Source organism: Pituophis catenifer, unplaced genomic scaffold (assembly GCF_029215685.1).
Source record: "Pituophis catenifer annectens isolate HBS135680 unplaced genomic scaffold, rPitCat1.0.hap2 SCAF_2, whole genome shotgun sequence".
Taxonomy (NCBI): Eukaryota; Metazoa; Chordata; class Lepidosauria; order Squamata; family Colubridae; genus Pituophis; species Pituophis catenifer.
In genome coordinates this window covers 19,646,078-19,790,256 of record NW_027256882.1, presented here as the reverse complement: position 1 = coordinate 19,790,256, position 144,179 = coordinate 19,646,078, and the positions used below count along the sequence as shown (strand labels likewise).

At 41.3% G+C, this 144,179-nt stretch overlaps 1 protein-coding gene and 3 pseudogenes across 1 annotated transcript in view; all 4 read left to right on the top strand.

Moving 5' to 3' along the window:
- LOC139309973 (vomeronasal type-2 receptor 26-like) overlaps window positions 1-4,352 on the top strand; it is a 14,455-nt gene extending 10,103 nt beyond the window's left edge. The window contains exons 5-6 of the mRNA XM_070934154.1: window positions 1,058-1,184; window positions 3,448-4,352. Of these exons, the coding sequence (XP_070790255.1) occupies window positions 1,058-1,184; window positions 3,448-4,352 (1,032 nt within the window). The remainder of the gene's footprint in view (window positions 1-1,057; window positions 1,185-3,447) is intronic.
- Window positions 4,353-55,974: 51,622 nt separating this feature from the next.
- Window positions 55,975-81,198, top strand: LOC139309301 (vomeronasal type-2 receptor 26-like; annotated as a pseudogene).
- A 2,887-nt stretch (window positions 81,199-84,085) lies between these two features.
- LOC139309300 (vomeronasal type-2 receptor 26-like) lies at window positions 84,086-109,328 on the top strand (annotated as a pseudogene).
- Window positions 109,329-114,906: 5,578 nt separating this feature from the next.
- On the top strand, window positions 114,907-124,515 carry LOC139309299 (vomeronasal type-2 receptor 26-like; annotated as a pseudogene).
- The last annotated feature ends 19,664 nt before the right edge of the window (window positions 124,516-144,179 follow it).

Sequence of the window (144,179 nt, the reverse complement as noted above, 5' to 3'; positions counted from 1 at the left end):
CACTTATTAATTGTTCTAACTGTCAGGAAATTTCTCCTTAGTTCTAAGTTGCTTCTCTCCTTGATTAGTTTCCACCCATTGCTTCTTGTTCTACCCTCAGGTGCTTTGAAGAATAGTTTGACTCCCTCTTCTTTGTGGCAACCCCTGAGATATTGGAACACTGCTATCATGTCTCCCCTAGTCCTTCTCTTCATCAAACTAGACATACCCAGTTCCTGCAACCGTTCTTCATATGTTTTATCCCCCAGTCCCCTAATCATCTTTGTTGCTCTTCTCTGCACTCTTTCTAGAGTCTCAACATCTTTTTTACATCGTGGCGACCAAAACTGAACACAATATTCCAAGTGTGGCCTTACCAAGGCATTATAAAGTGGTATTAACACTTCACGTGATCTTGATTCTATCCCTTTGTTTATGCAGCCCAGAACTGTGTTGGCTTTTTAGGCAGCTGCTGCACACTGCTGGCTCATATCTAAATGGTTGTCCACTAGGACTCCAAGATCCCTCTCACAGTTACTACTATTGAGCAAGGTACCACATATACGGTACCTGTGCATTTTGTTTTTCTTCCCTAAATGTAGAACCTTGCTTTTTTCACTGTTGAATTTCATTTTGTTAGATAGCGCCCAATGTTCAAGTCTGTCAAGATTCTTCTGTATCTTGAGCCTATCTTCTGGAGTGTTGGCTATTCCTGCCAGCTTGGTGTCATCTGCAAATTTGATGAGTTCCCCATCTATCCCCTCGTCCAAGTCATTGATGAATATGTTAATACTCATTGGTTGTTACTTATTGTTTAAATCTTTTCTCAATTCCATACTTCCAGACTTTATTAGGTAGAAAAGTCGTTTCTTACAATGTGATATGCCAGAATCAAAAAGGAAGAACTAAATGAAGAATCTGCCAGTACTTGTATCTCCCGGAATCATTTAGAACTAGTCAGTGATTTCATATTTACCTAGGTGAAGCTGAGCGTGGCAAATGTTCATGTTGGCCTCTATTTTCCACGGATGGTGAATCCTAGCATGTTTTATATGGCATTCCTTGTTTTTCTTCTTAGTCTCTGCCTCAGTCCAAATGCATGGAAAATTGTCATCCTGGTTTTGCTAAGCAAGCTCAAGAAGGAGAGCCAGTTTGCTGCTATGATTGCATTCCTTGTCCGGAGGGGACCATCTCCACTCAGGAAGGTGGGTGACACCAAAGAAGAAGGCAGGTCCTATACAAATGAATTTATTCAGACAATTTTTAAGAAAATCAATGTTAAAGGGCTCATTGAAGCTCACCTCTTTTCTAGCTTCTATTCAAACCACACAAGTTTTTATCTAAAGGAAAAAAGAAGAAAAAGAACTTGAAAAAGTCTAGATAAAGTTAGAAATGAGTAAAGTATTGGGCAAAATTTACTACCGCCACAGAAAATATTTCTTCGTCTTTTTAGATTAGGTTTGTCCAGGGGTGGGTTCTACTTACTTTTACTATAGGTTCGCAATGGGGACATGTGCGTGCGTGCTCGCTTCGCTCGTGTGAGCACACACTCTTCTGCACAAGCGCAGAAACATTTTGATGACATCAGGGTCGGTGGGCGGAGCCTCCCACCAGTTTTACTACTGGTTCTATAGAACCGGTGCGAACCAGGGGCAACCCACCACTGGGTTTGTCCTTTCACATTTATCTTTCTAGGCAAATCTGAGTTCTTTGAAACTTAGAGAATTATCTTAGGTCCATTTATTGGTAAGATTATTGCAATGCGATCTACATGGGTCTCCCCTTCAGAGTCACTAAGAAGGTATTCACATTGAGGTGGTATTGTCAGTTATGGCTGCACCCAGTGGTGGCATTCAGCCGGTTGTATCTGGTTCGTGCGAACTGGTAGTGGCAGCTGCGGGAGGCTCTGCCCACCCACCCAGACATCATCATGTCCCGTTTTTGACGCTCTGCATGCGCACACTCACTTTTGCAAACCGGTAGTGAAGGTAAGTGAATACCACCCCTGGCTGCACGTCATGGCAGCTGTGCAGCAGCTGCCAAAAAAGCCAACACAGTTCTGGGCTGCATAAACAGAGGGATAGAATTAAGATCACGTGAAGTGTTAATACCACTTTATAATGCCTTGGTAAGGCCACACTTGGAATAGTGCATTCAGTTTTTGGTCGCCACCATGTAAAAAAGATGTTGAGACTCTAGAAAGAGTGCAGAGAAGAGCAACAAACATGATTAGGGGACTGGAGGCTAAAACATATGAAGAATGGTTGCAGGAACTGGGTATATCTAGTTTAATGAAAAGAAGGACTAGGGGAGACATGATAGCAGTGTTCCAATATCTCAGGGGCTGCCACAAAGAAGAGGGAGTCAAGCTATTCTCCAAAGCACCTGAGGGGAGAACAAGAAGCAATGGGTGGAAACTAATCAAGGAGAGAAGCAATTTAGAACTAAGGAGAAATTTCCTGACAGTTAGAACAATTAATAAGGATAAGGATTTTATTTCTATACCGCCCCTCTCCCGAGGGACTCGGGGTGGTGTACAGCCAGATAAAACACAATACAAATATCACAATTTAAATTTAAAAAATTCTTAAAAGTATTACATTTAAAGCCAAAATTAGCTAAAAAACCCAAAAAATTTAAGAACTCTGAATTTAAAACTCAATTATGAAGCTAGCCCTGCCTGTCGGAAGAGCAGGGTCTTAAGAGCACAGTGGAAAACTCGGAGGTCAGAGATCTTGCGTATGTCCGGAGGCAGTTCATTCCAAAGGGCAGGGGCTCCCACAGAGAAGGCTCTCCCCCTGGGTGTCGACAGCCGACATAATTTGGCTGACGGCACCCTGAAGAGTTCCTCTCTGTGGGAGCGAACTGGTCGGTGGGAAGCTATCAGTGGCAGAAGGCGGTCTTGTAAATAAGGGGAACAACTTGCCTGCAGAAGTTGTGAATGCCCCAACACTGGAAATTTTTAAGAAGATGTTTTATAACCATTTGTCTGAAGTGGTGTAGGGTTTCCTGCCTGGGCAGGGGGTTGGACTAGAAGACCTCCAAGGTCCCTTCCAACTCTGTTATTCTATCCTATTCTATTCATTATAGCCATATTACCACTGCTTCCATGCCCTTTCCAGATTATTTCCATAATTCAGTTCCTCATTCAAATAGACATCTTTTGAATCCTTTACATTAAGAATTGTCATCTGGAAGGACCCAGGGTGTTTGCAAGAAACATATTTAGAATATTTTGAAGGTTCTGAACTTGGAAAGGAAATCGTTCAGGTCATGGGCTTCCCCCAGGTTGATAGAGCATTAGAAATATTGCTTTTTTTTTTTTTTGAAAAAAAAAAGAAAATAATACATTTTAAATCTTCTTTCTATGGAGAAGTTAAGAAACACATCTTGGAAAATGTTCCTAGTATTATGTATGTCTTGAAAGGTAAAAAGTAGAATATCAAATATTGTTTTTGGTTTTCTTAGATACAGAAAAATGCACCAAGTGTCCAGATGATAAATACCCAAATGAGAAGAGAGTCCAATGCATCCCCAAAGTTATTTCCTTCCTCTCTTATGAAGAACATCTGGCCATCATTCTGGTCTCCTCTGCCCTCCTCTTGTTCCTAACTACAGGATTTATTTTAATCATATTCCTTCAATACCTAGAAACTCCCATTGTCAAAGCCAACAACCGGGACCTCTCCTTCATTCTCCTGATCTCCCTCCTCCTTTGCTTCTTGTCTCCTTTTCTTTTCATTGGTCAACCAAAGAAAGCCACCTGTCTTCTCCGACAAGCAGTGTTCAGCATCATCTTCTCAGTTGCCATTTCTTCTCTCTTGGCCAAAACAATCACAGTGGTGCTGGCTTTCCTGGCCACAAAACCAGGAAACCAAATGAAGAGATGGTTGGGGAAGAGCTTGGCCAACTCCATCATCTTTTCTTGTTCTGCTGCCCAAATTATCATCTGCTCCATCTGGCTTGGGGCTTGTCCACCATTCCCTGACTCTGACCTCCATTCCCAGCCTGGAGAAATCATCCTGCAATGCAATGAAGGTTCTGTTGTCATGTTCTATACCACACTCAGCTACCTGGGCTTCCTGGCTGCCATCTGCTTCACGGTGGCTTTCCTGGGGAGGAATCTGCCTGGGACTTTCAACGAAGCAAAGTTGATCACATTCAGCATGCTAGTCTTCTGTAGCGTATGGATAACTTTTGTGCCCAGTTACTTAAGCACCAAAGGGAAATACATGGTGGCTGTGCAGATCTTTTCTATCTTGGTCTCTAGTGCTGGTCTTCTGGGCTGCATCTTCATCCCCAAGTGCTACATTATCATTCTGAGGCCGGACCTGAATACAAAGGAGCAGCTTATGACCAGAAGAAATGTATAAACATGAGAGAGGGGAACTGTAGCTCTCAGCATGTTGAAATAGGTGAGATCTTGTATAGTGTCCAAGCTGGTCTCTAAACATCATCTGGATGAGCAACTTTGTTTTAAATAGTCAATGGTTGGCTGGTTGATAATGTCCCCCATTTTGTAAAGTAGGATCTGAAGACAACCACTCAGCCCTTGGAGCATTAAATGTGTGTTGTGACCCAGGGTTGGCATGCAAGCAACATGTGCTAGGTGGGAGCTTGACAATCTTTGTTCAACCATCATCCCACACAATCCCTACAATCCAGCAAGTCCTGATCCATTCTCCAAAATCTCTGCCCACAGATTACCCCTTCAGTCCAGGAGCAAGGCTCAAACACACGCACTCACACATGTTTTGTGCAACTTCCTGGCAGTGAAAGTCAACCGGATCAGCACCACTTCGGGGGCAAGACAGGATCTCAAACTTCAGAGGCTTTTCTCGAGCCACCAGGAGGGTGAAAATGGCCTCCCCAGGCTCCGGAGGCTCTCTGGAGGCTGGAAACGGCTTGTTTCTAGCCTTCCTGAACTACTGGTAGGCCTGGTTTTTTTTTTCCTTCCCTGAGCCTCCACACATACCCTGCACTTACCTGCATCCAAAATGGGCCATGTGGGGACTTCTGGGAGGAGTGGGGTGGGTGGAGAGGGGCCAGCCAGGAGTAGGATTTGGGGGTTCTCCAAACTGCACAGAAACTTAGCTAGAATTTCTCCTGAAACCCTGCGAACCCCCAGCAGCTCACCCCTGAATACAAACCTTGTTCCTGACAAAAGCCCCTCCCCATGGTGTCTCCTTAAATGCCGCTCTCCAGGTGATCCTTGGGAGGAGGGGCAGGGCGCCCTCCTCCAGAGTAGTCGGTTTGCCCTGTGCTGACTCTGCCTCCTCTCCATTCTCCTCACTCGGGGATCAGGTGGGGGAAGCATTTGCTCATCTTTGAAGCTCGCCACTCCTCTGCTCCACTGCCTGCCCTTTCATCTTCTTCTGCCTCCTCGGTCAGTCTGAGCCTTCTCTTCCTCCCTGCCTATTCTTCCAAAGCCTGAGGGGCCTGGAACTGCCTCATCCTCATCCCCAGGTTGTTCCTCATGAGCCATAGGGACTGTGCCCTGCCTCTCTGTCAGCCCCAGCTTGATTTCCTCCTCCTCCTTGGGGCCCAGGCTTCGACAGGGCAATGGTACTATGGTATATCTGTTTTGTTCTCTACCTTAGGACTAATATGTTACAAACAGGTATTTGAAGCATGACTCTTGTGCAATGGGAATTTTGTGGATATTTCATAAATGATTTGGGGCTCTAAAATGCTATTATTTTACGCCTGAGTGGTGTAGGAGGCTAATGCCTCCTACTAAGGCAGCATTTAACATCCAGCTGCCTGCAATTACTGTGAGTTCAATTCTCACCAGGCTCAAGGTTGACTCAGCCTTCCATCCTATCTAAGGTGGGTAAAATGAGGACCCGGTTTGTGGGGGCAATAAGCTGACTTTGTATAAATATACAAAAGTATGAAGGCTATTGCTTAACGCATTATAAGCCGCCCTGAGTCTCCGGAGAAGGGCAGCATATAAAAATAAATAAAAATAAAAAAATAAATAAATAATTTTTAGCGCTTTCATAGCTTATCTGCAATTGGTGTTCTTTATTTATCAATAAATAAATAAATTTTCAGTTTTGAATTTACAGTCTCAATCTTCTCTGCATGCCAAATTAGAAAGCATGTAATCTGGATTATCCAACTAGTGAATTAAATTAAATTATTATATTTTATATTTAAAAATAAAATTATATTAAATTGGAATTATTATATAGAAGTTAATCAAGAGTTGAGTAAAGCCTCATTAGATTTTTAGAAATGGTTTCCTACAGAATGGTATGATTGAGTGTCCCATGGATGTGGTCTCAGTGAGGGTAGTAAGATTGGGCATAAACACTCAGTCAGAAGTTGAGATAATTCATACATCTCCATTTTCTGTTTATGCACACTCCATAAGTTCCTTAATAAGTTCATTAGGAGATGACCTGACTTTTTTTTTTAAACAGAGTTGGAAGGGACCTTGCAGGTCACCTAGTCCAACCCCCTGCCCAAGCAGGAGAGCCTATATCTGGCCTCTACCTAGAATCGAACTCACAACTTCCTGAGTGGGAGGTAAGAACTCCACCTCTAGGCCACCGCAGCTCCTAATCTTACCTTCTTAGAAGAGAAGGGAATGGCAGAAACTATGGGATAGAAATATTAAATTGACTATGTCAACTGCATATGAAGAAAATCTGTATAAAATGTTTTATAGATGGCATTATGCACCAGCAAGACTGGCAAAAATGTATAAAGATAGATCTGCTAAATGTTGGAAGTGTAATCAACCATCTGGTTCATACTACCTTATGTGGTGGACATGCCCAAAAGCAAAAAAAAAAAAAAAAAATGGACAAAAATACACACTTGGTTGGAGAAAATGATAAAGCAGCATATAGACTTGAAACCAGAGACATTTTTGTTGGGCATGCTACTGGAAAAATATGATAAAAAGACTATATATCTGATTTTGCATATACTAACTGCAGCTAGAATTATATTTGCACAGCAATGGAAAAATGACGGGATTCTGTCAGAGGAGAATGTAATTAAAAAAATATTAGAATGCGCAGAAATGGATAGATTAACGCTCACTATTAAGGATAAAGAAGAAACAGAATATTTTTTGATATGGGATGTATTTCATCAATGGCTAGACAATAGAAACACAAGTTAGAAAGGAGGAGATATAGAAAGAGGAAATGTTAATGTGGAGAGTTGTTAAAGAAGATGATGTTAAGTATTATTGTTATTATATTATTAATATTATTGTGATGAATACTAGAACAAATATGTGGATTATGATTGTTTAAAAATAACTGTACCCAGCTCACTGTTTGATGGAAATTGAATGTTATATAAATAAAATAAATAAAACATGTGGGGGAAAAAAGAAGAGAAGTTTGCAAGAAGTTCCTACTCACTAATAGATCAGATTTATTATCATATTTAGCAGAAATATGTGTTTGGCTGTATCTTCCTCCTTGGATGTATTGCAGTAGTAGGTTTCAAATCCCGTCACTACCAGTTCGCTCGTGGACATGTGTGCATTTGCGCACATGCACAACACTTCTGCACATGCACCAAAACTTCTGTGCATGTGCAGAGATATCCAGGCAGGTGGGCAGAGCCTCCTGCCACCGCTGCTACCAGTTCGCCCAATCTGGGGCGAACCTGTAGCAACCCACCACTGATGTATTGTATCATGGGTATAAATTTCCTCCTGTCAAGAGGTTCTTAGCCTTCCTCAACCTTTCTTAGAGCTGGGTCAATATTCAGCTTTTAAGATCCATGCCACAGTCTGCAATCTGTAGTTACTGAGGTGATTGTTCAGGATAAAATCCCTTCAATCTTCTGTGTGTCTACACAGGGGGACACACTCTGGACTTAGTTTTTGTCTCTGGTCAGTGGTTGAGTGGCCTTGATATAGGGGATATAGCCATCGAACCCTTGTCATGGACTGACCACTCGCTCCTTCGACTGGACTTTCTAACCGCTGCACCCCGCCGCAGGGAGGCGGGACCGACCAGGTGGTTCCGCCCCAGGCGCCTGATGGACCCTGATAGGTTCCAGATGGAGCTTGGGCCATTTCCTGAGATTCTGGCTCATGACTCGGCTGAGGACCTGGTGGCCGCCTGGGATAGCGCGGCTGCCGGGGCCTTGGACCGAGTCGTGCCTTTGTGGCCTCTGACCCGGCACCGAACTCACCTGGCTCCTTGGTTCTCTGAGGAGCTTAGGGAGATGAAGCGCTGGAAAAGACGCCTGGAGAGTAGTTGGAGGACCAGCCGCTCCGAATCTGACCGAACACTGGTGAGGTCTCATATTAAGACCTACCTAGTGGCGATAAAAGCGGCGAAAACTAGCTATTTTGCCGCTCTTATCACATCATCAGATAATCGCCCGGCCGCCCTGTTTAGGGTGACCCGCTCCCTCCTCCATCTGGAAGTGCGGGATGACCCCTTGCAGGGTCGAGCTGAGGATTTTGTGCAGTATCTGTATGACAAAATCGCTCAGATTCGGGAAGGGCTGGCCTCTGACTGGGTATGTCCGGACGGGATGACTGAGGCAGGTCTTGAGAGCGTTATCTGGGAGGAGTTCGATCCTGTGGCTCCCGAGGACATGGACAGGGTCCTGGGACGGCTGAACGCGACCACATGTTTATTGGACCCGTGTCCCTCCTGGTTGGTACTGGCTTCCCGGGAGGTGACACGAGGCTGGCTCCAGAAGATTGTTAATGCTTCCTTGAGTGAGGGGGTCCTGCCGGCCGCTTTGAAAGAAGCGGTTGTGAGGCCCCTCCTCAAGAAGCCCTCTCTGGATCCGGCTGTTTTGGCTAACTATCGTCCAGTCTCCAACCTTTGCTTTGTTGCGAAGGTTGTTGAGAGTGTGGTGGCGCAACAGCTTCCCCAGTACTATCTAGACCCGCTCCAGTCCGGCTTCCGGCCTGGGCACAGCACGGAAACGGCATTGGTCGCATTGGTGGATGATCTCTGGAGGGCCCGGGATAGGGGTTGCTCCTCTATCCTGGTCCTGTTAGACCTCTCAGCGGCTTTTGATACCATCGACCATGGTATCATGTTGCACCGGTTGGCGGGGTTGGGGGTGGGAGGCACCGTTTTGCGGTGGTTCTCCTCCTACCTCTCTGACCGGTCACAATCTGTGTTGACAGGGGGGCAGCGGTCAACCCCGAGGCACCTTGCTTGTGGGGTGCCACAAGGGTCGGTCCTCTCGCCCCTTCTGTTCAACATTTATGTAAAGCCGCTGGGTGAGATCATCCGTGGCTTCGGGGTGGAGTTCCATCAGTACGCTGATGACACCCAGCTGTACATCTCCACCCCAGGCCACCCCAATGATGCCCTTGAAGTGATGTCCCAGTGCCTGGAGGCCGTGCGGGCCTGGATGGGGAGAAACAGGCTCCGACTCAACCCCTCCAAGACCGAGTGGCTGTGGCTTCCGGCGTCCCGATATAGCCAGCTGATGCCATCGCTGGCTATTGGGGGTGAATCACTCGCCCCCACGGAGAGGGCTCGTAACTTGGGCGTCCTCCTGGACGCACGGCTGTCTTTAGAAGATCATTTGGCGGCCGTGGCCAGGGGGGCTTTCTATCAGGTTCGCCTGATACGCCAGTTGCGCCCTTTTCTAGATCGGGACTCCTTACGCACAGTCACTCAGGCACTCGTCACTTCCCGCCTGGACTACTGCAATGCTCTCTACATGGGGCTCCCCCTGGGGTGCACCCGGAGGCCCCAGCTGGTCCAGAACATGGCCGCGCAGGGGATTACAGGGGCGACGAGGCGCTCCCATGTGACACCTCTCCTGCGCGAGCTGCACTGGCTCCTGGTGGTCTTCCGGGTGCGCTTCAAGGTGTTGGTGACCACCTTTAAAGCGCTCCATGGCTTAGGGCCGGGGTACTTACGAGACCGTCTTCTGCCACCAATAGCCTCCCACCGGCCAGTACGCTCACACAGAGTAGGCCTCCTCAGGGTGCCGTCCGCCAGACAATGTCGGCTGGCGACCCCCAGGGGGAGAGCCTTCTCTGTGGTGGCGCCCACCCTCTGGAACAACCTCCCCCCAGAGTTACATACAATAACAGACCTCCGGATTTTTCGTCGGGCCCTGAAAACCCATTTATTTCAACTAGCTGGGCTGGCTTGAGTCAAATTTTAAATTGATTTTAAATTGGAACAGTTTTAATTATGGCCAAGTTATTTAATTATTTTAATCAGTTTTTTAGATTTTGTATGTTTTGTATGTATGTCTTGTTTTTACTTTGGCTGTTCACCGCCCTGAGTCCTATATTGGAGAAGGGTGGTATAGAAATTTAAACAAACAAATAAATAAATAAATAAATAAATAAATAAATAAATAAATAAATAAATAAATAAATATCGGGGGAGGGAGAGGAGAATCTTGAGGTCATCTATCTCCCGCCATCTTGTCCAGCCTTCCGCTGAAAATTGATGTTTGGAATAAGAAAAAGAAAATGCTTTATCTACAAATTGAAGAGTAAATGGCATAAAAAAAAATCATTGGATTTTGTTCTCCCAAAGTAGAGCTAATCTGAAAAAGAATGAAAAATTGACATCACATAGTGTGATCTGCTTTGTTTCAGAGAGAAATAATATATATAATTTGAATTATATATATTTTTATATATATATATATATATTATGTATGTATGTATGTATATATATATATATATATATATATATATATATATATATATATATATATATATATATATATATATATATATTATATATATATATAAAAGAATCAGAACCCCTATGCTGAACTATGAACCCAGGGATGTAAGTATGTTTTTTTCACAAACAAGCTTTTCTCCAGCCATGTCACTGCACAGGGAGCCCCAGAAGATATTCAGGGTCCCACAGAAGACATGTTGCTTCTTGTTGTAATTACCATCATTCTGGCCTTCTGCTAGGTTCCCAGGAACTGCCTTCAGCATAAACAGCAGACAGAAGCAACATGCAAGGTTTTAGCATCAGAAAAGGATAAAAGCCTCTGGTTATGCTGAGTATTTTGCACAAGTTTTGGGACAGGAAGGGGTTGTGGTCTTGAATGTTCTTGTCTCCCCTTTACGTGCATCTTGTTTGGGCTCTGAATCAGGAAACCAAGTGATATTTCCAGTTTGTGCTTCAACTTCTTCTAATTGTCTTTTATTTTATTAGAAAAGAGGACATGACTAATTCAGCTCTAAGAGAAATGGTCATCCTCTTTCTGCTTCTGCTGCTGCTGGTGCCCCAGTCAGTCTCTGGAAAGCTCAGAACCAAATGTCCCTTGACTTTGGAGCAGCAGGATGGAATGAAGCCATGTAACTATTACAGATCAGGGGACCATCTCATTAATGTAGTTATTACTGAAACACAGTCACTGTTTCTGCCATTCCATTTCAACAAGCCTCCTTTTGTTCAATCCATTGTGTAAGTAATTCAGTTCTAATTCCTTCCTTCCTTCCTTCCTTCCTTCCTTCCTTCCTTCCTTCCTTCCTTCCTTCCTTCCTTCCTTCCTTCCTTCTTTCCTTCCTTCCTTCCCAGGACCAATCTATTTGTTTAGATGTTTTCCATGGCTCTCTTCCAATTTCTTTGTATAAGAGATAAGATTTGGGACAAAATTGAATTAGTTTAAAGTTGAATTAGCCTGTGAAGTCAAAGAGGAATTCATTCAATCAGTTATTTTGTTGATATTAATGTTGATGACCATGAAATGTACGTTTGTTTACAGTTCAGGAAAGCCTGACTATCGGAAAATCCTAACGTTTGCTTTTGCCAATGAGGTGGTCAATAAGATTCCTCAGCTGTTACACAATCTCACTCTTGGCTACAACATCCACGACAACAATTTGAATACACTTGTCACTTCAGATGTCTTGCTGGACATGCTCTCTACTGGAGAAGCCAACGTTCCTAATTACAGTTGTGGAAGGAAGGAGAACCCCATGGCTGTTCTTGATGGAGCTGACGGTGACATCTCCATGCAAATGTCCACTATGGTGGGCACCTACAAAATCCCACAGGTTTGAATGTGTGTTTCTCTATCTGGTGAAATGAGTGGATGGGTGATAGATCCAGTGTCACTTTCCCCAAGACATTCAAGGGCTGCTTTTCATCATGGCCCTTGGAGGTGCATGGCTAGGGCATGGGATCCACAGTGGGGAAGAGACAAGGATCAAAGCAGAGATATCCTCTGACAATAGAATCCCAGTTGCTTTGGCTTAACACTCATGAATGTGCAAGAGGTGAAAACATGAGAGATGCAACATCCAGCCTTTTTGCAAAAGCAGGGAGCAGCAGTGATGAGAAACTAATATTCAGTCAATGATCTGACCTGCATCATATTTTCCTTGCAAAGCAATCCCAGATTCAAGAAAAGCTTCCCAATTAATCTTCCTATTTAAATCTGATAAAGATCTTATAGACTCATATAGAACAATACCATTCGTTAATAAGAATTCATTCATAAATACAGATTCTTAGAAGTGTACTACCCAACAGATTGTCTACATGAGACAATCTGTTGGGCCTTGGTGGCACAGCAGACTAAAGTGCTGTTAAGTAACACCAGCTGCCTGCAATTACTGCAAGTTCAAATCTCACCAGGCTCAAGGTTGACTCAGCCTTCCATCCTTTCGAGGTAGGTAAAATGAGGACCTGGATTGTGGGGGCAATAAGCTGACTTTGTATAAAAAGAACACCGCTTAGGGGGGGCCAAAAGCCCTACTAGGCAGGTATATACAAAAGTATGAAGGCTATTGCTTAACGCATTGTAAGCCGCCCTGAGTCTCCGCAGAAGGGCGGCATATAAATCAAACCAATAAATGAATAAATAAATGAGCAAATGAGTCCTTGAATGCCAAATTGGATTTATGCAGGCTAATATTATAGTCTTGGTTTGACCCATAATATAATACATAATCCTTTCCTTTCCTTTTTCAGGTCACTTATAAAATTGTTTCAGAGGCTCTGAGTGATAAAACCCAATTCCCTTTTTTCCACCGGATGGCCCCCAAAGAAGGAATCCAATTCCCAGCGATTGTCCAACTGCTCCTCCATTTCAGATGGACTTTGATCGGTCTCGTTGCCTCAGACACAGACAAGGCAGAGAATTTCCTGAGGTCTTTGACTCCTCTGCTTGTCAGGAATGGAATTTGCGCTGTTGTGACACAAAGGTTCTCATTGAGTGGAGGTGCATACTCCTTAACTGAAGGCCTTTCTAAGTTGAGACAGGTCAATGTCTTTGTGTACTTTTTAGAAATCGGTTGGCTCACACAAGGAATGGTCACTCTACATCTCACACTTGAAGAGTTACCAGCACCTATTGAAGGGAAAGTCTGGATCACCACAGCGTTGCGGGAAATTGAAAGAATATTTTATATGCGTTGGTTACAATACATCCATAGCATTTGGTTCTTCATTATCCAGACAAAAGAAGGGCAAAACCATGATGCCTTTAAACCCTTTTTCTACATTAATACTGATTTCAAAGATAAGGCTTTTAACTGTTCTTTTTCAAAACAAGTCTTTTCTATTAAAGGCCGGGCACGATGCACTCAGAAAGCGCCACTGGATATCAAAGCCAAAAGCGGCAGGCTCGTGATTCAAAATAACCATCATGTTTACAGTGTTATGACTCTGGCCCATGCCTTGAATGCTGCATATTCCTCCAGATCTTGGAGGAGAAGTAAGGAGGGTGAAGAGAGATTGGGGGCTCCAAGGCTGCAGCCGTGGCAGGTATGGGGATCTATCAAACTTATAGAAGCTTTAGAGAAGGAGAGTGAGGGGAACCATGTCAACCAACTTGTGCTACAAAAAGCCAACAGGTTTGGCCAATCTAATTGCTTGGGAGAGAAATGTTCCAAAGACTGAGCTTTATGAGAAATATATTTTGATATTGTGCACTGCTAATTTTAAATCAGATGTGTGCATTTTTAAACAAATTCCTGAATGTATGGTTTTGTGATTAATATCATATTTATTTATTTAGTGGTGGGATTCAACCAGTATAACAACTGGTTCGCTGGGCGTGCACTTATTATATTATATATAATAATATAATATTGTAAATTATATTTTCTCAATATATGATCCACAAATTTTGCTGAACTTTTGTTCAGCACATTGGAAGATAGTGTTGTGACCCAGGCCCAAGTAGTTAGTATTAAATGCAAACAGTTCGAAAGCAAACAGACTTTATTAGAACAGCTGAGAATTAACTCATTCTCAGCATAGTACAAACTAAATTAAAGCAAATTCTTCAAAACACCATTCCTCTGTTTATCACCAACCTTGATGTAAATTAGACAAACTGCCAAAGATTTTTCTTGGCAAAAGTTCAGAAGCAAAAGTTGCAGACAAGAAATAAATACAGCAAAACAAGAAGCCAATCTCTCAACGTTGTTTTCCGGCAAAGAGTCCAAGAGCCATTGCTACTCCCGAGTCGTCCTCTCTGCTTTATCTGCTCCTGCCTTCTGGCAGCTCTTCTCATACATGCACTAGGAACAGGCCCCTCCTGTTCCTCTGCCTCTCTTCTGTCAGCCTCTGGAGGCTCCAAAGTCTGCACATCACTCCCCAATAGCCCTGGCCCCATCTCTGCCTCCGATGCAGAGCCCTCATCCGGGCCTTCCCCAGCCTCCAGGACTGGCCCATGTTCTTCCTCAGCCTCATCACTGTCCGACTCCACTGCCAGCTCTGCAGGCTGCTGGCAGAGCACAACACTTAGTAATACCATGTGTCTTCTCAATTCACAATGCTTGCAAATAAGACAACCATAGAAGAAATATTCAAATGTGTGTGTGTGGAGGGGGAAGACTTCTGCTTTTAAAACTGCTGGGTGTTTCTATTCTAGTTCCACCCCTTTCTGGAAAAGAATGAATTTTACAATCTTTCCAAGGAGAAACTATACTTGGACCAGAGTGGAGATGTAGCAGCAGATTTGAATATCATGAGCTGGGTGGTTCGCCCTGATGAGGATTTAATTGAAGAGAAATTGGGTAGCTTTGAAAGGAAGAAACTTATTATCAACGAAGATGCTCTCACATGGCTGAAGTTGCTTAACAAGGTGTAAGAAACATTGGTGTCTTTTCTCTGTTTTCCATAGCCTTAGGACAAATTGGAAATGGATTAAGTTTAGTCATCTAGCTGGATGACTTTCTCTGATAATTAAATGAGGGGAGTAGAAACCTTATTGTATTCTTAGACTGCTTGGGACCTTCCGTACTATTACCAAGGTGACTGTAGCCAGTGGTTAGAGTGCTGTACTGCAGCTACTTCAGCTGACTGCTAGTTCAGCAGATCAGCAGATCAAATCTCACTGGCTCAAGGTTGACTCAGCCTTCCATCCTTCCGAGGTGGGTAAAATGAGGACCCAGATTGTTGGGGGCAATATGCTATTTAGTATACTGTCAATTGTTGTAAGCTGCCCAGAGTCCTCGGAGAGTGGGTGGCATAGAAATATGAATAATAATAATATAATAATATATAATATGTTAGATGCTATAGTATGCAATATTGTTTTAAGATGATTCAGCATTGTCCAATGGGATGCTGAGTGATTTGGGACACAGATCATGGTTCCTTTGTGTCGGTCTGGTATCTCCATAATACCTGTGAGGGAGGCCCTCAAGTGCTGGGGGTTGCGGTGCTGATAACACCAGTTTCATATATTCCTTGTCCTCAAATAGCAAAGGAGAAGGCAATTCTGTTGAACAGTATCTGAGTTTAGATTTGGAATGAATCTGATGAAATTGAATCAAAACTGGAGGTGGCCCCGCTGGTCCTAGTGGAAAAAAACTATGGAATTAGGATTCAGCTTGTCCTGGTTTGGAATAGTGTCCCATGAAAGGGCAAGTCCATAGTCCTGTGATATTTTTAAGCTGCCCAGAATCATCCCTGCCTCTCTTTCACTCCACTGCTTCTAGGAATGAGTTCTAAGCATTTCAATCAGTGGTGGCCCACCAGCTTCGGCCCTATGACATCCTATTTAGCCACATTTTCTAAGCCGCACACATGTGTGCAAGCCACGTGCATTAGCAAAGCACATGCGTGGAAGGCATGTGCTCACATTTTCATTGTGCGGCAAACTGGTGGTAAGATTATGTGAAACTCACCTCTGGCTTCTATCCATATAAAATCATAATGACTGGTCTTCTGTGAGATAGTCAGAAGACTGAAGTAATGAAACATGACTTTGAAAAGCCCTCCCTGATAACAGAAGTCGCTTCCTGATATCAGAAGTCATGAGGGACAATTTAAAAGGAAATGGTACTTACATTTGGCCTTTGATTTGTAAGAAGGCACTTCATCTGAAAAATCTCTGAAGGTGGTTTTTATCTTAGAATAGAATGATAGAGTTGGAAGGGACCTTGGAGGTCTTCTAATCCAATCCCCTGATTAGGCAGGAAACCCTACACCACTTCGGAGAAATGGTTATCCAACATCTTCTTAAAAACTTCCAGTGTTGGAGCATTCACAACTTCTGGAGGCAAGTTGTTCCACTGATTAATTTTTCTAACTGTCAGGAAATTTCTCCTTAGTTCTAAGTTGCTTCTCTCCTTGATTAGTTTCCATCCATTGCTTCTTGTTCTACCTTCAGGTGCTTTGGATAATAATAGCTCGACTCCCTCTTCTTTGTGGCAGCCCTTCAAATATTGGAACACTTCGTTACCTTAAGACTCTCTGGACAAAAAGGAGGCTCCAAATATAATTAATAATTATATTTCCCCCCCTCTTTTATAAAAGATTTTTAAAATTTTAAATATCTTTTAGTATTTTATATATTCAATTTTAAATTGGTTTTAAAAGTTTGGGGTTTTAAATTTGTCAGGGCCAAAATTATTTAATTTGATTTTATTCTATTTTTTAAATTTTGTATTGTATGTGTTTTTATTGTTTGGCTGTGCACCACCCTGAGTCCTTCGGGAGTAGGGCGGTATAGAAATCTAATAAAATGAAATGAAAATGAAAATGAAATAACAAATGTGGATCTGCCTTTCCATGCCAGTTGGTGTCACATAATTGTAGTTCCAAAACAGAAAGAACCTTATCTTGTATCTCAACTTAGGGCCTTAGAAACATACTACTCATGTCACATCTGCTGTAGCAAAAGATGCCTGACATACTCCAAAGGTGCTTTTTCAAAAGACAACTCACTTTCTTTAGTTTTTCCTTGAAGACATTTCTCTGCTTATCCAAGAAGCTTCTTCAATTTTCTTGGGTTCTCTTCAATTCTCTTCTCAGCTTTTTGGATAAGCGAAACACCTTCAAGGAAAAACCCAGAAAGGTCCAGTTGCGATTTAAAAAATTTGGGACAACCATGACCTGGATGACAGAATCTCCAGACATGCCTGACTCTTTTTAAGGGACATGACTTCACCTCCAACTCATTTCACTCAAGTTCTAGAAACTAGGCATTCAATTTTTGTCTTATGTCATCAGCATGGCAGCCGTATGGAGTGAAGAAATAAATATACACATGAACAAAGAATATGTCTTTCAAGAGTCACAGATCTAACTCGTAAGGATTTTTTTTCTTTGTATCTGAACTAGGAGATGGTTTTGGTTTTTGCAATTTTTTATGTGCTCCAAAAGAAAACTTTTTGTCATTACCTCATCTCCAATCTCATCTCACTATAGTTCTAGAAATTGTGTGGTCAGTTTTAGCCCTACTTCACCAGGATAACAGCCAAGTTAATTGAACAAATAAATTTTTATTTATTTATTTATTTATTTATTTATTTATTTATTTATTATTTATTTTTCATATTTGTATACCACCCTACTCCCGAAGGACTCAGGGCGGTGAACAGCCAGAAATAAAATACAAAGACATACAAAAGTTAAAAACTATTAAAAACAGATTAAATAATTTAGGCTCAAAAAATTAAAACATCCAATTTATCTAAAAAACATTTAAAACCCAATTTAAAAGCCAATTTAGAAGGGAGAGTTAAATAAACAAATAAACAAAGCATCTCCTTTAGGACTGTGAGGCCTAACTTGTAAGGATTTTTTCCTTTGTATCTTAATTGGGAGAGTCTTTTAGGGTGCATTGCAATTGTTTATGTGCTCCAGAAAAACCTTTGTAGATTAGCAGATTTGTAAATTAGCAGATTTGTAGATTAGCAGATTTTCTTCTGCTCAGAAAAATCCTTTCTTCATCACATTCTATTTTAATATATCTAAGTGATAGATACTAGTAAAATATAATATATGTTATATGTTTTATTTTTATTTTTATTTATTTTATTTTATTTTATTTTATTATTCATATTTCTTTGCCACCCACTCTCCGAGGACTCTGGATTACCCCAAAGACAGTATACTAAATAGCATATTGCCCCCAACAATCTGGGTCCTCATTTTACCCACCTCGGAAGGATGGAAGGCTGAGTCAACCTTGAGCCGGTGAGATTTGATCCGCTGATCTGCTGAACTAGCAGTCAGCTGTAGTAGCTGCAGTACTGCACTCTAACCACTGCGCCACCTCGGCTCTTTTATTATGCATCATCATACTTTTAGAATCAGGGATATGTAAAATGTAGCAACGCATGTCAATATGGCCATGAAAATGTGCACACTAGTTGTCATTCAACATATTAATCTTTTTTTAAAAATTCCATCCACCAGACTTGATTAAGTAGAAAATTCCTTGATTACAATGTGATCTGTCAGAAGCAAAAGGGAAGAACTAAATGAGGAATCGGCCAATATTTTTATCTGTTAGAACAGGGGTGCCAAACTCGATTTCATTGGGGGCCGCATCAGGGTTGTGTTTGACCTCAGGGAGCTGGGGTGGGTATCGCCAGCTCGACATCACTCATGCCAGGGATCCTGTGGTGGCCTGAGTGCTCTGCCAGTGAAAACGGGCTTCCGAATTCTGTTTTCTGGCTGCAACGGCCTCCTGCAACCCTCTGTCAGCAAAAAGGGAGCTTGGGAGGGCCATGTGCAGCCCTCCTGAACTCTGTTTTCTCTGGAAGAGGCACTGCAGGACAGTCCTTCACTGTTTCCAGGGCAGCCCCCTGGGGCCACATCTAAGCACCCCGTGGACCGGATCCATCCCCCCCCGGGGCCTTCAGTTTGACACCCCTGTGTTAGAAGCACTTGGAACTAGTTAGAAATTTTGCTTGCCTCATCTCTTGCCCACCTAGTAGTTTGAAAGGAAGCTGTTAGCTCAGCACAAAAGCAGCAGGCGAGAGTCGTTAGTGAATTCAGCACCTTTTTATTTCCAGCAAAATGTGACTGCGCTCTGCCGGCTGGGCTGCCGGAGCTTGCCTTTTTAAGGAGCTCCAGGCAGACCAGTGACAGCAGGTTAAATCTCCCACGGTCTGGACAGCCAATCAGCGGTGAGCATGAAACCTTATGCAGATTCTAGCCAATCCGTACATAACAGAAGCAAATGTGTTCAGATACATAGATATCATTTAAGTGGGAAGGTAACAGTATTCTGTGCACCTCGGAGTATATCCATGCTGGCCACATGACCATGGAAACATCTTTGAACAAATGCTGGCTCCCTCAGCCAAAAAATGCAGATGAACATCAACCCCCTGGAATCAGATATGACTGAATAGGGGAAATTTTTATCTTTACCTAGAAAGTTCAGTCACCCATGTGAAACCCAGAGACTACTTGTGTCAGCGTTCCAAATTAGGCTCTCTTCCAGCGCTGACATAACAAGATGAACTTTTACCTAGTTTTGTATGTACAGATAGTGTTTCCTGGGAGATGAGGGTGGGGGCTACATTCCTGTGAAAAGAACGTGCCGGGAAGTAGAGATGGATCTGCATGATGGCCAATGGGACATTGGGGTTGGAGAGCGGAAGAGGAGGGGGTTGGAAGGAGGGGCCAGTTTGGCTGCAATTAGAATCAGGAATGTCGGCTTTTTATGTTCTTAAATAAAAATGATTCATTAGAGACTCTGCGCTTGAAAATGAAACTTATTTAAGATAGCACCGAAACCTGACAACTTGTTTAATGGTCTTCTTTTTTTTTACATTTCCGATGGATGGTGAGTCCTAATGTATTTTCTTTGGCAATCCTTGTTTTTTCTGCTTAGTCTCTGCCTCAATCTGAATGTGGGGAAAAATGTCATCCTGGATTTGTCAAGCGGGCTCGAGAAGGAGAGCCAGTTTGCTGCTATGACTGCGTTCCTTGTCCAGAGGGGACCATCTCCACTCAGGAAGGTCGGTGACATTAGGAGAAAAGGAACTTGATCCATCCAGAACATTTCAATTAATGTGCATGTTAAAAGATACATCTAAGCTCTTTCTTTATTTTCAAGATGCCCAATTTTTTCCATAATGGGAGAAATAAAGTAAAAGATCTTGAATGTTGAGGTAGGAAGAGATAGAAGGACATGGTGCATTGAGCAAGTTATTTCTTCCAGAGGAACCATCTCTTCCACTTTTCAGCTTGGAAGTGTCCTTCCATGTTTATATTTCTTAGGAATATCTGGATTCTTTTAAACTTGAGGAATGCTTTCTAGTCAATGACTTTTGTTCACAAACCACACAGGTGAAAAAAAATGCATCTATCCATCAATCAACTGATCAATCCATTTTTATTAAGATCATAGATTCTGACATAGAACCACATACACAGAAAGATATTATTGGGAGGCTGATGGAGGGAGATTGTCTAGGTTTAAGGGATAAACGGAGGACTCAATATAAAATTAATTGAGGGATGAGAATGTGAGAGATGGAATTTGTTTGGAATAAAACAGAATAACAAAATTGGAAGTGACTTTGAGGGCCAACATTTTTAGGGAAGTTTGTTGAGTGCATGGTTGGTTCTCAGGTACAATACCCAGGCTCACGGTTGAGATCCAGTATCGAGAAGGCCTTGGTTGCTCTTGCAGATGAACTCTGAAGAACTCTGGATGGGAAAGCTGCAACCAACCTGGCCCTTCTGGATCTCTCAGTGGATTTTGATACCATCATTCATAGCATCCTCCCGGCTTCAGGGGATGGGGAGTGGGAGGTATTGTTTTGCAATGGTTCTGCTTTCATCACAGAGGTTTTCATTTGGTGTTATTAGTCAACAGAGGTCATACCTTGGTCCCTGCAATGGGGCATCTCTCAAAACTTAGGTTTTTCTCATTTCATCTTTATTATCTACATGAAACTGCCACGTAAAATCATTTGCTACCACAGTGTGTGGTATCATCAGTACATCACCATGTAGATGGTGCTGTTGTGGTGCTGGTTGAGCACCTGGAAGCTGTGTGGATTGAATGGGGGAGTAACAGACATTGATTCTCAACCCCAGCAAAGTGGAGTGTTCCTATTACTGTATATCAACTTTCTGTTTTTGTCCCACCAAATGTCTATTGATAAGTCATCTCTGACTCTGAATGGAGTGGCACTCCCCTGGATGGATGTGGTGCACAATTTGGGCATTCTTCTAAGGTTAGAGCTACAGCTTGATATGCAGGGGGCAGCAATGTCTAGAGATTTACACAGACCGTGTGCCCTTTTGTTGGTCATACTTTGGTTACTTTCTATTTGAAATGCTACAATGTGCTCTATATCAGGTTGCTCTTAAAGATTGCAGATGGGATAGTGATAAAGATTCCAGAATGCAATAACAGGCACATGTTTCCCTATCTTCTTCCATACTACACCCCTGTTGTGGAAACTGCACAGCCTCCCAATTCCTTTCCAACTGCTATTAAACTCACCTATGTCAGCCCTGGCATAGCATGGCATAGGACTAGGGTATGTATGGTACTTCCCCTCCTCGAGGTTGTTGACTTGTCCCATGACAGCTAATATAATATAGAGCCTTGATGGTACAGCGGACTAAGTGTTGTTATGTAGCACTTAGCTGCCAGCTGCCTGCAATTAGTGCGAGTTCAAATCTCCCCAGGCTCAAAGTTGACTCAGCCTTCCATCCTTCCGAGGTAGGTAAATTGAGGACCCGGATTGTGGGGGCAATAAGCTGACTTTGTAGAAACACCGCTTATGGGGGGGGCAAAAGTCCTAATATGCAGGTATATACAAAAGAATGAAGGCTATTGCTATAAGTGCATTGTAAGCCACCCTGAGTCTTTGGAGGAGGGCGGCATATAAATTGAACTAATAAATAAATAAATAATAGGAATACTCCAGGTGTGTTCCCTAAAATATTGCCACCTTGTGGGTTCTTGGAAGCATGCCTTTTCTGCTGAAGCTCCTGCCCTATTTAAAACCCTCCTCCTTGAAATCCAACAGGCTTCCACCCTCTTAACCTTCAGGATACCTGATTCTTCTCCCAGACATTTGGATAAGATGAAGTCAGTGCAGGATGAGAATGTGGTGGGCTGCATCACTGAAGGGTGGTTCTGGCACCAGTTTTCTCTTTTGAGTTTTATTTCATTGTTATTTTTATACTTGTGTATATTGGGGAGGAGGGGGCTTGCTGTGTTGTAGGATGCCCTACATTTGGCTAAACATGGGCAGCTAGACCAACATTTTAAATAAAAAAGGAAATATATGTGGACTCGTATTTACCATTTACTATGCCTTTCCTGTCTCAGTATTAGTCTCGGCTTTTCTGATCTGCCACCACCAGAACCTAACAAACCCATCACCACTACTACCCTGAGTGTCTAATAACCATCCCTACTGCTTTTCTGTAGATTCTTTAGTCAGCCTTGGATGCCTCTCCCTCTGATGAATATGTCGAGCTGATGTCGGGCTCGACAATTAGCTCTCATCCACAGAAGGTGTTTCTTGAAATTTGAAAGGTCAGAATATAACAGAAACATTACTTTTTCTTTCCCCAGACACAGAAAAATGCACCCAGTGTCCATATGATAAATATCCAAATGAGGATCGAGTCCAGTGTATCCCTAAAAGAATAGTCTTTCTGTCTTATGAGGAACATCTGGGAATCTTCCTGGTCTCCTTTGCCCTCTTCTTGTTCCTAACCACAGGCCTTGTTTTAATTGTTTTCATCAAATACCTAGAAACTCCCATTGTCAAAGCAAACAATCGAGACCTCTCCTACATCCTCCTGATCTCCCTCCTGTTTTGCTTTTTGTCTGTTTTTCTCTTCATTGGTCAACCAAGGAAAGCCACCTGCCTTCTCCGACAAGCAGTGTTCAGCATCATCTTCTCAGTTGCCATTTCTTCTCTCTTGGCCAAGACAATCACGGTGGTGCTGGCTTTTCTGGCCACAAAGCCAGGAAACAGAGTGAAGAGGTGGTTAGGGAAGAGCTTGGCCAACTCCATCATCCTTTCTAGTTCTGCTGTCCAAATTATCATCTGCTCCATCTGGCTTGCAGTTTCTCCCCCTTTCCCTGATTCTGACTTCCATTCTCAGCCTGCAGTAATCATCCTTCAATGCAACGAAGGCTCTGTCACCATGTTTTATGTTGTCCTTGGCTATATGGGTTTCATAGCTGCCATTTGCTTCACAGTAGCTTTCCTGGCTAGGAACCTGCCTGGGGCCTTCAATGAAGCCAAGCTGATCACTTTCAGTATGCTGGTCTTCTGCAGTGTCTGGGTGACTTTTGTCCCAACCTATCTGAGCACCAAAGGAAAATACATGGTGGCTGTGCAGGTCTTCTCCATCTTAGCCTCCAGTGCTGGTCTGATGGGCTGCATCTTCATGCCCAAGTGCTACATTATTATTGTAAGGCCGGACCTGAATACAAAAGAGCATCTTACGGCCAGAATAAATGCAAAACATTAGACATAATATGGTTATGATATCAGAATAATTGCAAATCTTCCCTATATTTGAAAGAAAATATTAATTATGTCCAATCTGATTGTATGCCGGAGTCAAAGAAAATCAAATGTACTGTAGATGTTTCTAAGTGGGAAATGGCTGAATTCTTGTAACTCCCTTCCCTTTCATCAAAATAAATTTTCTAAAAAGAACTCCATGAAAGTCATTCAGAGAAGTTTGGTGTTCAGCTACTGCCAATGACTCTGAAACATTTTAAGAATTAATTTGAGTAATTATTCACTCTGACAGCAGCTAAAGTGCCTTTCAACCATAATTGACAGCCAGGCTAAAACTGATAACAGCACTACTTGCCTTAGGAAAAGCAAATATTGGCAATTGATTCAATTAAAAACCAATTCCATCATGATGGGAAGTCTCTAGTTTATGCAATGTGACACCTCTAAATCCCACACATAAAATACATTCAAGAAAAAAAGGAATCAACACACTTGGAATATGAGAAAATGATGTTTTCCCCCCAGAATGTTGACTAAGACATTCACACATCTCACAAAAGACCAACTCTAAATATTGCTAGCCTTGTGCCTTTCAAGCACTTTTCCTTGCAGCTGGATGAGGTGACACGAGGCTGGCTCCAGAAGATTGTTAATGCTTCCTTGAGTAAGGGGGTCCTGCCGGCCGCTTTGAAAGAAGCGGTTGTGAGGCCCCTCCTCAAGAAGCCCTCTCTGGATCCGGCTGTTTTGGCTAACTATCGTCCAGTCTCCAACCTTTGCTTTGTTGCGAAGGTTGTTGAGAGTGTGGTGGCGCAACAGCTTCCCCGGTACTATCTAGACCCGCTCCAGTCCGGCTTCCGGCCTGGGCACAGCACGGAAACGGCATTGGTCGCATTGGTGGATGATCTCTGGAGGGCCCGGGATAGGGGTTGCTCCTCTATCCTGGTCCTGTTAGACCTCTCAGCGGCTTTTGATACCATCGACCATGGTATCATGTTGCACCGGTTGGCGGGGTTGGGGGTGGGAGGCACCGTTTTGCGGTGGTTCTCCTCCTACCTCTCTGACCGGTCACAATCTGTGTTGACAGGGGGGCAGCGGTCAACCCCGAGGCACCTTGCTTGTGGGGTGCCACAAGGGTCGGTCCTCTCGCCCCTTCTGTTCAACATTTATGTAAAGCCGCTGGGTGAGATCATCCGTGGCTTCGGGGTGGAGTTCCATCAGTACGCTGATGACACCCAGCTGTACATCTCCACCCCAGGCCACCCCAATGATGCCCTTGAAGTGATGTCCCAGTGCCTGGAGGCCGTGCGGGCCTGGATGGGGAGAAACAGGCTCCGACTCAACCCCTCCAAGACCGAGTGGCTGTGGCTTCCGGCGTCCCGATATAGCCAGCTGATGCCATCGCTGGCTATTGGGGGTGAATCACTCGCCCCCACGGAGAGGGCTCGTAACTTGGGCGTCCTCCTGGACGCACGGCTGTCTTTAGAAGATCATTTGGCGGCCGTGGCCAGGGGGGCTTTCTATCAGGTTCGCCTGATACGCCAGTTGCGCCCCTTTCTAGATCGGGACTCCTTACGCACAGTCACTCAGGCACTCGTCACTTCCCGCCTGGACTACTGCAATGCTCTCTACATGGGGCTCCCCCTGGGGTGCACCCGGAGGCCCCAGCTGGTCCAGAACGTGGCCGCGCAGGGGATTACAGGGGCGACGAGGCGCTCCCATGTGACACCTCTCCTGCGCGAGCTGCACTGGCTCCCGGTGGTCTTCCGGGTGCGCTTCAAGGTGTTGGTGACCACCTTTAAAGCGCTCCATGGCTTAGGGCCGGGGTACTTACGAGACCGTCTTCTGCCACCAATAGCCTCCCACCGGCCAGTACGCTCACACAGAGTAGGCCTCCTCAGGGTGCCGTCCGCCAGACAATGTCGGCTGGCGACCCCCAGGGGGAGAGCCTTCTCTGTGGTGGCGCCCACCCTCTGGAACAACCTCCCCCCAGAGTTACATACAATAACAGACCTCCGGATTTTTCGTCGGGCCCTGAAAACCCATTTATTTCAACTAGCTGGGCTGGCTTGAGTCAAATTTTAAATTGATTTTAAATTGGAACAGTTTTAATTATGGCCAAGTTATTTAATTATTTTAATCAGTTTTTTAGATTTTGTATGTTTTGTATGTATGTCTTGTTTTTACTTTGGCTGTTCACCGCCCTGAGTCCTATATTGGAGAAGGGTGGTATAGAAATTTAAACAAACAAATAAATAAATAAATAAATAAATAAATAAATAAATAAATAAATATCGGGGGAGGGAGAGGAGAATCTTGAGGTCATCTATCTCCCGCCATCTTGTCCAGCCTTCCGCTGAAAATTGATGTTTGGAATAAGAAAAAGAAAATGCTTTATCTACAAATTGAAGAGTAAATGGCATAAAAAAAAATCATTGGATTTTGTTCTCCCAAAGTAGAGCTAATCTGAAAAAGAATGAAAAATTGACATCACATAGTGTGATCTGCTTTGTTTCAGAGAGAAATAATATATATAATTTGAATTATATATATTTTTATATATATATATATATATTATGTATGTATGTATGTATATATATATATATATATATATATATATATATATATATATATATATATATATATATATATATATATATTATATATATATATAAAAGAATCAGAACCCCTATGCTGAACTATGAACCCAGGGATGTAAGTATGTTTTTTTCACAAACAAGCTTTTCTCCAGCCATGTCACTGCACAGGGAGCCCCAGAAGATATTCAGGGTCCCACAGAAGACATGTTGCTTCTTGTTGTAATTACCATCATTCTGGCCTTCTGCTAGGTTCCCAGGAACTGCCTTCAGCATAAACAGCAGACAGAAGCAACATGCAAGGTTTTAGCATCAGAAAAGGATAAAAGCCTCTGGTTATGCTGAGTATTTTGCACAAGTTTTGGGACAGGAAGGGGTTGTGGTCTTGAATGTTCTTGTCTCCCCTTTACGTGCATCTTGTTTGGGCTCTGAATCAGGAAACCAAGTGATATTTCCAGTTTGTGCTTCAACTTCTTCTAATTGTCTTTTATTTTATTAGAAAAGAGGACATGACTAATTCAGCTCTAAGAGAAATGGTCATCCTCTTTCTGCTTCTGCTGCTGCTGGTGCCCCAGTCAGTCTCTGGAAAGCTCAGAACCAAATGTCCCTTGACTTTGGAGCAGCAGGATGGAATGAAGCCATGTAACTATTACAGATCAGGGGACCATCTCATTAATGTAGTTATTACTGAAACACAGTCACTGTTTCTGCCATTCCATTTCAACAAGCCTCCTTTTGTTCAATCCATTGTGTAAGTAATTCAGTTCTAATTCCTTCCTTCCTTCCTTCCTTCCTTCCTTCCTTCCTTCCTTCCTTCCTTCCTTCCTTCCTTCCTTCCTTCCTTCTTTCCTTCCTTCCTTCCCAGGACCAATCTATTTGTTTAGATGTTTTCCATGGCTCTCTTCCAATTTCTTTGTATAAGAGATAAGATTTGGGACAAAATTGAATTAGTTTAAAGTTGAATTAGCCTGTGAAGTCAAAGAGGAATTCATTCAATCAGTTATTTTGTTGATATTAATGTTGATGACCATGAAATGTACGTTTGTTTACAGTTCAGGAAAGCCTGACTATCGGAAAATCCTAACGTTTGCTTTTGCCAATGAGGTGGTCAATAAGATTCCTCAGCTGTTACACAATCTCACTCTTGGCTACAACATCCACGACAACAATTTGAATACACTTGTCACTTCAGATGTCTTGCTGGACATGCTCTCTACTGGAGAAGCCAACGTTCCTAATTACAGTTGTGGAAGGAAGGAGAACCCCATGGCTGTTCTTGATGGAGCTGACGGTGACATCTCCATGCAAATGTCCACTATGGTGGGCACCTACAAAATCCCACAGGTTTGAATGTGTGTTTCTCTATCTGGTGAAATGAGTGGATGGGTGATAGATCCAGTGTCACTTTCCCCAAGACATTCAAGGGCTGCTTTTCATCATGGCCCTTGGAGGTGCATGGCTAGGGCATGGGATCCACAGTGGGGAAGAGACAAGGATCAAAGCAGAGATATCCTCTGACAATAGAATCCCAGTTGCTTTGGCTTAACACTCATGAATGTGCAAGAGGTGAAAACATGAGAGATGCAACATCCAGCCTTTTTGCAAAAGCAGGGAGCAGCAGTGATGAGAAACTAATATTCAGTCAATGATCTGACCTGCATCATATTTTCCTTGCAAAGCAATCCCAGATTCAAGAAAAGCTTCCCAATTAATCTTCCTATTTAAATCTGATAAAGATCTTATAGACTCATATAGAACAATACCATTCGTTAATAAGAATTCATTCATAAATACAGATTCTTAGAAGTGTACTACCCAACAGATTGTCTACATGAGACAATCTGTTGGGCCTTGGTGGCACAGCAGACTAAAGTGCTGTTAAGTAACACCAGCTGCCTGCAATTACTGCAAGTTCAAATCTCACCAGGCTCAAGGTTGACTCAGCCTTCCATCCTTTCGAGGTAGGTAAAATGAGGACCTGGATTGTGGGGGCAATAAGCTGACTTTGTATAAAAAGAACACCGCTTAGGGGGGGCCAAAAGCCCTACTAGGCAGGTATATACAAAAGTATGAAGGCTATTGCTTAACGCATTGTAAGCCGCCCTGAGTCTCCGCAGAAGGGCGGCATATAAATCAAACCAATAAATGAATAAATAAATGAGCAAATGAGTCCTTGAATGCCAAATTGGATTTATGCAGGCTAATATTATAGTCTTGGTTTGACCCATAATATAATACATAATCCTTTCCTTTCCTTTTTCAGGTCACTTATAAAATTGTTTCAGAGGCTCTGAGTGATAAAACCCAATTCCCTTTTTTCCACCGGATGGCCCCCAAAGAAGGAATCCAATTCCCAGCGATTGTCCAACTGCTCCTCCATTTCAGATGGACTTTGATCGGTCTCGTTGCCTCAGACACAGACAAGGCAGAGAATTTCCTGAGGTCTTTGACTCCTCTGCTTGTCAGGAATGGAATTTGCGCTGTTGTGACACAAAGGTTCTCATTGAGTGGAGGTGCATACTCCTTAACTGAAGGCCTTTCTAAGTTGAGACAGGTCAATGTCTTTGTGTACTTTTTAGAAATCGGTTGGCTCACACAAGGAATGGTCACTCTACATCTCACACTTGAAGAGTTACCAGCACCTATTGAAGGGAAAGTCTGGATCACCACAGCGTTGCGGGAAATTGAAAGAATATTTTATATGCGTTGGTTACAATACATCCATAGCATTTGGTTCTTCATTATCCAGACAAAAGAAGGGCAAAACCATGATGCCTTTAAACCCTTTTTCTACATTAATACTGATTTCAAAGATAAGGCTTTTAACTGTTCTTTTTCAAAACAAGTCTTTTCTATTAAAGGCCGGGCACGATGCACTCAGAAAGCGCCACTGGATATCAAAGCCAAAAGCGGCAGGCTCGTGATTCAAAATAACCATCATGTTTACAGTGTTATGACTCTGGCCCATGCCTTGAATGCTGCATATTCCTCCAGATCTTGGAGGAGAAGTAAGGAGGGTGAAGAGAGATTGGGGGCTCCAAGGCTGCAGCCGTGGCAGGTATGGGGATCTATCAAACTTATAGAAGCTTTAGAGAAGGAGAGTGAGGGGAACCATGTCAACCAACTTGTGCTACAAAAAGCCAACAGGTTTGGCCAATCTAATTGCTTGGGAGAGAAATGTTCCAAAGACTGAGCTTTATGAGAAATATATTTTGATATTGTGCACTGCTAATTTTAAATCAGATGTGTGCATTTTTAAACAAATTCCTGAATGTATGGTTTTGTGATTAATATCATATTTATTTATTTAGTGGTGGGATTCAACCAGTATAACAACTGGTTCGCTGGGCGTGCACTTATTATATTATATATAATAATATAATATTGTAAATTATATTTTCTCAATATATGATCCACAAATTTTGCTGAACTTTTGTTCAGCACATTGGAAGATAGTGTTGTGACCCAGGCCCAAGTAGTTAGTATTAAATGCAAACAGTTCGAAAGCAAACAGACTTTATTAGAACAGCTGAGAATTAACTCATTCTCAGCATAGTACAAACTAAATTAAAGCAAATTCTTCAAAACACCATTCCTCTGTTTATCACCAACCTTGATGTAAATTAGACAAACTGCCAAAGATTTTTCTTGGCAAAAGTTCAGAAGCAAAAGTTGCAGACAAGAAATAAATACAGCAAAACAAGAAGCCAATCTCTCAACGTTGTTTTCCGGCAAAGAGTCCAAGAGCCATTGCTACTCCCGAGTCGTCCTCTCTGCTTTATCTGCTCCTGCCTTCTGGCAGCTCTTCTCATACATGCACTAGGAACAGGCCCCTCCTGTTCCTCTGCCTCTCTTCTGTCAGCCTCTGGAGGCTCCAAAGTCTGCACATCACTCCCCAATAGCCCTGGCCCCATCTCTGCCTCCGATGCAGAGCCCTCATCCGGGCCTTCCCCAGCCTCCAGGACTGGCCCATGTTCTTCCTCAGCCTCATCACTGTCCGACTCCACTGCCAGCTCTGCAGGCTGCTGGCAGAGCACAACACTTAGTAATACCATGTGTCTTCTCAATTCACAATGCTTGCAAATAAGACAACCATAGAAGAAATATTCAAATGTGTGTGTGTGGAGGGGGAAGACTTCTGCTTTTAAAACTGCTGGGTGTTTCTATTCTAGTTCCACCCCTTTCTGGAAAAGAATGAATTTTACAATCTTTCCAAGGAGAAACTATACTTGGACCAGAGTGGAGATGTAGCAGCAGATTTGAATATCATGAGCTGGGTGGTTCGCCCTGATGAGGATTTAATTGAAGAGAAATTGGGTAGCTTTGAAAGGAAGAAACTTATTATCAACGAAGATGCTCTCACATGGCTGAAGTTGCTTAACAAGGTGTAAGAAACATTGGTGTCTTTTCTCTGTTTTCCATAGCCTTAGGACAAATTGGAAATGGATTAAGTTTAGTCATCTAGCTGGATGACTTTCTCTGATAATTAAATGAGGGGAGTAGAAACCTTATTGTATTCTTAGACTGCTTGGGACCTTCCGTACTATTACCAAGGTGACTGTAGCCAGTGGTTAGAGTGCTGTACTGCAGCTACTTCAGCTGACTGCTAGTTCAGCAGATCAGCAGATCAAATCTCACTGGCTCAAGGTTGACTCAGCCTTCCATCCTTCCGAGGTGGGTAAAATGAGGACCCAGATTGTTGGGGGCAATATGCTATTTAGTATACTGTCAATTGTTGTAAGCTGCCCAGAGTCCTCGGAGAGTGGGTGGCATAGAAATATGAATAATAATAATATAATAATATATAATATGTTAGATGCTATAGTATGCAATATTGTTTTAAGATGATTCAGCATTGTCCAATGGGATGCTGAGTGATTTGGGACACAGATCATGGTTCCTTTGTGTCGGTCTGGTATCTCCATAATACCTGTGAGGGAGGCCCTCAAGTGCTGGGGGTTGCGGTGCTGATAACACCAGTTTCATATATTCCTTGTCCTCAAATAGCAAAGGAGAAGGCAATTCTGTTGAACAGTATCTGAGTTTAGATTTGGAATGAATCTGATGAAATTGAATCAAAACTGGAGGTGGCCCCGCTGGTCCTAGTGGAAAAAAACTATGGAATTAGGATTCAGCTTGTCCTGGTTTGGAATAGTGTCCCATGAAAGGGCAAGTCCATAGTCCTGTGATATTTTTAAGCTGCCCAGAATCATCCCTGCCTCTCTTTCACTCCACTGCTTCTAGGAATGAGTTCTAAGCATTTCAATCAGTGGTGGCCCACCAGCTTCGGCCCTATGACATCCTATTTAGCCACATTTTCTAAGCCGCACACATGTGTGCAAGCCACGTGCATTAGCAAAGCACATGCGTGGAAGGCATGTGCTCACATTTTCATTGTGCGGCAAACTGGTGGTAAGATTATGTGAAACTCACCTCTGGCTTCTATCCATATAAAATCATAATGACTGGTCTTCTGTGAGATAGTCAGAAGACTGAAGTAATGAAACATGACTTTGAAAAGCCCTCCCTGATAACAGAAGTCGCTTCCTGATATCAGAAGTCATGAGGGACAATTTAAAAGGAAATGGTACTTACATTTGGCCTTTGATTTGTAAGAAGGCACTTCATCTGAAAAATCTCTGAAGGTGGTTTTTATCTTAGAATAGAATGATAGAGTTGGAAGGGACCTTGGAGGTCTTCTAATCCAATCCCCTGATTAGGCAGGAAACCCTACACCACTTCGGAGAAATGGTTATCCAACATCTTCTTAAAAACTTCCAGTGTTGGAGCATTCACAACTTCTGGAGGCAAGTTGTTCCACTGATTAATTTTTCTAACTGTCAGGAAATTTCTCCTTAGTTCTAAGTTGCTTCTCTCCTTGATTAGTTTCCATCCATTGCTTCTTGTTCTACCTTCAGGTGCTTTGGATAATAATAGCTCGACTCCCTCTTCTTTGTGGCAGCCCTTCAAATATTGGAACACTTCGTTACCTTAAGACTCTCTGGACAAAAAGGAGGCTCCAAATATAATTAATAATTATATTTCCCCCCCTCTTTTATAAAAGATTTTTAAAATTTTAAATATCTTTTAGTATTTTATATATTCAATTTTAAATTGGTTTTAAAAGTTTGGGGTTTTAAATTTGTCAGGGCCAAAATTATTTAATTTGATTTTATTCTATTTTTTAAATTTTGTATTGTATGTGTTTTTATTGTTTGGCTGTGCACCACCCTGAGTCCTTCGGGAGTAGGGCGGTATAGAAATCTAATAAAATGAAATGAAAATGAAAATGAAATAACAAATGTGGATCTGCCTTTCCATGCCAGTTGGTGTCACATAATTGTAGTTCCAAAACAGAAAGAACCTTATCTTGTATCTCAACTTAGGGCCTTAGAAACATACTACTCATGTCACATCTGCTGTAGCAAAAGATGCCTGACATACTCCAAAGGTGCTTTTTCAAAAGACAACTCACTTTCTTTAGTTTTTCCTTGAAGACATTTCTCTGCTTATCCAAGAAGCTTCTTCAATTTTCTTGGGTTCTCTTCAATTCTCTTCTCAGCTTTTTGGATAAGCGAAACACCTTCAAGGAAAAACCCAGAAAGGTCCAGTTGCGATTTAAAAAATTTGGGACAACCATGACCTGGATGACAGAATCTCCAGACATGCCTGACTCTTTTTAAGGGACATGACTTCACCTCCAACTCATTTCACTCAAGTTCTAGAAACTAGGCATTCAATTTTTGTCTTATGTCATCAGCATGGCAGCCGTATGGAGTGAAGAAATAAATATACACATGAACAAAGAATATGTCTTTCAAGAGTCACAGATCTAACTCGTAAGGATTTTTTTTCTTTGTATCTGAACTAGGAGATGGTTTTGGTTTTTGCAATTTTTTATGTGCTCCAAAAGAAAACTTTTTGTCATTACCTCATCTCCAATCTCATCTCACTATAGTTCTAGAAATTGTGTGGTCAGTTTTAGCCCTACTTCACCAGGATAACAGCCAAGTTAATTGAACAAATAAATTTTTATTTATTTATTTATTTATTTATTTATTTATTTATTAATTATTTATTTTTCATATTTGTATACCACCCTACTCCCGAAGGACTCAGGGCGGTGAACAGCCAGAAATAAAATACAAAGACATACAAAAGTTAAAAACTATTAAAAACAGATTAAATAATTTAGGCTCAAAAAATTAAAACATCCAATTTATCTAAAAAACATTTAAAACCCAATTTAAAAGCCAATTTAGAAGGGAGAGTTAAATAAACAAATAAACAAAGCATCTCCTTTAGGACTGTGAGGCCTAACTTGTAAGGATTTTTTCCTTTGTATCTTAATTGGGAGAGTCTTTTAGGGTGCATTGCAATTGTTTATGTGCTCCAGAAAAACCTTTGTAGATTAGCAGATTTGTAAATTAGCAGATTTGTAGATTAGCAGATTTTCTTCTGCTCAGAAAAATCCTTTCTTCATCACATTCTATTTTAATATATCTAAGTGATAGATACTAGTAAAATATAATATATGTTATATGTTTTATTTTTATTTTTATTTATTTTATTTTATTTTATTTTATTATTCATATTTCTTTGCCACCCACTCTCCGAGGACTCTGGATTACCCCAAAGACAGTATACTAAATAGCATATTGCCCCCAACAATCTGGGTCCTCATTTTACCCACCTCGGAAGGATGGAAGGCTGAGTCAACCTTGAGCCGGTGAGATTTGATCCGCTGATCTGCTGAACTAGCAGTCAGCTGTAGTAGCTGCAGTACTGCACTCTAACCACTGCGCCACCTCGGCTCTTTTATTATGCATCATCATACTTTTAGAATCAGGGATATGTAAAATGTAGCAACGCATGTCAATATGGCCATGAAAATGTGCACACTAGTTGTCATTCAACATATTAATCTTTTTTTAAAAATTCCATCCACCAGACTTGATTAAGTAGAAAATTCCTTGATTACAATGTGATCTGTCAGAAGCAAAAGGGAAGAACTAAATGAGGAATCGGCCAATATTTTTATCTGTTAGAACAGGGGTGCCAAACTCGATTTCATTGGGGGCCGCATCAGGGTTGTGTTTGACCTCAGGGAGCTGGGGTGGGTATCGCCAGCTCGACATCACTCATGCCAGGGATCCTGTGGTGGCCTGAGTGCTCTGCCAGTGAAAACGGGCTTCCGAATTCTGTTTTCTGGCTGCAACGGCCTCCTGCAACCCTCTGTCAGCAAAAAGGGAGCTTGGGAGGGCCATGTGCAGCCCTCCTGAACTCTGTTTTCTCTGGAAGAGGCACTGCAGGACAGTCCTTCACTGTTTCCAGGGCAGCCCCCTGGGGCCACATCTAAGCACCCCGTGGACCGGATCCATCCCCCCCCGGGGCCTTCAGTTTGACACCCCTGTGTTAGAAGCACTTGGAACTAGTTAGAAATTTTGCTTGCCTCATCTCTTGCCCACCTAGTAGTTTGAAAGGAAGCTGTTAGCTCAGCACAAAAGCAGCAGGCGAGAGTCGTTAGTGAATTCAGCACCTTTTTATTTCCAGCAAAATGTGACTGCGCTCTGCCGGCTGGGCTGCCGGAGCTTGCCTTTTTAAGGAGCTCCAGGCAGACCAGTGACAGCAGGTTAAATCTCCCACGGTCTGGACAGCCAATCAGCGGTGAGCATGAAACCTTATGCAGATTCTAGCCAATCCGTACATAACAGAAGCAAATGTGTTCAGATACATAGATATCATTTAAGTGGGAAGGTAACAGTATTCTGTGCACCTCGGAGTATATCCATGCTGGCCACATGACCATGGAAACATCTTTGAACAAATGCTGGCTCCCTCAGCCAAAAAATGCAGATGAACATCAACCCCCTGGAATCAGATATGACTGAATAGGGGAAATTTTTATCTTTACCTAGAAAGTTCAGTCACCCATGTGAAACCCAGAGACTACTTGTGTCAGCGTTCCAAATTAGGCTCTCTTCCAGCGCTGACATAACAAGATGAACTTTTACCTAGTTTTGTATGTACAGATAGTGTTTCCTGGGAGATGAGGGTGGGGGCTACATTCCTGTGAAAAGAACGTGCCGGGAAGTAGAGATGGATCTGCATGATGGCCAATGGGACATTGGGGTTGGAGAGCGGAAGAGGAGGGGGTTGGAAGGAGGGGCCAGTTTGGCTGCAATTAGAATCAGGAATGTCGGCTTTTTATGTTCTTAAATAAAAATGATTCATTAGAGACTCTGCGCTTGAAAATGAAACTTATTTAAGATAGCACCGAAACCTGACAACTTGTTTAATGGTCTTCTTTTTTTTTACATTTCCGATGGATGGTGAGTCCTAATGTATTTTCTTTGGCAATCCTTGTTTTTTCTGCTTAGTCTCTGCCTCAATCTGAATGTGGGGAAAAATGTCATCCTGGATTTGTCAAGCGGGCTCGAGAAGGAGAGCCAGTTTGCTGCTATGACTGCGTTCCTTGTCCAGAGGGGACCATCTCCACTCAGGAAGGTCGGTGACATTAGGAGAAAAGGAACTTGATCCATCCAGAACATTTCAATTAATGTGCATGTTAAAAGATACATCTAAGCTCTTTCTTTATTTTCAAGATGCCCAATTTTTTCCATAATGGGAGAAATAAAGTAAAAGATCTTGAATGTTGAGGTAGGAAGAGATAGAAGGACATGGTGCATTGAGCAAGTTATTTCTTCCAGAGGAACCATCTCTTCCACTTTTCAGCTTGGAAGTGTCCTTCCATGTTTATATTTCTTAGGAATATCTGGATTCTTTTAAACTTGAGGAATGCTTTCTAGTCAATGACTTTTGTTCACAAACCACACAGGTGAAAAAAAATGCATCTATCCATCAATCAACTGATCAATCCATTTTTATTAAGATCATAGATTCTGACATAGAACCACATACACAGAAAGATATTATTGGGAGGCTGATGGAGGGAGATTGTCTAGGTTTAAGGGATAAACGGAGGACTCAATATAAAATTAATTGAGGGATGAGAATGTGAGAGATGGAATTTGTTTGGAATAAAACAGAATAACAAAATTGGAAGTGACTTTGAGGGCCAACATTTTTAGGGAAGTTTGTTGAGTGCATGGTTGGTTCTCAGGTACAATACCCAGGCTCACGGTTGAGATCCAGTATCGAGAAGGCCTTGGTTGCTCTTGCAGATGAACTCTGAAGAACTCTGGATGGGAAAGCTGCAACCAACCTGGCCCTTCTGGATCTCTCAGTGGATTTTGATACCATCATTCATAGCATCCTCCCGGCTTCAGGGGATGGGGAGTGGGAGGTATTGTTTTGCAATGGTTCTGCTTTCATCACAGAGGTTTTCATTTGGTGTTATTAGTCAACAGAGGTCATACCTTGGTCCCTGCAATGGGGCATCTCTCAAAACTTAGGTTTTTCTCATTTCATCTTTATTATCTACATGAAACTGCCACGTAAAATCATTTGCTACCACAGTGTGTGGTATCATCAGTACATCACCATGTAGATGGTGCTGTTGTGGTGCTGGTTGAGCACCTGGAAGCTGTGTGGATTGAATGGGGGAGTAACAGACATTGATTCTCAACCCCAGCAAAGTGGAGTGTTCCTATTACTGTATATCAACTTTCTGTTTTTGTCCCACCAAATGTCTATTGATAAGTCATCTCTGACTCTGAATGGAGTGGCACTCCCCTGGATGGATGTGGTGCACAATTTGGGCATTCTTCTAAGGTTAGAGCTACAGCTTGATATGCAGGGGGCAGCAATGTCTAGAGATTTACACAGACCGTGTGCCCTTTTGTTGGTCATACTTTGGTTACTTTCTATTTGAAATGCTACAATGTGCTCTATATCAGGTTGCTCTTAAAGATTGCAGATGGGATAGTGATAAAGATTCCAGAATGCAATAACAGGCACATGTTTCCCTATCTTCTTCCATACTACACCCCTGTTGTGGAAACTGCACAGCCTCCCAATTCCTTTCCAACTGCTATTAAACTCACCTATGTCAGCCCTGGCATAGCATGGCATAGGACTAGGGTATGTATGGTACTTCCCCTCCTCGAGGTTGTTGACTTGTCCCATGACAGCTAATATAATATAGAGCCTTGATGGTACAGCGGACTAAGTGTTGTTATGTAGCACTTAGCTGCCAGCTGCCTGCAATTAGTGCGAGTTCAAATCTCCCCAGGCTCAAAGTTGACTCAGCCTTCCATCCTTCCGAGGTAGGTAAATTGAGGACCCGGATTGTGGGGGCAATAAGCTGACTTTGTAGAAACACCGCTTATGGGGGGGGCAAAAGTCCTAATATGCAGGTATATACAAAAGAATGAAGGCTATTGCTATAAGTGCATTGTAAGCCACCCTGAGTCTTTGGAGGAGGGCGGCATATAAATTGAACTAATAAATAAATAAATAATAGGAATACTCCAGGTGTGTTCCCTAAAATATTGCCACCTTGTGGGTTCTTGGAAGCATGCCTTTTCTGCTGAAGCTCCTGCCCTATTTAAAACCCTCCTCCTTGAAATCCAACAGGCTTCCACCCTCTTAACCTTCAGGATACCTGATTCTTCTCCCAGACATTTGGATAAGATGAAGTCAGTGCAGGATGAGAATGTGGTGGGCTGCATCACTGAAGGGTGGTTCTGGCACCAGTTTTCTCTTTTGAGTTTTATTTCATTGTTATTTTTATACTTGTGTATATTGGGGAGGAGGGGGCTTGCTGGGTTGTAGGATGCCCTACATTTGGCTAAACATGGGCAGCTAGACCAACATTTTAAATAAAAAAGGAAATATATGTGGACTCGTATTTACCATTTACTATGCCTTTCCTGTCTCAGTATTAGTCTCGGCTTTTCTGATCTGCCACCACCAGAACCTAACAAACCCATCACCACTACTACCCTGAGTGTCTAATAACCATCCCTACTGCTTTTCTGTAGATTCTTTAGTCAGCCTTGGATGCCTCTCCCTCTGATGAATATGTCGAGCTGATGTCGGGCTCGACAATTAGCTCTCATCCACAGAAGGTGTTTCTTGAAATTTGAAAGGTCAGAATATAACAGAAACATTACTTTTTCTTTCCCCAGACACAGAAAAATGCACCCAGTGTCCATATGATAAATATCCAAATGAGGATCGAGTCCAGTGTATCCCTAAAAGAATAGTCTTTCTGTCTTATGAGGAACATCTGGGAATCTTCCTGGTCTCCTTTGCCCTCTTCTTGTTCCTAACCACAGGCCTTGTTTTAATTGTTTTCATCAAATACCTAGAAACTCCCATTGTCAAAGCAAACAATCGAGACCTCTCCTACATCCTCCTGATCTCCCTCCTGTTTTGCTTTTTGTCTGTTTTTCTCTTCATTGGTCAACCAAGGAAAGCCACCTGCCTTCTCCGACAAGCAGTGTTCAGCATCATCTTCTCAGTTGCCATTTCTTCTCTCTTGGCCAAGACAATCACGGTGGTGCTGGCTTTTCTGGCCACAAAGCCAGGAAACAGAGTGAAGAGGTGGTTAGGGAAGAGCTTGGCCAACTCCATCATCCTTTCTAGTTCTGCTGTCCAAATTATCATCTGCTCCATCTGGCTTGCAGTTTCTCCCCCTTTCCCTGATTCTGACTTCCATTCTCAGCCTGCAGTAATCATCCTTCAATGCAACGAAGGCTCTGTCACCATGTTTTATGTTGTCCTTGGCTATATGGGTTTCATAGCTGCCATTTGCTTCACAGTAGCTTTCCTGGCTAGGAACCTGCCTGGGGCCTTCAATGAAGCCAAGCTGATCACTTTCAGTATGCTGGTCTTCTGCAGTGTCTGGGTGACTTTTGTCCCAACCTATCTGAGCACCAAAGGAAAATACATGGTGGCTGTGCAGGTCTTCTCCATCTTAGCCTCCAGTGCTGGTCTGATGGGCTGCATCTTCATGCCCAAGTGCTACATTATTATTGTAAGGCCGGACCTGAATACAAAAGAGCATCTTACGGCCAGAATAAATGCAAAACATTAGACATAATATGGTTATGATATCAGAATAATTGCAAATCTTCCCTATATTTGAAAGAAAATATTAATTATGTCCAATCTGATTGTATGCCGGAGTCAAAGAAAATCAAATGTACTGTAGATGTTTCTAAGTGGGAAATGGCTGAATTCTTGTAACTCCCTTCCCTTTCATCAAAATAAATTTTCTAAAAAGAACTCCATGAAAGTCATTCAGAGAAGTTTGGTGTTCAGCTACTGCCAATGACTCTGAAACATTTTAAGAATTAATTTGAGTAATTATTCACTCTGACAGCAGCTAAAGTGCCTTTCAACCATAATTGACAGCCAGGCTAAAACTGATAACAGCACTACTTGCCTTAGGAAAAGCAAATATTGGCAATTGATTCAATTAAAAACCAATTCCATCATGATGGGAAGTCTCTAGTTTATGCAATGTGACACCTCTAAATCCCACACATAAAATACATTCAAGAAAAAAAGGAATCAACACACTTGGAATATGAGAAAATGATGTTTTCCCCCCAGAATGTTGACTAAGACATTCACACATCTCACAAAAGACCAACTCTAAATATTGCTAGCCTTGTGCCTTTCAAGCACTTTTCCTTGCAGCTGGATGCTGATGTGCAACCAAAGCAGGGTTTGAACTGCCACTGAGCAACCAAACCACTGCATCCAGCATCAGCTGAAGTTTCCAGAGGGTTTTTTAAAGGCAGCACCATAGAGAGTCCATTACCTAAGTGGAGATGAAAGCAAAAGTCTCTGAAAAGCCATTGTTGACTGGGCAGAATTCCCTCGTCCCATCCTCCTTCTGCACCTCCAGCAGAACTGTGAATCCAAGATGATCCCCAAGTCAAAGACTTTCTCCTGGGGGGCCCTTGGTGCTCTCTGAGCTTGGTTATTTTCTTGCAGATGTTTCATTACCCAAACTAGATAATATCATCAGCACAATCCAATCCAGGTCATGGTGATCTCAAAGGTACTTTTTCAAAAGGCAATTGGACTATGTTTTTTTCCTTGAGGAAGACATTTTGATTCTCACCCAAGAAGCTTCTTCAATTCTGATTCTAGCACAAATTCCCTGAGATGATTAAGAAGGATACCATGGTCAAAGTTATCCAAAGCCACAGATAGTGTACGGCAAGGGTGGATGCGCAACCTCCATCCCAATGTTGTTTCTATCCCATACCTGCTCCTGAATCCCCCTCACTCAAAGAACCATTGAATTCCACTAGGACCCATTCACATGACACTGCCCTAGGTCACTAACAAGCCAGGAGGTTCATGGATCTAAGGAGCAAATGGCCAAGCTCATAGTCCTAATGACCTTATCTGCCTTCCTGAAGCACTTTTGCTTTTACTCCTGAGTTGACCCGTTCCTTAATTGTTCCCTACTCTTGACAGCTTTGCGCATTTACCCATCGGGAACAGGCTCCAGCTGTTCTTCTGCCCCACTTATCTCCGACTCCGAAAGTAGCTGATAAATGTTGGACGGCCCTGGCCCCATCTCTGCCTCCGATGCAGAGCACCCATCAGAGCCCTCCCCAGACTCCAGGACTGGTCCATGTTCCTCCCCAACCTCCTCACTGTCCAAGTCTGCCACCAGCTGCGCTGGCCACTGGCAGGCCACAACACTGATATCCTTAAGGAACCCAGACCTGGTTCTTGAGTTATCTATGTCTCTCTTTCACCCCAATAGGCCTTCTGTTCCTAAGAAGAAGGTCCAAGGTTTTTAGTTCACATGAAATCATAATGACTGGTCTGATCTGAAATAATGTGGTGACATCATGTGTCCTAGAAGGGATTAAATAAATATACAAATAAACAATTATCTTGGAATTTCTCACATATAGCAATAGCACTTACTTATATACCACTTCATAGTGCTTTTACAGCCCTCTCGAAGTGATTTACAGAGTCAGCATCTTGCCCCCAACAATCTGGGTCCTCATTTTACCCACCTCGGAAGGATGGAAGGCTCAGTCAACCTTCAGCCTGTTGAGATTTGAACTGCTGAACTGCAGCTAGCAGTCAGCTGAAGTAGCCTGCAGTACTGCACTCTAACCACTGTGCTACCTCGGCTCTTATATCTTAACTGGGAGATTCTTTTAGACAATTTTCAAAGTGAAGTGGCTTTGCAATTCTTTACATAGTTTATTTTATTTATCTATTTATTATTTTATTTTTCATATTTCTATGCCGCCCACTCTCCAAGGACTCTGGGCGGCTTACAACAATTGACAGTATACTAAATAGCATCTTGCCCCCAACAATCTGGGTCCTCATTTTACCCACCTCGGAAGGCTAGAAGGCTGAATCAACCTTGAGCCGGTGAGATTTGATCCGCTGATCAGCTGAACTAGCAGGCAGCTGAAGTAGCTGCAGTACTGCACCCTAACCACTGCGCCACCTCAGCTCTAGTTAAAAAAACAAACCATACACACACAGAGACACACACACCTACCTTCCAGGTCCTAGGTGTTTATTTTTTATCTCAATTTTATTCTCTTTTAATAAAACCAATATAATAAAAAAATATATATTTTATAGAATAAATTGAATTCTAAAACTGAATATAAATGGACAATTATATTTTAAATCATAGATATATGAAGACATGATGAATGCATCTTAATAAGGCCATGAGAAGGAACCTACTGGTTTTAACTTAAAGCTTAAATCTTTCTCAATTTCATCCCTCCAGGCTTTATTAAGTGGAAAAATCATTCATTGCAATGTGATATGTCAGAAACAAAAGAAGGAACTAAATAAAACAAATCTGCCAATAGTTATATTTCTTACAACTGTAGGGAACCATTTAATTTTTTTTTTTAAATTTAGCTAAGTGAAGCCCAGAAACTTTTTGACTAATGTTCATGTAAACTTCCATTTTCCTTTGGTGGTTAGTCCTAACGCATTTACTTTGGCATTTTAATAATAATAATAATAATAATTTTATTTCTATACCGCCCTTCTCCCGAAGGACTCAGGGCGGTGTACAGCCTATTTAAAAACACAAAAAACACGACAACAATTAAAATTTAAAATCATTAAATAATTAGGCTCCAATTAAAATCCCAGAAATTTAAAATACCCCAATTTAAAACATTATGTTAATAGCCCTGCCTGGCGGAACAACAGGGTCTTCAGAGCGCAGCGAAACACCCGGAGGTCGGAAATCTTTCGTATTTCGGGGGGCAATTCATTCCACAGGGCTGGAGCTCCCACAGAGAAGGCCCTCCCCCTGGGTGTCGCCAGCCGACATAACTTGGCTGATGGCACCCGGAGGAGACCCTCTCTGTGGGAGCGAACTGGTCGGTGGGAGGCTATTGGTGGCAGAAGTCGGTCTCGAAGGTACCCGGGTCCTATGCCATGGAGCGCTTTAAAGGTGGTAACCAACACCTTGAATCGCACCCGGAAGACCACTGGGAGCCAGTGCAGCTCGCACAGGAGGGGTGTCACATGGGCACAACGGGTTGCACCCATAACCACCCGCGCGGCCGCATTCTGGACCAGTTGGAGCCTCCGAGTGCTCTTCAAGGGGAGCCCCATGTAGAGAGCATTACAATAGTCCAACCGGGAGGTGACAAGGGCGTGAGTGACCGTGCGCAAGGCGTCCCGATCCAGAAAGGGCTGCAACTGGCGAATCAGGCGAACCTGATAAAAGGCCCCCCTGGCCACGGCCGTCATATGCTCTTCTAAAGACAGCCGTGCGTCCAGGAGGACACCCAGATTGCGAGCCCTCTCTGTGGGGGGCAAAGATTCACCCCCAATAGTCAGCGATGGCACCTGCTGACCATATCGGGGCGCCGGAAGCCACAGCCACTCGGTCTTGGAGGGGTTGAGTCTGAGCCTGTTCCTCCCCATCCAGGCCCGCACGGCCTCCAGGCAGCGGGACATCACATCAAGGGCATCGTTGGGGTGGTCTGGGGTGGAGATGTACAGCTGAGTATCATCAGCGTACAGATGACACTTCACCCCGAAACCACGGATGATCTCACCCAGCGGCTTCACATAAATGTTGAACAGGAGAGGCGAGAGGACCGACCCTTGTGGCACTCCCCATGCGAGATGCCTCGAGGTCGACCTCTGTCCCCCTGCCAACACAAACTGCGAGCGGTCGGAGAGGAAGGAGGAGAACCACCGCAAAACGGTGCCCCCTATTCCTAACCCCCTCAACCGCTGCAGCATGATACCATGGTCGATGGTATCAAAAGCCGCCGAGAGGTCTAATAGGACTAGGACAGAGGAGCAGCCCCTGTCCCGAGCTTCCAGAGATCATCCACCAACGCGACCAATGCCGTTTCAGTGCTGTACCCCTGCCTGAAGCCCGACTGGTACGGGTCTAGATAGATAGCTTCATCCAGGTGCCGGGGAAGTTGTCGTGCCACCACGCTCTCAACAACCTTCGCCACAAAACGAAGGTTGGAGACTGGACGATAGTTGGCTAATTCAGCCGGGTCCAGGGAAGGCTTCTTGAGGAGGGGCCTCACTACCGCCTCTTTCAAGGTGGCAGGAAAGGCACCCTCACTCAGAGAAGCACTTATAATCCCCTGGAGCCAGCCTCGTGTAACCTCCCGGGAGGCCAGCACCAACCAGGAGGGACACGGGTCCAATAAACATGTGGCGGCACTAATCTTACCCAGAACCCTGTCCACATCCTCGGGAGTCACAGGATCAAACTCCTCCCAGGTAACATTCTCAAGACCTGCCCTCGTCTCCTCCCATGGACTCATCCAGTCGGAGTCCAAGCCATCCCGAATCCGAGCGACTTTATCGTGCAGGAATTGCACAAAATCCTCAGCGCGACCCTGCAAGGGATCTTCCCGCACTCCCCCCCGGAGGAGGGAGTGGGTCACCCTAAACAAGGCGGCTGGGCGGTTCTCTGCAGATGCGATAAGAGCGGAAAAGTGGTTAGACTTTGCCGCTTTTATCGCCACTAGGTAGGTCTTGATATAAGACCTCACCTGTGTCCGGTCGGAATCGGATTGGCTAGTCCTCCAAATGCTCTCTAGGCGTCTTTTCCGACGCTTCATCTCTCTCAGCTCCTCAGAAAACCAAGGAGCCAGTTGAGATCGGCATCGGGTCAGAGGCCGCAAAGGCACGACGCGGTCCAAAGCTCCAGCGGCCGCCCTTTCCCAGGCGGCCACCAGCTCTTCAGTCGAGTCGTGTGTTAGGGTCTCAGGACACGGCCCAAGCTCCGTCAGGAACCTTTCGGGTTCCATCAGGCGCCTGGGACGGAACCATCTAGTTGGCTCCGTCTCCCTGCGGCGGGGGGCGGCGGTAGGAAAGTCTAGTTGGAGGAGCGAATGATCTGTCCATGACAAGGGTTTAATATCTAGGTCCCCTCTACCAAGATCATTCAACCACTGACCAGAGACAAAAATCAGGTCCAGAGTGTGTCCCCCTATGTGAGTGGGGCCTTGAACTAACTGGGTCAGGTCCATGGCCGTCATGGAAGCCATGAACTCCCGAGCCACCTCTGACGCCTCACCCGCGGATGGAAGGTTGAAATCCCCCATGACAATAAGTCTGGGGGTATCAACCGCCACCCCGGCAATGACGTCGAGTAGCTCGGGCAGGGTCGCTGCCACGTGGCAGGGAGCCAGGTACGTAGTCAGCAAACCCATCTGCACCCCACGGCCCCACTTTACACAGAGGGACTCACATCCGGCTATCTGAGGAACAGTGGTCTCCCTCGGACAAAGACTTTCCCTAATAATCACCGCCACTCCCCCACCCCTCCCCTGGGCCCTTGGCTGATGAAATGCACGGAAACCTGGCGGGCACATCTCAACGAGGGGGACCCCCCCCTCCTGGCCCAACCAGGTCTCCGTGATACCTGCCAGGTCCGCACCCCCCCTCCGAAATAAGGTCACAAATGAGGGGGGCTTTATTAACCACCGACCTGGCATTACACAACATCAGCCGCGGACCCAGGGCCTGAGACTCTACACAACCCAGGACACGAGTCACGCATCGGGGGCCGGAGTGCGCAATCGCTCGTAAACAGCGTATGCGCACCCCCGACACTTGATATGGCCCCCTGCGTCCGTCATACCTGCCCCTCCCACTCATTATTTCAATTTCACAGCCCTTCCTGTCATCCCCCTGCTTCCCGGTTGAATTTCCTTTCGCGACCCTCCTGCTGCAACTAATCGACCCATCATCCCGCTCGGTTGCTATCTGGACCCCCCCAGGTCCGCTTTTACAACCCCCCCTCCCTCCCGGGTCCCCTTAAAATTTTTTTAAAAAATTTTCCTAAAAAACCCCTCAACCCCCTCTTCGCTACATGCCATCTCTCGGGGTTCCAAAGCCCGTCATCAAGATAGGCCCTCGATAATGTGGAGGGCCAGGCCTGCGAGAGGGGGGAGTCTCGCAGCGCAAGAAGGTCGGCTTTTTGGAGCATCAACCGAACCAGAGATGGGAAAAAGGCCAGTCCGGGGGTCTATCATAGTCCAAAGGGGTGACTGAACATACAGATCACAAAAAATGTCCATTTGTAGAGCTGGACTCCACTGTCCTCTCACGACAGGGAGAAGGTCCAATGTTCTTTTTCTCCAACAGAGGCTAATAGCCAACCATCCTCTCACGATGGCCGGTCCCGTTACAAGGGTTAACGGGAACAATGTTCTATCCTCCCCGTTGGGATACAAAAATCCCTCAGTTCTTTCAAATGGTGTTCAGTCTCTCCTACCAGCGAGGGCATGAGTGGAAACATAGGGGGGGGGGTCCAGGATGTCCAGAGCATAGTAGTTCGTAAGCCCCACCCCCCATGAAAAAGGGGGGGGGAAGGCAGGGGGAAGGAGGGGGGGGAAACAATATCCCCAGAGGAGGGTAACATCTCCTCCTCTGCCGATCTGTAAGTCCAGGCCCCCTCACTTCGGCTTCTCCTCTCCACTCTCAGCAAGCCACCACTGCAGCATTCTGTGGCAGACGTCGCACCGGAGCCAGTGTCACCCCCCACCCCAGCACCATAACAGATGCATGGGGGGGGCAACCAGCGCCGCCAACTGGCCTCCACCGCCAGCACCGCCTTGGTTCTGCTGCTTTGAGTGGGGGGGGGGAGGGGGAGGAGGGGGGCATCGCCCCACGGCCGTTCGTACCACCGCCGGAGCCACCGTCCCCCTCCAGCCCCTCTTCTCCGATGGAAGAAAAAAAAAAAAAAAAAAAAAAACAAGGACCGCAGCTAGATGACTCTTTGCGGCCACGCCAAGCTGCTCCCACCATCGCTGCTACCGCCATTCCCGCTGCTGCTGCTGCCGCCGCCATCACTGCCGTTGCTTTCTCGGCGCCCTCAGCTGTTCTTCGGCGCCCTCAGTTGTTTACGGCGCCCTCACCGCCGCCACAACCTCGCGGGGCTCCAGGCAGTCCCACAGCGCCCAGGAAGGTCTCCTTATCTCCGCCGCCGCCGCCGCCGCCGCTACCAACCCTGCGGCGCTCCGCGGCGTCCTCGGCGTCCCAAGCACCCTTCAGGACCTCTCCCAGACCGCTAGCCCCTCGCTCCAACCATGATGTCACAAGGGGAGCAAAAATCCTCCCCAGGTTGGGCAGGGGCTCTCCTCACTGGGGCTCGGGGTCGCAGGAGGATTTAGCGCCCCTACACCCCTCGAAAAGGCCAAATAGCCCCCATCATCAGATCGGGAGCTCACCCAGCACCGCCATCTTCGAGCATGCGCAAAGTCTTTTATCTATTTTGCTTCTTAGTCTCTGTCTCAGTCCAAATGTGTAGAAAAATGCCATCCTGGATTTGTGAAACGAGCTCAAGAAGGAGAGCCAATTTGCTGCTATGACTGTGTTCCTTGTCCCGAGGGGACCATCTCCAGTCAGGAAGGTGAGTGACACCAAAGTAAAGAGTACTGGATTGATCCAGAGCATTTTGATCAATGTGCATATTAAAAGAGATACATTTAAGGTTGACAATTTGGTTGTTCTTCATTTTCAAGGTGCCCAATTTCTTCCATAATAGGATGATTAAGAAAAAATATTTTGAAGGATGAGGTAGGAAAAGATAGAAGAACATGGAGGATTTGGCAAAGAAATCTCTCTTTTCTTGCCAGTTTGGAAGTGTCCTTCCAAATTTACCTTTGTTAAGAACATCCAAATGTTTTGTAACTTGAGGAATGATTTCAGATCAATGCTTTTGGTTCACCCAAATCAACTTTGACTCAAGTCTATCATGATGCAGTGGCTTTCTCACCCTGTCCTCAGAATCTATTGATAAGTCATTTGAGACTCTGGCTGCAATGATACTCCCCTGGATGAAAAGGCTGCACAATTTGAGGGTCCTAGACTCATAACTGCAGCTCAGTTGTTCATGGGGCAGCCTTAGCTAGTGTTATGGCCTGCCAGTGGCCAGTGGATCTGGCAGCAGATTCGAACAGTGAGGAGGTTGGGGAGGAACATGGGCCAATCCTGGAGTCTGGGGAAGGCTCTGACAAGGGCTCTGCATCGGAGGCAGAGAGGGGGCCAGAGCCGTATGCCAGTTATTAGCTGCCTTTGGAGTCAGACATCAGTGAGGCAGATGAACAACTGGAGCCTGTTCCCAGTGTGGAGCTTGTTCCCAATTCACTGTAAATTAAATAAAAAGGGTTTATTGGGACGAGGACTCAGCTTGGTGCTGCTGGTGAAGCCTAGGTCAAAATAGCTAGAAAAGCTATTTAGTTCTGACTTAGGCTTCCTTAAAAAGCATAAAGCAGAGTCTTGGTCCCGGCAAAACCCCTTTTATTTACATGACTGGGAATTCCTTTCATTCACAGTCAGCAAGGCCTGTCCAAACAGTTTTTCAAAGGAATATTTATCAACACAAACCTTACCTTGCTTGGAAAGCTGCCAGATAACTAGTTTCCAAATGCAGAGTAAAGCAAAACTTGGCACTTAGTCTCTTAGAGTCAAGAAAAGAACTTTCCACACTTGAAACAACTGACCGAACGAGTTGTTTCCTGAAAAAGCCCACTCCCCATTTGCTCCTCTTTTGTTTCATCAATCACCTCCAAAGTGTGGCTTTACTCCAAAGTCGACCCTGCTTTCTTAGTTGTTCTTGTCTTCTGGCAGCTCTGTGCATGCACATACAGGGAACAGGCTCCAGCTGTTCCTCTGCCTTCTTGATGTCTAGCTCCCTCTCTGCCTCCAATGCAGAGCCCTCGTCCAAGGTGGGCCACAACACCTTCACACAGTTTCTGCTTGTGCACCAATTGTGTTCTTTCCTCAACTGGGGACCTGGTTCATGCTTTGGTCACTTCCTGTTTGAATGACTGCAATGTGCTTTACATACGATTCCTCTTGAAGACAATCTAGAATGAGGGTAAAGGTTCATTCTCTGAGCTTGTGGGTTGGTTTCTGAGTGTTTCATTACCAGGCCAGGTAACATCTTCAGCAGAGTTTAAGGGATGTCCATGTCAATGTTCTATTTATAAGGTGTGGGTGTGTCAAGTAAGGGTCTTGTGACAGGTCTTGTGATGGGTCAGCTGTGAGTTATCAGTGAGTCTTGTGATGGGTTTTGTGCAGGGGTGAAATCTAAAATTTGTTACTACTGGTTCCGTGGGCATTGCTTGGTGGGGGGGGGGTAATGTGACTGGGTGGGTGTGGCCAACTTTTTTTTTTTTTTTTACTTTTAAAAGCATTTTTTCTACAACCTTAAGAGGTTGCAGAAAAAATGCTTTTAGAAGCCTCTGACAATCAGGCAATTTAGCTGGGATCACCAGAGGCTTTTAAAGGCATTTTTTTTCTACAACCTCTTCGGCCAAAGAGGTTGCAGAAAAAAATGCTTTTAAAAGCTTCTGACAATCCTGGCTGAGCCGCGCGATCATCAGAGGCTTTTTTTTTAACTTTTAAAAGCATTTTTTCAGCCGAAGAGGTTGTAGAAAAAATGCTTTTAAAAGTAAAAAAAACCAGCCTCTGATGATCGTGCAGTTCAGCTGGGAATGGGGGGGGGGGCACAGGGATTTTTGCTAACGGTTCTCCGAACCACCTGCTGCCATCGCTACCAGATCGGGCAATCCAGTCTGAACTGGGAGCATTTCACCCCTGGTTTTGTGATAAGGAGATTACATCAGGTTGGGGTCATTAGGAGGTGAACTGCTGGTGGTGGGAGGAATTTCATGGGTTGGTTCAGAGTCAGTGCTGTCTCTGGTTGGCTGTGCAGTTGATTTGGATGTTGAGGGGTCTGTAGGCTGGTTGTAGGCCAGTGTGTCTGTTGAGTCTGTTGACGGAATTGCTTGTGTCATGCCGGCCTTCGATGAACCCAAGGGTGTGGTAGGTGATAGTTAGAGGTGGTATTCATCTGGTTTGGGCCAGTTTGCCCGAACTGGTATCAGAAACTGTGGGTGGGCCCACCTACCCACCCACCTGCCCTGGCTCTATGCCATCCTATTTAGGCACATTTTTTTAGGCCGGGCGCATGCGTGGATGGGGCGCATGTGAGTGAAGCGCACATTTGCAAACTGGGAAAGTAAGGGAAAGTAAGTCTAGGGAAAATAAGTAAGTAAGAAAGGAAGTGAATACCACCCCTGGTGATAGTGTATGTATTTCCATGTGCAATTCAATTCACCTTAAAGCCTCACTTTGCATAGAACCAGGGTATCAGTGAATGTTCTGCCCCAGCTCCGGATTTCCGAGGATATTGACACACACCAACAGTCCTTATCAAATTTATTAAGTAGCAAGAATAAACAAGACCGGCAAAGGTTGGCAACCAGCCCAGAAAACAAGATATGATAAACCAAAATACTCTGATAATAAATACGAGTTGTTTCTAGCAAGAAACTTACTAACGGCGTGTGACTTAAATAGGCTAAGGAAGTGGCCAATTATCCTCAAGCCTTACTCTCGAGGAGACCTCCTCCTCCTGAGTAGCCACTCCTGCCTTTTGGCAGCCCAGTATGCTCGAGCATTGAGGAGAGGTTCCTCCACTTCACTCTCTCCACTTGAAGGAGCCTCTGGAGGTTCTGAAGGCTGAGTCTCTGCCTCTGGCACCACATCCTCTTCAGCCTCCTCGCTGTCTGATGCAAGTGCCGGCTGTGCAGGCTGCTGCGTGACACTACACCAGCTTCCTCCTCATCGGGATCAGCCACGATCCGCGCAGTTAACTCTCCCTGAAGATGTCTGCTTGTCCCACCAGAGCACTATAATAGACAAGCTCCAGGTACTTTCATAAAATATTGCCACCTCATGGGTACTTGGAATCCAGCATTTTCTGTTGCATGAAACATCCTACCCCCTTGAAATCGAACAGGCCTCCATTCTACTCTGTTTCTGGAGATTAGGTGAAGTCAGTGCAAAATAAGAATGAGGTGAGTTACCTCAGTGAAAGGTGGTTGTGATGCGAGGTATTTCTGTCAGAGTTTGTTGCAGCACCCATAATCAGACACACACAATCAGATACAAGTAAATGAACTTCAGCAGGATTCAAATTACAAAAGAAACTTCTTTATATACAATACCATACAGCAGAATTCAGCATACAATATCAGGAACACAGAAGCAATATTCCTAGAAGCAAGTCATTACAGAGTAGAGAGAAACAGAGGTTAATATATTGTACAGAGGCTCCCATTACAGAGGCCAAACCAACTCTTAGATACAGTTCAGCAAGTCTAAGCCACGCCCAGACTCCAAACTGTCTCTAATGGCCCCATACAAACAAATACTATGTTTCAGTTTCCAAACAGTCTCCATTGGCTGATCTGTTGCCTAGTTCAGTCTATGAATATTCATACTCTGACCATTTCTCTCTTGGGTTTTTTATTGTTGTGGTTTTTATTGTTTTATATATGGGGCTTTGGAGGACGGGGGGATTTAAGCTGCCCTAAATTAGTTTAAGATGGCCAGACAAATGTTATATATTTTCACCATTTGCTAAGTCTTCCCTGCGTCTCAAAATCATCTGTCATCCAGAGAAGATCTTTCTTGAACCATGAAAACAGATATAAAAGAAATATTACTTCCTGTTTTATGTACAGGTATTTTTTTTTTTTACTATTTATTAGGGCTTTCCTGTCTCTTGGTAAAAGCTGTCATTCCAGGAATGTCTTCCTTGCAATATGAAAGGGGAGACCATAAAAGAAATAACATTTTCTATTTTTTCAGATACCGAAAAATGTACAAAGTGTCCAGATGATCAATATCCAACTGAGAATTGAGTCCAATCTATCCTCAAAAGAATAACCTTCCTATCGTATGAAGACCATCTGGGCCTCATCCTAGTCATCTTTTCCCTACTCTTGTTCCTAACCACAAGTTTTGTTTTAACCATATTCCTTAAATACCTAGAAACTCCCATTGTTAAAGCCAACAACTGGGACCTCTCCTACATCCTCCTGGTTTCTCTCCTGCTTTGCTTCTTGTCTTCTTTTCTCTTCATTGGATGGCCAGGAAAAGCCACTTGTGTTCTCTGACAAAGAGTGTTCAGCATTGTCTTCTCAGTAGCTGTGTCTTCTGTCTTGGCCAAAACTATCACGGTGGTGCTGGCCTTCCTGGTCACAAAACCAGGAAACAAAGTGAAAAGATGGTTGGGGAAGAGCTTGGCCAACTCCATCATCCTTTCTTGTTCTGCTGTCCAAATTTTCATCTGTGCCTTGTGGTTGGGAATTTCTCCACCATTCCCTGACTCTGACCTCCACTCCCAGCCTGGAGAGATCATCCTTCAGTGTAACGAAGGCTCTGTTACCATGTTTTATGTTGTCCTTGGCTATATGGGTTTCCTAGCTGCCATTTGTTTCATGGTGGCTTTCCTGGTTAGGAACCTGTCTGGAGCCTTCAATGAAGCCAAACTGATCACCTTCAGCATGCTAGTCTTCTGTAGTGTTTGGATCTCCTTTCTGCCCACTTACCTGAGTGCCAAAGGAAACTCCATGGTGGCCGTGCAGGTCTTCTCCATTTTGTCCTCTAGTGCTGGGTTGCTGTGCTGCATCTTCTTCCCCAAGTGTTACATTATCATCTTTTTTTTTCCTTTAATTTATATGCTGTCCTTCTCCAGAGACTCAGGGCGGCTTACAATGCGTTAAGCAATAGCCTTCATACTTTTGTATATTTATACAAAGTCAGCTTATTGCCCCCACAAACTGGGTCCTCATTTCACCTACCTTAGAAAGGATGGAAGGTTGACTCAACCTTGAGCCTGGTGAGATTTGAACTTGCAGTAATTGCAGGCAGCTGATGTTAATAACAGTGCTTTAGTCCACTGTACTACAGGCTCTTTCTTGAGACCAGATCTAAACACCAAGGAACATCTAATGATAAAAGCAGGGAAATGATAATGAAATTAATTCTTAGTTTCATAACATTTAATAACTGATTGCAATTATTATTCTACATTCTATGTTTATTTGATTCAGTTGCATGTGTTTGACAATTTAGATTATTTATAACTAAAGGAAGTAACAATATGTGTGTTAAACTAATCAAGTTAAAATCCAAGATAATCTTCAAATAATAAAATAAAGAAAGAAGCAATATTTGTGTTTTTTTTTAACTGTTTGTAGCCTTCATTTTCCTCAACACACAGGATAGCCAATATTTGGCTAAAGCAATCCTTTGAGAGAGGACAAATATGAGCCATGTCCTGGGCTTTGGAGTGCTGAAAGCTTGGCAGGAGAAGGGGAGGGGTAAGGCAAAGGGCAGGGGTAAGGGAAGAAGAAGGAGGAGGAGGAGGAGATTTCTGAGTTTTCTTGCCTGCACAGGAATAGCTACTGCCCTTTAGGCCCCCTTGCTTCCCCCACCTCCAGTCATTACCAAGCCATTTCTCCCTCCTCACCAGCCCTCTGAGGAAGGATTGAAGGGAAAATCTTCAGCCATCCAGGTCTGGCTTTGGTAGTCAAAAAGCTACAGTTAGTACTAAAAGACCATGGTTCAACTTCAGTATTTAAAACAAAATCAACTTGATTAAAGGTGTCAAAAAAATAAAATAAAATAAAGTAGACCCTCTCTGTCACAGTACTTGCCCTCTAAAATAACATCCTCCCTTCTTGGCCTTCTTTAAAAGAGCATTTAAATTTTGACCGTATCCCCAGGCATTGCATAAAAAGGGGGCTAGGCCTTTTGTGTACTATGGCTCTTTTCAAATTATGAGAAGTAGTTTTAATCAGATATCTAATATAACAAATTCAAGCATTCAAAGAAAAAGAATCTGTACAATAAGAGACTATGAACAATAAAAGATAACAACAAAAAACCTGGATAAGAATCAAAAAGAAACCCACACAATTTAGGGATGGTCATCACTCACCTTGGTAATGCCTTGGGTAAAGAAGAAAATATTCAAAACCCTTCAAAAAAGAAAGCATTTGGGGATTCATCTAGATCTCTCAGGTAATCTTGTCCATTTCTTTAGGAGTCATGAACTCAACCTCCTCCGAGATCATGCCACAGACTGTGGCCAAGGAACTTTGACCTTCCCTGCCCAGGTAAGGGCAAATTTCAGCAATTTTATCCTCCAGGTAGCCCAAATAATCCTCCGAGAAGCCCAGCAATTGTTCTGAAAGTCTCTCCTTGACCAATAAGGGCCAGGTCACCCTAAATACGGCTGTTGCTTAGCAACACAACGAGGGTGGAAAAATATTGCTATTTCACCATCTTTATCACCATGTGGTAATCCCTAACATTGGCTCTCACATATTTTCTGTTAGACTCCCTCTAGTTTCAGTAAGATATAGCAGATAACATCATGGATAAAAGCAGCCTTTTTACGCATCAACCTGGCATTCAAAAGCAAGAACCAGAATCCAGACCCATCAAAATATGTTTAAATAATGGGAAGACTGGAACTTGAATGGCATATTGTGGCTTTGAATAACTAAATAATGAAGGGCTATGTCTTATATAAACATGTGTATTAATATTAGGATTTGCAATAGTGAGCCGATTAGAAGTTAGAATAGAGGTAGAAATAAGAAATAGGGGGAATATTAGCAGATATAATATATATAATATATAAACCCCCAACCAGTGGTGGGTTGCCCCCAGTTTGCACCAGTTCTATAGAACCGGTAGTAAAACCATCGGGAGGCTCCGCCCACCAACCCTGACGTCATCAAAACACTTCTGCGCATGTGCAGAATAGCATGCGGTCCCGCTGCGAACCGGTACTAAAGGTAAGTAGAACGCACCAATGGCCCCAACTATTTATCTATATATACCAGTAACACAGGGACTCTCACAAGGACACACTTACAAACACTTGGAAATATTTGGGGGAGGCTTTACACACAGCCTCAGAGATAAAAAGGCCAAAGGGGTCCCATTCCACCAACTACATCCACAGAAAAAGAAGAGGGACGCCAAGAAACACCCCAAACCAGATTCTGGGTGGGGGCTGGTAAGAAATTAGGTCATACCACCCACCATGCTGTGGGCTCTGTCATTGTCACAGCTGCAGACCTCACAACCCACTTATGATTTAGTAAAATAAGAAACTTCAAAATGCAAAGAATCTGAGTGTCTTACATGAAAGTGGAAGGGCAACACAGAGAGTGTCAAGGAAAAAGAGAAAGAAAACTTATACTCACCCTATAATTTTATCCCTATTTACCTCATGATACATTCCATAGGCTGTAACGTTCCAGTCTCTTAGTCAGCTCTAACCCAAACACTGATATTGCTAAACAGATAGAAAATTTCACTTCAGGCCAAGCAATTTCAAAAATTGCCAACAGGTCCTACTCTTAAAATTAGGCAAGTTTCAAGGTTACTGATTTGCTCCCTTGGTGTTAGAAGACAGGCAGTACTAGAGTCAGGGGTGGGCTGCTGGGGGTTCGCAGGGGTTCGGGAGAACCTCTATCTAAGATTCTGTGCAGTTCAGAGAATCCCCAAATCCCACTCCACCCCTCCTGGCCCTGCCCACCCCACCCCTCCCAGGAGTCCACACACAGTCCATTTTGGATGCAGGTAAGTTCAGGGTGTGCGCAGAGGCTCGGGGAGAGTGAAAAATGGGCCTACAAGAAGTTTGGAGGGCCTCCATAGTCTGGGGAGGCAGTTTTCACCCTCCCAGAGGCTCAAGAAAATCCTCTGGAGCCCAGGGAGGGCAAAAATGCCCCCTCCCCCACACTGTGGTGCAGGAGACCAGCTAGGCCACACCCACCATGGCCACGCCCACCCAGCAACCGGGCAAAGAACTCCTTGCTAAAATTTTTGAAGCTCATCCCTGACTAGAGTTATGTGTCAACACTCTAGAGTATCACCAAACTCTGGGTGAACTTCCCAAACAGTCTCTGGGGACAAGAAGAAGAGCAGAATTCAGTTTCCTGGGTGTTGTATTATCTTCCTCCAGCATCCCTTTCTGAATATGTCTAGACAAAAATGACCACAACAGCTCCAGTGATGTATGTGAAGGAAATTTTTCACTAGCATGTTTTTTTTTTTTTCTAGCTACCTTTCCTCATAGGGAGCCCAGAAGAAGTTCAGAAGCCCCAGAGGACAAATTGCTTCTCGCTGTGATTATCAACATCCTGGTCTTAGCAGATCTTTTCTGCTACTTCTGCAGTGACTGCCTTTGATGTAAATATCAGGTTGAAGCAACAGGAAAGGGATCTTGCATCAGAAAAGTGCATGATAAATACCTCATATCACACTTTCTATGGCACATGTTTTGGGACAGGCAGGGGCCTTTCTTCCCTTTCAACTGAAGCGTGGTTTGTCTCTGTCTTTATCAGAAAAGCCACTGGCATTTTCATCCTGTTAGAGTGCTTTGAATTCTTCAACTTCTTCTTGTAGTTTTTGTTTAGAATCAGGAAGGGGACTGAATCGGGCCTATGAATTATGGAGCTCCTGCTTCTGCTTCTGATGAAGCTGGTGTCCCAGCCAGTCATTGGGAAGCTTAGAATGAAGTGCCTGCTGAATTTTCAGAACCAGGATGGAAAACATCCACTGAGCTATTACAAACCAGGAGACCATCTCATTAGTATAGTCGTCTCTGCATCAAAGATATCACCTGTAGTGCCGCCTTTCCACGTGGCTCCTTACAGTCAGTCCCGCATGTAAGTCATTCAGTGTGAAGGAGTTGCGTTCCCTCCATTTGCAGTTCTAACACTCTTATTTTCAACTTATTTCACTTTCTCCTACATTGCACAATCTGTCTAATTTCTTGTATCATTTATTTATTTATTTATTTATTTATTTATTTATTTATTTATTTAGTTTGTTTGCTTGTTTATTTGTTTATTTATTTATTTTGTCAAGTACGTATTAGATTGTATGTATGTATGTATGTATGTATGTATGTATGTATGTATGTATGTATAAGCATGAAATGAAAACATAAAATGAGTACAATTAAAGGGAACATTAGGACAGGGACAGTAGGCACACTGGTGCTCTTATGCACGCCCCTTACAGACCTCTTAGGAATGGGGTAAGGTCATGATTTCTATTGTTTCCCTCTTTTTTCTGGGCAAGGTTCAAATTGGGGCAGAAAAAAAAAAACCTCAAAAGAAGTCCAAATTATTTTCCTCTCCCCACTCAATACTGCCTTCATCATTTGAAAACTGGCTTCTTATTTAAAGTAGTGATTTAAATGGTTCTGGTTTATTCATTCATTTTATTTTATTTGTCAAGCGTGTATAAGGTAACAGATATAAGTATAAACATGATTATGAATACATGAAATGGATACGAATAAAAGGGGACATTAGGACTGGGACAGTAGCACGTTGGTGTGCTTATACACACTCCTTACAGACCTCTTAGGAATGGGGTGAGGTCAACAGTAGATGGTTTAAGGTTAAAGTTTTGGGGGTTTGGGGAAGAAACCAAAGAATCAGGTAGTGCATTCCAGGCATTGACCACTCTGTTGCTGAAGTTTTCTGCAATCGAGTTTGAAGCAGTTTATCTTGAGTTTGTATCTATTGTGTGCTCGTGTATTGTTGTGGTTGAAGCTGAAGTAGTCATTGACAGATAGGATATTTCAGCAGATAATTATGTGTTCTACGCTTAGGTCAGACCGAAGGCAGCGTAGTTCTAAGTTGTCTAAGTCCAGAATTTCAAGTCTGGTGGCATAAGATATTCTGTTGCGAGCAGAGGAGTGGAGGACTCTTCTCATGAAATACTGTATCTCTGGACTCTCTCAGTTAATTGTATTAATGTCTGATATGCAGTGCAGGTTCCAGACAGGTGAGCTGTATTGGTCTAGCAAAAGTTTTGTATGCCCTAGTTTGCAGAACAATATTACCAGAGAAGAAGCTACACAAGATTAGGTTAACAACTCTTAATGCCTTTTTGGCAATGCTGTTACAGTGAGCTCTGGCACTTAGATCATTTGAGATGAGTATATCCTGATAGCTATAGAGGATGACTTATTTTGGAATTGCTTTTCTGCGTCACTTATGAAACATCCTCTTCATTTTATGAGCAATCTACTTTAATATTTGAATGATTTTGAATTCTGGTTACTGGGAAGATTAAAAACGTTATTGGGGATTTGCCCACCTTTACACCAGTGGAGGACTGTCTTCATTCTATCACCCCAATGCTCATAAAAATTAAGTGCTGATGGATGACTATTTTTTAAATTCTGGTTTGGGATCTGTATTGGCTTAACACTTTGTAGGCTTATGGAGACAAAAATGATTTGAAAAGTATTTTTTTTTTCTGTTGTTGATGATGATAACATGAAATCTTTTTACAGTAGTTTATCTACAACTCGCTTTAAAACGCTATGCCACATTTTTGCCATTCAACTGGTCAACATGAATCCCCAACTCCTCCACAATCTCACATTGGGCTACAACATCCATGACAACTGTTTGACCACACTTGGCACTTCAGATGCCTTGCTGGATATACTCTCTGCTGGAGAAGCCAATGTTCCCAACTACAGCTGTGGAAGGATGGACCACCTTTTGGGTCTTCTTGATGGGGCTAAGAGGGACATCTCCACTCAAGTATCATCATTAGTAGGCACTTACAAAGTTCCACAGGTTTGTGTGTTTGTGTGTCTGTTTCTCTATATAATAAAGTGAGTGGGGTGGTGGTGAATGAGTGATAAATCAAATATATTTTCTCTGTGGAATTCAAGAGCTACTTTTCACCATGGCCATTATAGCTTTCAATAGGAATTGAGTTCCACAGTGGACAGGAAACGAGGATTAAAGAAGATATATTGTATCATATCATTATGACACCCTTCCTGTTGCTTGGCGTGGATATGATGCATCCTTGTGAAGGTGAGGAGAGGCTCTATGTCCAATCAAAAAGCTCTATGTTCAATCAAAAACATTCCTCCAGGCCTTCCTGTCCTCTACCATCCTCCAGAATCCATTTAAGCTCACACCTACTGCTTCAGTGACTCCATCCAGCCACCTCATTCTTTGTTGTCCCATTCTTCTTTTGCCCTCATCCTTTCCCAGCATTAGGATCTTCTCCAGTGAGTCCTTCCTTCTCATTAGGTGGCCAAAATATTTGAGTTTCATCTTCAGGATCTGGCCTTCTAAAGAGCAGTCAGGGCTGATCTAGTCTAGGACTGACCGGTTGGATCACCTTGCAGTTCAAGGGAGTCTTCTCCAGCACCATAGTTCAAAGGCCTCAATTGTTTGGCGCTCAGCCTTTCTTATGGTCCATCTTTCACAGCCATACTTTGCAACTGGGAACACCAAAGCCTTGACTGTACACACTTTTGTTGGTAGGGTGATGTCTCTGCTTTTTAGTATGCTGTCTAGATTTGCCATAGCTTTCCTCTCCAGGAAAATAAATTCTGTGACTACCTCCATTTTTTCCCCATCTATTTGCCAGGAAGCATTTGCCATAGTAAATGAATAAATACTATGGAGGAAATTGATTGCCCTTAAAATGGAACTCAGACTGTTGGCCCTGATCAAAGCCCTTTCTAAAAGGATTTATTGGAGAGTATGTTTGGGGCTCAATGAAGCCACAACAAGTAGTAGTAATAATTAACAGGGATAAGACAAGCATGCATATTTGAACTTTTGTAATTCAGTCTAGATATTGATGACTTACCAGAACTAATGAAGGATTCTGAAGTACAGATGCCTAAGGAACTAAATACCTGTTTAACACCATCTTTTAGTTTTATGATATATTAATATCATAGTCTCAAGATGTCTTCCAGAGTTTGCTGAGAAGAGTTGGTTCCTACCATCATAATAATTCTCTGATTATTAATAAATCAAAGTCAAAAGTTAAGGTCTTTGGAAATGACATCATAGCCATAAATTAACATCATTCCTTACCGAGAGACAGGCATAGTTTTTTCTGAGACTGAATGTAAGCTGCCTCTTCATCAAAGTAGCTTATTTAGAAACAAAACATCAGTGAATTTGCTGAAGTTGGATTTATTAAAGTCTAGTATTATGAACTATGTTGCTGGAGAAGACTCCTGCAAGTCCCTTGGACTGCAAGGTGATCAAACCGGTCAGTCCTACAGGAGATCAGCCCTGACTGCTCTTTAGAAGGCCAGATCCTGAAGATGAAACTCAAATAATTTGGCCCCCTAATGAGAAGGAAGGACACACCGGAGAAGAGCCTAATGCAGGGAAAGACTAAGGGCAAAAGAAGAAGAGGACAATGACAGAGAATGAGGTTGCTGGATGGAGTCACCGAAGCAGTAGGTGCGAACTTAAATGGACTCCAGAGGATGGTAGAGGACAGGAAGGCCTGGAGGAATGTTGTCCATGGGGTCGCAATGGGTCGGATATGACTTCACAACTAACAACAAAGTATTTTGGCCCTGATCTAACCCCAAATATTACTCTGTATTCTTCATTGCTTTTCCAGATCACTGATGGAACTGCTTCAGAGGCTCTGAGTGATAGAAGTCATTTCCCTTTTTTCCATTGGCTGCTCCCTAAAGAAGGCATTGAGTATCCAGGAATTGTCCAACTGCTCCTTCATTTCAGATGGACAATGATTGGTCTCTTTACTTCAGACACAGAAAAAGGAGAGAATTTCATGAGGACTTTTATTCCTATGCTCATCAGGAATGGAATTTGTGCTGTTATATCACAAAGATTGTCAATGACTGGGCATGCAGCACTCCTTATGGATGCCATCTCCAAGTGGAGACAAGTCAATGTCTTTGTTCACTTCATAGAATATGAGAACATTTGGGACAGAATTCTTTATTTCCATTTAACACTTGAAAATTTGCCAGGACCCATTGAAGAGAAAATCTGGATCATGGGAACCCTCGAGCATTTTCTACAGAGTCAGAAGAGATTTTTCAAACATGTCCACAGTATTTGGACCTTTCGTTTTCAGGAAAAAGAAAAGCCCAAAGATGATGACTTTGAAATCACTTTCTTTCGGATACCTCTAATTGAAGATCACTATTTTCATTGTTCTTTTTCAAAGCACGTCTCTTCTGTCAAAGGCCGGAGACGATGCATCCAAAAAGCACCACTGGAGACCCAAAAGGAACGGAAGAGAATACGGATCCGACAACATCGCCATTTCTACAGTGTCATGAAGACTCTGGCCCATGTCTTGAATATTGCATATTCCTCCAGATCCAGGAGGAGAAGGAAGGAGGGTGAAAAGAATTTGGGGGCTCCATGGCTCCAGCCCTGGCAGGTATGTGGTCCTGACAATGATCCATCAAACTTACATATGTTTATGGAGGATTCCAAAGGGGTAGAAGAGGAAACATCTTGACCTACCTCTGCTACAAAAGGCCAACAGGTTTGGCTAATCTAATCTCTTCAGGCATAATGTTCCAAAGAGCAGGATCCATGATATATACCATATTTTTTGGAGTATAAGTTGCACCAGAGTATAAGACACACCTTAGTTTTTGGGGAGGAAAATAGCAGAAAAAAATTCTGCCTACCAGTTATTCATCTGGCTAGTGTCCTTAGTCTGGTCAGCTTCAGAACATTAGTTCGCTGGTTTTGAGCGTGAATGCGCCGGGTTGGGGATAAAAAACAGCTTCTATATTTTTATATACACTGTGTGATATTGCCAACCCTCTTAAATATGCCTTCATCATGTCCCATATAATTACTCGAGGTGTTACTTGATTTTCATTTTCTTCGAAGAATAATTTTAGTTATATATTCTCCCTTAACTTTTCCAATGTATTCCTTATCCCTCAAGAATTGTGTGTTTAACCTCCATCTGTTATGCTTTTTCCTATGTAAATTTTTCCATCTTATTTCTAAAGGGTTATGGTCAGCCCATATATTCGGTGTTATTTCTGTGGATTCAATTTCCATCCCCAAGCTCCTACTGACCCACATCATGTCAATTTTCGACCACGATTTTTGGAGATTCGAATAGAAAGTATATTCTTTCTTGTTTGGATGCAAGATCTTCCAAATATCTACTAAGTTTAATTCATCTGCTAGGTCGAAGAAGGTTCTTGATAATTTATCCCTTTTTTTCTTTTTGTCTTTACTACTCTTATGGTCTTTATCCGAATCTACTATCCCATTGAAGTTGCCAATTATACAAATGTTGCTATATTCCATTTTACTTATTTTCTCTCCTAATTTTTTATAGTATTCCCCCAAGTTTTTGATTGGGGCATAGATGGCTACCACTAGTATTGGAAGCTTCTCTCTCTTGATCTCGATCGCTAATGTTTTCCTGTTGGTGTCAGTATGTTTTAATTCCACTACAATCCCTTTTTTGACATATAACACTACTCCTCTCTTTTTTTCCCCCCGCTAGGGAGGTAAAGGTTTTCCAAAATTTATTATACTCTGAGCATTTCCTGTCTTCTTTTTTTATGTGGACTTCCTGAAGGCATATTATATCGGCATTCTGTTTGGCTAGTTTTATAAATAGTTGTTTTCTCTTTTTATTATCATTTATCCATTGACATTGATTGATATTAACTTCCAACCCTCCATTTCTACTTCTTTTCTGCTACCTTAGATTTTATTTGCATGTGTGGTTCTTTGCCGTCTTTGTCTCTTCCGTTTTGTCTCTTTGCTTTCCTTGTTTTTTGTCTCCTTCTCCTCCAGGGTTCCTTCTTTAGATCTCCATTGGTGGGGAATTTCTTCTTCTTCCACTATTGCTTCCAGTTCTTCCTTGCTACTTTGATCCTCCTCCGTCCCTCTCAATTGGTCTAGGAAATCTTGTGCTGTTATGAGGCTGTCTATTTTAATTTTTTTCCCCTGCCAAGTAAAAAACATGCCTTCTGACAATATCGATCTGAAAAGGATATTTCTCTTGTTTAACTGTATGGCTAAGAATCTGTAGTCCCTTCTCAATTCCATCACTCTCCTAGGAACTTGCTTTAAAATTATCACCTCTTTCCCCTTGTATGTTACCGGTTCTTCTCTTGCCATGTTGTAGAATATATCTTTGACTTTTTTCCTCGCAAATCTAACGTACACTTCTCTGGGTAATTTATTCCTTCTGACATAATTGGCCTGCACTCTGTACACTTCATCTAGCTCTTTTAATTTATTTATTTATTTATTTATTTATTTATTTATTTATTTATTTATTTATTATTTTATTTTATTTATATACCGCCCTTCTCACGAAGGATTCAGGGCAGTGAACAGCCATAATAAAAACAATGTACAAAAATAGAATTTAAGAGCAGATTAAAATTAAATCATAGGCCGAATTTAAAACTCTCATTTTAAAACCAATTTTAAAACCCCATTAAAACCAAATTAAAATCATTTATCCCATCAGAGCGGCTTGCTGGAATAACAGGGTCTTCACTGCACGATGGAAGGCACGGAGGTCAGGGATCCTTCATATGTCCGGGGGTAATTCATTCCAGAGGGCAGGGGTCCCAACAGAGAAGGCTCTCCCCCTGGGGGTCGCCAGTCTACATTGTTTGGCTGATGGCACCCTGAGGAGGCCCTCTCTGTGTGAGCGTACCGGTTGGTGGGAGGCAATCGGTGGCAGAATGCGGTATTGTAGATAGCCAGGTCCTAAGCCATGGAGTGCTTTATCTTGTTTATCTTGTTGTAATATTTCCGCTATCAATTCCACCATCACTTGACCCAGGTCTTCTTCCTTATCTTCCACTATATTTTGGAAGCATAAGTAAAAAAGATGCTCTATCCATCTCTAACTGGATTATTGAGTCTTCCAGCTCTCTATTTTGCACCATCAGCTTCTGATCTATTGAGTCTAGGTTTCTCTCATTTTGTTCCATTCTGGTTTCCACCTTTTTTATCTTTTGTTCGTTGTTATGTATCAATTCCTGTATCTCATTCATTTTTTTTTATTGAAAAAGTTTTACAATTACATTTTCTCCCCAATTTCCCCCCCTAACCCTCCCTGACCCCCCTGACCCTCCCTAACCCCTCCTAGCCCTCCCCTCCCCCCCGGACTTCCACAAAATATAATCCAAATCAAAATCCCCTTTTTATAAAACTTGAACCCCTCCACCCCCTGTATATTTTTCACATCTTCACTGTCAGATGTAAATGCCTTATTCTCTAATGTGTAAATAGTATATGAATGGGGTATCAGGGGTTAACTTATGCTTCACTTCTTAATGTATTCATAATTCACCACTCCCATTTATAGCTCCACCCATTGTATATATAAGGAGCCACCTACACCCTTTTCCTTGCTTCTATCTGTGAATATTCAGTGAATATAGAATGCCTATTGTAAATAAAAGGAAGTATATTTAAACCTTTAACTCTCACTAATTTTATTGAGTCTGATCCTGAAAATATTGCAACAAGCTGGTAGCAGAGGATGGTTAATTGACTCAATAAAAAACTTAAAAAATGTCTAAGAAAGATAGGCCCAACACCAGGGCCTACAGCAAAGAAATGGAAACAGAACAAGAAATAATCAACGAATACACAAACGCAATTTCGAGAGAATCCGAAGAATACACCACTGAAGACGAAGAAATAATAGACGAAAATGATGACCAGGAGGAAATCGAAATAGAGAATAACGAACTCAGGTCAGAGATATTAAAACTATTAAAAAGCCAGAAGAATGATGAAAGCCTCATCGTGAACCTCCAAGAAATGCTGAAGAACAGCGGAGCAGCGAGAGAGAAAAACATCACTAATGAGAAGTCTAAAGACCCAAAAATAGTGAGTGATATGACTGCAGAGAAAGTCATTACGAAGAAGAAAAACAGTGATCCCGCGCGAAATTTTGAATGGCAGCCATCTTGGTTTCAACAGGCCTCCAAGGTGAGCGAAGCAGAGCCAATCAAAATGCTCAATTCAAAATTTCTGGCGCGAAAAACGTTATCAGACAACGAAAATGAAAAAGAAGATTCGAACTCCTCAGAAGAATCAGAATCAGAAAGTGAAGATGACTCAACAAAATCCCAAATAAAATCAGCAATGAAAACACTTTTTGCTGCATTTGGGCCAAAACTAAAAATTACCAAAGAGCCACCGAAGAAGCGAGCGAGCAAGCCGATACCTCAAGACCTGCCCGCTCCCATCCTGACTTCGAAAGCGACGACGCCCGAACCCAGAGAGCCTTGTCGATTCCGCCCTACACCACAGACCGAAGCAAGTGCCAACGCCCCCAAAAGAAAAAGAAGAGCAGCCGCCGTCGTCAGAACTCCCAAGGTCGAACCAGAGACCGACTCGTCTGAAGCAGAGCAGAGCGAGTGAGCCGCAATGGAGAGAACCTTCCACGACGACTCCAAAGAAGAAATGGACAACGCGCATGCGCGAAACTACGCAGACGGTCCGGGAAGACATGAACTGGCGAGAGAACCACGCAGACTCGTTGCGAGCATCCCCATGCCGTTTTGCAATTTTCTACACTTGCGAGACCACGGACTACCTCAGGTCGTAAGTAATGGACAAAATAATGTCGGAAATTTACCCAGTGACTTCCCAAAACTAAGGGTTGATGGCATTAATTTGCAAGAATGGTATCAACAGCTCCAGGTTGTCTTTATGAAGGAAAATTTACTATTTTTTATCACTAGTCCCCCAAAAAGACCTTGGACTTTAAAAATAGATTGTTTACACCATAGAGCATTTTTCTTAATAATATCTAGTGTGTCTCCTGCAATGTATCATAGCATCAAACCTAATCTGACTGTTTCAGAAATTATTCAATGCATGTTTAATTTGTTTCACAGCGATAGTGTGGCTACCACCACAAGAATGTCTAAGGATTTCTTTTCATCTAGAGTGAAACCAGGGGTTTCCATAAGTGAGCATTTAATATCTTTAAACAAAATAAGAGCTGAGCTGCATTTGAGGGGGGAGGTGATTTCAGACCAAACAATGAAAAGTGTTATTATCAACTCACTTGATTCATCATGGGACAGTTTTATGTCACATTTAGACACTATCAATCTAGGATATTTATCCATAGAAAGTCTATCCAATAAATTGATAGCAGAAGACAATTCAAGAAGAAATCGTTCTAGCAATCACACAGAACACAAACCTTATAGGAAAGTAGCTTTCCAAGAAAAATATAATGAAACATTCAAATGTCACAATTGTGGATCCAGGGAACACAATAGAAGAGATTGTCCCAAAATTTCAAAGGAAAGACATAGGTCAGAATATAGGAACAAATACAATTATAGACAGTCTTCCATAGATAGACATAGATATAGAAGCCCACCAAATTACAAAAAAAATAGAGGGGGTATTGTTAATACCTGAAATACCTCATAACATACTAAGTGCCATAAAACTAAGTAGAGATTCTGACATTAATATAGTTTTCTCAAAGGGAAAAGCGACTTTGGAGAAGAATAAAATAAATATAGGCACTGTGATGATTAAAGGAGGCCTACCTTATCTGATAACGAAGGAAAAATGGTTGCATAACATTGATTCAAATATGGAAGATTGTATTGAAGCAGATGATGAAAATATTAGTAACAGTGACAATGATGAATGTAAAATATCTCATGATCACGCAGATGCACACAATGAAAAAAAACCAAAAATAGGTAAACCAATTCATGATGAGTGTGCTCACATCTTACATAGGAAGTTAGGACATGCCAGTTTTCCTGTAGTACAAAAAATGACTGAACACGCAGAAGGTGTCAAAATAAAAAATTGTGAAAACTATTTGGAATGCTCAGTATGTAAATCTACAAAACTAAAAACTAGTCCCAGGCCAAGAAAATCTACTAGATCAACTAACAAAATTTTTGACTTAGTACACATGGACTTAGTTGGCCCATTAACTCCATCAATCACCTATAGAAAACGTTACTTCCTGACAATAGTAGACGATTATAGCCGTTATGGGTTTGTTTATACATTAAAACACAAAGATGAAACCTTTCAAAAATTTAAGGAATTTTACAAACACATAGAAACACAACACAATATCAGAATAAAACAAATTATGACAGATAGGGGATGTGAATTCATGTCTAAAGAATTCTCCCAATGGTTAAAGGATAGAGGAATGCTACATTACACGTCTAGTCCATTTTCTGCGTTTCAGAATGGGATTGTAGAGAGAAAGAATTCCACATTACAAACCATGATTAGATGCACATTGGAGGATGCTGGCTTAAGCAAACAATTTTGGTCAGAAGCCTTACATTATTCAAATTACACACAAAATAGAACCTGGTCCAGTATTGTAAATAAGACACCATATGAAGTAATGTATAATAGGAAACCAAAATTAGCACATATGCACATATTTGGAGTCACTGCAGACGTACACATACCTAAGCAGTTGAGAAGAAAGGGAGAAAACGTATCCAGAAGACTCAGATTTATGGGATATGAAACTGGCACCAAAGGGTACAGATTCATTGATAATAATAACAAATTTATAGTTTCCAGAACAGCTGTGTTCCATGAACAGGCCAACTGGTCTAAATTACATCTTAATGAAATATTTCCAAATAAATGTAAAGATACAAAATCTCATGAGAAAGGGACCATAGAAAAACAGGATATCAACAAATATAAAAGCAAAACCAAAACTTGGACAAATAGCCAACACAAAATAAAAACAGACACACTAACAAAAAAAGAAGCAAGATATTTGCATGATAACAATAGCAAACCTGAAAGAGTCATTAGAAACAACAGAAATCAAATGCCAAATAAATACAGAGATTACATAATGCATATGGATGGTGAGCCAATAACACCTAATACTTATGAGGAAGTGTTAAAACTCCCTCGTGAAGAAAAAGAAAAATGGGAATTAGCTATGAAAAAAGAGATGGAAAGTTTACAAGGATTAAATGTATTTACACCTGCAATTGCACCTAAAGATAAAACAATTATTGGTACCAGGTAGATATATAAAATTAAGAACTTAGAAGGAGGCAATACTCTATATAAAGCTAGATTAGTTGCACAAGGTTATGCACAGAAATATCCGGAGGACTATACTGACACGTATTCCCCCACTGTAAGAACAGAGAGTGTCAAAACAGCTCTAGTGGTAGCATCAGCACTCAATCTTGATGTATTTCAATATGACATACAGACTGCGTATCTACACGCAAAACTAGATAAGGAAATATACGTAAGAGCACCTCACAGTCAATACACCAACAAAAATGAAATTTGGCTGTTGAACAAGAGTTTATACGGATTAAAACAATCTGGTAAAAGATGGTATGATTGTTTAGTAAAAGTACTTAAGACCATGGATTTCAACGCTACCACTGCTGATAACTGTTTCTTTGTCAAAAAGGGTGATGATCACATTGAATTTGTGTTGATTTATGTAGATGACATTTTATATATAGGAAAACACAAAGAGAGAAGAGAAACTTTTGTAAATAAGTTAAATGAACATTTCTCGTTGAAATCTCTAGGTAAAGTGAACAAATATCTTGGTGTTCAAATTAATAAGACTAGAAGGGGATTCAAACTTACTCAGAGAGATAAGATTATAGAACTTTTAAATAAATGCAATTTAAACAATGCCAAACCCTGTGATACTCCTATGCAAACTGATTTTCTTAGAAATACTGATGAATCTTCCCCTGAATTCAAGGATAACACGTTTTATAGATCAATCATAGGTTCACTTCTTTATATATCTAATTGGACTAGACCAGATATCGCCTTACCACTCAATTTATTATCCAGACACGTCAGCAAACCAACAATGTATCACTGGGAAGCTGTTAAAAGAATTTTAAGATATCTGAAAAGTACACTAGATTTTTGCTTAGTATTAGAACCTAGTGATAATAAAGAACCAAAGCTTGCATGTTATGCAGATGCGGACTGGGCTGGAGACACATCATGCAGAAAAAGTACATCTGGTTATATTTTTCTCTTAAATGACTGTCCAGTTTACTGGTATACTGGTAAACAAGAACTAGTAGCCACTTCAACGACAGAAGCGGAATATGTTTGTTTATCCAAAGCTGCAAATAACCTTGTATGGTTTAATGATTTAATTTCAGATGTTTGGAAAAAACCTGCTTTGCCTTTTGTTATGCATGAAGACAATAAAGCGGCCATTGAAATATCTAGATCTGATGCCATTGGACAAAGGTCCAGGCATATAGATATAAAATTTAAACATGTGAGGCAATTATCTCAGGATGGATTTATTAAAGCAGTGCATTGTGATACTTCAGAACAATTAGCTGACATATTGACAAAGCCTTTACCTTCTAAGCAACACAAATATTTAACATCTAAATTGTATGTCCTGTATTGTCCTGAATCAGAATGTAATTGGTGTTGTATAACGAATCGGCATTTAGAGGGGGATTTGTCAGATGTAAATGCCTTATTCTCTAATGTGTAAATAGTATATGAATGGGGTATCAGGGGTTAACTTATTCTTCACTTCTTAATGTATTCATAATTCACCACTCCCATTTATAGCTCCACCCATTGTATATATAAGGAGCCACCTACACCCTTTTCCTTGCTTCTATCTGTGAATATTCAGTGAATATAGAATGCCTATTGTAAATAAAAGGAAGTATATTTAAACCTTTAACTCTCACTAATTTTATTGAGTCTGATCCTGAAAATATTGCAACATTCACAAAATTCAATTATTCTATCCCTATATAATACTTTCAGTTAAAAGCTATCTGATATTTCCTAGTTTGATATTTATTCTGCACATAATCTATCCACTTTTTCCACTCCCATACATAAGTCTCTTGTGTCCGATCTTTTAAGTATGCTGAAATCTTCGCCATCTCTGCAAAACTGGCCATCTTCAAAGTCCATTCTTCAACAGTAGGCATAGCTTCATTTTTCCAATATTGACCTATCAGTAATCTCGCTGCTGTAATCATATACAATATCAGCTTTACTTCACCCAATGTGAAACCCTTAACTATACCCAATAGAAACAATTGTGGAGAAAACTGAATTTTTTTGATCTATGGCTCGAATGTCCATCTTCAACTCTTCATGGTTGTTTGACATCTTCTCTTGCATCTTCAACATAGTATCTTGACTTACTGTCAGGGTCAATTGCATGGATTGCATGGTCGGTATCACCACAGATTTTTCTGTTTTTGTCAGCCCTTCTGTCAACCTCTGCGTTGCTGATGAGGTCATTGTTATCATGGGATTTGAGGTAGTCTTCTTTCCTGTTTTAGTACTGTAGATGAGAGACTTGTCATTTCTTTCAAGACTTTTTTCTGGTCTCTCACAATTTTTTCAATATTCCTCCAGATTATCATCCACTAATTACCTCTTCTTCTTTATCTAATGTTTTCTTATTTCTTGTGTTGCTAAAGATGCTAGAAATATTCGTTGTTTGTATCCAGAGAAATTCCTTTTTTTTTTTTAACCTCAGGACTATGACTGCAATACTTATCAATCTGTCTCAAGCAATCAATGCCTATAGCAAAAAATACTTAATTCACAACTAATTCAATTATGTTCAGAAATACTTAATTCTATTTTTCCAAATGCACATTAATTATCAGAGTATCAAATTATTATTAATTAATTAGTATTCTATTGTCAGTTAATATCACAATTATAAAATGCTACCTATAATAAATACCCTTCAAGCAAATTAATAGAGAGAAATATCACCAATTAGAGTTACAACTATGTAAATATTTAAATATATATACGTATGTAGATGTAGATAAAGTATATAGAAATGTGCAAATGTATATAGGGATATTTAAGGAGATATATAGATAAATAGATAGATAGATAGATAGATAGATATAGATATAGATATAGATATAGATATAGATATAGATATAGATATAGATATAAAAAGATGTTAATATATTAAAGTATAGAGGTTTCAAAATATACGTGAGTTCCTGTGTGGATCAAAAGTTCTCCTCCTGTTGGTAGTTCATGGTGATCATTACAGTCTAATCCCCAGAGATTTCAAGGTCCTCTTAATTCCGGAGTCTGTTGGTTTGAGTCTAAATTCAACATGCCTTCCTCCTTTGATCTCCGCACTTCAGCTGTCTTGCTGTCAGTTCCAATTAATGGCTGCACTTCCAGTTTCTCTCCCCTCCACTGTCAACCAAGTCTCCATATATGCAGCCAAAATTCTCTTATTTATTGTTGTTGAAAGCATCCCACCGATCTTCTATCTGCGCCGCCTCTCTACTTCACCGATCTCTTTCTCCTTCTTCTTCCTTGCCGGCTTGCCGGGAAACCCGTGTTGTTTCGATCTGCTCCCTTACTTCCGATAGCCACTTGTTCACTTTCCACGAGTCCTTTCACCCGACACAGCCGGCTCCACTTCTCCGATGTCGATCCCCATGGTGTTCAGGAAAAAAAGTATAAGTCCTCTTCTAACATCAGCTTCCCCAAATTTCTTTGCTTCCCGTCTTTTTGCTGCCTATCACGGCCTCGGGTCCGCCATTAGATGACAGACACACACGTGCTGGTTTGACAGAGGTGTCCGGTTGAACAGAGAGCGCTTGCTCCTCACTTCTCCGCTCGCCGGATTCCCTCTATTGTCCGCAAAGCTCTCTGGGCTTCCACACCTTGAAGGGATCCCCAAAGCATGGTGATAAAAGGAATAGGGCTGGATTTGGACTCCTAGCATGGGAAGTGTACCGTAAAGCAGCCAATTTGGTGTGGCTAAGGGAATGGGCTACATTGGAAAACAAAAGAATTTTGGCCTTGGAAGGGCAGGATCTGCAGAAGGGTTGGCATGCTTACCTATGGGATAAAGGCAAAAGGACAAGGACATATTTTCACAGGCATAAAATAAGAGACACATTAATGCAGACCTGGAGGGAAATTAGGCAAAAGCAGTACACGAAAGTCCCAAAATGGCTCTCCACAATGGAGGTCATAATATATCCTAACGTGTTAGAAATTGGAAAAATTTTCAGGTACAAGGACATTTTAGATAGCAGTGGAAATCTTAAAATGAATGTGGTGTTGAAAGAACAAGGCATTCATATTGACTGGTGGCCGTATTTACAAATTAAGTCCCAATATCAAAAAGACAAGAAGGAATTTGGTATAGAAATAGGAGCCAATGGATTTGACAAGATATGGATGGGAACGGAAAATAAGCTATTAGCCAAATTATATAACTCTTTGCTCGAATATGATAGGGTAGAGAAGGTAGTCAAAGAGCAAATGATTGCATGGGCAAAAAACATCGGACATAGTATAAACCTAGATGAATGGGAAACAATTTGGAATAGTAATCTTAAATTGACAAGGGCGGTAGCGTATAAAGAAAACCAATACAAAATGCTATATAGGTGGCATTTAGCCCCTACTAGGATAGCAAAAATTTACCCAAACACAAGCCCAAATTGTTGGAAATGTGGTCATCATCATGGTTCCTTCTACCACATGTGGTGGACATGCCCCAAAATGACGAAATTTTGGAAAATGATTCGAAGATGGATTCAAGAAATAACAGAGGAAAATATGGATTTGGCACCTGAAACCTTTCTCCTGGAAATACTGAAAAGGTCATATGGGGAAAAAAAAAAGGTACCTAATTATGCATATTATTACAGCTGCCAGAATAATATATGCACAGTATTGGAAAGAGAAAGGACTGCCACCGGAAGAACATGTAATAAGAAAAAATATTAGAATGTGCAGAGATGAATAAATTAACATATGTGATAAATGAAAAAGAGAACTCAGAATATAACATGGTGTGGGAAATGTGGTATAAGTGGATGGAAGATAAAAATAAAAGTAAAAGGTAGAATAAGGGAGGGTGCAACTATTAATAATAATCAAGTAATCAGAGAACACCATGTATATAATTTGTATATATTTATGAACACCGCTAAACCGAAAACTGTTGAATTGTAATATCATGTAATTCAATAAAAATAATAATAAAAAAAACAGCTTCTAAAGCAAAGCTGATCATCAGAGAGAGAAGCGATGAGAAAAGCAGGCGAAGCGCAGAAGATCACTTCACTCGCTAGCGCATCATTAGGGATAAAAAATAGCTTCTAAAGCACAGCTGATCTTCAGAGAGAGAAACAATGAGAAAAGCAGGGTAAGCGCAGAAGATCACTTCACTCACTAGCGCCTTGTTAGGGCTGAAAAAAGGCTTCAAAAAAGCTACATTCAGAGTATAAGATGCACCCAAATCTTAGGGCGGGGGAGTGCATCTTATACTCTGAAAAATACGGTATATTTTCATATTAAACATTGCTAATTTTAAAAGGATGTGTGCAGTTTTAGATAAATTGCTGTACGTATAGGTTTGTGATTAGCATCATAGAGTTTTACTTTCACAAATCTCAAAGAACTCCTAAGAATATCTCTAGCCCAACCCCTCCACTTTGCAGGAATCCTGGTTAATGTTTCTATGACTGATGGCTGCTTGATATTTGTATTAAGACAATCATGAAGGGAAAATTGAACTTCTCTGGTTACACTGGTTCAGCTCTTAAACTGCTCTTTCTTTTAAGATGTAAATGAAGACTCAATCACACAGGCCAAAAGCATCTAAAAAGGTTAAATCATGGCAACTGGATCAAAGTTTATTGAACTGAGGCATTTTGTTACTCATCCAAGTAACTTCTCCAATCAAAATGAAAAAATTAAGTTAGGCAGAGAGTCAGAGTCATTGGAATGTATTAATTCTTGTCATACCAACTGCAAGGATTTCTCCCCAAAACATACTGCAAAGTAACAATACATTTGAATATTTGAAGAAGTTATTTAGATGAGTAACGAAACATCACAGTTTAATAAATTTTAGTCCAGTTGCTATCATTTAACCTTTTAGATTTCTTTTAAAATGTTTTTCCTCTCCTTCCTCAAATTCATTTTCCCCCTGTTCACACTCTGGAATAACAGTGAACAGATCTTCAGCTTCTGGTAATACCTTTCAGTTACTAGAAGAGAGCTGTCTTCTCCCTTCTCCAACTAAGAGATTGTGTAAATCAGAAAAGGTGCTTGCAGAATCCTTCTGTTTTTCAGTTCCCGAAGACCAACATGGTTCTTCTTGTTGTCTTTCCTCAAAATTAAGAGGAGCTTCTTTGATCTCTTTCTTCACTTCATTGTCTTTCCTAAAGCTGATTCGGATTTTCTTCCTGCAGGTTCCTGCAAGGCAGTCTTGAACTTGAGTTGGGTCTTCCCAAACCAATACATTCACTTCTTGAGGTTTTCATGGCTGCATTTACCTTCTTTCCATGAGCATCACACAGCCAACTCACATCTAGTTTCCTAAAATTATTATTTTGAGATTATTCTCAAAAATGTTTTTTTATCACGTTTGCTATTCTTCTTCCTTTGTATTTCATGCTTGCTCTGTCCCCCCTACCCCTTTAGCGGAGGGGGAAAAAATCCTGATACATGACATGACACCACCATGACAATGTGAGAACCCCTGTTCTAAGTTATACATTAAGAAACTACAAACAAAATCTTAAAGAAAGATCTACATTGATCTTTACATGATAGCAGTGTTCCAATATCTCAGGGGTTGCCACAAAGAAGAGAGAGTCAAACTATTCTCCAAAGCACCTGAGGGTAGAACAAGAAGCAATGGGTGGAAACTAATCAAGAACAGAAGCAACTTAGAACTAAGAAGAAATTTCCTGATAGTTAGAATAATTAAATAGTAGAACAACTTGCCTCCAGAAGTTGTGAATGCTCCAACAGTAGACGTTTTAAAGAAGATATTAGATAACCACTTGTCTGAAGTGGTGTAGGGTTTCCTGCCTAAGCAGGGGGTTGGACTAGAAGACCTCCAAGGTCCCTTCCACCTCTGTTATTCTATACTGTTCTGTTCTGTTTTATTCTACGTGGTAGCTGCCATCCATTTGTTTTTTATACAAGCTACATTTCACATTCAAATGTGAAAAGAATAGGCGGGTTAAGAAAACAAGATTGCTGCTTTTACATTTTCTGGATGCTTCCATTCTAGTTCCATCCTTTCCTGGAGAAAAATGATTTTTGGAATATTTCCCAGAGGAAACTATATTTGGATGAAAATGGAGATGTAGGTGCAGATCTGAAAATCATTAGTTGGGTGGTTGCCCCTGAGGAGGATCCCATTCACGAAGAACTTGGGAGTTTTGAAAGACAGAGACTTATTATCAACCAAGATACTCTTTCATGGTTAAAGTTGCTCAACAAGGTAAGGAAAATATTCATGTCTTTTCTCCTTTTTCAAGAGCCTTAAAACCGATTTCAAGTGACTAAGCCAAGTCAAGAAGATGGATAAGTTTCCTTGACAATTAAAGGTGGGGAATAGAAACCTCATAGTTTTAACAGATTAACAGAGTTGGAAGGGACCTTATAGGTCATCTAGTCCAACCCCCCGCTCAAGCAGGAGACCCTACACCATTTCTGACAAATGGCAGTCCAGTCTCTTCTTGAAAGCCTCCAGTGATGAAGCTCCCACAACTTCCGAATGCAACTTCTGTTCCATTGGTTGATTGTTCTCGCTGTCAGAAAGTTCCTCCTCTTTTCCAGATTGAATCTCTCCTTGGTCAGTTTCCATCCATTATTCCTTGTCTGGCCTTCAGGTGCTTTGGAAAATAGCTTGACCCCCTTGTCTCTTTGGTAGTCCTTCAAATATTGGAACACTGTATTTAACCTCCAGTCCCCCTGGTTGCTCTCCTCTGCACTTTTTCTACAGTATTTTTATAGTGTGGTGACCGAAACTAGATGCAGTAGGTGTGGTCTTACTAGGGCTTTATATAGTGGTATTAGTACCTCACTCAATCTGGATTGTAGCCCTCTGTTAATGCAATTTAGGATTGCACTGGCTTTTTTTCAGTTTTCATAGACTCCTTGGGAGGGTTCAGTACTGTTGACCAAGGTGTGCTCGAGTGGCTACAATATGGAACATTGTTTTAAGTTGACACAGCTATGTCCAGCATGAGTGCTGGTTAGGACGCAGATCCTGAACCTTTGGTGTTCCTTCTGCAATCTAGTTTCTCCATAAAACTGGTGAGATAGGCTCTCAATTGCTGAGAATTGTGGTGATGGCAGCCTTAAATTCATTTGTTCCTTGTCCTAAAATAGCAAAGAAGAAGGCAATTCTGTCAGCCAATGCCTGAGTTCAGGTTTGTATTGAATCACAACAAATTGACTTCAGGCTGGATGGAGGTCCTTTTAGTCCCATTGGCAAATAAACTTCAACTTGTCCTGGTTGGAGTCAGGGTTTCCTAAAAGTGCAGTGTCAAGTTTCCTAAAAGTGTAGGCCCATAGTCTTGGATGTCTTTAAGCATCTCAAATCAGGGCAGAGGTATCTATGCTCCAATTTAACTCATTGGGATAGTGGAATTTAGGAAGGCTATCCGAGAATTTCAATTCACCTGAAATCATAATGACTAGTTGCTGTGAGATAACGAACTGGCTCAGAAAACTGAAGCTCTGAAATATGACTTTGTTTGAAAAAAAAAAGCAATTCCTGATAGCAGAAATAAGGAGAGATAATTTGAAAATAAATGCTCATTGGAGTTGGCCTTTGGTTTGCCAGCAGGTACTTTATCTGCAAATCCCCTGAATGCAATTGTTTATTTTGACATCTGGGTTCAGTTCCAAGTAGGGAAGAAAGGCATTGGAAACATGGAGACTGCTTGGAAAGATGGTCTTTAATGGTGGACAGGACGACATGGTTTGAGGTCCTGGGGGAAAAAATGGAAAAGTTGCTGAGAGAGCCCCGGTTTTATGCCCTCTCTGGATTTTTGAATGTGAGCTTGTATTCTGATTAGTTGTCAGACTCCCTTGGGGTCATGCAGGGGCAACTCTGTAGGCTCTCCTGAGTCCCAAGGTTGGTTGACTCTTGCTGGGTGATGAAGTAATGAAAGGGCTTTGGGATTCCTATTATGGATCTGCCTGAAGGAGGTAGACCTTTGTTATGTAGAATAGATTGCCCCAGGCCTTAATGGCTCATTGACAGAGGTGGGGGAGGGGTTGAGTTTCTGTCTCCGTTTTAGGGGAAATATTCTGCCCTTTTAATATTTCCTAAAATATCTCATTTCTTAGGAGTGGGGTCTGTGCTAACTTCCTACAATTGTTAACTATCTTGAGACACTCTGGGCAAAAACAAGACTCCACATTTAACTCAAAATAAAATATTTTTTTAAATGTCACTTGATATCACCTAAATGTAGTTATTCAACAGAAAGGATTATTATTTTGGATACCTAGCTAGGCCTTAGAAGTATTGATTTCCAGCAGGGATCATGATTGTATCACCCATGCTTTAGAAAAAGATGCTTAAAATGTTCAAGTGACTTTTTCTCATGACTTTGTAGGAAGTTAGCACCCACCCCTTTCCTGGAAGAATGAAATATTTTAGGAAATATTTAAAAAGGCAGAATATTATGTTTCCCTGGATGAGATATGGAGAAGCATGTTTTAAAGCAGCTCCCACCTTCTTGCCCCCCACCCTTTGTTAATGGGCCAGAGGCAGAAACTCAATCTTTGTCAATGGACCATCACAACACAATAGGACCCATCTGCAACACAATAGCAGCAGAAACTCACCACATGTGACCTGGGAAAATTATATCAGCCAGCAAGGCTAAGACCCCCACCACTTGGGAGTCTGACAACCAATCAGGATACTCTTTCAGGGCCCCAGGAAGTTCAAAGCCAGAGAGAGCATAAAACCCGGTGACTCGCTGTATCTGCCCTTTTTTCTGTTCAGGAACTCAAGCCATATGATCCTGTCCACCATTAAACCATCTTTCCAAGCAGTCTCCATGTTTCCAGTGTTTTTTTCCCCACTTAGAGCAGAACCCAGAAGGATATTTCTTCCTACAACGTCTCCTCCATCTTATCTCACTACAGTTTTAGAAACTAGACAGTCTGTCTTAGTCTCATTTGACCAAGATGGGAACCATATAAATTTTAAAAAATATATAGAAATAAACAAAGAACATCTTTAAAATGGAAAGCTCTAATTTGTAAGGAATTTTTCTATGTATCTTAATTGGAAGATGCCTTTGGACTACTTTCAAAGGCTTTACAATGTTTTACCTAGTTCAGAAAAAAACCCACTAGTCAGAGGTTTCTTCCTCTTATCAACATTGTTTATCTTAATTTTAATAAATGTAATATAAAAATTAAGAAAACTTTTAGAATAAATTTTATTCTAAAATTTAACATGAATACATCTTCAAACTTCAAATCATGCATCTATGAAGAATGGAAGAATTAACGTTCATACAACCCTGAAGAGAAACCTATTGGTAGTCACTGAATTAAATATTTTCTCAATTCCATCCTTCCAGACATATTGTATTGATTATAGATTAACAGAGTTGGAAGCGACCTTATAGGTCATCTAGTCCAACCCCACTGCTCAAGCAGAAGATCCTACACCATTTCTGACAAATGGCAGTCCAATCCTTTCTTGAAAGTCACAAGTGCTGAAGCTCCCACAACTTCCAAAGGCAACTTCTGTTCCATTGGTTGATTGTTCTCACTGTCAGAAAGTTCCTCCTCATTTCTAGGTTGAATCTCTCCTTGGTCAGTTTCCATTCATTATTCCTTGTCTGGCCTTCAGGTGCTTTGGAAAATAGCTTGACCCCCTCGTCTCTTTGGTAGTCCTTCAAATATTGGAACACTGCTATCATGTCTCCCCTGGTCCTTCTCTTCACTAGACTAGCCATGCCCAGTACCTGCAACCATTCAAATGGCAGTCCAATCTCTTCTTGAAAGCCTCCAGTGATGAAGCTCCCACAACTTCTGAAGGCAAAAGCCTTCAGTTGATTGTTCTCACTGTCAATGCAATGCAATTGCAATAAGGTATTCCAGAAGCAAAAGGGAGGAATAGGTCAGTAGTTGTATCTCCTGCAAACATTTATCTAAATAAAGCCCAGAGACTACTTGGCTAATATTCATGCCAACCTCCATTTTCAATGGATATTTAGTCCTAAATTTTTGTTTTGTTTTTATATTCCTTGCTTTACTGCAGTCTTTGCCTGAGTCCAAATGTGTGGACAATTGTCATCCTGGATATGTCAAAAGAACTCGAGAAGGAGAGCCACTTTGCTGCTACGACTGCTTTCCATGTCCGGAGGGGACCGTCTCCACTCAGGAAGGTGGGTTGCACCAAAGAAAAGGGCAGGAAGTGGATTCATCCAGAGGATTTTCATGAAAGTGAAAGTTAAAAGAGACATTGAAGCGCAACTCTTTTCTTTCTTTTTTTTTTAAATAATTTTTATTGAGTATTTTACATTTTAAAACCAAACACAACAATAGCAAAGGAAATCAAAAGACAAAAATGAAAAGCAAAAACACACGTACACCAGACGTTGAAATACAATACTAACAACAGATACATACAGTTTTACAACTTTCTGCATTGACTTTTGTCTTTACTCTTAGGTTTTATCCTCCCGCTCCGTCTCTTTATTTTTAAATATTCATAATTAACTGTTTGTTAGCAGGATCATTATTTACATTTATATCCAGTATGTTAATATCTAATTTCACTTTATATTCTTATTTCTTAATTTGATTTCTGTTTTCCAACCATGTATAAAACCTATTCCACACTTTATAATAATCCGAGTCTTCTCTTTCTTTGATCTCCATTGTTAATTTATCCATTTCAGTGCATTCGAGAATTTTCTTTATTATTCTTTCTTCCGATGGTGTATTGGTCAACTTCCACACTTGTGCTAGAGTAATTCTAGCCGCCGTTAGAATATGGAATATAATATAATAGAGACTTTTTTCCATTTTTCTATCAATCATTCCTAGGAGGAACATCTCTGGTTTAAAATCTATTTTATGGAGTGTAATTTCTTCCAACCACCCTTTAATTTTATACCAAAATTTCCTCACCTTAGGGCACATCCACCACATGTGGTAGTATGTCCCTAGTTTGTGACCACATCTCCAACATTGGGGTGATAAATTGGGGTACATTTTTGCCAGTCTTGCTGGTGCTAAATGCCACCTATAAAACATTTTATAGCTGTTTTCTTTGTATGAAAAAAGAGCGCAACTCTTTTCATTTTCTTTTCAAATTGCAAAATTTCTTATGGAAAGGAAAGAAGAACAAACAACCTAGAAGGAAGTGCTGGGAAGAAATAGGAGAGTTGTGGTTGATTTTGCAAGCTTTACTACTGACACAGGAAACATCTCTTCTGCTTTTTAGTTTTGATGTCTACTGCCAAGTTCAGCTTTCTAAGAACATCTGAGTTCTTTGAAACTTGAGAACTTCTCATACGTCCAACTCCTAGAAGAGTTGTTGATATGCATTCTAAATTGGTCTCTCCTTGAGGATCACTTGAGCATAGTATCAGTGGTCCACAATGAGGTGGTATGGACAATTATGAGTGCATCTGTTTACACACATATTACCACTGCTGCCAATAGCCATTCCAAATAATTATTTCCAGTACCACCATTCTCTGCCAGCCAAGAGATTTCACAAAATAGATATCACACACCCAGTATATTAATAAGTGTGTATGTGTGTATGTGTCAGTGGTGGGATTCAGCCGGTTCTCTCCAGATCGGGTGAACGGGTAGCAGTGACTGTGGGAGGCTCCACCCACCCATCCGGATGTAATGCGCAAGCACTGCACATGTGAAGAAGGCCGTGCGCATGCACAGAGGCGGCACGAGCACTCACATTTGTGAACCGGTAGGGAAGGTAAGTGAATCCCATCTCTGGGGTGTGTTTGTACACACACACAGAACTATATTGTTTTATCTTATTTTGGTGGAATTGTTAACAAATGCTTCTTTGAAAATCCTCATAGTATTAGATTTTGTTCTTGAAATATGAAAGGACAGAATATTAAAGAAATATTTACTTTTGGTTTTCTCAGATACTGAAAAATGTACCAGGTGTCCAGATGAAAAATATCCAAATGAAGACCGAGTTCAATGTATCCCCAAAGTGATCACTTTCCTTTCTTATAAAGAACACCTGGGAAACATCTTGGTCTCCTTTGCCCTACTCTTGTTCCTAACCACAGGTCTTATTTTAAAGCTATTCCTTAAATACCAAGAAACTCCCATTGTCAAAGCCAACAACCGGGACCTCTCTTACATCCTCCTGGTCTCCCTCCAGCTTTGCTTCTTATCTACTTTTCTTTTCATTGGTCAACCAAGGAAAGCCACCTGCCTTCTCCGACAAATGGTTTTCAGCATCAGCTTCTCAGTGGTCATTTCCTCTCTCTTGGCCAAAACAATTACAGTGGTGCTGGCTTTCCTGGCCACAAAACCAGGAAACCAAGTGAAGAGATGGTTAGGAAAGAGCTTGGCCAACTCAATCATCATTTCTTGCTCTGCTGTCCAAATTATCATCTCCTTTATCTGGCTTGGAGTTTCTCCTCCATTCCCAGACTCTGACTTCCACTCCCACCCTGGAGAGATCATCCTGCAATGCAATGAAGGGGTTGCTATCATGTTCTACATCACCCTCAGCTACATGGGCTTCCTGGCTTCCATCTGCTTCATGGTGGCTTTCCTGGCCAGGAATCTCCCTGGGGCCTTCAATGAAGCCAAGCTGATCACCTTCAGTATGCTGGTCTTCTGCAGTGTCTGGGTCTCCTTTGTGCCAGCCTACCTGAGCACAAAGGGGAAATACATGGTGGCTGTTCAGGTCTTCTCCATCTTGGCCTCCAGTGCTGGGCTGTTGGGTTGCATCTTCTTCCCTAAGTGCTACATTATCATTCTGAGGCCAGACCTCAATACAAAGGAACAACTTACAGCCAGAAGAAATGTAGAAATGTGAGACAGAGAAAAACTCCACTATCAATATTTCCTGTATTCATAATCATGTTTATATTTATATCTGTTATTTTATACATGTTTGACAAACTAAATAAAAATAAATAAATAAATAAATAAATTTTTTGCCCTCTGGTCACAACCAGGCTTGGTGAGACATCATGAATGAGAACAACTTCAGTAGCAATAGACAAAGCACTTAGACTTATATACCGCTTCAAATTCTTTACAGCCTTCTCTTAGCAGTTTACAGAGTCAGCAAATTGCCCCTAACAATCTGGTTCCTCAATTTACTGACCTCAGAAGGAGGGCTGAGTCAACCTTGAGCCAGTGAGACTCGAACTGCCAAACTGCTGGCAGTCGGCAGTCAGAAGAATTAGCCTGCTTTAATTGCATCAAGTACATATTGAATTGGTTATTTTCTAGTTTAGTCTAGTGAAAAGAAAGACTGGGGTGATATGATAAAAGTTGTATAATATTTGAGGGGCTGTAATAAAAAAGGGGGATCAATGTATTCCGCAAAACACCTGAAGGCAAGATAAGAAATAATGAATGGTATAGGGTCTAGCTAGAGATATGTTCCCTGATTTATTCAGCTAGAGAGGTGTTCCCTGAAAATGGGTTTCAGCATGAGTCTGCAAGCTTGGAAGACAAAACCTCTGGTCCCAGTGACTGACCAGACTGGATCCTGCAACATTATCCTGGGACACGTATATTCAACTTCATTCAGCAGACCTCACAACCTGCTGTCCCAAAGGAGCTTTTTCAGGAGGCAACTGGACTATCTTGTTTTTTCTTTGAAGATGTTTTGCTTCTCATCCAAGAAGTTTCTTCAGCTCTGACAGGACAGTAGGGAACAGAAGGATTTATACTCCTTTAAATAATAGGAAGACTGGTACTTGAATGGCATATTGTGACTTTGAATAACTAAATAATGAAGGGCTATGTCTTATATAAACATGAGTATTAATATTAGGATTAGCAATAGTGAGCCGATTAGAAGTTAGAATAGAGGTAGAAATAAGAAATAGGGGGAATATTAGCAGATACAATATATATATAATATATAAACCCCCAACCAGTGATGTGTTGCCCCCAATTTGCACCAGTTCTATAGAACCGGTAGTAAAACCGTCGGGAGGCTCTGCCCGCCAACCCTAATGTCATCAAAATGCTTTTGCGCATGTGCAGAAGCTTCTGCGCTTGCACAGAATAGCATGCGGTCCCGCTGCGAACTGGTACTAAAGGTAAGTAGAACGCACCAATGGCCCCAACTATTTATCTATATATACCAGTAACACAGGGACTCTCACAAGGACACACATACCAAACACTTGGAAATATTTGGAGGAGGCTTTACACACAGCCTCAGAGATAAAAAGGCCAAAGGGGTCCCATTCCACCAACTACAACCACAGAAAAAGAAGAGGGACCCCAAGAAACACCCCAAACCAGATTCTGGGTGGGGGCTGGTAAGAAATTAGGTCATACCACCCACCATGCTGTGGGCTCTGTCATTGTCACAGCTGCAGACCTCACAGCCCACTTATGATTTAGTAAAATAAGAAACTTCAAAATGCAAAGAATCTGAGTGTCTTACATGAAAGTGGAAGGGCAACACAGAGAGTGTCAAGGAAAAAGAGAAAGAAAACTTATACTCACCCTATAATTTTATCCCTATTTACCTCATGATACATTCCATAGGCTGTAACGTTCCAGTCTCTTAGTCAGCTCTAACCCAAACACTGATATTGCTAAACAGATAGAAAATTTCACTTCAGGCCAAGCAATTTCAAAAATTGCCAACAGGTCCTACTCTTAAAATTAGGCAAGTTTCAAGGTTACTGATTTGCTCCCTTGGTGTTAGAAGACAGGCAGTACTAGAGTCAGGGGTGGGCTGCTGGGGGTTCGCAGGGGTTCGGGAGAACCTCTAGTTAAGATTCTGTGTAGTTCGAAGAATCCCCAAATCCCACTCCTGGCTGGCCCCGCCCACCCCACCCCACCCAGGAGTCCCCACACAGCCCATTTTAGATGCAGGTAAGTGTAGGGCGCATGCAGAGGCTCGGTGAGGGTGAGATATGGGTCTACAAGAGGGCCTACCAGAGCTTGTGGAGGCAGTTTTCACCCTCATAGAGGCTCTAGAAAATCCTATGGAGCCCAGGGAGGGCAAAAATGCCCCCCCCCACTGTGGTGGAGGAGACCAGCTAGGCCACACCCACCATGGCCACGCCCACTCAGCAACCGGGCAAAGAACCCCTTGCTAAAAATTTTGAAGCCCACCCCTGACTAGAGTTATGTGTCATCAACCTAGAATATCACCAAACTCTGGGTGAACTTCCCAAACAGTCTCTGGGGACAAGTAGAGCAGAATTCAGTTTCCTGGGTGTTGTATTATCTTCCTCCAGCATCACTTTCTGAATTTGTCTAGACAAAAATGACCACAACAGCTCCAGTGATGTATGTGAAGGAAATTTTTCACTAGCATGGTTTTTTTTTTCTAGCTACCTTTCCTCACAGGGAGCCCAGAAGAAGTTCAGAAGCCCCAGAGGACAAATTGCTTCTCACTGTGATTATCAACATCCTGGTCTTAGCAGATCTTTTCTGCTACTTCTGCAGTGACTGCCTTTGATGTAAATATCAGGTTGAAGCAACAGGAAAGGGATCTTGCATCAGAAAAGTGCATGATAAATACCTCATATCACACTTTCTATGGCACACGTTTTGGGACAGACAGGGGCCTTTCTTCCCTTTCAACTGAAGCGTGGTTTGTCTCTGTCTTTATCAGAAAAGCCACTGGCATTTTCATCCTGTTAGAGTGCTTTGAATTCTTCAACTTCTTCTTGTAGTTTTTGTTTAGAATCAGGAAGGGGACTGAATCGGGCCTATGAATTATGGAGCTCCTGCTTCTGCTTCTGATGAAGCTGGTGTCCCAGCCAGTCATTGGGAAGCTTAGAAAGAAGTGCTTGCTGAATTTTCAGAACCAGGATGGAAAACATCCACTGAGCTATTACAAACCAGGAGACCATCTCATTAGTATAGTCGTCTCTGCATCAAAGATATCACCTGTAGTGCCGCCTTTCCACACGGCTCCTTACAGTCAGTCCCACATGTAAGTCATTCAGTGTGATGGAGTTGCGTTCCCTCCATTTGCAGTTCTAACACTCTTATTTTCAACTTATTTTACTTTCTCCTACATTGCACAATCTGTCTAATTTCTTGTATCATTTATTTATTTATTTATTTATTTATTTATTTATTTATTTATTTATTTATTTTGTTTGCTTGCTTGTTTATTTGTTTATTTATTTATTTTGTCAAGTACGTATTAGATTATATGTATGTATGTATGTATGTATGTATGTATGTATGTATGTATGTATAAGCATGAAATGAAAACATAAAATGAGTACAATTAAAGGGAACATTAGGACAGGGACAGTAGGCACGCTGGTGCTCTTATGCACACCCCTTACAGACCTCTTAGGAATGGGGTGAGGTCATGATTTCTATTGTTTCCCTCTTTTTTCTGCGCAAGGTTCAAATTGGGGCAAAAAAAAAAAACCCCTCAAAAAAAGTCCAGATTATTTTCCTCTCCCCACTCAATCCTGCCTTCATCATTTGAAAACTGGCTTCTTTTTTAAAGTAGTGATTGAAATGGTCTGGTTTATTTATTTATTTTATTTTATTTGTCAAGCGTGTATAAGGTAACAGATATAAGTATAAACATGATTATGAATACATGAAATGGATACGAATAAGAGGGGACATTAGGACTGGGACTGTAGCACGTTGGTGTGCTTATACACACTCCTTACAGACCTCTTAGGAATGGGGTGAGGTCAACAGTAGACAGTCTAAGGTTAAAGTTTTGGGGGTTTGGGGAAGAAACCACAGAGTCAGGTAGTGCATTCCAGGCATTGACCACTCTGTTGCTGAAGTTTTCTGCAATTGAGTTTGGAGCAGTTTATCTTGAGTTTGTATCTATTGTGTGCTCGTGTATTGTTGCAGTTGAAGCTGAAGTAGTCATTGACAGATAGGATGTTGTAGCAGATAATTTTGTGTACTATGCTTAGGTCAGACCGAAGGCAGTGTAGTTCTAAGTTGTCTAAGTCCAAAATTTCAAGTCTGGTGGCATAAGATATTCTGTTGCGAGCAGAGGAGTGGAGGACTCTTCTCATGAAATACTGTATCTCTGGACTCTCTCAGTTAATTGTATTAATGTCTGATATGCAGTGCAGGTTCCAGACAGGTGAGCTGTATTGGTCTAGCAAAAGTTTTGTATGCCCTAGTTTGCAGAACAATATTACCAGAGAAGAAGCTACACAAGATTAGGTTAACAACTCTTAATGCCTTTTTGGCAATGCTGTTACAGTGAGCTCTGGCACTTAGATCATTTGAGATGAGTATATCCTGATAGCTATAGAGGATGACTTATTTTGGAATTGCTTTTCTGCGTCACTTATGAAACATCCTCTTCATTTTATGAGCAATCTACTTTAATATTTGAATGATTTTGAATTCTGGTTACTGGGAAGATTAAAAACGTTATTGGGGATTTGCCCACCTTTACACCAGTGGAGGACTGTCTTCATTCTATCACCCCAATGCTCATAAAAATTAAGTGCTGATGGATGACTATTTTTTAAATTCTGGTTTGGGATCTGTATTGGCTTAACACTTTGTAGGCTTATGGAGACAAAAATGATTTGAAAAGTATTTTTTTTTTCTGTTGTTGATGATGATAACATGAAATCTTTTTACAGTAGTTTATCTACAACTCGCTTTAAAACGCTATGCCACATTTTTGCCATTCAACTGGTCAACATGAATCCCCAACTCCTCCACAATCTCACATTGGGCTACAACATCCATGACAACTGTTTGACCACACTTGGCACTTCAGATGCCTTGCTGGATATACTCTCTGCTGGAGAAGCCAATGTTCCCAACTACAGCTGTGGAAGGATGGACCACCTTTTGGGTCTTCTTGATGGGGCTAAGAGGGACATCTCCACTCAAGTATCATCATTAGTAGGCACTTACAAAGTTCCACAGGTTTGTGTGTTTGTGTGTCTGTTTCTCTATATAATAAAGTGAGTGGGGTGGTGGTGAATGAGTGATAAATCAAATATATTTTCTCTGTGGAATTCAAGAGCTACTTTTCACCATGGCCATTATAGCTTTCAATAGGAATTGAGTTCCACAGTGGACAGGAAACGAGGATTAAAGAAGATATATTGTATCATATCATTATGACACCCTTCCTGTTGCTTGGCGTGGATATGATGCATCCTTGTGAAGGTGAGGAGAGGCTCTATGTCCAATCAAAAAGCTCTATGTTCAATCAAAAACATTCCTCCAGGCCTTCCTGTCCTCTACCATCCTCCAGAATCCATTTAAGCTCACACCTACTGCTTCAGTGACTCCATCCAGCCACCTCATTCTTTGTTGTCCCATTCTTCTTTTGCCCTCATCCTTTCCCAGCATTAGGATCTTCTCCAGTGAGTCCTTCCTTCTCATTAGGTGGCCAAAATATTTGAGTTTCATCTTCAGGATCTGGCCTTCTAAAGAGCAGTCAGGGCTGATCTAGTCTAGGACTGACCGGTTGGATCACCTTGCAGTTCAAGGGAGTCTTCTCCAGCACCATAGTTCAAAGGCCTCAATTGTTTGGCGCTCAGCCTTTCTTATGGTCCATCTTTCACAGCCATACTTTGCAACTGGGAACACCAAAGCCTTGACTGTACACACTTTTGTTGGTAGGGTGATGTCTCTGCTTTTTAGTATGCTGTCTAGATTTGCCATAGCTTTCCTCTCCAGGAAAATAAATTCTGTGACTACCTCCATTTTTTCCCCATCTATTTGCCAGGAAGCATTTGCCATAGTAAATGAATAAATACTATGGAGGAAATTGATTGCCCTTAAAATGGAACTCAGACTGTTGGCCCTGATCAAAGCCCTTTCTAAAAGGATTTATTGGAGAGTATGTTTGGGGCTCAATGAAGCCACAACAAGTAGTAGTAATAATTAACAGGGATAAGACAAGCATGCATATTTGAACTTTTGTAATTCAGTCTAGATATTGATGACTTACCAGAACTAATGAAGGATTCTGAAGTACAGATGCCTAAGGAACTAAATACCTGTTTAACACCATCTTTTAGTTTTATGATATATTAATATCATAGTCTCAAGATGTCTTCCAGAGTTTGCTGAGAAGAGTTGGTTCCTACCATCATAATAATTCTCTGATTATTAATAAATCAAAGTCAAAAGTTAAGGTCTTTGGAAATGACATCATAGCCATAAATTAACATCATTCCTTACCGAGAGACAGGCATAGTTTTTTCTGAGACTGAATGTAAGCTGCCTCTTCATCAAAGTAGCTTATTTAGAAACAAAACATCAGTGAATTTGCTGAAGTTGGATTTATTAAAGTCTAGTATTATGAACTATGTTGCTGGAGAAGACTCCTGCAAGTCCCTTGGACTGCAAGGTGATCAAACCGGTCAGTCCTACAGGAGATCAGCCCTGACTGCTCTTTAGAAGGCCAGATCCTGAAGATGAAACTCAAATAATTTGGCCCCCTAATGAGAAGGAAGGACACACCGGAGAAGAGCCTAATGCAGGGAAAGACTAAGGGCAAAAGAAGAAGAGGACAATGACAGAGAATGAGGTTGCTGGATGGAGTCACCGAAGCAGTAGGTGCGAACTTAAATGGACTCCAGAGGATGGTAGAGGACAGGAAGGCCTGGAGGAATGTTGTCCATGGGGTCGCAATGGGTCGGATATGACTTCACAACTAACAACAAAGTATTTTGGCCCTGATCTAACCCCAAATATTACTCTGTATTCTTCATTGCTTTTCCAGATCACTGATGGAACTGCTTCAGAGGCTCTGAGTGATAGAAGTCATTTCCCTTTTTTCCATTGGCTGCTCCCTAAAGAAGGCATTGAGTATCCAGGAATTGTCCAACTGCTCCTTCATTTCAGATGGACAATGATTGGTCTCTTTACTTCAGACACAGAAAAAGGAGAGAATTTCATGAGGACTTTTATTCCTATGCTCATCAGGAATGGAATTTGTGCTGTTATATCACAAAGATTGTCAATGACTGGGCATGCAGCACTCCTTATGGATGCCATCTCCAAGTGGAGACAAGTCAATGTCTTTGTTCACTTCATAGAATATGAGAACATTTGGGACAGAATTCTTTATTTCCATTTAACACTTGAAAATTTGCCAGGACCCATTGAAGAGAAAATCTGGATCATGGGAACCCTCGAGCATTTTCTACAGAGTCAGAAGAGATTTTTCAAACATGTCCACAGTATTTGGACCTTTCGTTTTCAGGAAAAAGAAAAGCCCAAAGATGATGACTTTGAAATCACTTTCTTTCGGATACCTCTAATTGAAGATCACTATTTTCATTGTTCTTTTTCAAAGCACGTCTCTTCTGTCAAAGGCCGGAGACGATGCATCCAAAAAGCACCACTGGAGACCCAAAAGGAACGGAAGAGAATACGGATCCGACAACATCGCCATTTCTACAGTGTCATGAAGACTCTGGCCCATGTCTTGAATATTGCATATTCCTCCAGATCCAGGAGGAGAAGGAAGGAGGGTGAAAAGAATTTGGGGGCTCCATGGCTCCAGCCCTGGCAGGTATGTGGTCCTGACAATGATCCATCAAACTTACATATGTTTATGGAGGATTCCAAAGGGGTAGAAGAGGAAACATCTTGACCTACCTCTGCTACAAAAGGCCAACAGGTTTGGCTAATCTAATCTCTTCAGGCATAATGTTCCAAAGAGCAGGATCCATGATATATACCATATTTTTTGGAGTATAAGTTGCACCAGAGTATAAGACACACCTTAGTTTTTGGGGAGGAAAATAGCAGAAAAAAATTCTGCCTACCAGTTATTCATCTGGCTAGTGTCCTTAGTCTGGTCAGCTTCAGAACATTAGTTCGCTGGTTTTGAGCGTGAATGCGCCGGGTTGGGGATAAAAAACAGCTTCTATATTTTTATATACACTGTGTGATATTGCCAACCCTCTTAAATATGCCTTCATCATGTCCCATATAATTACTCGAGGTGTTACTTGATTTTCATTTTCTTCGAAGAATAATTTTAGTTATATATTCTCCCTTAACTTTTCCAATGTATTCCTTATCCCTCAAGAATTGTGTGTTTAACCTCCATCTGTTATGCTTTTTCCTATGTAAATTTTTCCATCTTATTTCTAAAGGGTTATGGTCAGCCCATATATTCGGTGTTATTTCTGTGGATTCAATTTCCATCCCCAAGCTCCTACTGACCCACATCATGTCAATTTTCGACCACGATTTTTGGAGATTCGAATAGAAAGTATATTCTTTCTTGTTTGGATGCAAGATCTTCCAAATATCTACTAAGTTTAATTCATCTGCTAGGTCGAAGAAGGTTCTTGATAATTTATCCCTTTTTTTCTTTTTGTCTTTACTACTCTTATGGTCTTTATCCGAATCTACTATCCCATTGAAGTTGCCAATTATACAAATGTTGCTATATTCCATTTTACTTATTTTCTCTCCTAATTTTTTATAGTATTCCCCCAAGTTTTTGATTGGGGCATAGATGGCTACCACTAGTATTGGAAGCTTCTCTCTCTTGATCTCGATCGCTAATGTTTTCCTGTTGGTGTCAGTATGTTTTAATTCCACTACAATCCCTTTTTTGACATATAACACTACTCCTCTCTTTTTTTCCCCCCGCTAGGGAGGTAAAGGTTTTCCAAAATTTATTATACTCTGAGCATTTCCTGTCTTCTTTTTTTATGTGGACTTCCTGAAGGCATATTATATCGGCATTCTGTTTGGCTAGTTTTATAAATAGTTGTTTTCTCTTTTTATTATCATTTATCCATTGACATTGATTGATATTAACTTCCAACCCTCCATTTCTACTTCTTTTCTGCTACCTTAGATTTTATTTGCATGTGTGGTTCTTTGCCGTCTTTGTCTCTTCCGTTTTGTCTCTTTGCTTTCCTTGTTTTTTGTCTCCTTCTCCTCCAGGGTTCCTTCTTTAGATCTCCATTGGTGGGGAATTTCTTCTTCTTCCACTATTGCTTCCAGTTCTTCCTTGCTACTTTGATCCTCCTCCGTCCCTCTCAATTGGTCTAGGAAATCTTGTGCTGTTATGAGGCTGTCTATTTTAATTTTTTTCCCCTGCCAAGTAAAAAACATGCCTTCTGACAATATCGATCTGAAAAGGATATTTCTCTTGTTTAACTGTATGGCTAAGAATCTGTAGTCCCTTCTCAATTCCATCACTCTCCTAGGAACTTGCTTTAAAATTATCACCTCTTTCCCCTTGTATGTTACCGGTTCTTCTCTTGCCATGTTGTAGAATATATCTTTGACTTTTTTCCTCGCAAATCTAACGTACACTTCTCTGGGTAATTTATTCCTTCTGACATAATTGGCCTGCACTCTGTACACTTCATCTAGCTCTTTTAATTTATTTATTTATTTATTTATTTATTTATTTATTTATTTATTTATTTATTTATTTATTATTTTATTTTATTTATATACCGCCCTTCTCACGAAGGATTCAGGGCAGTGAACAGCCATAATAAAAACAATGTACAAAAATAGAATTTAAGAGCAGATTAAAATTAAATCATAGGCCGAATTTAAAACTCTCATTTTAAAACCAATTTTAAAACCCCATTAAAACCAAATTAAAATCATTTATCCCATCAGAGCGGCTTGCTGGAATAACAGGGTCTTCACTGCACGATGGAAGGCACGGAGGTCAGGGATCCTTCATATGTCCGGGGGTAATTCATTCCAGAGGGCAGGGGTCCCAACAGAGAAGGCTCTCCCCCTGGGGGTCGCCAGTCTACATTGTTTGGCTGATGGCACCCTGAGGAGGCCCTCTCTGTGTGAGCGTACCGGTTGGTGGGAGGCAATCGGTGGCAGAATGCGGTATTGTAGATAGCCAGGTCCTAAGCCATGGAGTGCTTTATCTTGTTTATCTTGTTGTAATATTTCCGCTATCAATTCCACCATCACTTGACCCAGGTCTTCTTCCTTATCTTCCACTATATTTTGGAAGCATAAGTAAAAAAGATGCTCTATCCATCTCTAACTGGATTATTGAGTCTTCCAGCTCTCTATTTTGCACCATCAGCTTCTGATCTATTGAGTCTAGGTTTCTCTCATTTTGTTCCATTCTGGTTTCCACCTTTTTTATCTTTTGTTCGTTGTTATGTATCAATTCCTGTATCTCATTCATTTTTTTTTATTGAAAAAGTTTTACAATTACATTTTCTCCCCAATTTCCCCCCCTAACCCTCCCTGACCCCCCTGACCCTCCCTAACCCCTCCTAGCCCTCCCCTCCCCCCCGGACTTCCACAAAATATAATCCAAATCAAAATCCCCTTTTTATAAAACTTGAACCCCTCCACCCCCTGTATATTTTTCACATCTTCACTGTCAGATGTAAATGCCTTATTCTCTAATGTGTAAATAGTATATGAATGGGGTATCAGGGGTTAACTTATGCTTCACTTCTTAATGTATTCATAATTCACCACTCCCATTTATAGCTCCACCCATTGTATATATAAGGAGCCACCTACACCCTTTTCCTTGCTTCTATCTGTGAATATTCAGTGAATATAGAATGCCTATTGTAAATAAAAGGAAGTATATTTAAACCTTTAACTCTCACTAATTTTATTGAGTCTGATCCTGAAAATATTGCAACAAGCTGGTAGCAGAGGATGGTTAATTGACTCAATAAAAAACTTAAAAAATGTCTAAGAAAGATAGGCCCAACACCAGGGCCTACAGCAAAGAAATGGAAACAGAACAAGAAATAATCAACGAATACACAAACGCAATTTCGAGAGAATCCGAAGAATACACCACTGAAGACGAAGAAATAATAGACGAAAATGATGACCAGGAGGAAATCGAAATAGAGAATAACGAACTCAGGTCAGAGATATTAAAACTATTAAAAAGCCAGAAGAATGATGAAAGCCTCATCGTGAACCTCCAAGAAATGCTGAAGAACAGCGGAGCAGCGAGAGAGAAAAACATCACTAATGAGAAGTCTAAAGACCCAAAAATAGTGAGTGATATGACTGCAGAGAAAGTCATTACGAAGAAGAAAAACAGTGATCCCGCGCGAAATTTTGAATGGCAGCCATCTTGGTTTCAACAGGCCTCCAAGGTGAGCGAAGCAGAGCCAATCAAAATGCTCAATTCAAAATTTCTGGCGCGAAAAACGTTATCAGACAACGAAAATGAAAAAGAAGATTCGAACTCCTCAGAAGAATCAGAATCAGAAAGTGAAGATGACTCAACAAAATCCCAAATAAAATCAGCAATGAAAACACTTTTTGCTGCATTTGGGCCAAAACTAAAAATTACCAAAGAGCCACCGAAGAAGCGAGCGAGCAAGCCGATACCTCAAGACCTGCCCGCTCCCATCCTGACTTCGAAAGCGACGACGCCCGAACCCAGAGAGCCTTGTCGATTCCGCCCTACACCACAGACCGAAGCAAGTGCCAACGCCCCCAAAAGAAAAAGAAGAGCAGCCGCCGTCGTCAGAACTCCCAAGGTCGAACCAGAGACCGACTCGTCTGAAGCAGAGCAGAGCGAGTGAGCCGCAATGGAGAGAACCTTCCACGACGACTCCAAAGAAGAAATGGACAACGCGCATGCGCGAAACTACGCAGACGGTCCGGGAAGACATGAACTGGCGAGAGAACCACGCAGACTCGTTGCGAGCATCCCCATGCCGTTTTGCAATTTTCTACACTTGCGAGACCACGGACTACCTCAGGTCGTAAGTAATGGACAAAATAATGTCGGAAATTTACCCAGTGACTTCCCAAAACTAAGGGTTGATGGCATTAATTTGCAAGAATGGTATCAACAGCTCCAGGTTGTCTTTATGAAGGAAAATTTACTATTTTTTATCACTAGTCCCCCAAAAAGACCTTGGACTTTAAAAATAGATTGTTTACACCATAGAGCATTTTTCTTAATAATATCTAGTGTGTCTCCTGCAATGTATCATAGCATCAAACCTAATCTGACTGTTTCAGAAATTATTCAATGCATGTTTAATTTGTTTCACAGCGATAGTGTGGCTACCACCACAAGAATGTCTAAGGATTTCTTTTCATCTAGAGTGAAACCAGGGGTTTCCATAAGTGAGCATTTAATATCTTTAAACAAAATAAGAGCTGAGCTGCATTTGAGGGGGGAGGTGATTTCAGACCAAACAATGAAAAGTGTTATTATCAACTCACTTGATTCATCATGGGACAGTTTTATGTCACATTTAGACACTATCAATCTAGGATATTTATCCATAGAAAGTCTATCCAATAAATTGATAGCAGAAGACAATTCAAGAAGAAATCGTTCTAGCAATCACACAGAACACAAACCTTATAGGAAAGTAGCTTTCCAAGAAAAATATAATGAAACATTCAAATGTCACAATTGTGGATCCAGGGAACACAATAGAAGAGATTGTCCCAAAATTTCAAAGGAAAGACATAGGTCAGAATATAGGAACAAATACAATTATAGACAGTCTTCCATAGATAGACATAGATATAGAAGCCCACCAAATTACAAAAAAAATAGAGGGGGTATTGTTAATACCTGAAATACCTCATAACATACTAAGTGCCATAAAACTAAGTAGAGATTCTGACATTAATATAGTTTTCTCAAAGGGAAAAGCGACTTTGGAGAAGAATAAAATAAATATAGGCACTGTGATGATTAAAGGAGGCCTACCTTATCTGATAACGAAGGAAAAATGGTTGCATAACATTGATTCAAATATGGAAGATTGTATTGAAGCAGATGATGAAAATATTAGTAACAGTGACAATGATGAATGTAAAATATCTCATGATCACGCAGATGCACACAATGAAAAAAAACCAAAAATAGGTAAACCAATTCATGATGAGTGTGCTCACATCTTACATAGGAAGTTAGGACATGCCAGTTTTCCTGTAGTACAAAAAATGACTGAACACGCAGAAGGTGTCAAAATAAAAAATTGTGAAAACTATTTGGAATGCTCAGTATGTAAATCTACAAAACTAAAAACTAGTCCCAGGCCAAGAAAATCTACTAGATCAACTAACAAAATTTTTGACTTAGTACACATGGACTTAGTTGGCCCATTAACTCCATCAATCACCTATAGAAAACGTTACTTCCTGACAATAGTAGACGATTATAGCCGTTATGGGTTTGTTTATACATTAAAACACAAAGATGAAACCTTTCAAAAATTTAAGGAATTTTACAAACACATAGAAACACAACACAATATCAGAATAAAACAAATTATGACAGATAGGGGATGTGAATTTATGTCTAAAGAATTCTCCCAATGGTTAAAGGATAGAGGAATGCTACATTACACGTCTAGTCCATTTTCTGCGTTTCAGAATGGGATTGTAGAGAGAAAGAATTCCACATTACAAACCATGATTAGATGCACATTGGAGGATGCTGGCTTAAGCAAACAATTTTGGTCAGAAGCCTTACATTATTCAAATTACACACAAAATAGAACCTGGTCCAGTATTGTAAATAAGACACCATATGAAGTAATGTATAATAGGAAACCAAAATTAGCACATATGCACATATTTGGAGTCACTGCAGACGTACACATACCTAAGCAGTTGAGAAGAAAGGGAGAAAACGTATCCAGAAAGACTCAGATTTATGGGATATGAAACTGGCACCAAAGGGTACAGATTCATTGATAATAATAACAAATTTATAGTTTCCAGAACAGCTGTGTTCCATGAACAGGCCAACTGGTCTAAATTACATCTTAATGAAATATTTCCAAATAAATGTAAAGATACAAAATCTCATGAGAAAGGGACCATAGAAAAACAGGATATCAACAAATATAAAAGCAAAACCAAAACTTGGACAAATAGCCAACACAAAATAAAAACAGACACACTAACAAAAAAAGAAGCAAGATATTTGCATGATAACAATAGCAAACCTGAAAGAGTCATTAGAAACAACAGAAATCAAATGCCAAATAAATACAGAGATTACATAATGCATATGGATGGTGAGCCAATAACACCTAATACTTATGAGGAAGTGTTAAAACTCCCTCGTGAAGAAAAAGAAAAATGGGAATTAGCTATGAAAAAAGAGATGGAAAGTTTACAAGGATTAAATGTATTTACACCTGCAATTGCACCTAAAGATAAAACAATTATTGGTACCAGGTGGATATATAAAATTAAGAACTTAGAAGGAGGCAATACTCTATATAAAGCTAGATTAGTTGCACAAGGTTATGCACAGAAATATCCGGAGGACTATACTGACACGTATTCCCCCACTGTAAGAACAGAGAGTGTCAAAACAGCTCTAGTGGTAGCATCAGCACTCAATCTTGATGTATTTCAATATGACATACAGACTGCGTATCTACACGCAAAACTAGATAAGGAAATATACGTAAGAGCACCTCACAGTCAATACACCAACAAAAATGAAATTTGGCTGTTGAACAAGAGTTTATACGGATTAAAACAATCTGGTAAAAGATGGTATGATTGTTTAGTAAAAGTACTTAAGACCATGGATTTCAACGCTACCACTGCTGATAACTGTTTCTTTGTCAAAAAGGGTGATGATCACATTGAATTTGTGTTGATTTATGTAGATGACATTTTATATATAGGAAAACACAAAGAGAGAAGAGAAACTTTTGTAAATAAGTTAAATGAACATTTCTCGTTGAAATCTCTAGGTAAAGTGAACAAATATCTTGGTGTTCAAATTAATAAGACTAGAAGGGGATTCAAACTTACTCAGAGAGATAAGATTATAGAACTTTTAAATAAATGCAATTTAAACAATGCCAAACCCTGTGATACTCCTATGCAAACTGATTTTCTTAGAAATACTGATGAATCTTCCCCTGAATTCAAGGATAACACGTTTTATAGATCAATCATAGGTTCACTTCTTTATATATCTAATTGGACTAGACCAGATATCGCCTTACCACTCAATTTATTATCCAGACACGTCAGCAAACCAACAATGTATCACTGGGAAGCTGTTAAAAGAATTTTAAGATATCTGAAAAGTACACTAGATTTTTGCTTAGTATTAGAACCTAGTGATAATAAAGAACCAAAGCTTGCATGTTATGCAGATGCGGACTGGGCTGGAGACACATCATGCAGAAAAAGTACATCTGGTTATATTTTTCTCTTAAATGACTGTCCAGTTTACTGGTATACTGGTAAACAAGAACTAGTAGCCACTTCAACGACAGAAGCGGAATATGTTTGTTTATCCAAAGCTGCAAATAACCTTGTATGGTTTAATGATTTAATTTCAGATGTTTGGAAAAAACCTGCTTTGCCTTTTGTTATGCATGAAGACAATAAAGCGGCCATTGAAATATCTAGATCTGATGCCATTGGACAAAGGTCCAGGCATATAGATATAAAATTTAAACATGTGAGGCAATTATCTCAGGATGGATTTATTAAAGCAGTGCATTGTGATACTTCAGAACAATTAGCTGACATATTGACAAAGCCTTTACCTTCTAAGCAACACAAATATTTAACATCTAAATTGTATGTCCTGTATTGTCCTGAATCAGAATGTAATTGGTGTTGTATAACGAATCGGCATTTAGAGGGGGATTTGTCAGATGTAAATGCCTTATTCTCTAATGTGTAAATAGTATATGAATGGGGTATCAGGGGTTAACTTATTCTTCACTTCTTAATGTATTCATAATTCACCACTCCCATTTATAGCTCCACCCATTGTATATATAAGGAGCCACCTACACCCTTTTCCTTGCTTCTATCTGTGAATATTCAGTGAATATAGAATGCCTATTGTAAATAAAAGGAAGTATATTTAAACCTTTAACTCTCACTAATTTTATTGAGTCTGATCCTGAAAATATTGCAACATTCACAAAATTCAATTATTCTATCCCTTTATAATACTTTCAGTTAAAAGCTATCTGATATTTCCTAGTTTGATATTTATTCTGCACATAATCTATCCACTTTTTCCACTCCCATACATAAGTCTCTTGTGTCCGATCTTTTAAGTATGCTGAAATCTTCGCCATCTCTGCAAAACTGGCCATCTTCAAAGTCCATTCTTCAACAGTAGGCATAGCTTCATTTTTCCAATATTGACCTATCAGTAATCTCGCTGCTGTAATCATATACAATATCAGCTTTACTTCACCCAATGTGAAACCCTTAACTATACCCAATAGAAACAATTGTGGAGAAAACTGAATTTTTTTGATCTATGGCTCGAATGTCCATCTTCAACTCTTCATGGTTGTTTGACATCTTCTCTTGCATCTTCAACATAGTATCTTGACTTACTGTCAGGGTCAATTGCATGGATTGCATGGTCGGTATCACCACAGATTTTTCTGTTTTTGTCAGCCCTTCTGTCAACCTCTGCGTTGCTGATGAGGTCATTGTTATCATGGGATTTGAGGTAGTCTTCTTTCCTGTTTTAGTACTGTAGATGAGAGACTTGTCATTTCTTTCAAGACTTTTTTCTGGTCTCTCACAATTTTTTCAATATTCCTCCAGATTATCATCCACTAATTACCTCTTCTTCTTTATCTAATGTTTTCTTATTTCTTGTGTTGCTAAAGATGCTAGAAATATTCGTTGTTTGTATCCAGAGAAATTCCTTTTTTTTTTTTAACCTCAGGACTATGACTGCAATACTTATCAATCTGTCTCAAGCAATCAATGCCTATAGCAAAAAATACTTAATTCACAACTAATTCAATTATGTTCAGAAATACTTAATTCTATTTTTCCAAATGCACATTAATTATCAGAGTATCAAATTATTATTAATTAATTAGTATTCTATTGTCAGTTAATATCACAATTATAAAATGCTACCTATAATAAATACCCTTCAAGCAAATTAATAGAGAGAAATATCACCAATTAGAGTTACAACTATGTAAATATTTAAATATATATACGTATGTAGATGTAGATAAAGTATATAGAAATGTGCAAATGTATATAGGGATATTTAAGGAGATATATAGATAAATAGATAGATAGATAGATAGATAGATAGATAGATAGATATAGATATAGATATAGATATAGATATAGATATAGATATAGATATAGATATAGATATAAAAAGATGTTAATATATTAAAGTATAGAGGTTTCAAAATATACGTGAGTTCCTGTGTGGATCAAAAGTTCTCCTCCTGTTGGTAGTTCATGGTGATCATTACAGTCTAATCCCCAGAGATTTCAAGGTCCTCTTAATTCCGGAGTCTGTTGGTTTGAGTCTAAATTCAACATGCCTTCCTCCTTTGATCTCCGCACTTCAGCTGTCTTGCTGTCAGTTCCAATTAATGGCTGCACTTCCAGTTTCTCTCCCCTCCACTGTCAACCAAGTCTCCATATATGCAGCCAAAATTCTCTTATTTATTGTTGTTGAAAGCATCCCACCGATCTTCTATCTGCGCCGCCTCTCTACTTCACCGATCTCTTTCTCCTTCTTCTTCCTTGCCGGCTTGCCGGGAAACCCGTGTTGTTTCGATCTGCTCCCTTACTTCCGATAGCCACTTGTTCACTTTCCACGAGTCCTTTCACCCGACACAGCCGGCTCCACTTCTCCGATGTCGATCCCCATGGTGTTCAGGAAAAAAAGTATAAGTCCTCTTCTAACATCAGCTTCCCCAAATTTCTTTGCTTCCCGTCTTTTTGCTGCCTATCACGGCCTCGGGTCCGCCATTAGATGACAGACACACACGTGCTGGTTTGACAGAGGTGTCCGGTTGAACAGAGAGCGCTTGCTCCTCACTTCTCCGCTCGCCGGATTCCCTCTATTGTCCGCAAAGCTCTCTGGGCTTCCACACCTTGAAGGGATCCCCAAAGCATGGTGATAAAAGGAATAGGGCTGGATTTGGACTCCTAGCATGGGAAGTGTACCGTAAAGCAGCCAATTTGGTGTGGCTAAGGGAATGGGCTACATTGGAAAACAAAAGAATTTTGGCCTTGGAAGGGCAGGATCTGCAGAAGGGTTGGCATGCTTACCTATGGGATAAAGGCAAAAGGACAAGGACATATTTTCACAGGCATAAAATAAGAGACACATTAATGCAGACCTGGAGGGAAATTAGGCAAAAGCAGTACACGAAAGTCCCAAAATGGCTCTCCACAATGGAGGTCATAATATATCCTAACGTGTTAGAAATTGGAAAAATTTTCAGGTACAAGGACATTTTAGATAGCAGTGGAAATCTTAAAATGAATGTGGTGTTGAAAGAACAAGGCATTCATATTGACTGGTGGCCGTATTTACAAATTAAGTCCCAATATCAAAAAGACAAGAAGGAATTTGGTATAGAAATAGGAGCCAATGGATTTGACAAGATATGGATGGGAACGGAAAATAAGCTATTAGCCAAATTATATAACTCTTTGCTCGAATATGATAGGGTAGAGAAGGTAGTCAAAGAGCAAATGATTGCATGGGCAAAAAACATCGGACATAGTATAAACCTAGATGAATGGGAAACAATTTGGAATAGTAATCTTAAATTGACAAGGGCGGTAGCGTATAAAGAAAACCAATACAAAATGCTATATAGGTGGCATTTAGCCCCTACTAGGATAGCAAAAATTTACCCAAACACAAGCCCAAATTGTTGGAAATGTGGTCATCATCATGGTTCCTTCTACCACATGTGGTGGACATGCCCCAAAATGACGAAATTTTGGAAAATGATTCGAAGATGGATTCAAGAAATAACAGAGGAAAATATGGATTTGGCACCTGAAACCTTTCTCCTGGAAATACTGAAAAGGTCATATGGGGAAAAAAAAAAGGTACCTAATTATGCATATTATTACAGCTGCCAGAATAATATATGCACAGTATTGGAAAGAGAAAGGACTGCCACCGGAAGAACATGTAATAAGAAAAAATATTAGAATGTGCAGAGATGAATAAATTAACATATGTGATAAATGAAAAAGAGAACTCAGAATATAACATGGTGTGGGAAATGTGGTATAAGTGGATGGAAGATAAAAATAAAAGTAAAAGGTAGAATAAGGGAGGGTGCAACTATTAATAATAATCAAGTAATCAGAGAACACCATGTATATAATTTGTATATATTTATGAACACCGCTAAACCGAAAACTGTTGAATTGTAATATCATGTAATTCAATAAAAATAATAATAAAAAAAACAGCTTCTAAAGCAAAGCTGATCATCAGAGAGAGAAGCGATGAGAAAAGCAGGCGAAGCGCAGAAGATCACTTCACTCGCTAGCGCATCATTAGGGATAAAAAATAGCTTCTAAAGCACAGCTGATCTTCAGAGAGAGAAACAATGAGAAAAGCAGGGTAAGCGCAGAAGATCACTTCACTCACTAGCGCCTTGTTAGGGCTGAAAAAAGGCTTCAAAAAAGCTACATTCAGAGTATAAGATGCACCCAAATCTTAGGGCGGGGGAGTGCATCTTATACTCTGAAAAATACGGTATATTTTCATATTAAACATTGCTAATTTTAAAAGGATGTGTGCAGTTTTAGATAAATTGCTGTACGTATAGGTTTGTGATTAGCATCATAGAGTTTTACTTTCACAAATCTCAAAGAACTCCTAAGAATATCTCTAGCCCAACCCCTCCACTTTGCAGGAATCCTGGTTAATGTTTCTATGACTGATGGCTGCTTGATATTTGTATTAAGACAATCATGAAGGGAAAATTGAACTTCTCTGGTTACACTGGTTCAGCTCTTAAACTGCTCTTTCTTTTAAGATGTAAATGAAGACTCAATCACACAGGCCAAAAGCATCTAAAAAGGTTAAATCATGGCAACTGGATCAAAGTTTATTGAACTGAGGCATTTTGTTACTCATCCAAGTAACTTCTCCAATCAAAATGAAAAAATTAAGTTAGGCAGAGAGTCAGAGTCATTGGAATGTATTAATTCTTGTCATACCAACTGCAAGGATTTCTCCCCAAAACATACTGCAAAGTAACAATACATTTGAATATTTGAAGAAGTTATTTAGATGAGTAACGAAACATCACAGTTTAATAAATTTTAGTCCAGTTGCTATCATTTAACCTTTTAGATTTCTTTTAAAATGTTTTTCCTCTCCTTCCTCAAATTCATTTTCCCCCTGTTCACACTCTGGAATAACAGTGAACAGATCTTCAGCTTCTGGTAATACCTTTCAGTTACTAGAAGAGAGCTGTCTTCTCCCTTCTCCAACTAAGAGATTGTGTAAGTCAGAAAAGGTGCTTGCAGAATCCTTCTGTTTTTCAGTTCCCGAAGACCAACATGGTTCTTCTTGTTGTCTTTCCTCAAAATTAAGAGGAGCTTCTTTGATCTCTTTCTTCACTTCATTGTCTTTCCTAAAGCTGATTCGGATTTTCTTCCTGCAGGTTCCTGCAAGGCAGTCTTGAACTTGAGTTGGGTCTTCCCAAACCAATACATTCACTTCTTGAGGTTTTCATGGCTGCATTTACCTTCTTTCCATGAGCATCACACAGCCAACTCACATCTAGTTTCCTAAAATTATTATTTTGAGATTATTCTCAAAAATGTTTTTTTATCACGTTTGCTATTCTTCTTCCTTTGTATTTCATGCTTGCTCTGTCCCCCCTACCCCTTTAGCGGAGGGGGAAAAAATCCTGATACATGACATGACACCACCATGACAATGTGAGAACCCCTGTTCTAAGTTATACATTAAGAAACTACAAACAAAATCTTAAAGAAAGATCTACATTGATCTTTACATGATAGCAGTGTTCCAATATCTCAGGGGTTGCCACAAAGAAGAGAGAGTCAAACTATTCTCCAAAGCACCTGAGGGTAGAACAAGAAGCAATGGGTGGAAACTAATCAAGAACAGAAGCAACTTAGAACTAAGAAGAAATTTCCTGATAGTTAGAATAATTAAATAGTAGAACAACTTGCCTCCAGAAGTTGTGAATGCTCCAACAGTAGACGTTTTAAAGAAGATATTAGATAACCACTTGTCTGAAGTGGTGTAGGGTTTCCTGCCTAAGCAGGGGGTTGGACTAGAAGACCTCCAAGGTCCCTTCCACCTCTGTTATTCTATACTGTTCTGTTCTGTTTTATTCTACGTGGTAGCTGCCATCCATTTGTTTTTTATACAAGCTACATTTCACATTCAAATGTGAAAAGAATAGGCGGGTTAAGAAAACAAGATTGCTGCTTTTACATTTTCTGGATGTTTCCATTCTAGTTCCATCCTTTCCTGGAGAAAAATGATTTTTGGAATATTTCCCAGAGGAAACTATATTTGGATGAAAATGGAGATGTAGGTGCAGATCTGAAAATCATTAGTTGGGTGGTTGCCCCTGAGGAGGATCCCATTCACGAAGAACTTGGGAGTTTTGAAAGACAGAGACTTATTATCAACCAAGATACTCTTTCATGGTTAAAGTTGCTCAACAAGGTAAGGAAAATATTCATGTCTTTTCTCCTTTTTCAAGAGCCTTAAAACCGATTTCAAGTGACTAAGCCAAGTCAAGAAGATGGATAAGTTTCCTTGACAATTAAAGGTGGGGAATAGAAACCTCATAGTTTTAACAGATTAACAGAGTTGGAAGGGACCTTATAGGTCATCTAGTCCAACCCCCCGCTCAAGCAGGAGACCCTACACCATTTCTGACAAATGGCAGTCCAGTCTCTTCTTGAAAGCCTCCAGTGATGAAGCTCCCACAACTTCCGAATGCAACTTCTGTTCCATTGGTTGATTGTTCTCGCTGTCAGAAAGTTCCTCCTCTTTTCCAGATTGAATCTCTCCTTGGTCAGTTTCCATCCATTATTCCTTGTCTGGCCTTCAGGTGCTTTGGAAAATAGCTTGACCCCCTTGTCTCTTTGGTAGTCCTTCAAATATTGGAACACTGTATTTAACCTCCAGTCCCCCTGGTTGCTCTCCTCTGCACTTTTTCTACAGTATTTTTATAGTGTGGTGACCGAAACTAGATGCAGTAGGTGTGGTCTTACTAGGGCTTTATAGAGTGGTATTAGTACCTCACTCAATCTGGATTGTAGCCCTCTGTTAATGCAATTTAGGATTGCACTGGCTTTTTTTCAGTTTTCATAGACTCCTTGGGAGGGTTCAGTACTGTTGACCAAGGTGTGCTCGAGTGGCTACAATATGGAACATTGTTTTAAGTTGACACAGCTATGTCCAGCATGAGTGCTGGTTAGGACGCAGATCCTGAACCTTTGGTGTTCCTTCTGCAATCTAGTTTCTCCATAAAACTGGTGAGATAGGCTCTCAATTGCTGAGAATTGTGGTGATGGCAGCCTTAAATTCATTTGTTCCTTGTCCTAAAATAGCAAAGAAGAAGGCAATTCTGTCAGCCAATGCCTGAGTTCAGGTTTGTATTGAATCACAACAAATTGACTTCAGGCTGGATGGAGGTCCTTTTAGTCCCATTGGCAAATAAACTTCAACTTGTCCTGGTTGGAGTCAGGGTTTCCTAAAAGTGCAGTGTCAAGTTTCCTAAAAGTGTAGGCCCATAGTCTTGGATGTCTTTAAGCATCTCAAATCAGGGCAGAGGTATCTATGCTCCAATTTAACTCATTGGGATAGTGGAATTTAGGAAGGCTATCCGAGAATTTCAATTCACCTGAAATCATAATGACTAGTTGCTGTGAGATAACGAACTGGCTCAGAAAACTGAAGCTCTGAAATATGACTTTGTTTGAAAAAAAAAAGCAATTCCTGATAGCAGAAATAAGGAGAGATAATTTGAAAATAAATGCTCATTGGAGTTGGCCTTTGGTTTGCCAGCAGGTACTTTATCTGCAAATCCCCTGAATGCAATTGTTTATTTTGACATCTGGGTTCAGTTCCAAGTAGGGAAGAAAGGCATTGGAAACATGGAGACTGCTTGGAAAGATGGTCTTTAATGGTGGACAGGACGACATGGTTTGAGGTCCTGGGGGAAAAAATGGAAAAGTTGCTGAGAGAGCCCCGGTTTTATGCCCTCTCTGGATTTTTGAATTTGAGCTTGTATTCTGATTAGTTGTCAGACTCCCTTGGGGTCATGCAGGGGCAACTCTGTAGGCTCTCCTGAGTCCCAAGGTTGGTTGACTCTTGCTGGGTGATGAAGTAATGAAAGGGCTTTGGGATTCCTATTATGGATCTGCCTGAAGGAGGTAGACCTTTGTTATGTAGAATAGATTGCCCCAGGCCTTAATGGCTCATTGACAGAGGTGGGGGAGGGGTTGAGTTTCTGTCTCCGTTTTAGGGGAAATATTCTGCCCTTTTAATATTTCCTAAAATATCTCATTTCTTAGGAGTGGGGTCTGTGCTAACTTCCTACAATTGTTAACTATCTTGAGACACTCTGGGCAAAAACAAGACTCCACATTTAACTCAAAATAAAATATTTTTTTAAATGTCACTTGATATCACCTAAATGTAGTTATTCAACAGAAAGGATTATTATTTTGGATACCTAGCTAGGCCTTAGAAGTATTGATTTCCAGCAGGGATCATGATTGTATCACCCATGCTTTAGAAAAAGATGCTTAAAATGTTCAAGTGACTTTTTCTCATGACTTTGTAGGAAGTTAGCACCCACCCCTTTCCTGGAAGAATGAAATATTTTAGGAAATATTTAAAAAGGCAGAATATTATGTTTCCCTGGATGAGATATGGAGAAGCATGTTTTAAAGCAGCTCCCACCTTCTTGCCCCCCACCCTTTGTTAATGGGCCAGAGGCAGAAACTCAATCTTTGTCAATGGACCATCACAACACAATAGGACCCATCTGCAACACAATAGCAGCAGAAACTCACCACATGTGACCTGGGAAAATTATATCAGCCAGCAAGGCTAAGACCCCCACCACTTGGGAGTCTGACAACCAATCAGGATACTCTTTCAGGGCCCCAGGAAGTTCAAAGCCAGAGAGAGCATAAAACCCGGTGACTCGCTGTATCTGCCCTTTTTTCTGTTCAGGAACTCAAGCCATATGATCCTGTCCACCATTAAACCATCTTTCCAAGCAGTCTCCATGTTTCCAGTGTTTTTTTCCCCACTTAGAGCAGAACCCAGAAGGATATTTCTTCCTACAACGTCTCCTCCATCTTATCTCACTACAGTTTTAGAAACTAGACAGTCTGTCTTAGTCTCATTTGACCAAGATGGGAACCATATAAATTTTAAAAAATATATAGAAATAAACAAAGAACATCTTTAAAATGGAAAGCTCTAATTTGTAAGGAATTTTTCTATGTATCTTAATTGGAAGATGGCTTTGGACTACTTTCAAAGGCTTTACAATGTTTTACCTAGTTCAGAAAAAAACCCACTAGTCAGAGGTTTCTTCCTCTTATCAACATTGTTTATCTTAATTTTAATAAATGTAATATAAAAATTAAGAAAACTTTTAGAATAAATTTTATTCTAAAATTTAACATGAATACATCTTCAAACTTCAAATCATGCATCTATGAAGAATGGAAGAATTAACGTTCATACAACCCTGAAGAGAAACCTATTGGTAGTCACTGAATTAAATATTTTCTCAATTCCATCCTTCCAGACATATTGTATTGATTATAGATTAACAGAGTTGGAAGCGACCTTATAGGTCATCTAGTCCAACCCCACTGCTCAAGCAGAAGATCCTACACCATTTCTGACAAATGGCAGTCCAATCCTTTCTTGAAAGTCACAAGTGCTGAAGCTCCCACAACTTCCAAAGGCAACTTCTGTTCCATTGGTTGATTGTTCTCACTGTCAGAAAGTTCCTCCTCATTTCTAGGTTGAATCTCTCCTTGGTCAGTTTCCATTCATTATTCCTTGTCTGGCCTTCAGGTGCTTTGGAAAATAGCTTGACCCCCTCGTCTCTTTGGTAGTCCTTCAAATATTGGAACACTGCTATCATGTCTCCCCTGGTCCTTCTCTTCACTAGACTAGCCATGCCCAGTACCTGCAACCATTCAAATGGCAGTCCAATCTCTTCTTGAAAGCCTCCAGTGATGAAGCTCCCACAACTTCTGAAGGCAAAAGCCTTCAGTTGATTGTTCTCACTGTCAATGCAATGCAATTGCAATAAGGTATTCCAGAAGCAAAAGGGAGGAATAGGTCAGTAGTTGTATCTCCTGCAAACATTTATCTAAATAAAGCCCAGAGACTACTTGGCTAATATTCATGCCAACCTCCATTTTCAATGGATATTTAGTCCTAAATTTTTGTTTTGTTTTTATATTCCTTGCTTTACTGCAGTCTTTGCCTGAGTCCAAATGTGTGGACAATTGTCATCCTGGATATGTCAAAAGAACTCGAGAAGGAGAGCCACTTTGCTGCTACGACTGCTTTCCATGTCCGGAGGGGACCGTCTCCACTCAGGAAGGTGGGTTGCACCAAAGAAAAGGGCAGGAAGTGGATTCATCCAGAGGATTTTCATGAAAGTGAAAGTTAAAAGAGACATTGAAGCGCAACTCTTTTCTTTCTTTTTTTTTTAAATAATTTTTATTGAGTATTTTACATTTTAAAACCAAACACAACAATAGCAAAGGAAATCAAAAGACAAAAATGAAAAGCAAAAACACACGTACACCAGACGTTGAAATACAATACTAACAACAGATACATACAGTTTTACAACTTTCTGCATTGACTTTTGTCTTTACTCTTAGGTTTTATCCTCCCGCTCCGTCTCTTTATTTTTAAATATTCATAATTAACTGTTTGTTAGCAGGATCATTATTTACATTTATATCCAGTATGTTAATATCTAATTTCACTTTATATTCTTATTTCTTAATTTGATTTCTGTTTTCCAACCATGTATAAAACCTATTCCACACTTTATAATAATCCGAGTCTTCTCTTTCTTTGATCTCCATTGTTAATTTATCCATTTCAGTGCATTCGAGAATTTTCTTTATTATTCTTTCTTCCGATGGTGTATTGGTCAACTTCCACACTTGTGCTAGAGTAATTCTAGCCGCCGTTAGAATATGGAATATAATATAATAGAGACTTTTTTCCATTTTTCTATCAATCATTCCTAGGAGGAACATCTCTGGTTTAAAATCTATTTTATGGAGTGTAATTTCTTCCAACCACCCTTTAATTTTATACCAAAATTTCCTCACCTTAGGGCACATCCACCACATGTGGTAGTATGTCCCTAGTTTGTGACCACATCTCCAACATTGGGGTGATAAATTGGGGTACATTTTTGCCAGTCTTGCTGGTGCTAAATGCCACCTATAAAACATTTTATAGCTGTTTTCTTTGTATGAAAAAAGAGCGCAACTCTTTTCATTTTCTTTTCAAATTGCAAAATTTCTTATGGAAAGGAAAGAAGAACAAACAACCTAGAAGGAAGTGCTGGGAAGAAATAGGAGAGTTGTGGTTGATTTTGCAAGCTTTACTACTGACACAGGAAACATCTCTTCTGCTTTTTAGTTTTGATGTCTACTGCCAAGTTCAGCTTTCTAAGAACATCTGAGTTCTTTGAAACTTGAGAACTTCTCATACGTCCAACTCCTAGAAGAGTTGTTGATATGCATTCTAAATTGGTCTCTCCTTGAGGATCACTTGAGCATAGTATCAGTGGTCCACAATGAGGTGGTATGGACAATTATGAGTGCATCTGTTTACACACATATTACCACTGCTGCCAATAGCCATTCCAAATAATTATTTCCAGTACCACCATTCTCTGCCAGCCAAGAGATTTCACAAAATAGATATCACACACCCAGTATATTAATAAGTGTGTATGTGTGTGTGTCAGTGGTGGGATTCAGCCGGTTCTCTCCAGATCGGCTCCACCCACCCATCCGGATGTAATGCGCAAGCACTGCACATGTGAAGAAGGCCATGCGCATGCACAGAGGCGGCACGAGCACTCACATTTGTGAACCGGTAGGGAAGGTAAGTGAATCCCATCTTTGGGGTGTGTTTGTACACACACACAGAACTATATTGTTTTATCTTATTTTGGTGGAATTGTTAACAAATGCTTCTTTGAAAATCCTCATAGTATTAGATTTTGTCCCGAGAAGGTACTTCTTGAAATTTGAAAGGACAGAATATTAAAGAAATATTTATTTTTGGTTTTCTCAGATACTGAAAAATGTACCAGGTGTCCAGATGAAAAATATCCAAATGAAGACCGAGTTCAATGTATCCCCAAAGAGATCACTTTCCTTTCTTATAAAGAACACCTGGGAAACATCTTGGTCTCCTTTGCCCTACTCTTGTTCCTAACCACAGGTCTTATTTTAAAGCTATTCCTTAAATACCAAGAAACTCCCATTGTCAAAGCCAACAACCGGGACCTCTCTTACATCCTCCTGGTCTCCCTCCAGCTTTGCTTCTTATCTACTTTTCTTTTCATTGGTCAACCAAGGAAAGCCACCTGCCTTCTCCGACAAATGGTTTTCAGCATCAGCTTCTCAGTGGTCATTTCCTCTCTCTTGGCCAAAACAATTACAGTGGTGCTGGCTTTCCTGGCCACAAAACCAGGAAACCAAGTGAAGAGATGGTTAGGAAAGAGCTTGGCCAACTCAATCATCATTTCTTGCTCTGCTGTCCAAATTATCATCTCCTTTATCTGGCTTGGAGTTTCTCCTCCATTCCCAGACTCTGACTTCCACTCCCACCCTGGAAAGATCATCCTGCAATGCAATGAAGGGGTTGCTATCATGTTCTACATCACCCTCAGCTACATGGGCTTCCTGGCTTCCATCTGCTTCACGGTGGCTTTCCTGGCCAGGAATCTCCCTGGGGCCTTCAATGAAGCCAAGCTGATCACCTTCAGTATGCTGGTCTTCTGCAGTGTCTGGGTTGCCTTTGTGCCAGCCTACCTGAGCACAAAGGGGAAATACATGGTGGCTGTTCAGGTCTTCTCCATTTTGGCCTCCAGTGCTGGGCTGTTGGGATGCATCTTCTTCCCTAAATGCTACATTATCATTCTGAGGCCAGACCTCAATACAAAGGAACAACTTACAGCCAGAAGAAATGTAGAAATGTGAGACAGAGAAAAACTCCACTATCAATATGTTCTAACAGGCCAACAATAGAAAATGGTCCAAGATATTCTCCATACATGAGCTGATCCAATGATTTTGCTTGAAATCCTTAAAGGACACCTGAAAGATGATGTCACCGATCCCTCTCAAGCAGTCAAAGCATCATATCTGTCCTCTGCCCTTATTTATCTGCAGCCTGAAATGCCACAGGCAGGTATTTCAAAGATTTGTGCAATCACAATCTTTTTGATATCCCAGAAATAATGGGGGGAGCCCTCTAAAATGCCATTGTTTTAGTTGTATTATAGTTTATCTGCAAATGGGTTTCTTTGCAGTATTGGACTCAAGATCTCAGCATCAGCATCTTAACAAGAGTAGATAGACACCTCTGATCCAAATTTGTGGAGGATAATCTGGATTATCCAACTGGTCAGTTGAATTATGATAGATAAATTATACAAGAGTGAAGCTATAATATCCTCCAGAGGTATTTCACAAGAAGAGTATTCCACTCCTCTGCTCACAACAGAATACCTTATTTCACCAGGCTTGAAATTTTGGGTTTAGACAATTTAGAACTACACTGCCTTTGGTCTGACCTAAGCGTAGTACACAAAATTATCTGCTACCACATCCTACCTGTCAATGACTACTTCAGCTTCAACTGCAATAATACACAAGCACACAATAAATACAAACTTAAGGTGAACCGTTCCAAACTCGATTGGAGAAAATACAACTTCAGCAACAGAGTGGTCAATGCCTGGAATGCACAACCAGACTCTGTGGTTTCTTCCCCAAACCCCCAAAACGTTAACCTTAGTCTGTCTATTATCGACCTCACCCCATTCCTAAGAAGTCTGTAAAGGGTGTGTATAAGCACACCGATGTGCCTACTGTCCCAGTCCTACTGTCCCCATTTATTTGTATCCATTTCCTGTATTCATAATCATGTTTATATTTATATCTGTTATCTTATACATGTTTGACAAACTAAATAAAAATAAATAAATAAATAAATAATTTTTTGCCCTCTGGTCACAACCAGGCTTGGTGAGACATCATGAATGAGAACAACTTCAGTAGCAATAGACAAAGCACTTAGACTTATATACCGCTTCAAATTCTTTACAGCCTTCTCTTAGCAGTTTACAGAGTCAGCAAATTGCCCCTAACAATCTGGTTCCTCAATTTACCGACCTCAGAAGGAGGGCTGAGTCAACCTTGAGCCAGTGAGACTCGAACTGCCAAACTGCTGGCAGTCGGCAGTCAGAAGAATTAGCCTGCTTTAATTGCATCAAGTACATATTGAATTGGTTATTTTCTAGTTTAGTCTAGTGAAAAGAAAGACTGGGGTGATATGATAAAAGTCGCATAATATTTGAGGGGCTGTAATAAAAAAGGGGGATCAATGTATTCCGCAAAACACCTGAAGGCAAGATAAGAAATAATGAATGGTATAGGGTCTAGCTAGAGATATGTTCCCTGATTTATTCAGCTAGAGAGATGTTCCCTGAAAATGGGCTCCAGCACGAGTCTGCAAGCTTGGAAGACAAAACCTCTGGTCCCAGTGACTGACCAGATTGGATCCTGCAACATTATCCTGGGACACATATATTCAACTTCATTCAGGAGACCTCACAACCTGCTGTCCCAAAGGAGCTTTTTCAGGAGGCAACTGGACTATCTTGTTTTTTTCTTTGAAGACGTTTTGCTTCTCATCCAAGAAGTTTCTTCAGCTCTGACAGGACAGTAGGGAACAGAAGGATTTATACTCCTTTAAATAATAGGAAGACTGGTACTTGAATGGCATATTGTGACTTTGAATAACTAAATAATGAAGGGCTATGCCTTATATAAACTTGAGTACTAATATTAGGATTAGCAATAGTTAGCCGATTAGAAGTTAGAATAGAGGTAGAAATAAGAAATAGGGGGAATATTAGCAGATACAATATATATATAATATATAAACCCCCAACCAGTGATGTGTTGCCCCCAATTTGCACCAGTTCTATAGAACCGGTAGTAAAACCGTTGGGAGGCTCTGCCCGCCAACCCTAATGTCATCAAAATGCTTTTGCGCATGTGCAGAAGCTTCTGCGCTTGCACAGAATAGCATGCGGCCCCGCTGCGAACTGGTACTAAAGGTAAGTAGAACGCACCAATGGCCCCAACTATTTATCTATATATACCAGTAACACAGGGACTCTCACAAGGACACACATACCAAACACTTGGAAATATTTGGAGGAGGCTTTACACACAGCCTCAGAGATAAAAAGGCCAAAGGGGTCCCATTCCACCAACTACATCCACAGAAAAAGAAGAGGGACCCCAAGAAACACCCCAAACCAGATTCTGGGTGGGGGCTGGTAAGAAATTAGGTCATACCACCCACCATGCTGTGGGCTCTGTCATAAATCACAGCCCACTGATGATTTAATAAAATAAGAAACTTCAAAATGCAAAGAATCTGAGTGTCTTACATGAAAGTGGAAGGGCAACACAGAGAATGTCAACGAAAAAAACAAAGAAAATTTGTATTCACTCTATAATTTTATCCCTATTTACCTCATGATACATTCCATAGGCTGTAACGTTCCAGTCTCTTAGTCAGCTCTAACCCAAACACTGATATTGCTAAACAGATAGAAAATTTCACTTCAGGCCAAGCAATTTCAAAAATTGCCAACAGGTCCTACTCTTAAAATTAGGCAAGTTTCAAGATTACTGATTTGCTCCCTTGGTGTTAGAAGACAGGAAGTACTAGAGTCAGGGGTGGGCTGCTGGGGGTTCACAGGGGTTCAGTAAGATTCTGTGTAGTTTGGAGAATCCCCAAATCCCACTCCTGGCTGGCCCCACCCACCCCACCCTGTCCCTTGAAGGAGTCCCCACACAGCCCGTTTTAGATGCAGGTAAATGTATGGCGCATGCAGAGGCTTGGTTAGGGTGAAAAATGGGCCTACAAGAGGACCTACCAGAACCTGGGGAGGCAGTTTTCACCCTCTCAGAGGCTCAAGGAAAGCCTCCAGAGCCTAGGGAGGGCAAAAATGCCCCCCCACTGTGGTGCAGGAGACCAGCTAGGCCACACCCATCATGGCCACACCCACCCAGCAACCGGGCAAAGAACCCCTTGCTAAAATTGTTGAAGCCCACCCCTGACTAGAGTTATGTGTCATCACCCTAGTGTAAGGTGACCAGACGTCCCGCTTTTGGCGGGACAGTCCCGTTTTTGAGCAATTTGTCCCGCGTCCCGCGGCGTTTCAAAAAAGTCCCGATTTTTTTTGAGCCCCAGCTGATGGCTAGAAGAAAAAAAAAATGTTTAAACTCTTGCCCGGGGCTTCAAAGGGCCGCCCTACAGGCAATCAGTGTAAAGCAGTTTTTTTTTCCCCTAGCTAAGCTTCAGAAACGAAACCGAAACCAGGGTCTTTGGTGCAGCGTGACAAAATGAGGCAGAGAGAGATTTATTTTTATTTTTATTTTTCCTCCCCAAAAAAGGTAGGTGAAAAACTGCAAACAATGGGAAATTTAGGAGGAGAGTTCAAGATTTTAAAACACAAAGGAAAAAAAGCTGTATTTAACTAGGGAATTGTAATAATTGAGATACTATTAATTGTATATTGTGTTGAAAGCAGAAATGGTTAAGTTGTGGTTCGGAGGAATATATGGGAGAAATTATTTGGTTTATTATTATTGGTAAATATAATTAATTGATTTGTAAGAAATTGGATTGCATGGAAATAATTGGAATATTCATGTTCATATTGATTAATATACAAAAAAGATAGTTTTATAACTAATTGATTTATATTAAAATGTTGAATTTGTATTAAACAACTGTATTACATAATTACATAATTAAACAATGTGAGGATGGATATAAAAATAGATGACAATGGGAAGGGGTATAATATAGAATAGAAGGGAAAAATTGAATTTGATTAAGATTAGAGATGAGGATGAAGGGTAATATTGGTTTTTTTAAAAAATAGATGAGGAATAAATATGGCAAAAAGGAAATATAGAAATTGTAAATTTAATTGAAATGACTAAACGCTGTTTAAATTTGTGAACCAGCCAAATATTCTGTTCAAAGAAAATACATTGTATGTTTGTATGTGTGTTTCTAATTATTGCTATTTATTCATATTTGTTCTCTTTTATTCTTTAAAGTTTAACAATTTATTCTTTATCTTAATATCTTTATATTTGCTTGGGGTTGGCTTTCTTCCCTTTCATCTTTTTTATTGTACAGCAATCTTTCTCCTCAAACCTACCACCTCTCTCTTTTCTTTCCTTCTTACTTTCTCTTCCCCCCACCCTCTTTTTCTCCTCCCTACTTCCTCTTTCTTTCTCCTTCTCCTCCTCTCTTCCTCCCTCTCTTACCCTCACTCCTACTCTAATTTCCATTCCTTCATCCCTCTCTATTGCTGTAATCCTTTAATGCATATGGACTACTCAGAGGGCTGAAAAAGTTATTTTTGACTGGTCCTCACACTTTTGACCAGTCCTCGAACTTATGACTGTCCTCACATTTTACATTTTTGCCCTATCTTGTCACCATGTTGAAGAGAAGCAGTTGTGAAATGAGTGACATGGTTGTTAAGAATGCTGCATGGGCATAAATGTGAGGATGGTCATAAGTGTGAGGACCAGTCAAAAGTGTGAGGACCTGTCAGAAATGACTTTTCAGCCCTCTGAGTAGTCCCTATACACATAGCCATGGCCACCCGGTCACATGACCAGGTAGCCACGCCCACCCAGTCACATGGCCTCCAAGCCACGCCCACACAATAAGCCACGCCCACAATGGTGTCCTTCTTACCAATGTTAAAATCTGTTCACCTTACCCTATAGACATAGCCATGGCCACCCGGTCACATGACCAGGTAGCCACGCCCACCCAGTCACATGACCAGCTAGCCACACCCACAAAATAAGCCACGCCCACAATGTCCCTCTTTACCAATGTTAAAATCTGGTCACCTTACCCTAGTGTATCACCAAACTCTGGGTGAACTTCCCAAACAGTCTCTGGGGACAAGAAGAGCAGAATTCAGTTTCCTGGGTGTTGTTTTATCTTCCTCCAGCATCACTTTTTGAATTTGTCTAGACAAAAATGACCACAACAGCTCCAGTGATGTATGTGAAGGAAATTTTTCACTAGCATGTTTTTTTTTTTTTCTAGCTACCTTTCCTCACAGGGAGCCCAGAAGAAGTTCAGAAGCCCCAGAGGACAAATTGCTTCTCACTATGATTATCAACATCCTGGTCTTAGCAGATCTTTTCTGCTACTTCTGCAGTGACTGCCTTTGATGTAAATATCAGGTTGAAGCAACAGGAAAGGGATCTTGCATCAGAAAAGTGCATGATAAATACCTCATATCACACTTTCTATGGCACACGTTTTGGGACAGGCAGGGGCCTTTCTTCCCTTTCAACTGAAGCGTGGTTTGTCTCTGTCTTTATCAGAAAAGCCACTGGCATTTTCATCCTGTTAGAGTGCTTTGAATTCTTCAACTTCTTCTTGTAGTTTTTGTTTAGAATCAGGAAGGGGACTGAATCGGGCCTATGAATTATGGAGCTCCTGCTTCTGCTTCTGATGAAGCTGGTGTCCCAGCCAGTCATTGGGAAGCTTAGAAAGAAGTGCCTGCTGAATTTTCAGAACCAGGATGGAAAACATCCACTGAGCTATTACAAACCAGGAGACCATCTCATTAGTATAGTCGTCTCTGCATCAAAGATATCACCTGTAGTGCCGCCTTTCCACGTGGCTCCTTACAGTCAGTCCCGCATGTAAGTCATTCAGTGTGATGGAGTTGCATTCCCTCCATTTGCAGTTCTAACACTCTTATTTTCTACTTATTTCACTTTCTCCTACATTGCATGATCTGTCTAATTTCTTGTATCATTTATTTATTTATTTATTTATTTATTTATTTTGTTTGTTTGCTTGCTTGTTTATTTGTTTATTTATTTATTTTGTCAAGTACGTATTAGATAATATATATACTGTAAGTATAAGCATGAAATGAATACATAAAATGAGTACAATTAAAGGGAACATAAGGACAGGGACAGTAGGCACACTGGTGCTCTTATGCACGCCCCTTACAGACCTCTTAGGAATGGGGTGAGGTCATGATTTCTATTGTTTCTCTCTTTTTTTCTGGGCAAGGTTCAAATTGGGGCAGAAAAAAAACACTCAAAAGAAGTCCAGATTATTTTCCTCTCCCCACTCAATACTGCCTTCATCATTTGAAAACTGGCTTCTTTTTTAAAGTAGTGATTGAAATGGTTCTGGTTTATTTATTTATTTTATTTTATTTGTCAAGCATGTATAAGATAACAGATATAAGTATAAACATGATTATGAATACATGAAATGGATACGAATAAAAGGGGACATTAGGACTGGGACTGTAGCATGTTGGTGTGCTTATACACACTCCTTACAGACCTCTTAGGAATGGGGTGAGGTCAACAGTAGATGGTTTAAGGTTAACGTTTTGGGGGTTTGGGGAAGAAATCACAGAGTCAGGTAGGGCATTCCAGGCATTGACCACTCTGTTGCTGAAGTTTTCTGCAATTGAGTTTGGAGCAGTTTATCTTGAGTTTGTATCTATTGTGTGCACGTGTATTGTTGTGGTTGAAGCTGAAGTAGTCATTGACAGGTAGGACGTTGTAGCAGATAATTTTGTGTACTACGCTTAGGTCAGACCGAAGGCAGCGTAGTTCTAAGTTGTCTAAGTCCAAAATTTCAAGTCGGTGGCATAAGATATTCTGTTGTGAGCAGAGGAGTGGAGGACTCTTCTCGTGAAATATCTCTGGACTCTCCCAATTAATTGTATTAATGTCCGATATGTATGCAGTGCAGGTTCCAGACAGATGAGCTGTATTCAAGAATTGGTCTAGCAAAAGTTTTGTATGCCCTAGTTTGCAGTACAATATTACCGGAGAAGAAGCTACACAAGATTAGCTATAAAGGATGACTTATTTTTAGAATTGCTTTTCTGCGTCACTTATGAAACATCCTCTTCATTTTATGAGCAATCTACTTTAATATTTGAATGATTTTGAATTCTGGTTACTAGGAAGATAAAAACGTTATTGGGGATTTGCCCACCTTTACACCAGTGGAGGACTGTCTTCATTCTATCATCCCAATGCTCATAAAAATTAAGTGCTGATGGATGACTATTTTTTAAATTCTGGTTTGGGATCTGTATTGGCTTAAGACTTTGTAGGGTTATGGAGACAAAAGTGATTTGAAAAGTATTTTTTTTTTGTTTCTGTTGTTGATGATGACAACATGAAATCTTTTTACAGTAGTTTATCTACAACTCGCTTTAAAATGCTATGCCTCATTTTTGCCGTTCAACTGGTCAACATGAATCCCCAACTCCTCCACAATCTCACATTGGGCTACAACATCCATGACAACTATTTGACCACACTTGGCACTTCAGATGCCTTGCTGGATATACTCTCTGCTGGAGAAGCCAATGTTCCCAACTACAGCTGTGGAAAAAAGGACCACCTTTTGGGTCTTCTTGATGGGGCTAAGAGGGACATCTCCACCCAAGTGTCATCATTAGTAGGCACTTACAAAGTTCCACAGGTTTGTGTGTTTGTGTGTGTGTTTCTCTATATGATAAAGTGATTGGGGGGTGAATGAGTGATAAATCAGATATATCTTCTCTGTGGAATTCAAGAGCTACTTTTCACCATGGCCATTATAGCTTTCATGAATAGGAATTGAGTTCCACAGTGGACAGGGAACGAGGATTAAAGAAAATATATCGTATCATATCATTATGACACCCTTCCTGTTGCTGGGGGTGGATAAGATGCATCCTTGTGAAGGTGAGGAGAGGCTCTATGTCCAATCAAAAAGTTCTATGTTCAATCTAAAACATTCCTCCAGGCCTTCCTGTCCTCTACCATCCTCCGGAATCCATTTAAGCTCACGCCTACTGCTTCAGTGACTCCATCCAGCCACCTCATTCTTTGTCGTCCCCTTCTTCTTTTGCCCTCAACCTTTTCCAGCATTAGGCTCTTCTCCAGTGAGTCCTTCCTTCTCTTTAGGTGGCCAAAGTATTTGAGTTTCATCTTCAGGATCTGGCCTTCTAAAGAGCAGTCAGGATTGATCTCCTCTAGGACTGACCAGTTGGATCACCTTGCAGTTCAAGGGAGTCCTCCCCAGGAAAATAAATTCTGTGACTACCTCCATTTCTTCCCCATCTATTTGCCAGGAAGCATTTGCCATAGTAAACGAATAAATACTAAGGAGGAAATTGATTGCCCTTAAAATCGAACTCAGACTGTTGGCCCTGATCAAAGCCCTTTCTAAAAGGATTTATTGGAGAGTGTGGTTGGGGCTCAATGAAGCCACAACAAGTAGGATTAATAATTAACAGGGATGAGACAACCATGCATATTTGAACTATTGTAATTCAGTCTAGATATTGATGACTTATCAGAACTAATGAAGGATTCTGAAGTACACATGCCTAAGGAACTAAATACCTGTTTAACACCATCTTTTAGTTTCATAATATATTATTATCATAGTCTCAAGATGTCTTCCAGAGTTTGCTGAGAAGAGTTGGTTCCTACCATCGTAATAATTCTCTGATTATTAATAAATCAAAGTCAAAAGTTATGGTCTTTGGAAATGACATCATAGCCATAAATTAACATCATTCCTTACCGAGAGATAGGAATAGTTTTTTCTGAGACTGAATGTAAGCTGCCTCTTCATCAAAGTAGCTTATTTAGAAACAAAACATCAGTGAATTTTCTGAAGTTGGATTTATTAAAGTCTAGTATTATGAACTATGGTGCTGGAGAAGACTCCTGTGAATCCCTTGGACTGCAAGTTGATCAAATTAGTCAGTCCTAGAGGAGATTTATTTTACTTATTTTATTTTATTGAATTTGTATACCGCCCTACTCCCAAAGGACTCAGGGTGGTGAACAGCCATAGAATAAAACATATAGATACAAAATTTAAAATAAACTAAAACGAATTAAATAATTTGGCTGAACAAATTTAAAACCCCAATAATTTAAAACCAAGTTTAAAATTTCCATTTAAAAAGGGGAAAGACTTAGGTCAGAGATCAACCCTGACTGCTTTTTAGAAGGCCAGATCCTGAAGATGAAACTCAAATACTTTGGCCACCTAATGAGAAGGAAGGACTCACTGGAGAAGAGCCTAATGCAGGGAAAGACTGAGGGCAAAAGAAGAAGGGGATGATAGAGAATGAGGTGGCTGCATGGAGTCACTGAAGCAGTAGGCATGAACTTAAATGGACTCCAGAGGATGGTAGAGGACAGGAAGGCCTGGAGGAATGTTGTCCATGGGGTCGCGATGGGTCGGATATGACTTCGCAACTAACAACAAAGTGTTTTGGCCCTGATCTAACCCCAAATATTACTCTGTATCCTTCATTGCTTTTCCAGATCAGTGATGGAACTGCTTCAGAGGCTCTGAGTGATAGAAGTCATTTCCCTTTTTTCCATCACATGCTCCCTAAAGAAGGCATCGAGTATCCAGGAATTGTCCAACTGCTCCTTCATTTCAGATGGTCACTGATTGGTCTCTTTACTTCAGACACAGAAAAAGGAGAGAATTTCATGAGGATTTTTACTCCTATGCTCATCAGGAATGGAATTTGTGCTGTTATATCACAAAGATTGTCAATGACTAGGCATACAGCACTCCTTACGGATGCCATCTCCAAGTGGAGACAAGTCAATGTCTTTGTTCACTTCACAGAATATGCGAATGTTTGGGACAGAATTCTTTATTTCCATTTAACACTTGAAAATTTGCCGGGACCCATTGAAGAGAAAGTCTGGATCATGGGAACCCTCGAGCATTTGATAAAGAGTCAGAAGAGATTTTTCAAACATGTCCACAGTATTTGGACCTTTGGTTTTCAGGAAAAAGAAAAGCCAAAAGATGATGACTTTGAAATCACTTTCTTTCTGATACCTCTAATTGAAGATCACTATTTTTACTGTTCTTTTTCAAAGCATGTCTCTTCTGTCAAAGGCCGGAGAAGATGCACCCAGAAAACACCACTGGAGACCCAAGAGGAAAGGGAGAGAATATGGATCCGATATCATCGCCATTTCTACAGTGTCATGAAGACTCTGGCCCATGTCTTGAATGTTGCATATTCCTCCAGATCCAGGAGGAGAAGGAAGGAGGGTGAAGAAAGGTTGGAGGCTCCATGGCTCCAGCCCTGGCAGGTATGTGGTCCTGACAATGATCCATCAAACTTACGTATGTTTATGGAGGATTCCAAAGGGGTAGAAGAGGAAACATCTTGACCTACCTCTGCTACAAAAGGCCAACAGGTTTGGCTAATCTAATCTCTTCAGGCATAATGTTCCAAAGAGCAGGATCCATGATATATACCATATTTTTCGGAGTATAAGATGCACCAGAATATAAGACACAACTTAATTTTGGGGGAGGAAAATAGGGGCAAAAAATTCTGCCTACCAGTTATTCATCTGGCTAGGGTTCTTAGTCTGATCAGGTTCGGTACATTAGTTTGCTGGTTTTGAGCGTGAATGTGCTGGGTTGCGGATAAAAAACAGATTCTAAAGCACAGTTGATCTTCAGAGAGAGAAGCAATCAGAAAAGCAAGCAAAGAGCGGAAGATCGCTTCAGACGCTACCACCTCATTAGGGATAAAAAAACAGCTTCTAAAGCACAGCTGATCATCAGAGAGAGAAGCAATGGGAAAAGCAGGCAAAGTGCAAAAGATTGCTTCACTCGTTAGGGCCTCATTAGGGATAAAAAACAGCTTCTAAAGCACAGCTGATCGTCGGAGGGAGCAGCAATGAGAAAAGCAGGGTAACCACAGAAGATCACTTCACTCACTACCGCCTTGTTAGGGCTGAAAAAAGCTTCGAAAAAGCTACATTCAGAATATAGGACACACCCAAATTTTCAGCCTCTGTTTCAGCCTCTAAATCCTGTTTACAGGATTCTACCATGTTTTGAAAAGAGGATTGAACAGCAGAGTCAGAAGGTTTAGTAATCTGACCTGTGTCAGTAAAAGCTGAAGGAGGCAGAGTCAGATAGTCCAGGGAGGAAGGAGGACAGACAACAGCATTGGAGTAACATGGAGGTGAAGGAGTTAAAAGAGACGGTTCAGTATTTCCAAATTTTTCCACTGCATAGCAACATAAATGCCATACCTGCAAAATCTCTACCTTAGCTCTTGGCTCAGTATGTAAAACTTTCCCAATTTTTTCCCAGTCAGATAATATTAAAGATCCCTTTTCAGGATACCATAAACACTGATTCGCAATCTCCTGGACCAGCCGTAAGAGACTGCGTTGTGATACATCGCTGTGATTTTTCTTAAGTAAATAGCTTAATTCTTCAGCATGCTTCCTTTCTTCCTCCAAAAGCGTAGACTCCATTACTTACAGAAACCTTTAAAAGGTTGAAGATACCACACGGGTTGACGGTGCACCAAATCCTTGCTGGACGAAGCAGGGATCCCTGTTCGGGCGCCACTTGTTGTAAATGACCACACAGAGAGAGGTTGAGGAAATATGTGGTAACTTTATTGCCTTACATAGTGACATTATATAGTTTGTTACTTTCAAGTTACAGCATACTTGGCAGCATATCATTGGCTCACAGAATCTTCCAGGTAACTTAAATCATAGGTTAATCATTACTGCTTTGCTTAAGCACTTACAATATTTAGCTGTAATTAAAATCTAACACACATCCCACTTCCTCTCCTCCTGTTCCTCTTATTTACAGAGTTAGGGTCTTATCTTCTAATGCCATTTCCTGGTGCCTATGTGCATGTAACCTTCCTTATCTGAGGTTTGCCTTCGAGATTAGGAAAATTCTTGCACGTATGCAAACTCCTACATTTCCTAAAATTACTATTTTGAGATTATTCTCAAAAATATTTTAAAAAATACAAACAAAATCTTAAAGAAAAATCTACATTGATCTTTACATGATAGCAGTGTTCCAATATCTCAGGGGTTGCCACAAATAAGATGGAGTCAAACTATTCTCCAAAGCACTTGAGGGTAGGACAAGAAGCAATGGGTGGACACTAATCAAGGAGAGAAGCAACTTAGAACTAAGGAGAAATTTCCTGACATTTAGAACAATTAATCAGTGGAACAACTTGCCTTCAGAAGTTGTGAATGCTCCAACACTGGAAATTTTTATTCTATCCTATCCTATCCTATCCTATCCTATCCTATCCTATCCTATCCTATCCTATCCTATCCTATCCTATTCTACATTGTAGCTGCCATCCATTTGTTTTTTATACAAGCTACATTTCACATTCAAATGTGAAAAGAGTCGGTGGGCTAAGAAAACAAGATTGTTGCTTTTAAATTTTCCGAATGTTCCCATTCTAGTTCCATCGTTTCCTGGAGAAAAATGATTTTTGGAATATTTCCCAGAGGAAACTATATTTGGATGAAAATGGAGATGTAGGAGCAGATCTGAAAATCATTAGTTGGGTGGTTGCTCCTGAGGAGGATCCCATTCACGAAGAACTTGGGAGTTTTGAAAAACAGAGACTTATTATTAACCAAGATACTCTTTCATGGTTAAAGTTGCTCAACAAGGTGAGGAAAATATTCATGTCTTTTCTCCTTTTTCCAGAGCCTTAAAACCCATTTCAAGTGACTAAGCCTAGTCAAGAAGATGGGTGACTTTCCTTGACAATTAAAGGTGGGGAATAGAAACCTCATTGTTTTAACAGATTAACAGAGTTGGAAGGGACCTTATAGGTCATGTAGTCCAACCCCCCCCCCCTGCTCAAGCAGGATATCCTACACCATTTCTGACAAATGGCAGTCCAATCTTTTCTTGAAAGTCACAAGTGCTGAAGCTCCCACAACTTCCAAAGGCAACTTCTGTTCCATTGGTTGATTGTTCTCGCTGTCAGAAAGTTCCTCTTCTTTTCTAGGTTGAATCTCTCCTTGGTCAGTTTCCATCCATTATTCCTTGTCTGGCCTTCAGGTGGTTTGGAAAATAGCTTGATCCTTTCCACTCTGTGGCAGCCCCTCAAATATTGGAACACTGCTGTCATGTCCCCCCTGGTCCTTCTCTTCACTAGACTAGCCAAGCCCAGTTCCTGCAACCATTCAAATGGCAGTCTAATCTCTTCTTGAAAGCCTCCAGTGATGAAGCTCCCACAACTTCTGAAGGCAAAAGCTGTTCCATCGGTTGATTGTTCTCACTGTCAATGCAATGCAATTGCAATAAGGTATTCCAGAAGCAAAAGGGAGGAATAAGTCAGTAGTTGTATCTCCTGAAAACATTTATCTAAATGAAGCCCAGAGACAACTTGGCTAATATTCATGCCAACCTCCATTTTCTATGGATATTTAGTCCTAAATTTTTGTTTTGTTTTTTTATTCTTTGCTTTACTGCAGTCTTTGCCTGAGTCCAAATGTGTGGACAATTGTCATCCTGGATTTGTCAAAAGAACTCGAGAAGGAGAGCCACTTTGTTGCTACGACTGCATTCCATGTCCGGAGGGGACCGTCTCCCCTCAGGAAGGTGGGTGACACCAAAGAAAAGGGCAGGAAGTGGATTCATCCAGAGGATTTTCATGAAAGTGAAAGTTAAAAGAGATATTGAAGCTCAACTGTTTTCATTTTCTTTTCCAATTGCAAAATTTCTTATAGAAAGGAAAGAAGAACAAACAGCCTTGAAGGAAGTGCTCGGAAGAGATAGGAGAATTGTGGTTGTTTGTGCAAGCTTTACTACTGACACAGGAAACATCTCTTCTGCTTTTTAGTTTTGATGTGTATTGCCAAGTTCAGCTTTCTAAGAACATCTGAGTTCTTTGAAACTTGAGAACTTCTCATAGGTCCAACTCCTAGAAGGATTGCTGATATGCATTCTACATGGGTCTCTTCTTGAGGATCACTTGAGCATAGAATCAGTGGTCCACAATGAGGTGGAATGGAGAATTATGAGTGCATCTGTTTACACACATATTACCACTGCTGCCAATAGCCATTCCAAATAATTATTTCCAGGACTACCTTTCTCTGCCAGCCAAGAGATTTCACAAAATAGATATCATGCATCCAGTATATTAATAATTATATTCATTTATCTTATTTTGGTGGAATTGTTAACAAATGCTTTTTTGAAAATCCTCATAGTATTAGATTTGGTCCCAAGAAGGTACTTCTTGAAATTTGAAAGGACAGAATATTAAAGAAATATTTATTTTTGGTTTTCTCAGATACTGAAAAATGTACCAGATGTCCAGATGAAAAATATCCAAATGAAGACTGAGTTCAATGTATCCCCAAAGTGATCACTTTCCTTTCTTATAAAGAACACCTGGGAAACATCTTGGTCTCCTTTGCCCTGTTTTTGGTCCTAACCACAGGTCTTATTTTAAAGCTATTCCTTAAATACCAAGAAACTCCCATTGTCAAAGCCAACAACCGGGACCTCTCTTACATCCTCCTGGTTTCCCTCCTGCTTTGCTTCTTATCTCCTTTTCTTTTTGTTGGTCAACCAAGGAAAGCCACCTGCCTTCTCCGACAAATGGTTTTCAGCATCAGCTTCTCAGTGGCCATTTCTTCAATCTTGGCCAAAACAATTACAGTGGTGCTGGCTTTCCTGGCCACAAAACCAGGAAACCAAGTGAAGAGATGGTTAGGAAAGAGCTTGGCCAACTCAATCATCATTTCTTGCTCTGCTGTCCAAATTATCATCTCCTTTATCTGGCTTGGAGTTTCTCCTCCATTCCCTGACTCTGATTTCCACTCCCAGCCTGGAGAGATCATCCTGCAATGCAATGAAGGAGCTGCTATCATGTTCTACATCACCCTCAACTACATGAGCTTCCTGGCTTCCATCTGCTTCACGGTGGCTTTCCTGGCCAGGAATCTCCCTGGGGCCTTCAATGAAGCCAAACTGATCACTTTCAGTATGCTGGTCTTCTGTAGTGTTTGGGTCTCCTTTGTGCCAGCCTACCTGAGCACAAAGGGGAAATACATGGTGGCTGTTCAGGTCTTCTCCATTTTGGCTTCCAGTGCTGGTCTATTGGGCTGCATCTTCTTCCCTAAGTGCTACATAATCATTCTGAGGCCAGACCTCAATACAAAGGAACAACTTACAGCCAGAAGAAATGTAGAAATGTGAGACAGAGAAAAACTCCACTATCAATATGTTCTAACAGGCCAACAATAGAAAATGGTCCAAGTTATTCTCCATACATGAGCTGATCCAATGATTTTGCTTGAAATCCTTAAAGGACATCTGAAAGATGATGTCAGCTGATCCCTCTCAAGCAGCCAAAGAATCATATCTGTTCTCTGTCCTTATTTATCTGCAGCCTGAAATGCCACAGGCAGGTATTTCAAAGATTTGTGCAATCACAATCTTTTTGATATCCCAGAAATAATGGGGGGAGCCCTCTAAAATGCCTGTCACAAGTAAATGCCTTATTCTCCATTGTGTAAATAATATATGAACAGTGTGTCAGGGGTTAACTTATTCTTCACTTCTTAATGTATTCATACTTTACCACTCCCATAATTAGCTCCGCCCATTGTATATATAAGGAGCTGCATACGTTCATTCTGTGCTTCTATCTGTGAATATTCAGTGAATATAGAATGCCTCATGTAAATAAAGAGTGTTATATTTGAACTCTTAATTCTTGAACAATTTATTGAGTCTGATCCTAAAAATATCGCAACAATCTGGTAGCAGAGGATGGTTAAATTGACTCAATAAAAACTTAAACATGTCTAAAAGAGATAGGCCCAACACCAGGGCATACAGCAAAGAAATGGAAGCGGATCAAGAAATAATAGATGAGTCCACAAATGCAATTTCGAGAGAATCTGAAGAATACACCACAGAAGACAAAGAAATAATAAATGAAGATGATGACCAAGAAGAAAACGAAATAGAATACAACGAACTCAGGTCAGAGATACTAAAACTCCTAAAAAGCCAAAAGAGCGATGAAAGTCTTGTCGCGGACCTCCAAGATATACTAAAAAACAACGGAGCAGCGAGAGAGAAGCACATCGCTACTGAAAAACCAAAAGACTCAAAAATAGTAAGTGATATGCTTACAGATAAAAATGCAGCGAAGAAGAAGACCAACAATCCCGCGCAAAATTTCGAATGGCAGCCATCTTGGTTTCAACAGACTCCCAAGATGAGTGAAGCAGAGCCAATCAGAAAGCAGGATTCAAAATGTCTGGCGCGAAAAGTCTTACTCGATACGAAAAATGAAAAAGAAAAAGTATATACCTCAGAAGAATCAGAAACAGAGAATGAAGAAGATTCGATAGACACACAAATAAAATCAGCAATGAAAACGCTTTTTGCTGCATTTGGGCCGAAACTGAAGATTACTAAAAAATCAACCAAAAGGCAAGCAAGCGAGCCAACGCCTCAAAATCTACCCGCTCCTATCCAGACGGCAAAAACATCGACACCTGAACCCAGAGAGCCCTGCAGATATCACCCCACACCGCAGACTGATCCAAGAACCAGCGCCTTCAGCAAAAGAAGACGAGCGCCCGCCATCACCAGGACTCCCAAGATCGAGCCGGAAACTGATTCATCAGAAGAAGAACGAAGCGAGGGAGCTGCAGCAGCGAGAACCTCTCACGATGACTACAGGAACGAAATGAGCAACGCGCACGCGCGGGACTACGCAGACAACCCAGGAAGTCATGAGATGCAGAGAGAACCATGCAGACTCGTTGCGAGCATTCCCACACCGTTTTGCGATTTTCGACATTTGCAAGACCACGGACTACCCCCGGTTGTAAGTAATGGACCCAACAATGTTGGGAATTTACCCAGTGACTTCCCAAAGCTGAGAATAGATGGCATTAATTTGCAAGAATGGTATCAGCAGCTCCAGGTTGTCTTTATGAAAGAAAACTTAATGTTTTTTATTACCAACCCCCCAAAAAGACCTTGGACTCTAAAGTTAGATTGCTTACATCATAGAGCATTTTTCCTATTAATTTCCCCACACATGACAGGTGTGTCCCCTGCCATGTATCACAGTATTAAGCAAAATCTGACTGTCTCAGAAATTATTCAATGCATGTTTAATTTGTTTCACAGTGAAAGCGTAGCCACTACCACAAGAATGTCTAAAGATTTCTTCTCTTCTAGGATAAAGCCAGGGGTTACCATAAGTGAACATTTAATATCTTTAAACAAGATTAGAGCAGAACTGCATTTAAGGGGGGAGGTGTTTTCAGATCAAACGATGAAAAGTGTTATCATCAATTCGCTTGACCCATCATGGGATAATTATATGTCACACTTAGACACAATCAATCTAGGATACTTATCCATAGAAAGCCTATCCAATAAGTTAATAGCTGAAGACAATTTAAGGAGAAGTCGTTATAACAACCAAATAGAACACAAACAATATAAAAGGGTAGCATTTCAAGAAAGATATCATGAAACTTTTAGGTGCCACAATTGTGGATCTAAAGAACGTAATAGGAGGGATTGTCCCAAAATTCAAAAAGAAAGACATAGGTCAGAATATAGAAATAGGTACAACAACAGACAGTCTTCCAATGATAGACTTAGGTATAGAAGTCCACCTAACTATAGAGAACATAGAGGGGGCAGAGATAACTCAAAGGATAGAAAATCTGGCTCACTGAATGGGCTAAACAAACATGACAACATTAACACACCACAACCAGAGAACAATAATTGGCTTATTGATTCTGGAGCAACTAATCACACTACTAATAATAAAAACATATTATCTTCATTTGTAGAAGATAAATTTGTAATCAAAGTGGCTAACCAAGAAAAAGTTCAAGTTATAGGTAGAGGGAATGTAATCTTACCTGGCTTAGGAAAAATAGAGGGGGTATTACTAATACCTGAAATTCCTCATAATATACTTAGTGCCATAAAACTAAGCAGAGATTCTGACATTAACATTGTGTTCTCAAAAGGAAAAGCAACATTAGAAAAAAACAAAATAAACATAGGTACAGTAATAACCAAAGGAGGTCTACCTTACTTAATGACAAAGGAAGAATGGTTACACAACATTGATTCAAATATGGAAAATGATAATGAAATAGATAATGGAGAGAATAGTAACAGTGACAATGAAGAACGTGAGGTAACCCATAATCACAAAGATACACACAATGAAAAAAAACCTAAGATAGGTAAACCAATTCATGATGAGTGTGCTCATGTCTTACATAGGAAATTAGGACACGCCAGTTTTCCTGTAGTACAAAAGATGACTGAACATGCAGAAGGTGTTAAAATAAAAAATTGTGAAAACTATTTGGAATGCTCAGTATGCAAATCTACAAAGCTCAAAACTAGTCCCAGACCTAGAAAGTCAACGAGATCAACCAACAAAATTTTTGATTTGGTACATATGGACCTAGTTGGTCCACTAACACCATCAATTACTTATAAAAAACGTTATTTTCTAACAATTGTGGATGATTATAGTCGTTATGGATTTGTTTACACATTAAAACATAAGGATGAAACTTTTCAGAAATTTAAAGAGTTTTACAAACGTATAGAGACACAACACAATATTAAAATAAAACAAATCATGACAGATAGGGGATGTGAATTCATGTCTAAGGAATTCTCCCAATGGCTAAAGGACAGAGGGATGTTACATTACACATCTAGTCCATTTTCTGCATTCCAGAACGGAGTGGTAGAGAGAAAGAACTCAACATTACAAACCATGATTAGATGCACTTTAGAAGATGCTGGCTTAGGTAAACAATTCTGGTCAGAAGCCCTACAATACTCTAATTACACACAAAATAGAACTTGGTCCAGCATTGTAAATAAGACACCATACGAAGTGATGTATAATAGGAAACCAAAATTAGCACACATGCACATATTTGGAGTCACTGCAGACGTACACATACCTAAACAACTAAGGCACAAAGGTGAGAACGTATCCAGGAGACTTAGATTCATGGGATACGAGACAGGTACAAAAGGATACAGATTTATCGATAATAATAATAAATTCATAGTCTCCAGAACAGCTGTGTTCCATGAACAGGCCAACTGGTCTAAAATACATCTTAATGAAATATTCCCAAACACCAATACAGATACCAAACTTCAAGAAAAAAGAATTAGAGAAGAGCACAGTAACAATACACATAAAAATAAAATTAAAACATGGACAAACAGTCAACATAAAATAAAGACAGATTCATTAACTAAAAAGGAAGCAAGATATTTACATGACAATGATAGTAAACCAGAAAAAACAATCAGAAGTAGTAGAAATCAAATGCCAAATAAATACAAAGATTATGTAATGTATATGGATGGAGAATCATTAATACCTAACACATATGAGGAAGTGTTAAAGCTTCCTCCTGAAGAAAAGAAAAAATGAGAAGTAGCCATGACTAAAGAGATGGATAGTTTACGAGGGCTAAATGTGTTCACCCCTACTATTGCACCAAAGGTCAAAATCATCATTGGCACTAGGTGGATATATAAAATTAAGAATTTAGAAGGAGGCAATACTCTATACAAAGCTAGATTAGTTGCACAACGTTATGCACAGAAATATCCCGAGGATTATACAGACACATACTCCCCCACAGTAAGAACAGAGAGTGTCAAAACAGCTCTGGTTATAGCATCAGCACTCAACCTCGATGTATTTCAATACGACATACAGACTGCGTACCTACACGCAAAGTTAGATAAAGAAATATATGTAAGAGCACCCCACAGTCAATACACAAACAGAAATGAGACTTGGTTATTAAATAAAAGTTTATACGGGTTGAAACAATCTGGTAAACAATAGTATGATTGTTTAGTAAAAGTTCTCAAAACTATGAATTTCAATGCCACTACTGCTGACAATTGCTTCTTTGTTAAAAAAGATAATAATTCTCTAGAATTTGTACTAATCTATGTGGATGACATTTTATATATAGGTAAACATAAAGAAAGAAAAGAGGTATTTGTAACAAAACTGAATGAACATTTTTCATTGAAATCTTTGGGTAAAGTAAATAAGTATCTTGGTGTTCAAATCAGTAAAACCAGAAGGGGATTTAAACTCTCTCAAAGGGACAAAATCATAGAGCTCTTGAATAAATGTAACTTAAGTAACGCTAAGCCATGTGACACTCCCATGCAAACTGATTTTTTGAAGAATACAGAAGAATCATCTCCTGAATTCAAAGACAATACATTTTACAGGTCTGTCATAGGTTCACTTCTTTACATCTCCAATTGGACTAGGCCTGATATTGCTTTGCCTCTCAATTTATTGTCCAGACACGTTAGCAAACCATCACTATACCATTGGGAAGCTGTCAAAAGGATATTAAGATACTTGAAAAATAGTTTAGACTTCTGTCTATTGTTGGAACCTAAAAAGGTCAAAGAGCCCATCCTCACATGTTACGCCGATGCAGATTGGGCTGGAGATACCTCATGTAGAAAAAGCACATCTGGTTATATATTCTTTCTCAATGACTGTCCAGTTTACTGGTATACTGGCAAACAAGATTTAGTAGCCACTTCAACAACAGAGGCAGAATATGTTTGTCTATCTAAGGCAACTAATAACCTTGTATGGTTCAATGATTTACTCTCTGACATTTGGAAAAAGCCCATTTTGCCTTTTATCATGCATGAAGATAACAAAGCTGCTATCGAAATATCTAGATCTGATGCCATTGGACAAAGATCCAGGCATATAGATATAAAATTTAAACACGTGAGACAGTTGTCTCAGGATGGATTTATCAAAGCAGTTCATTGCGAAACATCGGAGCAAATAGCTGACATATTAACAAAGCCTTTGCCATCTAAGCAACATAAATACTTGACTTCCAAGTTACATGTATTATATTGTTCTGAATCTGAATGTAATTGTTGTAATATATCGAATCGGCATTTAGAGGGGGATTTGTCACAAGTAAATGCCTTATTCTCCATTGTGTAAATAATATATGAACAGTGTGTCAGGGGTTAACTTATTCTTCACTTCTTAATGTATTCATACTTTACCACTCCCATAATTAGCTCTGCCCATTGTATATATAAGGAGCTGCATACGTTCATTCTGTGCTTCTATCTGTGAATATTCAGTGAATATAGAATGCCTCATGTAAATAAAGAGAGTTATATTTGAACTCTTAATTCTTGAACAATTTATTGAGTCTGATCCTAAAAATATCGCAACAATGCCATTATTTTAGTTGTATTATAGTTTATCTGCAAATGGGTTTCTTTGCAGTATTGGACTCAAGATCTCAGCATCAGCATCATAACAAGAGTAAATAGACACCTCTGATCCAAATTTGTGAAGGATAATCTGGATTATCCAACTGGTCAGTTGAATTGTGATAGATAAATTACACAAGAGTAAAGCTGTAATATAGTCCAGAGATATTTCACAAGAAGAGTGGATCGTCTGGGTGGGTGTGGCTAGGTGGTCATGTGACTGTGAGGACATGGCCAACTTAGCAGTCCATTAAACAATACACACAAATTAAACTTTAATTTGTTATGCTCCTGGGAATGGAAAGCAGGTTAGTGAAGGGATGTGGCTACCTTGGAGGCAGGTGAGGGACTTCTGTTTGTGTGTGTGTGTGTGTGTGTGTGTGTGTGTGTGTGTGTGTGCCCCTTCCCCCTCCCTTGTGTGTGTCCCTCCCTCCCTCCCTCCCTCCCTCCCTCCCTCTCTCTCTCTCTCTGGAGGCTGGGGAGGGTAACAGTACCACTCCGCTGCCCAAAATGGGCCAGTTTTTGGCCTCCTCAGGCCTCCTCAGGCCTCCACGCATCCTTTTTTTAGCTTGGCCTCCAGAAGACAGGTGGGGGCTGGCGGGTAGGTGGAGTGGTGTGGGTGGGGCAGCCTCATGGTCCCGCGCAGGCCAGATTAATGGCTTTGGTGGGCCGTATCCAGCCCCTGGGCCGGAGTCTGAGTACCCCTGTTTTAAAGAGTCGTTAAAGCACTTGGAGGTTTATCTGTGTCCTCAGGGTCACTGACTAGTGCTTTTCAAAGGAAAAGGTCTTCAAAAGAAAAACAAGAAAGTCCAGTTGCCTCCTGAAAAAGCACCTTTGGGACAACCACGACCTGGATGACTGACAATCTCTTCAGATTCACAATCCACTATTTAATAAACGAAGAAACTTCAAAATAATAATAATAATAATAATAATAATAATAATAATAATTTTATTTCTATACCGCCCTTCTCCCGAAGGACTCAGGGCGGTGTACAGCCTATTTAAAAACACAAAAAACACGACAACAATTAAAATTTAAAATCATTAAATAATTAGGCTCCAATTAAAATCCCAGAAATTTAAAATACCCCAATTTAAAACATTATGTTAATAGCCCTGCCTGGCGGAACAACAGGGTCTTCAGAGCGCAGCGAAACACCCGGAGGTCGGAAATCTTTCGTATTTCGGGGGGCAATTCATTCCACAGGGCTGGAGCTCCCACAGAGAAGGCCCTCCCCCTGGGTGTCGCCAGCCGACATAACTTGGCTGATGGCACCCGGAGGAGACCCTCTCTGTGGGAGCGAACTGGTCGGTGGGAGGCTATTGGTGGCAGAAGTCGGTCTCGAAGGTACCCGGGTCCTATGCCATGGAGCGCTTTAAAGGTGGTAACCAACACCTTGAATCGCACCCGGAAGACCACTGGGAGCCAGTGCAGCTCGCGCAGGAGGGGTGTCACATGGGCACAACGGGTTGCACCCATAACCACCCGCGCGGCCGCATTCTGGACCAGTTGGAGCCTCCGAGTGCTCTTCAAGGGGAGCCCCATGTAGAGAGCATTACAATAGTCCAACCGGGAGGTGACAAGGGCGTGAGTGACCGTGCGCAAGGCGTCCCGATCCAGAAAGGGCTGCAACTGGCGAATCAGGCGAACCTGATAAAAGGCCCCCCTGGCCACGGCCGTCATATGCTCTTCTAAAGACAGCCGTGCGTCCAGGAGGACACCCAGATTGCGAGCCCTCTCTGTGGGGGGCAAAGATTCACCCCCAATAGTCAGCGATGGCACCTGCTGACCATATCGGGGCGCCGGAAGCCACAGCCACTCGGTCTTGGAGGGGTTGAGTCTGAGCCTGTTCCTCCCCATCCAGGCCCGCACGGCCTCCAGGCAGCGGGACATCACATCAAGGGCATCGTTGGGGTGGTCTGGGGTGGAGATGTACAGCTGAGTATCGTCAGCGTACAGATGACACTTCACCCCGAAACCACGGATGATCTCACCCAGCGGCTTCACATAAATGTTGAACAGGAGAGGCGAGAGGACCGACCCTTGTGGCACTCCCCATGCGAGATGCCTCGAGGTCGACCTCTGTCCCCCTGCCAACACAAACTGCGAGCGGTCGGAGAGGAAGGAGGAGAACCACCGCAAAACGGTGCCCCCTATTCCTAACCCCCTCAACCGCTGCAGCATGATACCATGGTCGATGGTATCAAAAGCCGCCGAGAGGTCTAATAGGACTAGGACAGAGGAGCAGCCCCTGTCCCGAGCCCTCCAGAGATCATCCACCAACGCGACCAATGCCGTTTCAGTGCTGTACCCCTGCCTGAAGCCCGACTGGTACGGGTCTAGATAGATAGCTTCATCCAGGTGCCGGGGAAGTTGTCGTGCCACCACACTCTCAACAACCTTCGCCACAAAACGAAGGTTGGAGACTGGACAATAGTTGGCTAATTCAGCCGGGTCCAGGGAAGGCTTCTTGAGGAGGGGCCTCACTACCGCCTCTTTCAAGGCGGCAGGAAAGGCACCCTCACTCAGAGAAGCACTTATAATCCCCTGGAGCCAGCCTCGTGTAACCTCCCGGGAGGCCAGCACCAACCAGGAGGGACACGGGTCCAATAAACACGTGGCGGCACTAATCTTACCCAGAACCCTGTCCACATCCTCGGGAGTCACAGGATCAAACTCCTCCCAGGTAACATTCTCAAGACCTGCCCTCGTCTCCTCCCGTGGACTCATCCAGTCGGAGTCCAAGCCATCCCGAATCCGAGCGACTTTATCGTGCAGGAATTGCACAAAATCCTCAGCGCGACCCTGCAAGGGATCTTCCCGCACTCCCCCCCGGAGGAGGGAGTGGGTCACCCTAAACAAGGCGGCTGGGCGGTTCTCTGCAGATGCGATAAGAGCGGAAAAGTGGTTAGACTTTGCCGCTTTTATCACCACTAGGTAGGTCTTGATATAAGACCTCACCTGTGTCCGGTCGGAATCGGATTGGCTAGTCCTCCAAATGCTCTCTAGGCGTCTTTTCCGACGCTTCATCTCTCTCAGCTCCTCAGAAAACCAAGGAGCCAGTTGAGATCGGCATCGGGTCAGAGGCCGCAAAGGCACGACGCGGTCCAAAGCTCCAGCGGCCGCCCTTTCCCAGGCGGCCACCAGCTCTTCAGTCGAGTCGTGTGTTAGGGTCTCAGGACACGGCCCAAGCTCCGTCAGGAACCTTTCGGGTTCCATCAGGCGCCTGGGACGGAACCATCTAGTTGGCTCCGTCTCCCTGCGGTGGGGGGCGGCGGTAGGAAAGTCTAGTTGGAGGAGCGAATGATCTGTCCATGACAAGGGTTTAATATCTAGGTCCCCTCTACCAAGATCATTCAACCACTGACCAGAGACAAAAATCAGGTCCAGAGTGTGTCCCCCTATGTGAGTGGGGCCTTGAACTAACTGGGTCAGGTCCATGGCTGTCATGGAAGCCATGAACTCCCGAGCCACCTCTGACGCCTCACCCGCGGATGGAAGGTTGAAATCCCCCATGACAATAAGTCTGGGGGTATCAACCGCCACCCCGGCAATGACGTCGAGTAGCTCGGGCAGGGTCGCTGCCACGTGGCAGGGAGCCAGGTACGTAGTCAGCAAACCCATCTGCACCCCACGGCCCCACTTTACACAGAGGGACTCACATCCGGCTATCTGAGGAACAGTGGTCTCCCTCGGACAAAGACTTTCCCTAATAATCACCGCCACTCCCCCACCCCTCCCCTGGGCCCTTGGCTGATGAAATGCACGGAAACCTGGCGGGCACATCTCAACGAGGGGGACCCCCCTCCTGGCCCAACCAGGTCTCCGTGATACCTGCCAGGTCCGCACCCCCCTCCGAAATAAGGTCACAAATGAGGGGGGCTTTATTAACCACCGACCTGGCATTACACAACATCAGCCGCGGACCCAGGGCCTGAGACTCTACACAACCCAGGACACGAGTCACGCATCGGGGGCCGGAGTGCGCAATCGCTCGTAAACAGCGTATGCGCACCCCCGACACTTGATATGGCCCCCTGCGTCCGTCATACCTGCCCCTCCCACTCATTATTTCAATTTCACAGCCCTTCCTGTCATCCCCCTGCTTCCCAGTTGAATTTCCTTTCGTGACCCTCCTGCTGCAACTAATCGACCCATCATCCCGCTCGGTTGCTATCTGGACCCCCCCAGGTCCGCTTTTACAACCCCCCCCTCCCTCCCGGGTCCCCTTAAAATTTTTTTAAAAATTTTTCCTAAAAAACCCCTCAACCCCCTCTTCGCTACATGCCATCTCTCGGGGTTCCAAAGCCCGTCATCAAGATAGGCCCTCGATAATGTGGAGGGCCAGGCCTGCGAGAGGGGGGAGTCTCGCAGCGCAAGAAGGTCGGCTTTTTGGAGCATCAACCGAACCAGAGATGGGAAAAAGGCCAGTCCGGGGGTCTATCATAGTCCAAAGGGGTGACTATATAAAAGTGAATATAAAAGTTTTCTCTGATTTACAGCAAGAAGGAAAGAAAACACAGAGTGACCAAAAAATAATAATTCAATCCACTCTATAACTTTTTCCCTATTTACAAAAAAAAAAAAAAAAAAAATGCAGACTACAAGCTGTCACTATCCTGTCTCTTGGTTAGATCTCATCCAAAAATTGATAATTCTAGAATGGATGGGAAATGAAATTTCACTTCAGGTGCAAGCAATTTTAAAATTAGCTCCTATTTAGAATTAGTATATAGGGTTCTTGTATAAAAGAAAAGTACGAATAGGCCATATTCTTAACATTAAACAGGGTTCAAATGTTTTGATTGTTTCTGTTAGGATTATGGTATAAGTCTAACAAGTTGTCCAGGCAATATACAGTATGTGTTCTATCACTTTAAATCTATTGTGTAACTTTAAATGTAATGCTGAGTAATTGGACCTGCTCTCATCATTGCTTGACTTGCTTCTTGACTTGTTGGTTGGACCTGCTCTCATCGTGTATGAAGGAGTTCTCATCGTGGATGGATATGCTACCATCGTGATTTGTTACCAGCGTTGAATTGCTGTTTATTACCAATTGCTGTTTGTATAGTAAGAAAATATCTGTAATTTAGGACTGCTTTAAATGGCTAAAAACTATGCAATTGTTTTTCACTACAAAGTAAAAGCTTTGTTAAACCAGTTTGTATGTATTGTATTCATTGCTTTCAGTACCGTTTCTCTGTGCATTTACTCTGGTTGCTAACACAACAATATCCTTAACAGTTTCCTTGGTGTTAGAAGAAAGATTATGTGGATTGAATTCATCCACATAAATTGTTACTAGATCACTTCAGACAAAAGGTTATCCAAATCTTCTTAAAAACTTCTAGTGTTGGAGCATTCACAACTTCTGGAGGCAAGTTGTTCCACTGATTAATTGCTCTAAGTGTCAGGAAATTTCTCCTTAGTTCTAGTTTGCTTATCTCCTTGATTAGATTCCATCCATTGCTTCTTGTCCTGCCCTCAGGTGCTTTGGAGAATAGCTTGACTCCCTCTTCTTTATGGCAGACCCTGAGATATTGGAACACTGGTATCATGTCTCCCCTAGTCCTTCTTTTCATTAAGCTAGACATACCAAGTTCCTGCAACCCTTCTTCATATGTTTTAGCCTCCAGTCCCCTAATCATCTTTGTTGCTCCTCTCTGCACTCTTTCTAGAGCAGGGGTCTGCAACCTTAAATACTCAAAGAACCATTTGGACCCATTTCCCACAGAAAAGAAAACACCAGGAGCCACAAAACCTGGGTGGGCATGGCCAACTCGATGTCACTCACTTCCAGCAGTCACATGATCCCACCCCCCTAGCCATGCCTACCCAGCCGGTTATTAGGGCAGAGAACCAGTTGTTAAAAAACACCGGGAATCACAAAATCCTTTTGACATATCTCTCTCCCCCCTCCCTTGCTCCCTCTCTCCCCTCTCCCGCTCTCTCTGTATTTCTGTGTCTCTGCTCTGGCTGCTTCTCCATCCCCCGCCATCACCCTTACCTTCTCAGGCCAGGCGAGGAGTGACTGGGAGGGGAGGGCGAGGGACAGGGCCAGCCAGTGGTGGGATCACCTGACAGGGAGCCACAGCAGAAGGCCCAAAGAGCCACATGCGGCTCCAGAGCTGTAGGTTGTTGACCCCTGTTCTAGAGTCTCCACATCTTTTTTACATTGTGGCAACCAAAACTGAATGCAGTATTCCAAGTGTGGCCTTAGCAAGGCATTATAAAGTGATATTAAGACTTCACATGATCTTGATTCTATCCCTCTGTTTATGCAGCCTAGAACTGTGTTGGCTTTTTTGGCAACTGCTGCACACTGCTGGCTCATAAGACACTGCTGCCTTCTTCAGCAGACTCTGGGGACAAGAGACCATGATGAAGTCATGGCAGAAGTCATTATCTTGGTGTGGAATTGTCTTCCTCCAGCATCACTTTCTGCACAGGTTTTGACAGGAAGGACCACAACCATTACAGAACATTGCCCCTTGAGGAGTATCTGTGACATTTCACTAATACATTTTTCTCCAGCTGCCCCTTTGCACATGGAGCCCTGAAAGAACGTCGGCATTCCACCAGGAGGAAAAATTGCTTCTCAGGGTAATGATTACTATCCCAGCATTGAGATTTGTTCTGCTACTTCTCGAAGGACTGCTTTTGTTACGAAGATCAGACTGAAGCAACGTGGAAAGGATCTTACATCAGAAAAGAATAAATGCATTAAGCCATACTCTTTGTGCCACATTTTTTTTGAGGCAGACAGTGTCTATGCTCTTGAATCTATCTTTCTCTCCTTTCCAGTTGAATGCTTGCTTTGTTGATAAAACAACTATCGTTTCCATCTTGTGAGAGTGCTTTGAATTTTTCTAACTCTTCTTGTTGTTCTTGTTTAAGAGGGATTGATTCAGTGCTATCAGTTATGGACCTTCTGCTTCTGCTTCTGATTCTGCTGGTGTTGCAGCCAGTCTCTGGGAAGCTTAGAAACAAGTGCCCACTGAATTTGGACAACCATGATGGGAAAAAACCATGGAGTCATTACAGGCCAGGAGACCATCTTATTAGCGTGATCATCAGTGCGACAAGAAAATTGCCTGTAACTTTGTCTTTCAGCATGGCTCCTTCCAGTCAATCTCAGTCGTAAGTCATTTGGTGTGATACAGTTGCATTCTGTCCATTTGCAGTTCTTTTTTTTTTTTTAAGAAACTTTATTGAGGTTTTTTTACAAAACAAAAAAAATAAAAAAAAGAGAAAAAGGAAAAACAAACATTCAAACAGAAACATAAAACATAAAACACATAAGTATGATAACATTTTCAATTAGTATCGGATGTGCAGTGTTTTAACTATTTACATAAATAGTACTTGGTGACATTTCAACTCACTTTTAACCAATATTTAACACACCTTTAGATCTTTCTTTCATTTTGTCATGCAACCACTTGTACCACCTTTCCCATACCATATAGTAAACTGACTTCTCATCATTTAATTCATAAGTTAATTTAGTCATCTCTGCGCACTCGAGTATTTTCTTAATTGTAAGCTCTTCTGGTGGTTGAGTTTTCTCTTTACGGTACTGTGCGTATGCCAATCTAGCGGCTGTAATTATGTGGATCATTAAATGTGTCATTTCCTTTCTATATGGCTTCTTTATTATTCCCAGGAGGAAAATCTCTGGTGTTAGTTCAGTATCTTCGTCAATTATTTCTTGTAACCACCTCCTAATTTTATTCCTTCCGGAAGCGAAAGGATACTGTCCATTTGCAGTTCTAACACTCTTCTTTTCTGCTTTCTTTTTAATTCATTTCTATGTTGCAGGGATATTTCTAATTTTTGAATCTTTTTGATTGCCCTGGCTTCCCCTTTTTGTCTTATTTTGTGAAAGGGGCTCAAATCCAAATATGGGGCAGGGAAAAAAAGTTCTTATTGTCCAATACTGAGTTCATCACTTGACTCTTGACTTCTGCTTAAAGAAGTGATTGAACTAACCCATTTCCACATATTCACAATGACTCATTTTTATTCAATGGCTAATCCTCATAGGAATTGATGACATTCTTTAGAATTGCTTTTCTGGGTCATTTATCAAAAATCCTTTTACTCTTATGATACTTCTCCTTGAATAATTGAATTATTTTACAAGCCAGTTATTGGGATGATGAAAATTAGTACTGCTACAAATAATGGTATGTTTCAGATTTTAAGAAATGGTGGAGGACTATCTCTATCCCATCTTCCCAATACTCAAGATGGGTGACTACCATCTCATTTTAGATCAATATTGGATTAAGACTTATTAGACTTTGGAGACAAATAAAATAGAATAAGTATTTTGTTTTTGATAATGATGATGATGATGATGATGATGATGATGATGATGATGATGATGATGTTTTAAAGAAGATGTTGGATAACCATTTGTCTGAAGTGGTGTACGGTTTCCTGCCTAAGCAGGGGGGTTGGACTAGAAGACCTCCAAGGTCCCTTCCAACTCTGTTATTCTATTCTATTCTATTCTGTTCTGTTCTGTTCTGTTCTGTTCTGTTCTGTTCTGTTCTGTTCTGTGCTGTGCTGTGCTGTGCTGTGCTGTGCTGTGCTGTGCTGTGCTGTGCTGTTCTGTTCTGTTCTGTTCTATTCTATTCTATTTGTTCATCATGATGATACAATTTATATTATTTTACAGTACTTTATCTTTTGATCAGTCAAGAATCATACGCTTCATTTTTGCCATTCAAGAGGTCAACAAGAAATCCCAGCTCCTTCACAATCTCACACTTGGCTACAATATCCATGACAACTCTTTGAGCACCATTGGCACTTCAGATGCCTTGCTGGACATGCTCTCAACTGGAGACGCCAATGTTCCCAACTACAGCTGTGGAAGGAAGGACAACATTTTGGCTCTTCTTGATGGAGCTGATAGTGATGTCTCCATCCAGATGTCAACAGTAGTAGCCACCTACAAAGTGCCACAGGTTTGTATCTGTGTTTTTCTATCTGTGCATGTTGTTGTTGTTGTTGTTGTTGTTGTTGTTGTTGTTATTATTATTATTATTATTATTATTATTATTATTATTATTTATTAATCATATTTCTATGCCACCCACTCTCCAAGGACTCTGGGCAGCTTACAACAATCAACAGTATACTAAATAGCATATTGCCCCCAACAATGAGGGTCCTCAGATATGTGGATCTGATAGCAGTAAATTGTAATGGTAATACAGAAATATGATTTGCATTCTTCTTTTTGCTTAATTTGATCCTTTTATTTTTTTTATGTGGTCTTATTAATAGTTTCTGTTTTGTATTTTGTACAGCTCATGATTATTTAACAATAAACTATTCTAATAATGTACGTGCTCAAGAATCAAGATTTCTTGATTATTATTATTTTTATTGTGATCTAACCCCCAATATAACCAAGCATTCTTCATTGTGTTTTCAGATAAGCAGTAGAATGTCTTCAGCAGATCTGAGTGATAAAAGTCAATTTCCCTTTTTCTATCGTATGTTCACCAAATTAGGGTTCCATTATCCAAGAATTGCCCAACTGCTCCTCCATTTCAGATGGATCTTGATTGGTCTCTTTGCTTCAGACACAGAGGAAGGAGAGCATTTCTTGAGGACATTTACTTCTATGCTTTTCAGGAATGGAATTTGTGTTGTTATATCACAACGATTCTCAGTGACTGGACATACAGGACCCATCAGGAATGCCATCTCTAAGTGGAGACAAGTCAACGTCTTTGTTCACTTCATGGAATACATTCCCTTTTTGGACAGGATTATCCCTCACCATTTAATAATTGAAAGTTTCTTAGGACGCATTAAAGGGAAAGTCTGGATCATTGCAGTCTTGGGGCAATATCAGATGGAAAAGCACAGACTTTTCAAATATGTCCATAGTGTTTGGACCTTTAATTTTAAGGGGAAAAGAAAGCCAGAAAGTGAGGGCTTTGAACACAATCTGTTTGTGGAACGCCACTCGGAATATAAAAACTTTAAATGTTCTTTTTCAAAACAGGTCTTTTCTGTCAAAGGCCGAAGAAGATGCACCCAGAAAGGGCCATTGGAGACCCAAAAGAAAAGGAACAGTATCTGGATCCGAAATGAGCACCATGTTTACGCTCTCATTAAGACTCTGTCCCATGCCTTGAATGCTGCATATTCCTCCAGATCCAGGTGGAGAAGGAAGGAAATGGAAAAGGAATTGGGAGCTCCAATGCTGCAGCCATGGCAGGTATGGGGTTCAAATGAGGATCCATCAAACTTACCATATTTTTCGAAGTATAAGATGCACTCCCCCCCCCCCCCCTAAAAGAGGGTAGAAATGTTGGTGTGTCTTATACACCGAATACAGCCATTTTTGGCTTCCTGAAACCCCGCTCCGCTCATCCCATTTTTGCGAAAAATGGGCCTGGTTTTTTTTTTTTTAAATTTGATTTATATGCCGCCCTTCTCCGGAGACTCAGGGCGGCTTACAATGCGTTAAGCAATAGCCTTCATACTTCTGTATATTTATACAAAGTCAGCTTATTGCCCCCGCAATCTGGGTCCTCATTTTACCTACCTTAGAAAGGATGGAAGGCTGAGTCAACCTTGAGCCTTGGAGAGATTCAAACCAGCAGTAAATTGCAGGCAGCTGTGTTAATAACACTGTTAATAACAGTGCTTTAGTATGCTGCACCACCAGGACTCTTGTTTTTGCAAAAACTGGTTGCGCAGAAGGTTTGGGAGTCCTGCAGAGTGCTCCTGAGGGCTGGGGAGGGTAAAAATACCCCTGTTTTGCAAAAAATGTGGGCATTTTTGACCTCCTCCAGCTCCCAGGAGCACTCTGCAGGCCTTCCAAACCCTCTGCGTGCACTGTTTTTTGCAAAAACAGGCAAAAACGGGCCCGTTTTTGCAAAAAAATTGGGTGGGCAGAGGGTTTGGGAGACCTGCAGAGTGCTCCTGGGGGCCAGGGAGTGCAAAAACCTTTTTTTCCCTCCCTTACTTACCTCTTTGAAATCTTGGTGCATTTTATACACCGGTGCATCTTATAGTCTGAAAAATACGGCAGTTCTGTTTAGAAGGAATTGAAAGGTGAAGGAAGAGAACCATCTTATCCACCAGGTGCTACAAAAAGGCAACAGGTTTGGCCAATCCAATCACTTGGGGTGTATTATTCAAAAGAAATTACACTATGACAGTTATATTTTGAAATTAAACAATATTAATTTTTAAAATAAGAAAGGACTTATTGGGAAGAAAAACTTGCTGTTAGGAAAGATTGAAGGCAAAAGGAGAAGGGGATGACAGAGGATCAGATGGTTAGATAATGTCATTGATACAACGGACATGAATTTGAGCAAACTCTGTGGGTCAGTGGAAGATTTGGGGGGGGGTCTGGCATGTTCACAATAAAGCAACTGAACAATAAAAATATATATGTTGTCAACTAGGGGTGAAATCTAAAATTTGTTACTACCGGTTATGTGGACGTGGCTTGGTAGTGGGGATAATGTGACTGGGTGGGCATGGCCAACTTTTTTTTTTTTTTTTTTACTTTTAAAAGCATTTTTTTCTACAACCTTAAGAGGTTGCAAAAAAAAATGCTTTTAGAAGCCTCTGACGATCAGGCAACTCAGCTGGAATTGCCAAAGGCTTTTAAAGGCATTTTTTTTTCTACAGCCTCTTTGGCTGAAGAGGTTGCAGAAAAAAATGCTTTTAGAAGCCTCTGATGATCCCAGCTGAGCTGCACTATTATCAGAGGCTTTTTTTTTAAACTTTTAAAAGCATTTTTTCGGCCAAAGAGGTTGTAGAAAAAAATGCTTTTAAAAGTAAAACAAAAAACAGCCTCTGATGATAGCATGGCTCAGCTGGGCATGGGGTGGTGGTGGTGCAGGGATTTTTGCTACCGGTTCTCCGAACCACCTGCCACCATTGCTACCAGATCGGGTGATCTGGTCCGAACCAGGAACATTTCACCCCTGTTGTCAACATATGATAGAAAACTTTTGTTGAATCTTTATTTTTCACTTTTAAAGTTAGTGGAAAAACTTGTTCTCTCATCTTGGGATATTTTCAAGTTAGACAACTGTAGTCTAAAGATTCAAATTTGAAAAGACCACATGGGAAAGAAACTTCAAAAAAAAATCTGTTTTTTTTTAATTCCTGATTATTTCCATTCCAGTTTCATCCAAGTCTGGAGAAGAATAAATTTTACAATTTTTCCTGGAAGGATCTCTACTTGGACAAAAGTGGAGATATTACAGCAGACCCGAATATCATGAGTTGGGTAGTCCTCCCCAGCAAGGAGCTCATCACAGTGCAACTGGGAAGTTTTGATAAAGAGAGACTTATTATTAACCAAGATGCTCTTTCACGGCTAAAGTTGCTCAACAAGGTGGGGAAAATATTGGTATCTTCTCACTGTTTTCAAAAGACTTAGGATCCATTTCAAAGGTTCTCATTCTAGCCACCAAGTTGGATGACCTTCACTGAAAATTGAATGTGGCAAATAGAACCCTTGTAGCTTTCTTGGATGGCTTGAGATGCTTTGGTACTATTGAACACAGTATCCTTCAGATGCTATAATATGGAATACTATTTTAAAATGATGCCGCCTTTTTCCGAAGACTCAAGGCAGCTTACAATGCATTTAAAAACCATATATAAAACATTAAAAGTTAAACCATTAAAAACAATTAAAACCCATTCACACCATTCATGGCTGGATCTCTCCAGATCGCAATAGTGAAATCAATGGCCCCAGGCCTGCCGGAAAAGCCAGGTCTTCACCGCTTTTCGGAAGGCCAACAGGGTGGGGATGGTCTGGACCTCAGGAGGTAACTGGTTCCAGAGAGCCGGGGCAGCCACAGAGAAGGCCCTCCCCCGTGGGCCCGCCAGCCAGCATTGTTTAGCTGACGGGACCTTGAGGAGACCAACTCTGTGGGATTTTACCAGTTGCTGGGAGCTATGTGGTAGAAGGCAGTCTCGAAGATACCCTGGTCCTGAGCCATGTAGGACTTTAAAGGTAATAACCAACATCTTGAATTGTGACTGGAGACCAATAGGGAGCCAGTGCAGCTTGCAGAGAATTGGTGTAATGTGGGTGTACCTAAGTGTACCCACGACAGCTCTCGCGGCTGCATTCTGGACCAACTGTAGTCTCCGAACACTTTTCAAGGGTAGCCCCATGTAGAGCGTGTTGCAATAATCTAACTGTGAGGTGACAAAGGCATGAGTGACTGTGAGGAGAGCCACTGGCTTCATCCCTCTAGATGTTATCAAATAGAAAAGTCCATTATTGCTATGTGTTCTACCAGAAGGAAAAGGGAGGAACTAAATGAAGATTCTGCAACTGGTTGTATCTCTTACTATCTGGGACTGGTTAAAGATTTCATATTTACCTAAGTGAAGACAGGAACTATTTGGCTAATGTTTATGTTGACTTCCATTTTCCATGGATGGTTAGTCCTAACATATTTTCTTTGTCATTCCTTGTTATTCTGCTTAGTCTCTGCCTCAGTCCAAATGTGTGGAAAAT